The sequence below is a fragment of the Mixophyes fleayi genome, chromosome 2, assembly GCF_038048845.1.
Source record: "Mixophyes fleayi isolate aMixFle1 chromosome 2, aMixFle1.hap1, whole genome shotgun sequence".
Taxonomy (NCBI): Eukaryota; Metazoa; Chordata; class Amphibia; order Anura; family Limnodynastidae; genus Mixophyes; species Mixophyes fleayi.
This window is the reverse complement of record NC_134403.1, coordinates 6,666,589-6,810,767: the sequence shown is the minus strand read 5'-3', so window position 1 is coordinate 6,810,767 and position 144,179 is coordinate 6,666,589. Positions and strand designations below refer to the sequence as shown.

The 144,179-nt window shown below is 46.0% G+C and overlaps 6 protein-coding genes across 12 annotated transcripts in view; 5 read left to right on the top strand and 1 right to left on the bottom strand.

The window, feature by feature from the left end:
• Window positions 1–15,235: 15,235 nt before the first annotated feature.
• LRRC51 (leucine rich repeat containing 51) lies at window positions 15,236–27,658 on the top strand. 3 transcript variants are annotated; one of them, XM_075198358.1, is made up of 5 exons: window positions 15,236–15,483; window positions 24,654–24,743; window positions 25,417–25,622; window positions 26,121–26,269; window positions 26,613–27,658. In XM_075198358.1, the coding sequence occupies exons 2-5, from the start codon at window positions 24,665–24,667 to the stop codon at window positions 26,749–26,751; spliced, it is 573 nt and encodes a 190-aa protein (XP_075054459.1). In that variant the 5' UTR covers window positions 15,236–15,483; window positions 24,654–24,664; the 3' UTR covers window positions 26,752–27,658. The 3 variants fall into 3 exon arrangements, with proteins under 3 accessions (XP_075054459.1, XP_075054458.1, XP_075054460.1); XM_075198357.1 differs by lacking the exon at window positions 15,236–15,483 and adding an exon at window positions 15,525–15,633; XM_075198359.1 differs by lacking the exon at window positions 15,236–15,483 and adding an exon at window positions 15,637–15,655.
• A 3,469-nt stretch (window positions 27,659–31,127) lies between these two features.
• Window positions 31,128–34,346, bottom strand: LAMTOR1 (late endosomal/lysosomal adaptor, MAPK and MTOR activator 1). The gene is made up of 5 exons (XM_075198356.1): window positions 34,210–34,346; window positions 33,344–33,492; window positions 33,134–33,211; window positions 32,889–33,015; window positions 31,128–32,168 (listed from the first exon to the last, which is right to left on the bottom strand). Exons 1-5 carry the CDS (start codon window positions 34,249–34,251, stop codon window positions 32,076–32,078), a joined length of 489 nt encoding a protein of 162 aa, XP_075054457.1. The 5' UTR covers window positions 34,252–34,346; the 3' UTR covers window positions 31,128–32,075.
• A 21,775-nt stretch (window positions 34,347–56,121) lies between these two features.
• Window positions 56,122–68,660, top strand: LOC142140634 (secreted frizzled-related protein 2-like). 3 transcript variants are annotated; one of them, XM_075198354.1, is made up of 5 exons: window positions 56,122–56,953; window positions 57,097–57,207; window positions 63,622–64,146; window positions 65,327–65,404; window positions 66,567–68,660. In XM_075198354.1, exons 3-5 carry the CDS (start codon window positions 63,654–63,656, stop codon window positions 66,869–66,871), a joined length of 876 nt encoding a protein of 291 aa, XP_075054455.1. In that variant the 5' UTR covers window positions 56,122–56,953; window positions 57,097–57,207; window positions 63,622–63,653; the 3' UTR covers window positions 66,872–68,660. The 3 variants fall into 3 exon arrangements, with proteins under 3 accessions (XP_075054455.1, XP_075054454.1, XP_075054456.1); XM_075198353.1 differs by having other exon boundaries at window positions 56,125–56,953; window positions 57,097–57,217; XM_075198355.1 differs by lacking the exons at window positions 56,122–56,953; window positions 57,097–57,207 and adding an exon at window positions 57,296–57,316.
• A 5,182-nt stretch (window positions 68,661–73,842) lies between these two features.
• LOC142140011 (transmembrane O-methyltransferase homolog) lies at window positions 73,843–79,201 on the top strand. Its single transcript, XM_075197870.1, has 3 exons — window positions 73,843–74,337; window positions 74,894–75,090; window positions 78,881–79,201. The coding sequence occupies exons 1-3, from the start codon at window positions 74,076–74,078 to the stop codon at window positions 79,199–79,201; spliced, it is 780 nt and encodes a 259-aa protein (XP_075053971.1). The 5' UTR covers window positions 73,843–74,075.
• Window positions 79,202–93,718: 14,517 nt separating this feature from the next.
• LOC142140010 (folate receptor alpha-like) lies at window positions 93,719–112,270 on the top strand. 2 transcript variants are annotated; one of them, XM_075197869.1, is made up of 5 exons: window positions 93,719–93,790; window positions 107,658–107,836; window positions 110,610–110,798; window positions 111,344–111,479; window positions 111,559–112,270. In XM_075197869.1, exons 2-5 carry the CDS (start codon window positions 107,705–107,707, stop codon window positions 111,831–111,833), a joined length of 732 nt encoding a protein of 243 aa, XP_075053970.1. In that variant the 5' UTR covers window positions 93,719–93,790; window positions 107,658–107,704; the 3' UTR covers window positions 111,834–112,270. The 2 variants fall into 2 exon arrangements, with proteins under 2 accessions (XP_075053970.1, XP_075053969.1); XM_075197868.1 differs by lacking the exon at window positions 93,719–93,790 and adding an exon at window positions 93,861–94,183.
• A 30,837-nt stretch (window positions 112,271–143,107) lies between these two features.
• The window catches only part of INPPL1 (inositol polyphosphate phosphatase like 1), a 54,232-nt gene continuing 53,160 nt past the window's right edge, over window positions 143,108–144,179 (top strand). Inside the window, exon 1 of one of the 2 annotated variants that reach the window (XM_075198350.1) lies at window positions 143,108–143,883. In XM_075198350.1, coding sequence (XP_075054451.1) covers window positions 143,708–143,883 — 176 coding nt within the window. In that variant the 5' untranslated portion in view covers window positions 143,108–143,707. The remainder of the gene's footprint in view (window positions 143,884–144,179) is intronic. The other variant, XM_075198352.1, reaches the window with a different exon arrangement.

Sequence of the window (144,179 nt, the reverse complement as noted above, 5' to 3'; positions counted from 1 at the left end):
TCCAGGGGCCGTATACTGTGCAGACCTCCGGGGGCCGTATGCGGGGGCCGTATGCTGTGCAGACCTCTATACTGCGGGGGCCATATGCTGTGCAGACCTCTATACTGCGGGGGCCGTATGCTGTGCAGACCTCTATACTGCGGGGGCCATATGCTGTGCAGACCTCTATACTGCAGGGGCCGTATGTTGTGCAGACCTCCATTCTCCAGGGGCCCTATGCTGTGCAGACCTCCGGGGGCCGTATGCTGTGCAGACCTCCATTCTCCGGGAGCCATATGTTGTGCAGACCTCCATTCCCTGGGGGCCGTATGCTGTGCAGACCTCCATTCTCCGGGGGCCGTATGTTGTGCAGACCTCCATTCTCTTGGGGCCGTATGCTGTGCAGACCTCTATACTGCGGGGGCCGTATGCTGTGCAGATCTCTATACTGCGGGGGCCGTATGCTGTGCAGACCTCTATACTGCGGGGGCCGTATGCTGTGCAGACCTCCATTCTCCGGGAGCCATATGTTGTGCAGACCTCCATTCCCTGGGGGCCGTATGTTGTGCAGACCTCCATTCTCCAGGGGCCCTATGCTGTGCAGACCTCCGGGGGCCGTATGCTGTGCAGACCTCCATTCTCCGGGAGCCATATGTTGTGCAGACCTCCATTCCCTGGGGGCCGTATGCTGTGCAGACCTCCATTCTCCGGGGGCCGTATGCTGTGCAGACCTCCATTCTCCGGGAGCCGTATGTTGTGCAGACCTCCATTCTCTTGGGGCCGTATGCTGTGCAGACCTCTATACTGCGGGGGCCGTATGCTGTGCAGACCTCTATACTGCGGGGGCCGTATGCTGTGCAGACCTCCAGGGGCCGTATGCTGTGCAGACCTACATCCTCCGGGGGCCGTATGCTGTGCAGACCTACATCCTCCGGGGGCCGTAGGTTGTGCAGATCTCTATTCTCCGGGGGCCGTATGCTGTGCAGATTTCCATTCTCCGGGGGCCGTATGCTGTTCAAACCTCCATTCTCCAGGGGCCGTATGCTGTGCAGACCTCCGGGAGCCGTATGCTGTGCAGACCTCTATACTGCGGGGGCCGTATGCTGTGCAGACCTCTATACTGCGGGGGCCATATGCTGTGCAGACCTCTATACTGCGGGGGCCGTATGCTGTGCAGACCTCTATACTGCGGGGGCCGTATGCTGTGCAGACCTCCATACTGCGGGGGCCATATGCTGTGCAGACCTCCATTCTCCAGGGGCCGTATGTTGTGCAGACCTCCATTCTCCAGGGGCCGTATGCTGTGCAGACCTCTATACTGCGGGGGCCGTATGCTGTGCAGACCTACGGGGGCCGTATGCTGTGCAGACCTCCGGGGGCCGTATGCTGTGCAGATCTCCATTCTTCGGGAGCCATATGTTGTGCAGACCTCCATTCTCCACGGGCCGTATTTTGTACAGACCTCCGGGGGCCGTATGCTGTGCAGACCTTCATTCTCCGGGGGCCGTATGCTGTGCAGACCTCCATTCTCCGGGGGCCGTATGCAGTGCAGACCTCCATACTCCAGGGATAGCGGAGGATTCATGGATAGGTGAAAAACAAACAATGTTCATTGCTGGAGAACAGTTGATGACATAATATCTTGCAGAGTTTACCAGATATACAGCTGATGCAGGTAAATAGGAGGTAAGGAAATATTCCAGGCAGCATGCACAGGGAAATGCACGGATAAGTCCCAGGTACAAATAAGGAACAGGTCAGCAGATAGTATGCTGAGATAGATCCCAATGCAGCATACAATCACAGGAGCAAGGCAGGAGAAAGAATCACAAGGTGAAGCCACAGGATATGACATCAGGATGACAACAATAACCAGCCATGTGTGCTGGGGGGAAACAGGTTTAAATGGACCACGCCCAGGTGCATGGAATGATTAGTGAACAGGAAGGTTAACCCCTAATGCACACAATAAAGTACAATAGCAGCACCTCTGGTGAGTGGAGGTACTGCCAATACAATACAATAATAGGACAAAAAAGGCAGGAGCTGCCATGCAAAGCAGCATGTAATGTATAAGCTTGCAGGCAGATCCTGACAGTACCACCCCCCCCCCTTAAAAGGGCGGATTCCAGACACCCAATTACCAAAAATGTCTAAATTCGTCAGAATCATAGTCCACAATTGGGGGCCCGGCATAAAAGTCCTCGACCATGGGTGGAAGGGCAAAGGAGACTATGCCAGATGGAAGCTGAAGCACTGCAGAACCTCCTTTCTTTTTACGCCCTCCCCTTTTACAAGACTTCCTCGGGATTGAGACCTGAGCCAACTGGGAGGAGCACAATGGTATCTCTTGGCCAGGAGAGATAAGTGGTATAGATGACAATGCAGAGGCCCTGCAAGATGGCATAGCGGGAGGAGTTACAAACTTGCTGATTACTGCCTCAGAAAAGGATTGTAAGTCCGATAAGATGGGATGATCGGTCTCAATAAATGGGTTTGCCCATTCCAAAGCCTCTCCCCTAAAATGGGATATTAGGAATAGTACCTGTCTCTTAGGGCTACTAACAAGGTTTGGTACGGAGGGGATCTGTGAGGCAAAAAAATCTCAGAAGGGCATTAAATTGGGAAGGATGCCCCTCAAAGAAAGGTGATGGTTCAGAGTTGGCACACTCAGCAGATGGTTCGAACTTGGCAGCAGGCCCGGACTGGGCAGCAGGCTTGGCAGCAGGCCTGGACTGGGTGGCAGACTTGGCAGCAGGCCCGGACTGGGCGGCAGACTTGGCAGCAGGCCCGGACTGGGCGGCAGACTTGGCAGCAGGCCCGGACTGGGCGGCAGACTTGGCAGCAGGCCCGGATTGTGCGACAGATTTGGCAGCAGGCCCGGACTGTGCGACAGATTTGGCAGCAGGCCCGGACTGTGCGGCAGGCTTGACAGGAGACCCGGACTGGGCAGCAGGCTTGACAGGAGACCCGGAATGGGCGGCAGGCTTGGCAGGGACAGCGCTTTGAGAAGCCTGAGGGCAGACAGCGCTTTGAGAAGCCTGAGGGCAGACAGCGCTTTGAGAAGCCTGAGGGCAGACAGCGCTTTGAGAAGCCTGAGGGCAGACAGCGCTTTGAGAAGCCTGAGGGCAGACAGCGCTTTGAAAAGCCTGAGGGCAGACAGCGCTTTGAGAAGCCTGAGGGCAGACAGCGCTTTGAAAAGCCTGAGGGCAGACAGCGCTTTGAAAAGCCTGAGGGCAGACAGCACCAAGTGGCAACTCGGGCTGAACCGCGTGGACTGGCAACTCGGGCTGGACCGCGTGGACTGGCAACTCGGGCAGGACCGCGTGGACTGGCAACTCGGGCTGGACCGCGTGGACTGGCAACTCGGGCTGGACCGCGTGGACTGGCAACTCGGGCTGGACCGCGTGGACTGGCAACTCGGGCTGGACCGCGTGGACTGGCAACTCGGGCAGGACCGCGTGGACTGGCAACTCGGGCAGGACCGCGTGGACTGGCAACTCGGGCAGGACCGCGTGGACTGGCAACTCGGGCAGGACCGCGTGGACTGGCAACTCGGGCTGGACCGCGTGGACTGGCAACTCGGGCTGGACCGCGTGGACTGGCAACTCGGGCAGGACCGCGTGGACTGGCAACTCGGGCTGGACCGCGTGGACTGGCAACTCGGGCTGGACCGCGTGGACTGGCCTCCTCTGGAGCGGACTGTAAGGGCAGCGCCCCCTCTGGAGCGGACTGTAAGGGCAGCGCCCCCTCTGGAGCGGACTGTAAGGGCAGCGCCCCCTCTGGAGCAGACTGTAAGGGCAGCGCCCCCTCTGGAGCAGACTGTAAGGGCAGCGCCCCCTCTGGAGCAGACTGGAAGGGCAGCGCCCCCTCTGGAGAAGACTGGAAGGGCAGCGCCCCCTCTGGAGAAGACTGGAAGGGCAGCGCCCCCTCTGGAGAAGACTGGAAGGGCAGCGCCCCCTCTGGAGAAGACTGGAAGGGCAGCGCCCCCTCTGGAGCGGACTGGAAGGGCAGCGCCCCCTCTGGAGCGGACTGGAAGGGCAGCGCCCCCTCTGGAGCGGACTGGAAGGGCAGCGCCCCCTCTGGAGCGGACTGGAAGGGCAGCGCCCCCTCTGGAGCGGACTGGAAGGGCAGCGCCCCCTCTGGAGCGGACTGGAAGGGCAGCGCTCCCTCTGGAGCGGACGGTAAGGGCAGCGCCCCCTCTGGAGCGGACGGTAAGGGCAGCGCCCCCTCTGGAGCGGACGGTAAGGGCAGCGCCCCCTCTGGAGCGGACGGTAAGGGCAGCGCCCCCTCTGGAGCGGACTTTAAGGGCAGCGCCCCCTCTGGAGCGGACTGGAAGGGCAGCGCCCCGTCTGGAGCAGACTGGAAGGGCAGCGCCCCCTCTGGAGCAGACTGGAAGGGCAGCGCCCCCTCTGGAGCAGACTGGAAGGGCAGCGCCCCCTCTGGAGCAGACTGGAAGGGCAGCGCCCCCTCTGGAGCAGACTGGAAGGGCAGCGCCCCCTCTGGAGCAGACTGGAAGGGCAGCGCCCCCTCTGGAGCAGACTGGAAGGGCAGCGCCCCCTCTGGAGCAGACTGGAAGGGCAGCGCCCCCTCTGGAGAAGACTGTAACGGCAGCGCCCCCTCTGGAGAAGACTGGAAGGGCAGCGCCCCCTCTGGAGAAGACTGGAAGGGCAGCGCCCCCTCTGGAGAAGACTGGAAGGGCAGCGCCCCCTCTGGAGAAGACTGGAAGGGCAGCGCCCCCTCTGGAGAAGACTGGAAGGGCAGCGCCCCCTCTGGAGAAGACTGGAAGGGCAGCGCCCTCTCTGGAGAAGTCTTTAAGGGCAGCGCCCCCTCTGGATGAAGACTTTAAGGGCAGCGCCCCCTCTGAAGCAGACTTTAAGGGCAGCGCCCCCTCTGAAGCAGACTTTAAGGGCAGCGCCCCCTCTGAAGCAGGCTGAAGCTCAGAAACAGAGACAGCGGCTGAAGACTCAGAACCGGAGACAGAGGCAGGAGACTCGGGACCGGACACAGTGGCAGGAGACTCGGGACCGGACACAGTGGCAGGAGACTCGGGACCGGACACAGTGGCAGGAGACTCGGGACCGGACACAGTGGCAGGAGACTCGGGACCGGACACAGTGGCAGGAGACTCGGGACCGGACACAGTGGCAGGAGACTCGGGACCGGACACAGTGGCAGGAGACTCGGGACCGGACACAGTGGCAGGAGACTCGGGACCGGACACAGTGGCAGGAGACTCGGGACCGGACACAGTGGCCGGAGACTCGGGACCGGACACAGTGGCCGGAGACTCGGGACCGGACACAGTGGCAGGAGACTCGGGACCGGACACAGTGGCAGGAGACTCGGGACCGGACACAGTGGCAGGAGACTCGGGACCGGACACAGTGGCAGGAGACTCGGGACCGTACACAGTGGCCGGAGACTCGGGACCGGACACAGTGACCGGAGACTCGGGACCGGACACAGTGGCCGGAGACTCCAAGCTGGAGGCAGATGATGCGACCTCAGAGCTGGAGGCAGATGATGCGACCTCAGAGCTGGAGGCAGATGATGCGACCTCAGAGCTGGAGGCAGATGATGCGACCTCAGAGCTGGAGGCAGATGATGCGACCTCAGAGCTGGAGGCAGAGGCTGGCACCTCGGCACAGGAGACAGAGGCTGGCACCTCGGCACAGGAGACAGAGGCTGGCACCTCGGCACAGGAGACAGAGGCTGGCACCTTGGCACAGGAGACAGAGGCTGGCACCTCGGCACAGGAGACAGAGGCTGGCACCTCGGCACAGGAGACGGAGGCTGGCACCTCGGCACAGGAGACAGAGGCTGGCACCTCGGCACAGGAGACAGAGGCTGGCACCTCGGCACAGGAGACAGAGGCTGGCACCTCGGCACAGGAGACAGAGGCTGGCACCTCGGCACAGGAGACAGAGGCTGGCACCTCGGCACTGGAGACAGAGGCTGGCGCCTCAGGACAGGCGGCTGGAGCTGGCGCCTCAGGACAGGCGGCTGGAGCTGGTAGATTGGGTCTCTTCCCAGAGAACAGAAATGGTGGAGCATAAACAATTTTGGAATGCGGAGAGGAAATAACAGGAGATGGTTCAGTAAGCTGACGTGGTCTACGGACAGGACAGTCCTGCAAGAAATGTGCATTGCTGGCACAGTAGAGACACAACTTGTATGTTATCCTGCGCCGCCGTTCCTCTTCGGTCAGATGGGGGCGTGGACCACCTGTGTACTGAGAATTTGTTACCCCGTAGTTTATAGAAAACAGCAACTTTGTAGAAGCACTTTTAAGAGGTGCTGTTTGCACAGGTTCATCAACAGAGAAGGTGGATTGAGACAGCTCAGCAGTTTCTGAATTAGGAGAGACAGAATCTGACAGTCTCCTGAGTGGGTCCAAAAGTAAGGTAGAAAATTTAGCCAGCTGGGAATGTAGCAAGATAATGTCCATCTGTAAAGTTTGTAGCAGTGGCAATTCCATGATTGGTGAAACAGACATGTTGCAAAAAACAAATGAAAACTTGATTGAAGAAAAAGGTCCCAGAATAAAACAAAACTTTCACCTGACTCCAAAGCTGTTTTGTAGGCTGGTTATACTGTCACGGATCAGAGTAGAAATATAGCTGAGGAGTCATGGATAAGTGAAAAACAAACAATGTTTATTGCTGGAGAACAGTTGATGACATAATATCTTGCAGAGTTTACCAGATATACAGCTGATGCAGGTAAATAGGAGGTGAGGAAATATTCCAGGCAGCATGCACAGAGAAATGCACGGATAAGTCCCAGGTACAAATAAGGAACAGGTCAGCAGATAGTATGCTGAGATAGATCCCAATGCAGCATACAATCACAGGAGCAAGGCAGGAGAAAGAATCACAAGGTGAAGACACAGGATATGACATCAGGATGACAACAATAAATAGCCATGTGTGCTGGGGGGGGGGGAAACAGGTTTAAATGGACCACACCCAGGTGCATGGAATGATTAGTGAACAGGAAGGTTAACCCCTAATGCACACAATAAAGCACAATAGCAGCACCTCTGGTGAGTGGAGGTACTGCCAATACAATACAATAATAGGACAAAAAAGGCAGGAGCTGCCATGCAAAGCAGCATGTAATGTATAAGCTTGCAGGCAGATCCTGACACCTCCATTCTCCGGGGGCCGTATGCTGTGCAGACCTCCGGGGGCCGTATGCTGTGCAGACCTCTATACTGCGGGGGCCGTATGCTGTGCAGACCTCTATACTGCGGGGGCCGTATGCTGTGCAGACCTCTATACTGCGGGGGCTGTATGCTGTGCAGACCTCTATACTGCGGGGGCCGTATGCTGTGCAGACCTCCATTCTCCGGGGGCCGTATGCTCTGCAGACCTCTATACTGCGGGGGCCGTATGCTGTGCAGACCTCTATACTGCGGTGGCCGTATGCTGTGCAGACCTCTATACTGCGGGGCCGTATACTGTGCAGACTTCTATACTGCGGGGGCCTTATGCTGTGCAGACTAGAGATGAGCGGGCTCGGATATCTGAAATCCGAGCCCACCTGAACGTTGCCGATCCGAGCCGGATCCGAGACAGATCCGGGTATTCCCGCCAATTGCAAAACTGAAACCAGGCTCTGAGTCATAATCCCGCTGTCGGATCTCGCGATACTCGGATCCTATAAATTCCCCGCTAGTTGCCGCCATCTTCACTCGGGCATTGATCAGGGTAGAGGGAGGTTGTGTTAGGAGGTCCTCTGTCCTGCTATATCTCTTGCTGTGCTGTGTTGTGCTGTTCAGTTCTGTGCTGTGCTGTGTTCTGGTCAGTCCAGTGGTACTGTGTCCTGTCCTTCTGAGTTCAGTGGTGCTGCTGGGTCCTGTGCTGTGTCCTGTTCAGTCCAGTGGTGCGGTGTCCTGTGCTCTGTCCTTCTAAGGGCATTGTTATTTCCCCATTATTCCCAAATTATAAAAAATTTCAAAAAAAGTTATAAAAAAAATTACAAAAAAAGTAATTATAAAAAAAAAAAAAAAAAAAATATCCCAAAACAATCCTGCAGTATAAGTCCATTGGTACTGCTATATTACAAAGTTCACTGATTCTGCAGTATAAGTCCAGTGGTACTGCTATATTACAAAGTTCACTGAATCAGCAGTATAAGTCCAGTGGTACTGATATATTACAAAGTTCACTGATTCAGCAGTATAAGTCCAGTGGTACTGCTATATTACAAAGTTCACTGATTCAGCAGTATAAGTCCAGTGGTACTGCTATATTACAAAGTTCACTGATTCAGCAGTATAAGTCCAGTGGTACTGCTATTACAAAGTTCACTGATTCAGCAGTATAAGTCCAGTGGTACTGATATATTACAAAGTTCACTGATTCTGCAGTATAAGTCCAGTGGTACTGCTATATTACAAAGTTCACTGATTCAGCAGTATAATTCCAGTGGTACTGATATATTACAAAGTTCACTGATTCAGCAGTATAAGTCCAGTGGTACTGATATATTACAAAGTTCACTGATTCAGCAGTATAAGTCCAGTGGTACTGCTATTACAAAGTTCACTGATTCAGCAGTATAATTTCAGTGGTACTGATATATTACAAAGTTCACTGATTCAGCAGTATAAGTCCAGTGGTACTGATATATTACAAAGTTCACTGATTCAGCAGTATAAGTCCAGTGGTACTCTCCTGTGCCGCATATAATTTTTAAAGGCTTTGCCGAGTGTGTGTGGCTTAGGGGTACGCTCTCTTGTGCTACATATAATAGAAAACAAAAATTTGGAGGATAAAGTAGGGAAAGATCAAGACCCACTTCCTCCTAATGCTGAAGCTGCTGCCACTAGTCATGACATAGACGATGAAATGCCATCAACGTCGTTTGGCAAGCCCGATGCCCAATCTCCTAGTACAGGGCATGTAAAATCCAAAAAGCCCAAGTTCTCAAAAAGTAGCAAAAAAGAGAAACCTAAAATCATCTGAGGAGAAACGTAAAGTTGCCAATATGCCATTTACGACACGTAGTGGCAAGGAACGGCTTAGGCCCTGGCCCGTGTTCATGACTAATGGTCCAGCTTCACCCAAGGATCTAAGCCCCCCCCCCCCACAAAAAATTTAAGAGAGTTATGCTGTCAGCAACAACAACAAAACAGCAAAGAACTCTGCCTTCTAAACAGATGATATCACAAATCCCCAAGGCGAGTCCAAGGGTGTTGGTGGTTGTGAAGCCTGACCTTCCCATCACTATACGGGAAGAGGTGACTCCATCCAGCATTTGCAGCACACCCTCTGCATATGTTGGAAGGATCACCCACAGTGTAGATCCAGATTTGGATAATCAAGGTGTCAATGTTGTACACCGGGAGGAGGCTATTGATGTAGCTGGCGCTGTGGAGGAACTTGATGATGAGGATGGTGATGTGGTTATTGTAAATGAGGCACCAGGGGGGGAAACAGCTGATGTCCATGGGATGAGAAAGCCCATCGTCATGCCTGGTCAGAAGACCAAAAAATGCACCTCTTCGGTCTGGAGTTATTTTTATCCAAATCCGGACAACCAATGTATGGCCATATGTAGCTTATGTAAAGCTCAAATAAGCAGGGGTAAGGATCTTGCCCACCTAGGAACATCCTCCCTTATACGTCACCTGAATAACCTTCATAGTTCAGTGGTTAGTTCAGGAACTGGGCCTAGGACCGTCATCAGTACAGGGACACCTAAATTCCTTGGTCCTGTTGGATACACACCACCAACACCCTCCTCGTCAACTTCCTCCACGATCTCCATCAGATTTAGAACTGCAGGCCATGTCACCAGCCAGACTGAGTCCTCTTCTATACGGGATTCATCCGAGGAATCCTGCAGCGGTACGCCTACTTCTGCCACTGCTGCTGTTAGTCGGTCATCTTCCCAGAGGGGAAGTCGTAAGACCACTACGTCTTTCAAAAAACAATTGACCGTCCAACAGTCATTTGCCATGACCACAAAATACGATAGTAGTCACCCTATTGCAAAGCGTGTAACTGCTATGTTGGTGTTAGACGTGCGCCCGGTGTCCGCCATCAGTGGAGTGGGATTTAGAGGGATGATGGAGGTATTGTGTCCCCGGTACCAAATCCCGTCGAGATTCCACTTCACTAGGCAGGCGATACCAAAGATGTACAGAGAAGTAAGAACAAGTGTCCTCAGTGCTCTTAAAAATGCGGTTGTACCCACTGTCCACTTAACCACGGACATGTGGACAAGTGGTTCTGGGCAAACAAAGGACTATATGACTGTGACAGCCCACTGGGTAGATGCATCGCCTTCCGCAGCAACAGCAGCAGCTGCATCAGTAGCAGCATCTACACAACGTCTGCTCGTGCCAAGGCAGGCAACATTGTGTATTACAGGCTTTAATAAGAGGCACAACGCTGACAACCTATTAGAGAAAATGAGGGAAATTATTTTGCAGTGGCTTACCCCACTTAGACTGTCCTGGGAAATTTGTGGTGCCAGACAACGCCAGTAACATTGTGCGGGCATTGCATATGGGCAATTTCCAGCACGTCCCATGTTTTGCCCACACCGTTAATTTGGTGGTGCAGCATTACCTCAAGAGTGACAGGGGTGTGCAGGAGATGCTTGCGGTGGCCCGCAAAATTGCTGGACACTTTCGGCATTCTGCCAGTGCCTACCTCAGGCTCGAGGCACATCAAAAAAGCATGAACCTGCCCTGCCATCACCTCAAACAAGAGGTTGTGACGCGCTGGAACTCCACCCTCTATATGCTGCAGAGGATGGAGGAGCAGCAAAAGGCCATTCAGGTCTACACCGCCACCTACGACATAGGCAAAGGAGTGGGGATGCGCATGAATCAAGCGCAGTGGAGACTGATTTCCGTGTTGTGCAAGGTTCTCCAGCCGTTTGAACTTGCCACACGAGAAGTCAGTTCCGACACTGCCAGCTTGAGTCAGGTGATTCCCTTGATCAGGCTGTTGCAGAAGCAGCTGGAGAAAGTGAGGGAGGAGCTGGTAAACCATTGCGATTCCACCAAGCATGTAGCTGTTGTGGATGAAGCCCTTCGTACGCTTTGCCAGGATCCGCGGGTGGTCACTATTTTAAAGGCAGAGGAATACATTCTGGCCACCGTTCTCGATCCTCGGTTTAAAGCGTATGTTTTGTCTCTGTTTCCGGCGGACACAAGTCTGCAGCGGTGCAAAGACCTGCTGGTCAGGAGATTGTCCTCTGAAGAGGACCGTGACATGCCAACAGCTCCACCCTCATTTTCTTCCACATCTGTGGCTGCGAGGAAAAAGCTCAGTTTTCCTAAAAGAGCCGCTGGCGGGGATGCTGATAACATCTGGGCCGGACTGAAGGACCTGCCAACCATTGCAGACATGTCTACTGTTGCTGCATTGTATGCTGTCACAATAGAAAAAATGGTGGAGGATTATTTTGCTGACACCATCCAAATAGACATGTCAGACAGTCCATATTGTTACTGGCAGGAAAAAAAGGCAGTTTGGAAGCCCCTGTACAAACTGGCTCTATTTTACCTGAGTTGTCCCCCCTCCAGTGTGTACTCGGAAAGAGTTTTTAGTGCAGCGGGGAACCTGGTCAGTGAGCGGCGAAGGAGGTTGCTTCCTCAGAACGTTGAAAAAATGATGTTCATAAAAATGAATTATCAATTCCTTAATCAAGTACAGCACTGCCCTCCAGATAGTACAGAGGGACCTGTGGTTGTGGAGTCCAGCGGGGACGAATTGGTAATGTGTGAGGAGGAGGAAGTACACACTGTAGGGGAGAGGAATCAGAGGTTGAGGATGGGGACGACATCTTGCCTCAGTAGAGCCTGTTTATTTTGTACAGGGAGAGATGAATAGCTTTTTTGGTGTTGGGGCCCAAACAAACCAATCATTTCAGCCACAGTTGTTTGGTAGGCCCTGTCGCTGAAATGATTGGTTTGTTAAAGTGCGCATGTCCTATTTCAACAACATAAGGGTGGGGGGGAGGGCCCAAGGACAATTCCATCTTGCAACTCTTTTATTGCCATTATGTGACCATTCAACAGTCGTTTGCCATGAGCACAAAGTAAAACAAAATTAAAACAAATTCAACAAATTAAACCAAAAGTAAAATGCCCTGTCATAATCAAAAACAAGAGGTATTGACGTGATTGAACTACTGTGGTGTTTATAAGTTAGAAACACTACACTTGAAAGCTTGAGCCCTTAATAGAAAAAGTCACTCTTCATTGCACGAATATTTGCAACAGCGACAATTTTTGGGTTAACAAAGTCAACAAATAACACTTCGACCCTGTCTGTCTTTCACATACTTGATGGGATCTCAATGATGAATGCTCTGTACCATGGTCGTCTAAAACAAGAGGTATTGACGTGCTATAACTACTGTAGTTTTTATAAATTATAAACACTACACTTGAAAGTTGGAGGAGGTATTGTGGCCCCGGTACCAAATTGGGTACCGTGGCCACTCCACTATGCAGTCCAGATAGAGGCGTATCAGATATTAAACAACGTTGACTGTTGCTGCCAAATCATAAATTAATGAAAATGACCTGTCATCGTCAAAAACAAGAGGTATTGACACGCTCGAACTACACCCTGTATATGCTGCAGAGGATGTAGGAGCAGGCAGCTGTGCAGTGGAATTCAGACCATTTGAAGGCGGAGGTATTGTGGCCCCCGGTACCAAATTGTGTACCGGGACCACTGCACTATGCAGTCCAGAAAGCTACCTCGGTGAAACGTTTTGGACTAAAAACAATATTGTGAGGTGTGAGGTGTTCAGAATAGACTGGGAATTAGTGGAAATGATTGTTATTGAATGTTATTGAGGTTAATAATAGCGTAGGAGTGAAAATAAACCCAAAAACTTGTTTTTAACACTTTTTTTTTTTTTTTCAAAAAAAATCCGAATCCAAAACCTTAAATCCGAACCAAAACCTTTCGTCAAGTGTTTTGCGAAACAAATCCGAACCCAAAACCTCAAGCAAATCCGAATCCAAAACACAAAACAGGAGACACCAAAAGTGGCCAGTGCACATCCCTAGTGCAGACCTCCATTCTCCAGGGGCCGTATGTTGTGCAGACCTCCATTCTCCGGGGGCCGTAGGCTGTGCAGACCTCCATTCTCCGGGGGCTGTATGCTGTGCAGACCTCTATACTGCGGGGGCCGTATGCTCTGCAGACTTCTATACTGCGGGGGCCGTATACTGTGCAGACCTCCGGGGGCCGTATGCTGTGCAGACCTCCATTCTGCAGGGGCCGTATGTTGTGCAGACCCCCATTCTCCAGGGGCCGTATGCTGTGCAGATCTCCATTCTCCAGGGGCTGTATGCTGTGCAGATCTCCATTCTCCGGGGGCCGTATACTGTGCAGACCTCCGGGGGCCGTATGCCGTGCAGATCTCCGGGGGCCGTATGCTGTGCACACCTCCATTCTCCGGGGGCCGTATGCTGTGCAGACCTCCATTCTCCAGGAGCCGTATGCTGTGCAGACCTCCGGCGGCCGTATGCTGTGAACACCTCCATTTTCTTGAGGCCGTATGCTGTGCAGACCTCCATTCTCCAGGGGCCATATGCTATGCAGACCTCCGGGGGCCGTATGCTGTGCAGACCTCTATACTGCGGGAGCCGTATGTTGTGCAGAACTCTATACTGCGGGGGCCGTATGATGTGCAGACCTCTATACTGCGGGGGCCGTATGCTGTGCAGACCTCTATACTGCGGGGACCGTATGCTGTGCAGACTTCTATACTGCGGAGGCCGTATGCTGTGCAGACCTCTATACTGCGGGGCCGTATGCTGTGCAGACTTCTATACTGCGGAGGCCGTATGCTGTGCAGACCTCTATACTGCGGGGCCGTATGCTGTGCAGACCTCTATACTGCGGGGGCCGTATGCTGTGCAGACCTCCATTCTCCGGGGGCCGTATGCTTTGCAGACCTCCATTCTCCGGGGGCCGTATGCTGTGCAGACCTCTATACTGCGGGGGCCGTATGCTGTGCAGACCTCTATACTGCGGGGCCGTATGCTGTGCAGACCTCTATACTGCGGGGGCCGTATGCTGTGCAGACCTCCATTCTCCAGGAGCCGTATGCTGTGCAGACCTCCATTCTCCGGGAGCCGAATGTTGTGCAGATCTCCATTCTCTGGGGGCCGTATGCTGTGCAGACCTCTATAATGCGGGGGCCGTATGTTATGCAGATCTCTATACTGCGGGGTCGTATGCTGTGCAGACCTCCATTCTCCGGGGGCCGTATGCTGTGCAGACCTCCATTCTCCGGGGGCCGTATGCTGTGCAGACCTCTATACTGCGGGGGCCGTATGCTGTGCAGACCTCTATACTGTGGGGGCTGTATGCTGTGCAGACCTCTATACTGCGGAGCCGTATGCTGCGCAGACCTCCATTCTCCGGGGGCCGTATGCTGTGCAGACCTCTATACTGCGGAGCCGTATGCTGTGCAGACCTCCATTCTCTGGGGGCCGTATGCTGTGCAGACCTCCATTCTCCGGGGGCCGTATGCTGTGCAGATCTCCATTCTCCGGGGGCTGTATGCTGTGCAGACCTCCATTCTCCGGGGGCCGTATGCTGTGCAGACCTCTATACTTCGGAGCCGTATGCTGTGCAGACCTCCATTCTCCGGGGGCCGTATGCTGTGCAGATCTCCATTCTCCGGGGGCCGTATGCTGTGCAGATCTCCATTCTCCGGGGGCTGTATGCTGTGCAGACCTCCATTCTCCGGGGGCCGTATGCTGTGCAGATCTCCATTCTCCGGGGGCTGTATGCTGTGCAGATCTCCATTCTCCGGGAGCCGTATGCTGTGCAGACCTCCATTCTCCGGGGGCTGTATGCTGTGCAGACCTCCATTCTCCGGGGGCCGTATGCTGTGCAGATCTCCATTCTCCGGGGGCTGTATGCTGTGCAGATCTCCATTCTCCGGGGGCCGTATGCTGTGCAGATCTCCATTCTCCGGGGGCTGTATGCTGTGCAGACCTCCATTTTCCCAGGTCCGGAGATGAAAGGATTAAAGAGAAATAATAATTTTAGTTAAACTATCTCAACTACCCTTGTTTACTTGTCCATCCTGCAGTACAGACCTCTGTTCTCTGGGGGACAGACAGATGTTGATGTGTATGTTTTTCTGGGCAGAAAGGTCTTAACTTAGACTAACAGAAGGTTCCTCCCTCCAGTGTTACCTACATGTGACACACATCATCCGGGTACTCTGTATAACCCATCATCCGGGTACTCTGTATAGATGCATCACGTGTGACATTATCAGATAATGTACATTACAGACTTTACAAAGTAAATATGTTGCTCTAGGTGTAATAATGTGATATATATATCACCATCTCCCGGGGGCTGCACAGTCTGGGGCTGTGTCCAGGATCCGCTACTGGAAGCCGTATCTCACTACACAGCGCCCGTGAGGGGGCGGGGCCAGCAGAGGGGGTGTGGCCAACACTTTATTAGTCCGCCTTCCAAGAACCACCCTGAGGTAGGTGGTGAGAGCGGGAGGTGGGTGAGGGTATAACAGGGAATCCGGGAGACGGTGTGAGGACTGTGTGACGTCACTTCCAGTCGCACCATGTGACCGCTGTGTACTGTTACCATGGAGACCACAGAGCCTGAGCCCGGCACACTGCGGGTGAGTCCTGTGTAATATAGAGGTATATGTCCTGTGTATGGTGTAATATAGAGGATTATAGTGTAATATAGAGGTACATGTCCTGTGTATGGTGTAATATAGAGGATTATAGTGTAATATAGAGGTACATGTCCTGTGTATGGTGTAATATAGAGGATTATAGTGTAATATAGAGGTACATGTCCTGTGTATGGTGTAATATAGAGGATTATAGTGTAATATAGAGGTACATGTCCTGTGTATGGTGTAATATAGAGGATTATAGTGTAATATAGAGATACATGTCCTGTGTATGGTGTAATATAGAGGATTATAGTGTAATATAGAGGTACATGTCCTGTGTATGGTGTAATATAGAGGTACATGTCCTGTGTATGGTGTAATATAGAGGTACATGTCCTGTGTATGGTGTAATATAGAGGTACATGTCCTGTGTATGGTGTAATATAGAGGATTATAGTGTAATATAGAGGTACATGTCCTGTGTATGGTGTAATATAGAGGATTATAGTGTAATATAGAGGTATATGTCCTGTGTATGGTGTAATATAGAGGATTATAGTGTAATATAGAGGTACATGTCCTGTGTATGGTGTAATATAGAGGATTATAGTGTAATATAGAGGTACATGTCCTGTGTATGGTGTAATATAGAGGATTATAGTGTAATATAGAGATACATGTCCTGTGTATGGTGTAATATAGAGGATTATAGTGTAATATAGAGGTACATGTCCTGTGTATGGTGTAATATAGAGGATTATAGTGTAATATAGAGGTACATGTCCTGTGTATGGTGTAATATAGAGGTACATGTCCTGTGTATGGTGTAATATAGAGGATTATAGTGTAATATAGAGGTACATGTCCTGTGTATGGTGTAATATAGAGGTATATGTCCTGTGTATGGTGTAATATAGAGATATATGTCCTGTGTTTGGTGTAATATAGAGGTATTGGTCCTGTGTATGGTGTAATATAGAGGTATATGTCCTGTGTATGGTGTAATATAGAGGATTATAGTGTAATATAGAGGTACATGTCCTGTGTATGGTGTAATATAGAGGATTATAGTGTAATATAGAGGTACATGTCCTGTGTATGGTGTAATATAGAGGATTATAGTGTAATATAGAGGTACATGTCCTGTGTATGGTGTAATATAGAGGATTATAGTGTAATATAGAGGTACATGTCCTGTGTATGGTGTAATATAGAGGATTATAGTGTAATATAGAGGTACATGTCCTGTGTATGGTGTAATATAGAGGATTATAGTGTAATATAGAGGTACATGTCCTGTGTATGGTGTAATATAGAGGATTATAGTGTAATATAGAGGTACATGTCCTGTGTATGGTGTAATATAGAGGATTATAGTGTAATATAGAGGTACATGTCCTGTGTATGGTGTAATATAGAGGATTATAGTGTAATATAGAGGTACATGTCCTGTGTATGGTGTAATATAGAGGATTATAGTGTAATATAGAGGTACATGTCCTGTGTATGGTGTAATATAGAGGATTATAGTGTAATATAGAGGTACATGTCCTGTGTATGGTGTAATATAGAGGATTATAGTGTAATATAGAGGTACATGTCCTGTGTATGGTGTAATATAGAGGATTATAGTGTAATATAGAGGTACATGTCCTGTGTATGGTGTAATATAGAGGATTATAGTGTAATATAGAGGTACATTTCCTGTGTATGGTGTAATATAGAGGATTATAGTGTAATATAGAGGTACATTTCCTGTGTATGGTGTAATATAGAGAATTATAGTGTAATATAGAGGTACATGTCCTGTGTATGGTGTAATATAGAGGATTATAGTGTAATATAGAGGTACATGTCCCGTGTATGGTGTAATATAGAGGTACACGTCCCGTGTATGGTGTAATATAGAGGTACACGTCCCGTGTATGGTGTAATATAGAGGTACCACGTCCCGTGTATGGTGTAATATAGAGGTACCACGTCCCGTGTATGGTGTAATATAGAGGTACCACGTCCCGTGTATGGTGTAATATAGAGGTACCACGTCCCGTGTATGGTGTAATATAGAGGTACACGTCCCGTGTATGGTGTAATATAGAGGTACACGTCCCGTGTATGGTGTAATATAGAGGTACACGTCCCGTGTATGGTGTAATATAGAGGTACCACGTCCCGTGTATGGTGTAATATAGAGGTACCACGTCCCGTGTATGGTGTAATATAGAGGTACCACGTCCCGTGTATGGTGTAATATAGAGGTACCACGTCCCGTGTATGGTGTAATATAGAGGTACCACGTCCCGTGTATGGTGTAATATAGAGGTATATGTCCCGTGTATGGTGTAATATAGAGGTATATGTCCCGTGTATGGTGTAATATAGAGGTATATGTCCTGTGTATGGTGTAATATAGAGGTATATGTCCCGTGTATGGTGTAATATAGAGGTATATAGTGTAATATAGAGGTAGACGTCCTGTGTATGGTGTAATATAGAGGTATATAGTGTAATATAGAGGTAGACGTCCTGTGTATGGTGTAATATAGAGGTATATAGTGTAATATAGAGGTAGACGTCCTGTGTATGATGTAATATAGAGGATTATAGTGTAATATAGAGGTACACGTCCTGTGTATGGTGTAATATAGAGGAATATGTCCCGTGTATGGTGTAATATAGAGGTATATAGTGTAATATAGAGGTACACGTCCTGTGTATGGTGTAATATAGAGGATTATAGTGTAATATAGAGGTACACGTCCTGTGTATGGTGTAATATAGAGGTACATGTCCTGTGTATAGTGTAATATAGAGGTATATGTCCCGTGTATGGTGTAATATAGAGGTATATAGTGTAATATAGAGGTACCACGTCCCGTGTATGGTGTAATATAGAGGTACCACGTCCCGTGTATGGTGTAATATAGAGGTACACGTGCCGTGTATGGTGTAATATAGAGGTACACGGCCCGTGTATGGTGTAATATAGAGGTACACGGCCCGTGTATGGTGTAATATAGAGGTACACGTCCCGTGTATGGTGTAATATAGAGGTACACGTCCCGTGTATGGTGTAATATAGAGGTACACGTCCCGTGTATGGTGTAATATAGAGGTACACGTCCCCTGTATGGTGTAATATAGAGGTACCACGTCCCGTGTATGGTGTAATATAGAGGTATATGTCCCGTGTATGGTGTAATATAGAGGTATATGTCCCGTGTATGGTGTAATATAGAGGTATATGTCCTGTGTATGGTGTAATATAGAGGTATATAGTGTAATATAGAGGTAGACGTCCTGTGTATGGTGTAATATAGAGGTATATAGTGTAATATAGAGGTAGACGTCCTGTGTATGGTGTAATATAGAGGTATATAGTGTAATATAGAGGTAGACGTCCTGTGTATGGTGTAATATAGAGGATTATAGTGTAATATAGAGGTACACGTCCTGTGTATGGTGTAATATATAGGAATATGTCCCGTGTATGGTGTAATATAGAGGTATATAGTGTAATATAGAGGTACACGTCCTGTGTATGGTGTAATATAGAGGATTATAGTGTAATATAGAGGTACACGTCCTGTGTATGGTGTAATATAGAGGTACATGTCCTGTGTATAGTGTAATATAGAGGTATATGTCCCGTGTATGGTGTAATATAGAGGTATATAGTGTAATATAGAGGTACACGTCCTGTGTATGGTGTAATATAGAGGTATATAGTGTAATATAGAGGTACATGTCCTGTGTATGGTGTAATATAGAGGATTATAGTGTAATATAGAGGTACATGTCCTGTGTATGGTGTAATATAGAGGTACATGTCCTGTGTATGGTGTAATATAGAGGTACATGTCCTGTGTATGGTGTAATATAGAGGTACATGTCCTGTGTATGGTGTAATATAGAGGTACATGTCCTGTGTATGGTGTAATATAGAGGTACATGTCCTGTGTATGGTGTAATATAGAGGATTATAGTGTAATATAGAGGTATATGTCCTGTGTATGGTGTAATATAGAGGATTATAGTGTAATATAGAGGTACATGTCCTGTGTATGGTGTAATATAGAGGATTATAGTGTAATATAGAGGTACATGTCCTGTGTATGGTGTAATATAGAGGATTATAGTGTAATATAGAGATACATGTCCTGTGTATGGTGTAATATAGAGGATTATAGTGTAATATAGAGGTACATGTCCTGTGTATGGTGTAATATAGAGGATTATAGTGTAATATAGAGGTACATGTCCTGTGTATGGTGTAATATAGAGGTACATGTCCTGTGTATGGTGTAATATAGAGGATTATAGTGTAATATAGAGGTACATGTCCTGTGTATGGTGTAATATAGAGGTATATGTCCTGTGTATGGTGTAATATAGAGATATATGTCCTGTGTTTGGTGTAATATAGAGGTATTGGTCCTGTGTATGGTGTAATATAGAGGATTATAGTGTAATATAGAGGTACATGTCCTGTGTATGGTGTAATATAGAGGATTATAGTGTAATATAGAGGTACATGTCCTGTGTATGGTGTAATATAGAGGATTATAGTGTAATATAGAGGTACATGTCCTGTGTATGGTGTAATATAGAGGATTATAGTGTAATATAGAGGTACATGTCCTGTGTATGGTGTAATATAGAGGATTATAGTGTAATATAGAGGTACATGTCCTGTGTATGGTGTAATATAGAGGATTATAGTGTAATATAGAGGTACATGTCCTGTGTATGGTGTAATATAGAGGATTATAGTGTAATATAGAGGTACATGTCCTGTGTATGGTGTAATATAGAGGATTATAGTGTAATATAGAGGTACATGTCCTGTGTATGGTGTAATATAGAGGATTATAGTGTAATATAGAGGTACATGTCCTGTGTATGGTGTAATATAGAGGATTATAGTGTAATATAGAGGTACATGTCCTGTGTATGGTGTAATATAGAGGATTATAGTGTAATATAGAGGTACATGTCCTGTGTATGGTGTAATATAGAGGATTATAGTGTAATATAGAGGTACATGTCCTGTGTATGGTGTAATATAGAGGATTATAGTGTAATATAGAGGTACATGTCCTGTGTATGGTGTAATATAGAGGATTATAGTGTAATATAGAGGTACATGTCCTGTGTATGGTGTAATATAGAGGATTATAGTGTAATATAGAGGTACATGTCCTGTGTATGGTGTAATATAGAGGATTATAGTGTAATATAGAGGTACATGTCCTGTGTATGGTGTAATATAGAGAATTATAGTGTAATATAGAGGTACATGTCCTGTGTATGGTGTAATATAGAGGATTATAGTGTAATATAGAGGTACATTTCCTGTGTATGGTGTAATATAGAGAATTATAGTGTAATATAGAGGTACATGTCCCGTGTATGGTGTAATATAGAGGATTATAGTGTAATATAGAGGTACACGTCCCGTGTATGGTGTAATATAGAGGTACACGTCCCGTGTATGGTGTAATATAGAGGTACACGTCCCGTGTATGGTGTAATATAGAGGTACCACGTCCCGTGTATGGTGTAATATAGAGGTACCACGTCCCGTGTATGGTGTAATATAGAGGTACCACGTCCCGTGTATGGTGTAATATAGAGGTACACGTGCCGTGTATGGTGTAATATAGAGGTACACGTCCCGTGTATGGTGTAATATAGAGGTACACGTCCCGTGTATGGTGTAATATAGAGGTACACGTCCCGTGTATGGTGTAATATAGAGGTACACGTCCCGTGTATGGTGTAATATAGAGGTACCACGTCCCGTGTATGGTGTAATATAGAGGTACCACGTCCCGTGTATGGTGTAATATAGAGGTACCACGTCCCGTGTATGGTGTAATATAGAGGTATATGTCCCGTGTATGGTGTAATATAGAGGTATATGTCCTGTGTATGGTGTAATATAGAGGTATATGTCCCGTGTATGGTGTAATATAGAGGTATATAGTGTAATATAGAGGTAGACGTCCTGTGTATGGTGTAATATAGAGATATATAGTGTAATATAGAGGTAGACGTCCTGTGTATGGTGTAATATAGAGGTATATAGTGTAATATAGAGGTAGACGTCCTGTGTATGATGTAATATAGAGGATTATAGTGTAATATAGAGGTACACGTCCTGTGTATGGTGTAATATAGAGGTACATGTCCTGTGTATAGTGTAATATAGAGGTATATGTCCCGTGTATGGTGTAATATAGAGGTATATAGTGTAATATAGAGGTACCACGTCCCGTGTATGGTGTAATATAGAGGTACCACGTCCCGTGTATGGTGTAATATAGAGGTACACGTGCCGTGTATGGTGTAATATAGAGGTACACGTCCCGTGTATGGTGTAATATAGAGGTACACGTCCCGTGTATGGTGTAATATAGAGGTACACGTCCCGTGTATGGTGTAATATAGAGGTACACGTCCCGTGTATGGTGTAATATAGAGGTACACGTCCCCTGTATGGTGTAATATAGAGGTACCACGTCCCGTGTATGGTGTAATATAGAGGTATATGTCCCGTGTATGGTGTAATATAGAGGTATATGTCCCGTGTATGGTGTAATATAGAGGTATATGTCCTGTGTATGGTGTAATATAGAGGTATATAGTGTAATATAGAGGTAGACGTCCTGTGTATGGTGTAATATAGAGGTATATAGTGTAATATAGAGGTAGACGTCCTGTGTATGGTGTAATATAGAGGTATATAGTGTAATATAGAGGTAGACGTCCTGTGTATGGTGTAATATAGAGGATTATAGTGTAATATAGAGGTACACGTCCTGTGTATGGTGTAATATATAGGAATATGTCCCGTGTATGGTGTAATATAGAGGTATATAGTGTAATATAGAGGTACACGTCCTGTGTATGGTGTAATATAGAGGATTATAGTGTAATATAGAGGTACACGTCCTGTGTATGGTGTAATATAGAGGTACATGTCCTGTGTATAGTGTAATATAGAGGTATATGTCCCGTGTATGGTGTAATATAGAGGTATATAGTGTAATATAGAGGTACACGTCCTGTGTATGGTGTAATATAGAGGTATATAGTGTAATATAGAGGTACATGTCCTGTGTATATTGTAATATAGAGGTATATGTCCTGTGTATGGTGTAATATAGAGGTACATGTCCTGTGTATGGTGTAATATAGAGGTACATGTACTGTGTATGGTGTAATATAGAGGTAGGACGTGTACCTCTATATTACACTATATACCTCTATATTACACTATACACAGGACATGTACCTCTATATTACACCATACACAGGACGTGTACCCTTATATTACACTATAATCCTCTATATTACACCATGCACAGGACGTGTACCTCTATATTACACTATATACCTCTATATTACACCATACACGGGACATATACCTCTATATTACACCATACACAGGACGTGTACCTCTATATTACACTATATGTGTATGGTGTAATATAGAGGTATAAAGTGTAATATAGAGGTACACGTCCTGTGTATGGTATAATATAGAGGTGTAATATAGATGTATACAGATGTTTCATGTAACACAGAGGTACATAGACATGTAACCTGTGTAATATATGGGAGTCTGGTATTTAGGCATCTACCCGTCTATAGTGTAATTAGAGGTAACTTAAGACAATACTTTATCAGTGTAATATAGAATTATATAAAGATTTACCTTGTCCTGGTGGATATTAGGTGATCAGGTGCTTGTCCGGTACAACCAGGCGGCACATGAGATTATTATGTAGGTGACATATATTACAGTACATGTTAACCCGTGCATGATACTCATGCATTCTAGTCAAATCAAGCTACTTAAGGTGTTAAAAAGGTTCTTGTCATGCATTTGGGCCTAGCCCAGGCCTCCTCAGGGGAAGAGCGTTACTTCCCGACGCAAGCGCCCTTTTTTAACGTGGTTTTGTCCACATGTCACCACCTCATCCTTCATCTTCATCGCCACATCCTTCATCTCCATCGTCTTACTGTTCTAAAACCTCTCGATACACAACGTTTCTGCTAAACACCTTATCGCTGTGCTCAATCAGTCTTCCTTGAAGGGCAGTATTCATAACCTGCACATTCACATCACTGCTTCTCCGTACTCGTGAAAATGCGACATACAATTGTCCATGACCAAAGACAGGCTCCGGTAAATAAATACCCACACGGTCAAGTGTTTGACCCTGTGACTTGTTAATGGTCATAGCAAATGCCGCCTTCAAAGGGAACTGCCGCCGTCTTAGCTTAAACGGCAGTCCTGTTTCGGATGGACATAAGTCAATCCGAGGTATCATCACCTTCTCTCCTTCAGCAGAGCCAGTCAAAACTTCTGCTTGTATCACATTCGTTTTCAGTGCTGTCGCTACTGATTGCACAGTCCTCTCTTAACATTCAGATTTCTCAATAGCATAATTATGCTTCCAACTTTTAATCTTAATCGTAAATTTAGCCTTTACTACCCCTCCCACGGGGGGAAGGGGGGATGATGGAAGTTAACTGACTTCACTATTATAATTTTTTTTGTCAAATAATGTCAGTATACCAAATTTCAGGTCAATTGGATGAGCCCTTTCTGAGAAAATAGTTTTTTCCACACACACACTAACACACGCCGCTAGGTTTATATATATTAGATTATATTGTTAGAATATACTGCCGTTATAAAGCTTGCGAGCAGCCTTTTCAACTCTTTGTCCGTTTTACCCAGTTTGTTCATTAGTTTACTATGTTTGTCCCCAATTGTAAAGCGCTACGGAATATGTTGGCGCTATATAAATTGATGATGATGATACATCATATATAGCAGTACATGATATAGGTGTAATATACAAGTTAATAGTGAATACAGGTGTGATTCCTGTTATAACCCATGAGCAAAGTTTGGGGATATATTACACTGGATGTGTTCTGTACTCTCTCATACGTATGTATATGACGTCTGCAGTAAAACATGTTCCTCTTGCTTTCAGTCACCCCCAAGATGAGTAAACACCGTGACGCCGATTCCCAGCTGGGCCCCCCAGTAGATCTGGCGTTCAAATGCATCAATTCCATGGAAGGTAACGGGGTAACGCGTCGCTCCTCATTCCTAAATTATGGTCTGCAAACCACAGGGAACAAATACAACACGCACACATACACCAGACATACATTGTTCACGCACATCTGTACACATCCGTGTGCAGATTCAGCAGTGTACCAATGAGAACTCACAGGTCAGATAGCTGAGACTGCAGACACCTGAGATCTTGTGATATCAGTGAATCAGACAGTGCCAGCAAGTCTGCCAAGCTGTCAGTCCCTCCCTCCTGGCGTGGCAGCCTGCTGCAGAGGGCTGACAGACATATCTAGCTATGTATGAACCTGTCAGGTATATTATCCAGCTCAGTAATACACAGCCTGTCATACATGTGGATGTTATTTTGCTTTTAAAGGCTGTCCTATAATCACAGCGGAGGCTGCCATTGTGGGCTGATCCACTATTCATTCCCTCGGATCTAGTGATACCGCAGAGGCACAAACAATGAGCCTCACTAATGTCACTAGTTCTTGGCAGATTGATTCCCTGCACTCCCATGAATGTTGGACCTTCCCACAAATGGCAGCCACCAGTGTCGGTTAATGACTAATACACTTTAACCTTCCAAAGTGTTGGAGGGAACCAGTAACGTCACATAGGTCGCAGCCTGTGACCACAGCCTGTTGTATTACGCTCTATGCCCCCCCCCACAGATGTACTGCAAGAAGATCCCCGCCAGGGTCCGAAACCCTTAAAGCGATGTGAGAATGGGAAGCTGCTCAGCCAAGCCCTGCGGCTCAACAATAACACCCTGACGGACCTCCATGGCTTCGGAGAGATGGTGGAGACGCTGTTCAGTGAGCCGTCGCGTCTCTGCTGGATAGACCTGTCCTTTAATGACCTTCCCAACATCGACCCCGTGAGTGACGCTCAGTACTTCATACGGTCACTGGGTAATAAGTGGGACTGTACGTTAGTTATAGCACAATCACCGTCACCCCATATACTACCATCGTTGTCTTCCTAATATTAGTAAGTAAAAAATGACCCAGGCGACATATATTTTTATTCTGTTAAAATGATGACTTCTCTGTTAGATAATAGTGAGGACTAACAATAAAATACTGGAAAACAGGTTATTAAAAGTGTTTTAGGAACAAATGACTAGTTGACATATAGGCTGTTGTTGATATATTACATTATAAAACATTTTCGTATAGCCAGTGGAATTAGACTGGTTTTGGGTAAGATGCAGCCCTGCAACAAGTGACGTCACAGTTTATTGGTTCCGCATACAAGATGGCCGCCTCCACGGTGTATAGGCCGTGGGCTCGCTTTAGCAGACTTATATTGGAGGTGAAGTTATGACCTGTGGTTTCCTGACTCAACTGATGGATTGAGGGTTTTCATTGGACAGGTGCTGACTACCTACCGTCACCTGTCTGTCCTCAACCTACATGGTAACAGCATCGGTCAGCTGGGCCAAGTGGATAAACTGGCAGCTCTGCCCAACCTCAAGAGCCTCACCCTGCATGGTAACCCCATAGAGGCGGAGAAAGGGTACAGGTGAGCGCCCATGTCCATCTCCTATAAATTATACCTTTATTATGGTGATGTCGTTATCTGTAACCAACACTATATATTACAGTAACTCTGTCCTGAAATAATATTACCCTCAGACGTCATAGAAGAGTCCCTGCAGTTCTGCAAAAATCACCCTTCGGGTGTTGGAAACCCTGGATAGTCTAAATCCAAACAGCGCTGTGTTCTAGGCAGACCGAGTACATACAAACTCCAAACCAATTGCACCCGTGGCCTCTTCCTTTATGTGGACCTTTGGTGCTTACATCATTCTGTGACCCAAAACAATGTCTTCTACACACCTGACCTATTTCCTCTATCACCACAGGTCCTACATTCTGTCCGTCCTGACGAACCTCAAGACCCTGGACTTCAGCGCTGTCACCAAAGAAGACAGAGTCAGCGCTGAGGTCTGGAAACGGATGAACGTGAAGCCCAAGCGTGTCAAGAGGCCTAAGAAAGAATAATGCCCCACAGCCAGTCACATGACCGGTCAGAGCTGCAGTGATTGGACGATATCACTCGTATTTTACCACTAAACATGGCTGCCATGTGGCCTCAGAGAGCCCTTTAACACAACCCTCCCTTCTGGGAACTGGGATAAAAGACCTAACCTGGAGACTGTCCTATAGTAACTCTGTCTTGGGGGACATTTACTAATAAGATTACATCTATATATAAGTATATGGGGGCGGGGGGGGGGGGGGGGTAGTAGTGTCCTCACACCCCCAGGGACTGTGGGTCCTAGTGACATATAACCTCAGATTAGCAAGCTGCTGTCTCTGGATCACCCTTTCTCTGACATGATCCGGGCTTGGGGCAGATTCCTGGAGATAGAACCTCCATGTTTAGTGAGATGTCCGCACATACGGGGCAGGGATGGGAGTCCTGGGTTTATATCAGTGAAGACATAGAAGAGCCGGTGGTGACACGGATACGTCTGAGGCCGCCAGCAGTGTGTGGGACACGACACGTGAGCCTGGTCCATTACTAGCGGTTTATCCTGCTCCGCTCTGAGGAAATAAATGGCTCATACAATGCGTTCTCAGGAGTGTGTTCCTGTGACAGTTCCACTTCTATATTAAGGTCCCGGAGGTGGTTGATGAGCTGCTGAGCAGTTGTCTCCTATAACGGGCTCCATATAGTCAATAGAACTGCACTCTGTCTGATGTTCACATCCCCCCACCCCCCCGAAAACAGCCTTATCCCGAACACCCCCAGCTCTGTCATCTTCCTGAGCCAGTTATCAGCCCCAGCCTGGGACTAGTCACTTTGTATTATTATTATACGGGTTACATGTCCAGACACCTGCAGCATATTATACTGGCATTATCTTGTCTTTATAAGGAATAAACTGTCTGTATGCAAAAGTAACATTGTATCAATCATATATAGAACTTGTATTAATATGGGGCACACATACTAAATCCACAATCCCACCACAACATGGATATGTATTATATAGTATAATGTTATACACGCAATTAATTCACTGGCTTTTACATGCACTGCTAAAGCTGTGATACATAGAAGGTATAGTGAGTGATTGCTAGTTCTGTGTTTTCATGCAAACACCAAGGATGAAGGTCAGCTTATAAATGTGAGTTACATTTTCCTGACGTCTGTTATTATATTGTTATTTTTGCACCTCTATTGCTCCAATCGGCAGCGGTCAGCCCAGCCTTAACCCCTAGGGGAGGGGTACCTTGTAATCCTATCAGAGATTATTTTTGGGATAAAGGTAGTTATATTATAAAACACACAGAGGTGAAGACACACTGCACACAGTCCTGTATACGTTATATTCCTCTGCACAATACGAGTTCTAGCTCCAGGGATGGTGCTACTGGCCTCTCGTTGTCTTAGACCAAGCAGGGGATTGGGAAAGTGTAGGAATTAAATTATAATGTTCTTGTTTTTAGGAGGCGGTGCACAGACACTGAGCTGTGGTTATAATGCACAGTCTGATAAATAATGGCATCATCCAGGAATCTGATTTGACCGATACCCACAGTTATTATACTGGTGCAGCAATGGGGTTAATGAAGACCGTTGGAGAGACAGGAAGAGGTTTCGTGGCCTCACTGAGATCAGACGGTGTCTCAACTCTTCCTGATAGAAAACCCCTGTTGTGACTGTGGACAGATCACAGTGATATCTGATTATTACAAGATATAACCACAGCTGCATATACAGAGGACAAGCTGAGCCGCTGGTACTCCTGTCCACACAGGACCACTTGTAAATGACAACATCCCAATTGTCCAACAAGGAGCACTCTGCCCACACACACAACAGACACGTCGTCACACAACGGAGGTTTCCAAACAATCATTTAGATATGATTGTGTGATTGTTACCTACACTCATAAATATGATTTCATGATAAAGAGAAACACAGGTTACCTGTAAGACATGTTTTTCTGTTTTCCTTAGGGTTGTGATTCAAGCTATTAATGATTCAGTTTGACAAGTGTCATACAATTACCGTGGCAAGCAGTCACATGACATGAGTATTTGGAACATATGTCCTCTCAGCACAATCCCCAGCTCCCCCTCTGCTGTCATGTGACCACTGAGGAGCTCTGTGACTGACTGGCTCAGACTCAGCAGGTCACACTCCTCAGAAACAAGCTTGAGAGCTGAACCACAAAGGTGATCCAGCTGAGACATGGTGGTAGCAATCGTCATTCTACCAGTTATTTCCAAATAGAAAACTGAATTATAGGAGGACAAAAGGAGTATCAGCTTTATGTTACAAAGGTACAAAACTTGCCATTTAGAAAGACCACACCTTAATCTGTGATCGGTCTCGCAAAACTTTACATGTGCTTAGACCATTCCTAGATCTCTTCCATTTTTCTACTAAACAATTTTACTTGCCTGAGTGCAAATAATTGATGTTATATTTATATACAAGGAGCTGGGATTTCAATAAAGACTAAGGGCTTCATTTAGAGTCGGACGCAATGTACGTCTTAGACTTACATGAAAGAGTGGGAGTGTGCCACAGCTTGGTAGGGTATTACGAGTGGCATGCAAACTCAGCTGCGTCCCACTCGTAATACCCTACCAAGCTGCAACCAGTTCCTGCAACTACTTGCACCACCTAGTGCCTGCCGCACTTTTTTTAGTCTTGTTTGACGTGTGTTCCGCCTGCATCTTGATCCGACAGGGTAGTTTTTGTGGGTAGATGCCCATAGTATCTGAATTATTCAGTCACGCCTACATAACTCTGTGTTCCACCCTTTCCCTCGTACTGAGACTCAAGCTGTTGCAGTGTACACTGCGTCTGAAAAGCAGACAGAACTGCAGGGAACTCCTCCTCCTCCCCCTACACACGCACTGTTCATCTGGCAGAGAGAAAAGGACAGCCTACCATACGCCAATCCTTCAGCTAAGCCAGTGATGGCTAACCTGACACTCCAGGTGTTGTGAAACTACAAGCCCCAGCATGCTTTGCCAGTAGATAACTAGCTGATAGCTGGCAAAGCATGCTGGGGATTGTAGTTTCACAACACCTGGAGTGTCACTGGTTAGCCATCACTGAGCTAAGCAGCTCTCTCCACCAACGCATCATACTCCTAGCGATGCTTATTCGCCCGGCATGTTGACGTAGAGTAGGGGGAGGATGACTGGCGCATACTAATTGTACTGGACCCTCTGTTACTACAAATGACCGACAGCTGTATACAGTGTGTGTGTGATGCAGGCATACTGCCGTCTTATAGAGACATTAGATAGGAAAGAAAGCAGAATTTTACAAATGTGTAATCATTCAGATCAGTTCATGCACCAGCAGAGCTTACACTCTTCTCTACATCACAATGTACAAAGGTTCCCAGCACAGAGGTATCCTCACCAATGTGCCAGCCGGCTGCCCGTGTCCATCCTCCCTCTCAGCTTAATGAAAAGGGTATAGTGGCGACAGCAGCCCAGGTGGCTGGAACCAGAAAATAGCTGGAGAGGAGGTATAGTACAGGGGTGTCCAACCTTTTAGCTTCCCTGAGCCACATTTACAGGCGGGCCGGACAACCCTGGTATAGTACAAAGTCACTTTTCTACTCAGTTTAGTTTTAAAGGTTAATTGTGCAAAATATAACCCCCATCTTATGTGTATTTTATATATACACAACCTGTACTGAAACTGCTGCCATCCTTACTACTCATCTGTTTCATTATATATATTAATTGTGAGCTCTTGTCACACTGTTGTGTACCCAGATCTGACGCCAGATCTCTCCTAGAGGGTGAACACCCATGGCTGTGTTGCCCCTCTACCTGGTAGAGTGAGGTTAGCTGGCTCTCTGACAATTACTCAACTGGGAGGATGGAGGGCAGCTCACAACAGACTGCGTTAGGACTCCATGTACAAGAGCACATAGTTACTGCTATAAGCACATTTTTTATTGCATTTCACTACAAAAATGAGAAGAGGAAGGATAGTCAAAAAGTTTAAGAAAAAATAAATAAGATATCTTTTATGCCAAATCTAGTGTGTATTCCACCTTTTGCATAGTTTCTTGGTCCTAAGAAACAGAAGAGGTGATAATATTTTTAAATGGTTTATTCCAACCACAAAGCAATAGCAAAAATTAAAAACCAGCACGGGCATCCTTTTAACTGGAAGATGACAATTAAAACCAATAATGGATGTCCTCTCATTTGTATTGTAAGTTTTCTCCTCTCACCCCCCTATTTTATATGTAACTTGGAACTGACTTCCCACTCCCATCATAGCCCTGTGTCACTGGCAGGAAGTCAGGGTCCATCGTGCTTACTGAGACGGCTGCTTCTACGCTCACTGACTGCGACTGATAGGAACAAACAGGACACGCTGAAATCAGAGGAATAAATTTAATCTCCAGTGTCAGGAAATAAGGAAATAATAAAAAAGGTAAAACAGAAGGGATGCCAAGGATAAATTCCAAACGGTTCATCTTACATTGATTAGATACAATTATGTCGGATTTTTATAAAAGGAAACAAAAATATTCAGATTCATCCATTCGATTTACTTGGCAGTTGATTAAACCTTGTGAACTGTTACAGTTTGTTTACTGTGAATATCTCAGGGCACTGTAATAGCAGACAAGCAACACAGAAAGATGTAATGAAACTTAAAAAGTGGACCTATTATACACCCACAGGGGAGGCAGCCATTGTGATGTCAGTAGCTGGGCGAGCGATACTATGCACAATGGCTGCTTTCAGCGCATGTAGATAATAGATCCACATGGGAAGATACCACAATTGGTGAAGTGCCTCCACGCTATGGGGAAAGCAGAAGGTGCTGGTTAGACAGGAACAGATTTGTGCAGTATCCACGTCAGTGAATGGGAACGCCGGGGCAGGGAAATATCAGATTACAGTGAATGCTCACAGACATCACGTCACGTAGAACCTTCTCCAATAATTCTGGGGTCTCGGTCACTGAACGCATCTGTGACAATATGTGCAGTGAAATTATGACTTTATTACATTATTTTTAGCACTCTACCCAGCTATCTATACCAAAATCTACTGTTGCTTCAACTGGCAAGAGGCCGACAGGAGAGGGTTAACTAACCCCTGTGCGTTCTCGCTAATCAGTAAACCTCATGATCTGTACAAGATCCTGCAGAGCCGCACACACATTGACCAGCGCAGGAGGAGAGTCCGATGTCCTGGGGGTGACGGGAGGAGCACACAGGGGTCCGCAGCGAGACTGTGCAGGGCGTTAGGGGGAGACGAGTGCTTCCAAGGGAACCAGAAGACAGTGGGAGAGAGGGGAGAAAGGAGCGCAGAGATTTTATGGAATCCCAAACTGTACAACGAGATCCTCCTTGGCATCCACGCGGATCTGTGAAAGTGCACTGAAGGCGTAAGCTGCTATCTTTGAAACCTGAAACAGATCGGAAGTGCGAATTAACAGGCACCCAAATCAGCGCTTCTAAATTCTACCATACTACATGGAGAATCCGGAACCTTAAACTTCGGCTATTGCAGATCGATTTCTTTACTTCAAACACTAAGAACTGTTCATATATAAAGAGATCTTCAGAACAGTACCCTGAGCCCTCCCTCCTTCATATATATCTGCATTTATGTCATGAAAACACATGTATTATTCCAAACGTATTACAGATATCACTCTGCAATGTGGCTCTTCCTCTTAGTATATTAGATCATGTGTTTTATACACTGCAAGTGTCACTGGTCTCCATGAAGAGATTTAGGGCTAGATTTACTAAGCTGCAGGATTGAAAAAGTGGGGATGTTGCCTATAGCAACCAATCAGATTCTAGCTGTCATTTTGTAGACAGTACTAAATAAATGAAAGCTAGAATCTGATTGGTTGCTATAGGCAACATCCCCACTTTTTCAAACCCGCAGCTTAGTAAATCTAGCCCTTAGTCATCTTACACAATTACAACAACCCTTACAGTTTTGCAATAAAATGTTTTAAAAAGGATTAAAAAAAAAAACAACAAAAAAACGCTGTTGCCACTAATGATAACCAGTCAATTGCCAATAATTGCTTTGTCCTCAGTTCCAGAAATTGAGAGTTTATTTCCACAGACTAGAGATGAGTTAGTGATCCCTACCCATACACCCTCATTACCTGCTGTATATCTGCGTAAGACACGGGGTCGCTGGCAAGTATTTGGTGTGGCTGGGCCGTTAGCGAGGGTAGAGGGGGCACTTTCTTCCAGTGTGTCAGATTACTGCTGAGTTTTGCTAGTCTGGTACTGGAAAGTAAGATATGAGGAGAACAGGAGACCTGAATGTAATGTACAAAGTCCTGTAAATAAAAAACAAATCACCCAAATTAAACAAGTTCCCGACTGCTTCCAGCCCCTGACTTACCTATACTGCTTTGCCCTGTCCATACATTCATGCTGTTCCATCCCCTGGGATTCTACAGCCGATACATCAATAATATTCCTATGAAGAGAAAAGGATTACAAATTACAATATAGTTTGTCAGATATTCAGAGACACAAGCAGCAGCCCACTTCCCCCACAGATAAAGGTGTGGGTGGTTCTGTGGAAGGAAGGAGCTCGGGTCAGACATACTGTGCTGTCCTGGCCAGGATACGTGACAGCAGGGCCTGTTCATCTGTCCGAGCCGCTGGGTTGTTAGTAGAATTGGGTTCCGATCCATTTGGCGTTCTGTTGGGAAGGTTTTGGTTGGGGGGTAACAGATGTTCTCTTTCACCCTGGTCCTAGGAGGTAAGATGAGAGCAAAAATAAAGTTTGGTGCACAATACAGATATCAGGGAAGCCCATACAAGCTGAAATACACACAGACTTTACTACGTCGTACAAAGATCAATGTACTCTAACCTGCCTGCAGAGTTCTGATAAACAGAGGGAAGAGATGGCAGCTGTGTGATAGATAATGAAACCAAAATTATTTTCCTTATTTAATTCTGTGTGCAGCACGGTGGCTCGGTGGTTAGCACTGCTGCCTTATAGCACTGGGGTCACGCGTTCAATTCCCAACCATGGATTTATCTGTGTGGAGTTTGTATGTTCTCCACATGTTTGAGTATATCAGCTACAGTGCTGCCCATATAAATGTAGTTGTATATCTACCTCTGACCTGTCATGTACAGTCAGTGCACAAGTACACACTGGATGCAGATATACAGGTGGTCAAATACTACACACTACATTCAGCTGGATCCCTGAAACCTAATCAGCCGCCTGTAACACTGTGTGTGGGCAAACTCAGACTTAATATTCAGGCGAGAACAAACTAAAGTCTCACCTCCCTCCCCCCACTCTAATATATATATACACACACTGCCAGGACCACACCTAACCCCACACCCACACACTACACACTACACACTACACACTACCAGGACTCTCTCCTCTCCACAGCCCACACGCCGCACCACCCCCAGGACCCCCCACACCCCTCGCCCGGCTCTCACCCCCTTCCCGGTCTCGGCCTCCCCGCTGTAGCAGCAGCCCATGTCCGGTCAGGACTAGCTCGGTAACACCAACAACCCTTCTCCGTCACATGACCAGAGGGGGAAGGTTACCACTTCCGCTTCCGGGAGAGGGGAAAAATCACGGGACTGTTACCATGGTGACCGGCAGCTGCTGCGTGACACTCACCCTGCAGAGCCCCGCCCCTCTGTACAGAGCTCCGCCCACTATACACAGAGCCCTCCCTTCTATACAGAGCCCCGCCCACTATATACAGAGCCCCACCCACTCCTCTATGTCACCCCCACAGTGACCCTGTGATATTATACATGTATATTATCTACACTGAGCATTGTATAGAAGACACAGGTACATGTTACTGAGCCCCACCAGGCCCCCACACTGGTACCATGAGGTGATACTGAGCCCCACCAGGCCCCCACGTGTGGTGATACTGAGCCCCTCTAGACCCCCACACTGGTACCATGAGGTGATACTGAGCCCCACCAGGCCCCCACGTGTGGTGATACTGAGCCCCTCTAGGCCCCCACACTGGTACCATGAGGTGATACTGAGCCCCACCAGGCCCCCACACTGGTACCATGAGGTGATACTGAGCCCCACCAGGCCCCCACACTGGTACCATGAGGTGATACTGAGCCCCACCAGGCCCCCACACTGGTACCATGAGGTGATACTGAGCCCCACCAGGCCCCCACACTGGTACCATGAGGTGATACTGAGCCCCACCAGGCCCTGACTATATGCTGAACGTGATGAACCTCTCTAACCACAAGACCACTGATACCAGATAACTGTACAAGTCCCTCTGGATGTATAATAACCATACTGTGCATTACATCTCAGGTCTAGGAGTGAATGTGAGCTTAGTATAAACATACAGGACAGGAACAGACTCTGACAATTACATCATCCAGCGGTCAGAACAGGGAAGTGGCACTGAGCAGTGTCTGTAAGATCAGAATAATACAGAACTACTGTGCACAGTATGATCGCACTATATCAATAAGAATAAACAAGTCAATGACATTCTGTATACAGAACACATATATAGATCTGCTGTGCACCGCGGTCCATGGAGATAATGCATGGCAGATGCAGAGGGTCAGTTCCCTCCTCCCCATCTCCCTGCATCGGGGACCACATCATCATCACCATTTATTTATATAGCGCCACTAATTCCGCAGCACTGTACAGAGAACTCACTCACATCAGTCCCTGCCCCATTGGGGCTTACAGTCTAATTTCCCTAACACACAGACATGTGGAAGCGGGGGAGCGCTGGGTGGTGCTTCCACTCGGCAGACAAGCTGTGCGGCCGCGAGCCAATCACGGCTCCCGGCCGCGATGACGTCACCAGCGGGCGACACGCCTACATGTTCAGTGGTCGGCGGAGCTGCAGGAGAGAAGGCCTGCACCAGCGACGTGGAAGACAGAAGGCATCGGCGGAAGTCCAGATAGAGAGCCCTTGTCTGGACTACAAGCTAACCTGTCTGGTAAAGACAGAGCGTAGCAGGAGGCAAGCGGTGAGTCCCGGCGGCCAGCGCTAAGAGGACAGAAAAGGAGCTACGCGGACGTAGCGAGCAGGGGACTTAGACCAGGTAAGACCCCAGTGGGGACCACCTCTCCCGGGCCCACGCCCGCATTCTATCCGCCTCTCTTCACTCAGGCACAAGGCCCTACTCCCTTCGGCATTAGGTCCGTGCTTAAGCTAGGTAGCGCACAGTAGGTAAACAGTCAGGCACTGTACCCCCATCAGGGCACAAGGCCCTTACTTCGTAGTCAGGGCACAAGGCCCTCAGGTAGGCCCGGCTAGGTAGGCATTGGCCCCCACGTAAGGCACTAAGCCCGTAGCTACTCCCCGCAGGGCACCAGGTCCTTAGTCAGCTTTCAGGGCACAAGGTCCTTAGGTAGTCCCCGGCTTTAGGCCTCAGTAGGTAGAAGCTTGCCTCAACCCCAGGGCCCTAGGCCCTTTGTTAGTCGATAGAGCATCAGGCCTTAGTCAACTAGAACCCAGTTAGGAACGGGCTTAGCCCCCTCTCTCAGTAATCCCCCGTAGGTGGCAGAGAAGGGCAGGAACATACAGATTGGTGTACCTCGTATTCTGTCTATTGTACTGTTGCATTTGGTAGTGTACTGCTGCATTTGATATTGTACTGTTGTATTTGGTAGTGTACTGTACCTGGGCCCTGCATCCAGGCCCGGGGGTTTGTAGTAGTGTATTGTGTTCTCTCCGTAGGGGTCGGAAGGTGGTGTGGTGGGAGAAACCGCTGGGTGGTGCTTGACCCGTTCGCCGGCCGTGCGTACGGCCTGGAAGGGGCAATTCGAACGAGCTATGTACCACCCCAGGGAGACGGACTGTGTAGGGTCTCCCTATCCCGTAAGTGCTGTCTATCCCCTTTACCCTCCCCTCCGTGTAGACTCGAGGTGGAACAGGGCCCTTGGGCGGTAGTGTGGCACTACTCCTTCGCGTACTGGGGGAGGCCAGGGTTTGCCTCGGTGCCTTGGGAGTAGTGTAACACAGCCCCTTTGAGCGTCTGGGGCGTTCGGGGCATTCCACGGTTCCACTGGGGTAGTGCAGCCCTGCCCCTGTGAGCGCCGGGGTTTTCCACGGTCGTCCGTGGTTCCATTTGGGTGTCTGATCTGGGTTCCTGCAAGGTTGTCTGGCGGTCCCAGGGCAGACGGTGTCTCGGGGGGTAGGACGGAGTCCGCCCGCGCTCCGTGTACTGACGGTTCCGGGTGGGGACTGTGATACCCCGCGGCGCCCTGCCGGCAGAGTGAGTCTTGTACCGACGTTCGGGTGGCCCTCCCCAGTGGTGAGTAGGAAGCTCGGGTGAGAACGTTCTCTACCCCGAGCTCTTGTAGCCCCGTGTGGCTTGGCCAGAAAAAAACAGGGAGTCGTCAAGCGGAGCTGAGTAACCCTCTGCTCCTAGGTGGCACCCAGGACAGCCCCTTCCTCTCCCCCGTTGTATACGTGCCTCTGTTCCTCTCATCCACAGGGGGACCGTGACTGTCCCGGAAGTCTCTACCATCTGACGGACCCCGTCCATGGCGGCCCTCGGAATCAGGTGAGAACCTTTCCTCTCTTTTTAGGGGACCCTCCGAGGTGTTCCTCAGGAGTGTCTCCCTCACACACACACAGATAGAGACAGAGACTAAGTTCAATTTAATAGCAGTCAATTAACCTACCAGTATGTTTTTGGAGTGTGGGAGGAAACTAGAGCACCCGGAGGAAACCCACGCAAACACAGGGAGAACATACAAACTCCACACAGATAAGGCCATGGTCGGGAATTGAACTCATGACCCAGTGCGGTAAGGCAGAAGTGCCAACCACTACACCACCATGCTGCCCACTGCTCGTGTGCCAATACGGAGGTGCTTGGCGGATTAGTACAAACTTTAGCATCAACCAATGTGAGGAGTTGGGCAGAGTGGGGATAAGTGTAGAGAGGCACAATGGGCGGATACCTGCAAAAACGCACTTAGTGGACTGCGGGATCTGCTTGCTGAGCACAGATTAGTTCATTCCTGTACCACACTGCAGAAACACCTGTAATGTGCGTATTGTCGCTAACCAATAACGATTGTCGAACCTCGATTTGTGTTTCCAACGCACAAAGATTTATTCGTAATAAGTGGAAAAAATATGCTCAAGCGATGTAATAGTAAATACAGCCGTTACTTAACGCAGGCGCTCTGGATCCAGTGCAGTCATTCAATCCTGAAGTCTGGGGACAAGAAGTCTGCACTCTGGATCACAAGCTGCTGCTTATATACACAATCAAGTACAGTAATACAATGAAGATGGTATGGCTTGCATCTATTGGTCCGGGTCTCAGGAATGTCCAAGGGGTCGTCAATCATTGGCTGGTTCATCCTAAGGAATCCAAAGGAGGGGGTCATCTCTGCAGGGGGTATGCTCTGCTCTTCCCGCCAGAATTCCTTGGTCTTAAGTAGTTCATAATTCCCTATCATTCATAACTTGCGTATGCACTCTGCGATTCCCTCGCAGAGCGCACCAAACAGTAGGATATGTAACAAGGTTCATTATGATACCACTCATGATGTTATTCCTTTAACCCGTTCTGTGTATTTCACTAATATGCATGTAACTCTGATATAACATATAAATACTACTATATTTCGACATAACTGACTATGTGTTGCAACTACCAATAATGTGTACTATTTTATAAGTATGCGTGTTTGTGCGAATGTATGGTAAAAGACCAATTACTGTTGCTGCCACGTGTAGTGGATGAGTACGCCCTTTCACGCCGTAGCGTGCCCTTGTACGTCATAGCGTACCGTACGCATCTTTTCAGACAAAGACAACCAAGTTTGCTAGACTTTAATTGAAATGACTTTATCCAATTTGCTGACTTCGACAGTTCCACCCTTTGATAGTGTAATAAACTATCACCCAATCACCGTTTCAAGTTCAGGATTATACAATACTTCTTCACAGACCATGATCTCGGTATCTGGTACCACCCTTTCAGTCTCTTTCTCAGTGTTACTCTTATGAGACCGTTTTCCACACTTCAACACAGTAGGAACACATTTGACAACTAAACCAATTGCTAAGATGACACCCAGTATAAGGAGAAGGAGCTTACCTACACTCGCAATCATTTCCTGTACCCACTTCCCCAGACCGGAGAACCATTTTGCTGGGTTCAACCATGAGAACCAACCCGCCACCTTTTCCCCGACCTCATATAACGAAGAATTATGGCTCTTTCGAAATTCCCATTTCAGCTGCAAAATTTCATCCATCTTCCGGTCTATAACCTCTTTAGGGTCTTCCGTATTATTAGTAATGTACGTGCAACATTTGACACCGAACTGGGTGGCCAGTGTCACACAGTACCCACCAGTAATAGAGGTGAGATAATTTAGTACCAGTCTATGTTGCACCAACTCCTTCTTGTACGCTTGTAGCTCCCTTCCAGTATACCTGAAAGTGTCATCATACATCTCGGTGATATTATCTATTAATTTAGCTAGGTCTTGGATATATTTAAAGTTTAATGTTCCCCGAGCGGTCCTGGTGAGATCTAGAGCAACCATAACTTGGAAACCAGCAGTTTCACTAATCAATTTTGTAGCTATGGGTTCCTCACCAGGAATCATATTTCTCTTGCCACGGTGTTCATACTGTGTGTGTATGTATGGTGGTGATGTAGTCTTGTGAATATCTACCATTTCTTCATGAGTAATAGTCATGATTTCAGGAACCAGTTTAGCTAAGAAACACAAGCCCTTGGAACTCGGAGTCACCCAGGAATAAGCTTTCCTCCCACAAACAAAATACACATCATCAGGGAGAACATAAGGAACAGTATGCCCATGAATTATATCACACAGAGTTTTGATAAAACTACCCATGCCTAGTGTCTCCATCTGCTCTAGACACGTGTCGGCATTAATGATATTTTCACATTTATCTGTAGAGACTTTTCCAATAGATACCTTCTTATGTTTGGTTATGCGCCCTAACTTGTGACTTCCATCAGCATTCCTGCCTAGTAGTGACCTTGTGAGTCTCTCTCTAAAATGAGTGTGGCGAGCCATTGTCTGATCTGATAGGTCAGCCTCCCAATTCTCCAGGCGCTTTGCATGAGATATGTTTAGGCACAGCAAAGATCTGCCTATGGAGTATTGTCGAAGCGTCAGACTAGGGGACCTAGTGTTATTGTACCTCCCTTCTATGGGCCTCCCACCCCTTAATTCGAGTACTTCGGATATGTTTAGCGGGAATGGCACTAGTCCTATGTTATGCTGCCCTTGAGGCACGTGAGAGCACACCCAACACTCAGTTTGGTTTAGCACCTTACCCACCAGGGAGTGATAATCCTCCAAAGGATGCCCGCCTATATTCAGAGTACTGGGGGACTGGCATCGTTGGATGCATCTCTCGTCAACTAGGGAGTTGCAGAACTTGCAGATACAATACTCATCAGACAATAGCCCCTCACACTGCCTCCGAGTTCCTGAGCTAGCAGACCTTTTCATAACCCCTGGACCAAGTTTGATAATGGGCTGCTCAGGATATCCTATTAACTTTTCTTCGGCCTCCATTTCATCCGTATCACTCCCAGAACTCTCCTCCATCCTCCATTCTCCTTCACAAAAATAGAATGTCCTAGAAAAAGTAAAAACAAGGAAAATCCTGGAACAAAAGAAAAACAAAAACCGCCACTCCATCGCTGGAAAGATAGTTCTGAGGCAACGTCTCTGGTTCAGGTGTCTTAACTGCAGGCTTTAGGTCTCCCGGAACAGGCTCACAAGTGACAGCTCTATGTCGTCGGTCTGAGTCTTGTCTTGCACTTTCTCCGGATTATGGACTCTCCTGCAGTGGGTGGAATGGACCCAAGTGTCTCTCTCTGCAACCTTCAGTGATGTAGTACTGGTCAGCAGCACTTGGTACGGGCCTTCCCAACGGTCTGTTAAACAACCTGAACGTAAGAAATTGCGGATCATAACATAGTCTCCAGGTTCAACATCATGACAGTTCGTTTCTGGCATACCAGGTGACAGCATTTTTAGTTTTTGTTGTTGTTGTTTCAGCTGTCTACTCATTCTTATAAGATATTGTACAGTCACTTCATTATTACACTTTAAGTCGTCTTGTGGACTCACGATCAAATGAGGTTGTCGTCCGAACAGTATCTCAAAGGGGGACAGATTAAGAGGAGGTCTAGGAGTGGTTCGAATTCTGTGGAGGACCAACGGCAAAGCCTCAGGCCATGCCAACCCAGTTTCAGCCATTATCTTACCTAGTTTGTTCTTGATAGTACCGTTTACTCTCTCCACCTTACCACTGGCTTGTGGTCGGTAAGGGGTGTGAAGTCTGCTACTGATTCCCATGAGTTTACACATATTTTGGAAGACATCACCAGTAAAATGGGTACCCCTATCACTTTCAATGATTCTAGGGATACCGAACCTACACACAAAGTCTTGTACAATTTTCTTTGCAGTGAACACAGCAGTATTAGTGGCTGCCGGATATGCTTCTACCCAACCGGAAAACACATCAATACACACTAACACATACTTTAGATTCCTGCACGGTGGTAGTTGGATATAGTCAATTTGTATTACCTGAAAAGGTCCGTCTGTAGGAGGGATGTGGGATGGCTCAGTTGGAATAGTTTTCCCAACATTTTTCCTCAAACAAGTAAGACATGACATTGCTTTCTTACCAGCTTGAGAGGAAAATCCGGGAGCACACCAGTATGCTCTCACCAGTTTGCACATACCTTCTTTACCCAGGTGAGTCAGGCCGTGTGCTGCTTCAGCCAGGCTTGGATAGTATGTTCGGGGAGCTACAGGCTTACCTTGTCCATCCCTCCAGAGTCCTGAGGACTCTTGGCCACATCCCTTCGCCTTCCAGACCGCCTTCTCCTGCAGGGAACACAAATCTTGCATTTCAATTAATTTCTGCGTGTCTAATGTCTGAAAAACCATCATAGTCTCGGTCGATACAGTCATAGGTTGCCCAGCTGCCCATTTAGCAGCTTCGTCTGCCCTGTTGTTGCCCAATGACACTGGGTCTTCTTCAAAGGTATGGGCTTTGCACTTTATGACGGCTACTGTTCTGGGTAACTGTATCGCTGTCAGAAGTCCTTTTATGTGTTGTGAGTGTGCCACTGGTGTACCTGCTGCTGTCGTAAAGTTTCTAAGACGCCAAAGGGCCCCAAAATCATGCACTACCCCGAAGGCGTACCTAGAGTCAGTATATATGTTGGCTGATTTACCCTCTGCCAATTCACACGCTCTCCTTAGTGCTACTAGTTCCGCCACCTGGGCTGAGTGAGGTGGACCAAGGGGTTCAGCTTCTACCACATCCTGATCGTCTACAACAGCGTAACCAGTACATAGCTCTCCTGTCTCTGTCTGTCTATGGCAACTTCCGTCTGTATAAAACGTAAAATCTACATTTTCTAAGGGGGTGTCACGTATGTCGGGCCTTGCAGTAAAGGTCTGATTCAGGTGTTCCATACAGTCATGCGTGTCAGTATTCTTGCCTAACTCATCATCAACCAGGGTCTCCTCACCTCCCACCCTTTGTGTCTCTTGAGACACATACGGAAGGTATGTAGCTGGATTTAGGGTGCTACATCGTTTGATGGTGATGTTTGAGGGGGCCATCAGGGCTAGTTCCCACTTTGTGAATCTAGCTGAAGAAACATGTCTGGTTTGGGCTGAATTTAACAGAGCTGATACAGCATGGGGTGTATAGATGGTTGAATTATGTCCTAATACTACATCCTCACTCTTACTTACTAGAAGGGCCGTTGCTGCTACACTTCTAAGACATGTTGGGAGTGACCTTGCCACATTGTCTAATTGTGCACTGTAGTATGCTACCGGTCTGCTAGCGTCACCATGTTTCTGTGTGAGGACACCTGCTGCACAGCCATCAGCTTCTGTACAAAATAGCTCAAAAGGCTTTTCATAATCAGGTATTCCCAATGCAGGTGCTCTTGTCAGACTATCTTTAAGATTAAAGAACGCTTGCTCTGACTCTTCTGTGTGTACGACACGTTCTGGTTTTGAGGAAGAGACTAGCTCCTGCAATGGTAATGCTAGAATAGAAAAACCTGGGATCCAGGACCTACAGTATCCACACATCCCCAAGAAAGTACGAATCTGCTTCTGGCTCTGCGGCAGGGTCATGTGTTGTATGGCCTCAATTCTGTCGGTTGTCAGGTGTCTTAGCCCCTTAGTGAGGCAGTGTCCTAAGTATTTGACCTTAGTCTGACATGGCTGTAATTTATCCTTTGCCACCTTGTGCCCTGTTTGTGAAAGATGAAGCAACAACAATTTAGTATCATGTAAACATGACATAAAAGAATCAGAGCACAACAACAAATCGTCCACATATTGAATTAGAACAGACCCATTGTGGGGTTGAAAGGATTGCAAACAGTCATGTAAGGCTTGGGAGAAAATACTGGGGCTGTCAATGAACCCCTGGGGTAGTCTGGTCCATGTGTATTGCACTCCCCTGTAGGAGAATGCAAAAAGGTATTGGCAGTCAGGGTGAAGAGGGACTGAAAAGAAAGCAGAACATAGATCAATGACAGTAAAATGACTGGCAGACGGTGGAATCTGCATGAGGATGACAGCTGGATTCGGCACTACGGGGAATTGGCTCTCAACAACTTTGTTAATTCCCCTTAAGTCCTGGACTAATCTATAGCCCCTCCCCCCACTCTTCTTCACAGGGAAAATGGGACTATTTGCTGTACTGGCTGTACGAATTAAAATCCCTTGTTGTAACAGCCTCTCAATAACAGGATATACCCCTAGTTCCACCTCTGGTTTTAATGGATACTGTGGGATTTTTGGAGCTATCCTACCACTTTTTAGATTGACCATGACAGGGGCTACGTTTGCCATCAGTCCAGTGTCCTGTCCATCTCTGGTCCATAGGGAACCTGGTATTTCCAGCAACATCCCCTTTACTTGAGATGGACTTTGTTCTATAACAGGAGAGTGTAACATTAACCTTGGAGGGGTGTCCAATATGTCCTGTACCTCATGTGCAACCTTCTCGGGTATATCTAGGAACACACCATCTGAAGTACAGTATATGACACATCCCATTTTACATAACAAGTCTCTCCCTAGCAAGTTAGTAGGAGCCGCTGCAGCCAAGAGAAACGAATGCTTAGTATGCAGAGGCCCGATAGTAACTTCGGCGGGTTTAGTTAGAGGATAATGTAACACTTTTCCCGTCACCCCCATAGCTGGAATAGTTTTGCTGGTCACCTGTAGATTGAAAGGAGAGGTTATCACAGATCGGGCCGCCCCTGTATCTACAAGAAAAGTTTGTTTCCTGCCAGCTATGTCAACTATCATTGTTGGTTCTTCACTCTGACTCTCAGTTAACCTCACTGGCTGTAGACTACAGGTATGACCTGACCCCTAGCGCTGACTATTGATTTCCCGCGCAGCATTTGCTGCCGTAATATGTGCGGGTAGATGTGAGTCTTCTAGTCTATGTGAATCCTTTCTTGGAGGATATCTATGTGACCCACCCTTATGTGTATTGGGTCTTTCTTTATTACAATCTCTAACGTAATGTCCTTCCTCGTTACAGTTGAAACACCTGATCACTTTAGGTTTCCTGTTATATGGGTTGTATGCTGGTGGTCGTGTATGCACCCCTTCTAGAGCCTGTATACTTACCGTCATTAACCTATCACTTTTCTCTTCCCTTTTTCTAAAAAGGTTCTTGTCATGCTCCACAGCAGACTCCCTAAGGAAGTCTACCGTGACGCCTCTCCAATTAGGTAATGTGGTTTGTACTCTCGTCTTTAAATTTTCCCTAAGGCCATCCATCAGTACCCCTACAGCTACCTCTCTGTGATGTGGGTCCTCACTTATGTTGGATATCCCAGTAAATCGTGCAATCGCTGTTATAGCTCTAGCAAAGTAATCTGAGGCAGTTTCACTATCTTTTTGTTTAATGGTGAAAATCTTACTCCAATTTACTACTACTGGAAAACAGATGGCTAAGTGTTTGACAATTTGTTCTATATTCCGTTGGTTAATCTCATCAGTCAGGGTGTCATCTTCCTCCAACAAACAATCTCCAATAAATTTTTGTATGTTAGTATTGGGAGGAAGACACGCCCTCAACACTACCCGCCAATCCTTACTGGTTGGTTCATGAGCATTCCCTAAGTCTTTAACAAATTTCTGACATTTAGCTAACTCTTTTCTAGGATCTGGGAATTCAGTCATAATGGAACGTAATTCTGATCTAGTCCAGGGACAATGCATTGTAACATTTCTTAAAGGAACTATACCATCCTTATCTGGTTTCCCATTGGGAACTGATATTGTGCGGACCGGGAACACACCCTCTGGTACACTAACTTCAGGGGACGCTACAGGATTTACAGGCCCTAGATTTAGAACACTTTCACTCCTAGTGATCACGCTACTCTCACCTATCTCAGCCATTTTCTCATACTTGCGCTGAGCCTCTAGTACATTAACAGCATGGGCAATGGCCGAAATCACAGTGGGTTCATCTTCGTTTTCAGATACACTTGATTGAAACTGATTTAAAACAGGGTACAACTTAGTAATTTTTCTATTTTCAGTTTTAACAACGGCTGTACTTACCCCTCCCGCCACATAAGGTGGCGGGGGCGCGCTTGCGCTGAGTTCGCCACGCTTCTCAATGGTTATATCCGCCTTGCGCGCGCTTTTCGCCACGCCTATTTCCGGTTTGCATTCGCTGCTCTGCCACGTGTTACCTTCCATTTGCCACAATTTTAAACAATCATTATGTCTATTTCTCTTTTTCGTTGACTTGATCAACCATATTTTATCTTTTACAGTATTCAGTACCTCTGCATTAAAACTCCCTATTGTTGGGAAAGGCCTATCACAAGCTTTGGTCATCCCGACCCACGTGTCACAATACACAGTTGCATATGCACCATACTTCTTACACATGAGAAACCTCGCTGAACCAATAGGGCCTTCCTTAGGCAGTACACTGACCATCTCTAGCGTATGCTTAGCACCCATGTTGAACAATATACCTTCTACCCGGAACACAGACACACCGCAATGCTCTGTTCCTTCCGGCCAAATGTGAAATACAGACACACCGCAATGCTCTGTTCTTTCCACCTAATAATTTCAACTCTGTTGCTATACTCACCGCTAGAGATCTATAATCCTCGGTGAACGTATTTCCTTTAGCCGCGTTCACTCGCTTTTCTCGCCCCTGGCGAGGATCCCTAATACAGAAATATCACTGTGGGCCCCAAGGGCTATCAGCTCCTCGATACCCTGGCTAAACCACAAAATCTGCTGAGTTTATTATCGCTGGGAGCACAAAGTCGATACAATCAACCTGCCTTTCCAGTATAATTCCTCCTAGCTGCTTCACCAATTCGCACTAACGGTGCGACCGGATCGCACTGCCTACCAATACTAATTATTAGCAAACCTTGCGATCTATTGGTAGCGCTTTGCGAAAACCCAGTTTTCGCATTCGGTATACCTGCCCTGTATACCGTCCTTCAGTTGGGCAATCCGCCTCGTCAGACAGCAACTGAGCACCTCAACAATAAAACAGTGTATCTACGTTACAACATCACACACTATACACCTTTTCTGCGCAGAAAATCAAAAGTTCCCAACAATAGTAATAATGTCTCAGAGGCTTTCACAAGTAATTATACTATGCATGTATAATAACTATCAAAACGATTGTTTAACCACGTGGCAAGTTTACCGGAAGTTCGCGTACGCACAGCAGGAAGTACACATACGCTAAACAATGCAATACAGTTAAAACGCACAATGACAGAAAAAAGAAACAGTTTTCTCTTTTGTCCCTAGGTTCTAGTTAGCGTGCCCTAGATAATGCAAAACGGACATTCGGTTTCACAACACAGAGTAAAATTCAGGTTTTGAACACAATGCGTTCTTACCCGTTTATGACGCGTCTCCACCCTTTGTTGAGGAACCGAAATCCGTTGGTCTTGCGTATCATCGGCAACGAAACCTCCAAAGCTCACGAGCCCCCAAATTGTAATGTGCGTATTGTCGCTAACCAATAACGATTGTCGAACCTCGATTTGTGTTTCCAACGCACAAAGATTTATTCGTAATAAGTGGAAAAAATATGCTCAAGCGATGTAATAGTAAATACAGCCGTTACTTAACGCAGGCGCTCTGGATCCAGTGCAGTCATTCAATCCTGAAGTCTGGGGACAAGAAGTCTGCACTCTGGATCACAAGCTGCTGCTTATATACACAATCAAGTACAGTAATACAATGAAGATGGTATGGCTTGCATCTATTGGTCCGGGTCTCAGGAATGTCCAAGGGGTCGTCAATCATTGGCTGGTTCATCCTAAGGAATCCAAAGGAGGGGGTCATCTCTGCAGGGGGTATGCTCTGCTCTTCCCGCCAGAATTCCTTGGTCTTAAGTAGTTCATAATTCCCTATCATTCATAACTTGCGTATGCACTCTGCGATTCCCTCGCAGAGCGCACCAAACAGTAGGATATGTAACAAGGTTCATTATGATACCACTCATGATGTTATTCCTTTAACCCGTTCTGTGTATTTCACTAATATGCATGTAACTCTGATATAACATATAAATACTACTATATTTCGACATAACTGACTATGTGTTGCAACTACCATTAATGTGTACTATTTTATAAGTATGCGTGTTTGTGCGAATGTATGGTAAAAGACCAATTACTGTTGCTGCCACGTGTAGTGGATGCGTACGCCCTTTCACGCCGTAGCGTGCCCTTGTACGTCATAGCGTACCGTACGCATCTTTTCAGACAAAGACAACCAAGTTTGCTAGACTTTAATTGAAATGACTTTATCCAATTTGCTGACTTCGACACACCATATCGTTTTGTGCAACAGAATTATTTCGATGAGGCACATGGCTACAGGGGTATTACCAGCATTTATATCTGCACAAAAAGGATTTCATTTTTGAGAATTGGTATTGTTCTACACTTAATGGGATGCAGCCTGGTGCTGGTTGTGGGATTTGCAGAGGTGACACAGCGCTCTTCCTTTCCCTGGATTACTTGTACCCAGACCATGGCGTGAGTGCTGGCGACAGCTGTAAGTTGATGATGATTACTGGCGTACCTAGTATGCAGCCGCAATTTTACACAGCTGTTTGATATTAAGAAACCTGTAACTTAACATACACAAGTCATATTGCAGCTCACATTTTCCATATATATAACATAATATAATACTTAGTGAAAGACTTTAGGAATCTCCTCTGTCGCTTCGTAAGATAATTCAGCTTTCAGGATAAATGATTCCAATCTGCCAGGACTGTAATGAGGAAGTGAACGAGGCTCCTGAATAGATAATTATAACTTCTAATGGTGCACTCCCTGTGACTGTATCACCCACTATCCGGACCTCACACCCACATCCACCTACCCCACAATATCTCCTGTATCAGAGACACCAAAACTTTTATTGCTACAAGTATCCAGCTTCCCTGTACACCCCATACCCAGAGTGCTGTGCTCAGGTGTTATAGGAGGTAACTCTGTAACTGTCCCGTCTTCCAGGCTGTGGGTTCGAGGTGGGGACGGGGAGAGGTCATCCAGTCTGTGCTGTTACTATTTCCAGTATAATGTGGTCTGATCTGCGATGTTTCCAGTGCCTGACACAGCGGTCAGCAGACTAACAAGGACACAATGTAAAGTCCCCTCTGCACAACAACCACAGAGATAAACAGCCCAACAGTACATCTGTTATTATCACCTATAGGGGTTCTCAGTGACACTCATTGTGTTACATAAATGTACTTACCTGCCTAGCAGTAATTATATGATTACAGACTGCGGACATGATGAAAAGTGCTGAAGGCTTAAAATTCATTGATCCCTAACCTGATGTGCGTGTACATGGGGAGCCCAGAGGAAAACACCAGACAAACTATTGGCTATCTGTAGATTGTAAGCTGTCAGGACTAGGGCCCTCTCTACCCTCTGCTCCTTCACCACCAGCCTCTTATGCCTCATTCTATTTCTAGGTATGATTTGTTTTCTGCATGACGATCACTTTATAACTAAAAAAATTATGATAATGTGTCCAGGTATAATATGTGCACCGTGTGCCTGGTGTAATATGAGTGGAACACCGTGTCCCGGGTGTAATATGAGCGGAGCATCGCGTCCCGGGTGTAATATGAGCGGAACACCCTGTGCCGGGTGTAATATGAGCAGAGCACCATATCCCGGGTGTAATATGAGCGGAGCATAGTGTCCCGGGTGTAATATGAGCGGAGCATAGTGTCCCGGGTGTAATATGAGCGGAGCACTGTGTGCTGGGTGTAATATGAGCGGAGCACCGTGTCCCTGGTGTAATATGAGCGGAGCACCGTGTGCTGGATGTAATATGAGCGGAGCACCGTGTGCCGGGTGCAATATGAGCAGAGCACCGTGTCCCGGGTGTAGTATGAGCTGAACACTGTGTCCTCTGTGTAATATGAGCAGAGCACCGTTTCCCGGGTGTAGTATGAGCGGAGCACCGTGTCCATAGTGTAATATGAGCGGAGCACCGTGTGCCGGGTGTAATATGAGCGGAGCCCCGTGTCCCGGGTGTAATATGAGCGGAGCACCGTGTCCCGGGTGTAATATGAGCGGAGCACCGTGTCCCTGCTGTAATATGAGCGAAACACTGTGTCCCGTGTGTAATATGAGCAGAGCACTATATTCCGGGTGTAATATGAGCGGAGCACCGTGTACTGGGTGTAATATGAGCGGAGCACTATATGCCGGGTGTTATTTGAGTAGAGCACCGTGTCCCAGGTGTAATATGAGCGGAGCACCGTGTCCCATGTGTAATATAAGCGGAGCACCATGTGCTGGGTGTAATATGAGCGGAGCACTATATCCCGGGTGTAATATGAGCGGAGCACCATGTGCTGGTTGTAATATGAGCGGAGCACTATATCCCGGGTGTAATTTTAGCGGAGCACCGTGTCCCGGGTGTAATATGAGCGGAGCACCATGTGCTGGGTGTAATATGAGCGGCGCACTATATCCCAGGTGTAATGTGAGCGGAGCACCGTGTCCCTTGTGTAATATGAGCAGAGCATGGTGTGCCGGTTGTAATATGAGCGGAGCATCGTGTCCCGGGTGTAATATGCGGATCACCGTGTCCCGGGTGTAATATGAGCGGAGCAGCGTGTCCCGGGTGTAATATGAGCGGAGCATCGTGTCCCGGGTGTAATATGAGCGGAGCATCGTGTCCCGAGTGTAATATGAGCGGAACACCGTGTACCGGGTGTAATATGAGCAGAGCATCGTGTCCCGGGTGTAATATGAGAGGAACATCGTGTGCTGGGTGTAATATGAGCGGAACACCGTGTACCGGGTGTAATATGACCGGAGCATCGTGTCCCGGGTGTAATATGAGCAGAACACCGTGTCCCGGGTGTAATATGAGCGGAGCACCGTGTCCCGGGTGTAATATGAGCGGAGCACCGTGTCCCGGGTGTAATATGAGCGGAGCACCGTGTGCCGGGTGTAATATGAGCGGAGCACCGTGTGCCGGGTGTAATATGAGCGGAGCACCGTGTCCCGGGTGTAATATGAGCGGAGCACTATATGCCGGGTGTTATTTTAGCAGAGCCCCGTGTCCCGGGTGTAATATGAGCGGAGCACCATGTGCTGGGTGTAATATGAGCGGCGCACTATATCCCAGGTGTAATATGAGTGGAGCACCGTGTCCCCTGTGTAATATGAGCAGAGCATCGTGTCCCGGGTGTAATATGCGGAGCACCGTGTCCCGGGTGTAATATGAGCAGTGCACCGTGTCCCGGGTGTAATATGAGCAGTGCACCGTGTCCCATGTGTAATATTATTATTATTATTATTATTAATTTTTATTTATAGGGCGCCACTAGGTATCCGTAGCGCCGTACAGGGACAGACAGAAACACGATACAGGGTGAGACAGCACAGTACAGTTAACAGAAATCACAGTAACTCAGAAGCTCAATGAACAGCTAGATTAGAGGTGAGAGCCCCCAGCGGAGCAGAGACAGGGGCCGGAGGACCTCACGGAGGAGACAAGGAGCTGGAGAGCAGAGTTAAGGTGGTGGAGAACAGAAGGAGAGGAGGCCCTGCTCGGAGGAGCGTACAATCTAAGGGGTAATATGAGCGGAGCATCGTGTCCCGAGTGTAATATGAGCGGAACACCGTGTACCAGGTGTAATATGAGCAGAGCATCGTGTCCCGGGTGTAATATGAGAGGAACACCGTGTGCCGGGTGTAATATGAGCGGAGCACTGTGTCCCGGGTGTAGTATGAGCGGAGCACCGTGTCCCGGGTGTAATATGAGCAGAGCACCGTGTGCTGGGTGTAATATGAGTGGAGCACCGTGTCCCTGGTGTAATATGAGCGGAGCACCATGTGCTGGGTGTAATATGAGCGGAGCACCGTGTCCCGGGTGTAGTATGAGCGGAGCACCGTGTCCCTGGTGTAATATGAGCGGAGCACCGTGTCCTCTGTGTAATACGAACGGAACACTGTGTCCTCTGTGTAATATGAGCGGAGCACCGTGTGCCATGTGTTATATGAGCACAGTGAAGACAATTTCAGCGTTTATTTAGCTTGAAGTGGTTGTATTAAAGTGTTTGGAGGGTGGACTTTGATGTGACATTAGCACATAGAATAGTGTTGGCTAACCTGTGACACTCCAGGTGTTGTGAAACTACAAGTCCCAGCATACCCTTCCAGCAATATGCTGCTATATATTGGCAAAGCATGCTGGGACTTGTAGTTTCACAACACCTGCAGTGTCTCAGGTTAGCCAACACTGACATAGAGGCACACACATAGAGAGCTGAGAGGAGACACTGACATAGAGAGCCGAGAGGAGACACTGACATAGAGGCACACACATGGATAGCTGAGAGGAGACACTGACATAGAGAGCCGAGAGGAGACACTGACATAGAGAGCCGAGAGGAGACACTGACATAGAGGCACACACATGGATAGCTGAGAGGAGACACTGACATAGAGAGCCGAGAGGAGACACTGACATAGAGGCACACACATAGAGAGCCGAGAGGAGACACTGACACAGAGGCACACACATAGAGAGCTGAGAGGAGACACTGACACAGAGGCACACTCATAGAGAGCCGAGAGGAGACACTGACACAGAGGCACACACATAGAGAGCCGAGAGGAGACACTGACATAGAGGCACACACATAGAGAGCCGAGAGGAGACACTGACATAGAGGCACACACATAGAGAGCCGAGAGGAGACACTGACATAGAGGCACACACATAGAGAGCCGAGAGGAGACACTGACATAGAGGCACACTCATAGAGAGCCGAGAGGAGACACTGACATAGAGGCACACTCATAGAGAGCCGAGAGGAGACACTGACATAGAGGCACACTCATAGAGAGCCGAGAGGAGACACTGACATAGAGGCACACACATAGAGAGCCGAGAGGAGACACTGACATAGAGGCACACACACATAGAGAGCCGAGAGGAGACACTGACATAGAGGCACACACAGAGAGAGCCGAGAGGAGACACTGACATAGAGGCACACACATAGAGAGCCGAGAGGAGACACTGACATAGAGGCACACACATAGAGAGCCGAGAGGAGACACTGACACAGAGGCACACACATAGAGAGCCGAGAGGAGACACTGACACAGAGGCACACACATAGAGAGCCGAGAGGAGACACTGACACAGAGGCACACACATAGAGAGCCGAGAGGAGACACTGACACAGAGGCACACTCATAGAGAGCTGAGAGGAGACACTGACACAGAGGCACACACATAGAGAGCCGAGTGGAGACACTGACACAGAGGCACACACATAGAGAGCCGAGAGGAGACACTGACACAGAGGCACACACATAGAGAGCCGAGAGGAGACACTGACATAGAGGCACACTCATAGAGAGCCGAGAGGAGACACTGACATAGAGGCACACACATAGAGAGCCGAGAGGAGACACTGACATAGAGGCACACACATAGAGAGCCGAGAGGAGACACTGACATAGAGGCACACACATAGAGAGCCGAGAGGAGACACTGACATAGAGGCACACACATAGAGAGCCGAGAGGAGACACTGACATAGAGGCACACACATAGAGAGCCGAGAGGAGACACTGACATAGAGGCACACTCATAGAGAGCCGAGAGGAGACACTGACATAGAGGCACACTCATAGAGAGCTGAGAGGAGACACTGACCGTGATGTGTGTTGGGTGAATGGACCAGAGGCACCAGTTCAGAATCACAATATTTTTTAGTGTACTTTGTATTAGTAGCAGTTGAAGGAGGGTTTTTACAAGTCAGTAACAGTGCATGTGTTCAGATCTCCTATCTGCAGCACAGGTGCAACACAGTGACTGACTCTAAAGATGCACAGGTGCTAATTATTACTGTGATTAAGCTGGGGTGGTGTACTGGAAATTGCTCTGGCTACTGCTTGCTGAATGATTGCCATAAGATATTGAGTTTATTGGTTCATGTTCATGGTGGAGGCTCTGGAATCATTAATCCTGTGCGATATTCAGAGCAGTTCGTCTGAACGAGCCTAAAATCTCAGAAGTTGCGATTCCACGAGGTCACCGAAGAGGAGGAAACGTCCTGTGTTCTCTCTGATTCCAGTCAGCGTTTCCTGCCCAGAATTGATTACAATCTATTGGAGAAAGCGATATTATGGACGAGGTAAATTGTCTGAGACTTGTATAAGATGATAAACTTGCAGCATTGGGCAATATCCACAGCCCACACTGTCCACTGGTTACAAATCTCTTCTGTGAACAATTACACAACAAGCAGCCTCTGTTATATGAGCTTCTTCTCACTGGGGTCACCCAGCTGAGGGGCGTCTCCGCTGCCGCACAGTCCGGGCAGCCTCAGGCAGTACAGTAAGTGGAATGGTGCAATGTTCTGGACAGTTATTATCTATGGAAACCAACTTGTCCTTTGTTTACATTAATGCTGCACTCAGTTACACAAACCCAGCGCTCCCAGCTCATCCAGACAGACTGTCCTGCAGGTGGAGGTGATGATGTGCCACACTGCGGTATTCCGCTGCGCACTCTCTGAGATTCACCGTTCTGCGCTGTGTTTGTAAACTTCAATTTTGCTGAATTTATAGTCCATGAACACAACTGGGAGAATGATGGTTAATTAATTCTGCTGCGGGGTGTGCTTGGGGTAGGTATGGGACCACTTAATGCCAAATTCTGTCTGGGAAATGTCATGGCTGAAAGCAGAATGAGGCGTATAATGTGCAGAACTGTTTCACCCCTCTACATCTGCAGTTATTCCAAACATATGCTGAGTGACATGTCTGATCTGGTCATGTGTACAGTACATAGTAATGCTGCAGGCCAGCGTGTTGTCTTATTGCATTGCAGCCATGCAGGGTATGTCCATAGCTCTGGATCTTCCATACATGTCAGTGTCTGGATATAACATGTAATAGGGAACAGCACCTGTTCTGTTTGTGTGTTTGTATGCACACATCCTTGTGTGTACTGGGGCTAGGTGTGTACTGTGAGCCCATAAAACAAAATTCCTAATTTCTAACCAGCTCTTTCATCTGTTTAGATGCTGAGATTGTAGAGGATACACTTTGAAGTTTAGCGGAGACTGGCTGATGTGAGAGACGGGTGGGATGTCAGTCAACAGAAAAGTGGGTGGTCGAACAGCAAGACTGAGCACACACTACAGAGTTTCCCTTTAACATATGATGTTCACACATGTGTTGCTGAAGGACATGCTGATACTTGTAGTGGCACACAGGACCCTGGTTGCTTACCCTTGCGGTAAATAACAGGGCTGATAAATGCTACGTCCTGGATGTCAGGACCCTTGTACTGTGGGTGTATACATTCCCGCACAGTAAGGTGATAGGCAGATGGCTGCAGATGGCAGTCTGCCCGGTTCATGGTCCCTGCCTCTGAAAGCTGTAAAATAAAAAGCAGAACAAACATCTGTAACGTTTCCCTTGTGACCTCTGAGTATTTCCTGGCTGGTTCAGGCCTGGAGCACAGACCCCTCTGTGTGATACCTTCACTAGACACCGTTCTGGAGGTCCCCAGACGGACTCCAGCACTAAATGCAGTGATTGTGGGGTACGTCCTCTGCATACCTGGCACTTGGAGTGTTCCCGACATTCCTGACATTCTGTTCCATCTGCTGCTGGAGCCTCCAGGCTCTCATATAATCTCACAGGGGATTCTATGGGAATTGCGGGCTGGGGATTAAATCACAACAGGGGGCAGTGCGGAGATACAATGCATTTTATTTTGTTAAAATGTTGTCCACTATGTGCATACACTGAATCATGCCCCCTTTCCACGCTCTCTACTGCGTCCATCCCGCAGACCGGTCCTGAATATCAGAGACCTCAGGAATTCATGTCTACAATAGAATAATGAATTGTTGTTTCATTTGAACTTTTTGTTTTCTTAGTAAGTCTGTGCACCAGGAGCTACATAGAACGTTTAGAACAGTAATTTGCCCCCTTTTGGCCTATTATTCTGGTGTCTCAGAGCGGGCGCAGTAATCCAGGTCGCTGCAGGATCAGGTAGACCCATAGTTTGGGCTGTGTGATCACATCGTGCCAATGAAGGGAGTGTGCAGCTTACCACGGGTCTCTGACCTCATGCTGCCCATGTAACTTATAACAGGTGGCACAGTGAGGCTGCCTCTGCTTCAGGAATTAAACATTGACCTTTTGTGTTTTTATTTACATGGGTTTATAGGGGACTATGAATGCCTGTCCTGCCCTCTATAAATTGCTCCACTGCACTTAGAACGTCTCCATATATGGGCAGTCGGAGTATTTCTGCACTACAACTTGGATGATTCTATTACTACTTTGGCTCAGACTCACCATGGGGTCTACTAGGAATAACCTGACTTTCATGGTAAAATGGTATTTAATTCTAGGGCTCCGAAAGCATCCTGTAGACACCTTTGGTATACCGCGTGGTCGGAGTATAGAACATAGGTGCTACACATGCATAGGCAAATCGAGGGGGTGGAGGGGGTTTCCCAGGAAGAACCACCCCCCTTCCCCCCTCCAAGCCTGGGGCACTGTACAATTGAGGTGGCTGGACCCTGCCCCCGCTTCACACAGCTCTGCTTGAAAAGGGAAAAGCCCGTTATATGATGGGGATAGGAAGAGTTGGAGAGCAGCCAAGTGCTGTCTAAAATTATAGCCACGCCCCCATGCATGCTGGTCACGCCCACTGGCAGTGTGGTGTGGAAACCCCCCCTCTACAAATAGGCCAACACATGACATGAGAAAGCATTTAGGAACATACAGCCTGAATTGTATATTCCTGATCCCAAGTCTGGGCTCTTCATTCCACTCAGCACACCCAGACTACCCAGCTCCTGCACTTGCAGACTACCCAGCTCCTGCATGCTTACGTTCCCAGACATGGGCCCAGCGTGGCGGTGTGTTAACCCTTACCGTTCTGGGCCAGTATACATAGGGCAGGTGACTGTCATTCTGTGCCCTGATATACATGTGCTAGAAGCGATTTTCTTATCACTGTAATGAGCAGCAATAAAATATAATTGTTATTGCTGCTTCTTCATCAGAAGGCCCCGTCGGGTGCTGATGCAAAGAAAAGTCTTATGGGCCAGGTCCAGCACGCAGGTGGTCCGCTAGGTAGTTTTAGTTTATCCGCTTGCTGTGGAAATCTATGTATGAAACAACATTCGTGCAGAGTCTTGTTCTGTGCGAGGTCTCTGCTAGCAAACGGTTCGCCAGAAAGTTTCCAGAGTAAAGAATTTATTTGATTATAAATCACTAACTCAGCTCTTTCTGTTGGGTGTGATTGCACAAGAGACCTTTTCAGGAACTAACATTTCTGCTCATTGTGTTTTTTATTTCATTCTCACCCCGCCTGAAAATTTATGACACTAATCCGGTCTATGTATACTGCCTGCAGGCAGATCTAGCCCCAGACCAGCCAGTGTGCAGGAGAGCCCTGTAGTAATTACTGCCTGTGTTTTACATCCCCCCCTTATGTAAACCTGTCATTCCAGCAGCTGGAGATTCAAGATACAACACATCTCTGTGCTGCAGCCTTTCCTGCCACAGCCTGTTCACTGCTTGGGTTAAACGTCTCCTCGGAGAGGTATGTTCCCACCAGCCTGGGCAGATGATGCGTATAAGCTCCACTTTGTACCCTCGGCTGCGGTTCTGCTCTGTGTAGTCATGTTGTGTGGTGTCTGAGGCGAATGACAGATAAAGTTTATTAATGTCCCCTGTGATCTCCAGGTTCTACGCTTTACCTGCTGATGAAAACAAGATTCCATAAGACTCCAGAGTGCTGAGAACTGGGTGGTCTGTGGACCCTCCTGCTGGGATTAGATCGCACCGTGCTGGCCGGTAAGACGAGGTAAGGACTGTGCGGATCTGCAATCGTTTATAACTTCTATGCATAGATGACATTATTGGATGCAGAGCTGAAATCCATCGTATGAGACAATCATTTTACGTAAGTAATGCCCTCTTCTTGGTAGTATAATTGTCTATACGTATCACTTGTATGTCTGTATGGGCTGGTATTATACACAGTCCACCAGATCTGTGTAATAAGGATCATTGATAAAGGGGTCCACAGTATATAAGATCTGGAAATGGCGATGTGAGATCTCTCATTTGCGTTACAGATGAGGGAATCTAAGCCCTCTTCATGGTCTGGGACGGGTGTTTTTCCCTGCTGGTATGAGCTAGGGGCAAGATATGCTTTAAGGGGACCCTTCGCTGGAGTCCCCCCAACAAAGACCCAGCTATAGCTACCAAGTAGTGTCAGTCTTTTTATAAATAGACCCCTAAGATACAGGATAATGGTATAGAGAACACTTTTGTTATATAGAACAAGATATTTAAATCCTAGGACAGTAAAGAACCTGCTCCCATAAAGTTGTATAAATCTTTCCACAGAAGTCTCCCTTATCCCTGCTTTTATTGTTAGACTGAATCTCCTCCACGGTAGAGCTGCAGTTGTTATCTCTGTAGCTTTTCCCCCTCATCACTTCATAGCTATGTATGTTGTAGAGGAGGGGACGGTGTCCTGTCGCCTTTACTTCAATGTCACAACAGCTGTGGGATAATAGGACGGATATAAGTCAGTGTATGACATGTAGCTTCTTTACACGTATGTACAGAACACCCACGGACATGCCAACATCGTTCTCGGGACACCATGTATCTAGGTGCGTCATACGTGATGCTGTCTATACCTTCCCGTCATGTTAACAGAACCTGAGTATAATTCTCTATTTTCATAATAATATAACGTTTATAAAGTCTACAGTAAGAATGTAACGGGCAGTCATTTTGGGGGGACAAATCTTGACCTTCAGTTGTCAATTCTGCCTCAATTGTTTGTGCTTTTTTATTTTCTTTCATTTCTTTTAGATGTAGTTTAGTTTTAAGTCCTAATAAATATCTTGTGTATATCCCCATGTGTCTGATTGCTGTACATCACCACCCATCAAACCCTCCCTGTATATAAGGGCTTTATTCTATTACCTGTCACCTACTGCCCAACAGTGACAATTTCTGCAGGACCATCCTGACTTCTGGAGCTCCTAAGGGCGTTACCGCATAAGAAATAGCTGTGGCGTGGGCCGACAGGGGCGTGGTTTCAGCAGATTGTGGGTGTGGCCTTTATTTATCCCAGCTTTCCCATTGGAAATGTTTGGGATGTGCCAATCAGTCTGCCGCCCTCCAAATTAAGATTACGGCCTCTAGTTCTGGAAATCCATATTTATTTATCTATTTTAGTAGTCGCCCATACCTCCCAACGTTTGGGTGGGCAGCATCGGGGGTGGAGGGGACAGGGAGGGGAATGCATGGACACATCTAGTGGGGGTGGTCACACACCAGGGTCGCCCCGTTCTCTCCTCCCCTCCCCTCTAAACGCCTTCATTCCCTAGCAAGGACCAAGGCCTGCCGACTGGGGAGAATATCCCCTAGTCACATGATAACGCCACTGGGATTAGCTGCGACAAGCTGGAAGCACTCTCCTGCTATCCCAATGTACAAGTGGTCCCGTCACTGAGAGATGGAGGGTCGTGCAGGACTGTGATCCCTAATCCCCTTGACGCCACCATCGGATGTGGCGACTGTAAACGTCAGTTTGTGTTAAGTGATTAAAAATACATCTCTTTTTTATAACAGGATTTCCCTTAATGCGCAGTGCATTGTGCAGGTATAATATACAGTAGTAGCAGCTTTATACTCCTCGTGCTGACACTGTGCCTGGCACTGTACGGATGAACGTACCTGGGCGTGCCCATAGCGCAGAATTACTAGTAAGAGAGCAGGCAATGTATGGTGTAATACATCCCCTTACTGTGACCTGTCTGGATATTATACACCGGGCTTTCGTGCGGTGTAATCGTTTTTACGATGACCACTACTCCGACATGGAGAAGCCCTACAAAGAAAATCCGAAATTATGAAACACTGATTGGAAAAGAAACAGACTTATCTTCAACCCGACGCTGGAGACCTCTGATGGGAGCACCAGGCTGACGGCAAGTGATTCCGATTCGAGAAGTGTTCGTCACCGCAGGCTGACGTCATTGGGACGTCTGTCAATAGAAATATAAAGCGGCAATGTGGGGACTCCTAAGGTTAAGTGTTTAAACACTTAACCCGACATGGCCGCTTTAAATTTATATTGACAGACGTCGCGATGACGTCAGCCTGCGGTGACGAACACTTCTCCAAACGGAATCACTTGCTGTCAGCCTGGTGCTCCCATCGGAGATCTCCAGCGTCGGGTTGAAGATAAGTCTGTTTCTTTTCCAATCAGTGTTTCATAATTTCGGATTTTCCCTGTCGGGGTAGTGGACATCGGTAAAGCGTACCCAGCCCCTTTCGTGTCCGTACAAGAGTACGCGGACACCATTTACACTGTTGATGAGTGTGTTGTGATGACTTTTGTTGCTAATATATTGTCCTATTTGTGTGGATTATTGCACTATGTGCAACAGAGGGACACGGATGTACGTCAGGTGGGGTGTAACAGCTCAGAGTTCAGTGAAGTAGAGTCTACAGATGGCAGCGGGTCAGGGGTCCTTCTTTCTCTAGCGCTAGAACCAGGCTGCCATTGACGGTTCTGCCTGGGAGCCATCTCATTTGTCTCCTAACTCTGTAAACACATCAGTCACACTGAACTCTATATAGAGTAAGTCCAGTGCGATAACCACAAAACAGCACCTCGTCGGGCCCTAAGTGTCACCTAACTCGGTACGAGTGGCAGCTGGCTGGGCCTCACTGGAAAAGTACGATGAGCAGGAAAGGTGGATTCCCCTTACAGTCAATATCTACCAGGGCATGCTGGAACATGTAGTTCCACAGTGGCAAAAAACAAAACGGACACATATTTTGAAATAAAGATTAATTGAATGAAACACTCACAGAAACCCCTCATTCACCTCTTCAATATAAACTAAAATCTCTCTTAATTCTTCATCGTAAACTAATAGGAAATTATTCTGCCTTTAGGATCCAGAGTGGTCGCAGCCCGTCGGGGGAGGCCGCTAGTAGTGAGCCGTTGTGTTGGCCGTCATGGTTTGTTTCTTAGATTAGAAAGACAGAAGAATCTCCTATTGGATTATACATAAATCCTCAGATGGCGCTAACAGAACGGGTATTGTAGTGGTGCAAAGCTGGCGAATCGTAACGCCGACCATAGTCGTGTTCTCATGTATGGGGCAAAGTGAGAAAACAACACCTGCTTCTCTGGCACAGGGGAAATTTAATAAATTAATCCGTAAGTGACATCGTTTTTGCTCCCTCATCAGAGGCAAACGCAGGACTTGTAGAGGGGGTTTCCACACCACGCTGACAGTGGGCATGACCAGCATGCATGGGGGCGTAGCTATAATTTTAGACAGTGCTTGGCTGCTCTCCAACTCTTCCTATCCCCATAATATACATGGGCAATGCTGCGTGGACTACTGATAGGTGCACACAGCTCTTCCTTTTCAAGCAGAGTCGTGTGAAGCGGGGGCAGGGTCCAGCCACCTCAATTATACAGTGCCCCAAGCTTGGAGGGGGGTTTCCAGGAACTAGGACCCCCTCCCCTCAGTTTGCTATGCTCATGACTGGCAGGTCCCCAGACACAATCCCAGCACTCGGGATCATATTTAAAGTCGCTTTCGAGGAAGTATTTTCTGAATGATTGACAGCAGGTTGAGCAGGTAACCCGGTGTGTGTCTCCAGCACCAGTCCTGTACAGATGTCTGTATCAGTGTCGGACTGGGGCATGAAGGGCCCACCGGGGAACTGCAACGCTAGGGGCCCACCATAGGGGGTGTGGCCAGTCATCATAGAGGAGAGACTCGACGCTAGAGGGGGAGTGGTCAGCCCACGAAGGACAGCTAGCACCATAGTGTAGTATATAATGAATGCAGTGTGTGTATAAAGAGTACACAGTCTGACCTGCCCCTTAGATTGGGCAGAACAGTCACCTAAATCGGGATTGTCCCACTAGACCAGGCTTGGCTAACCTGTGGCACTCCAGGTGTTGTGAAACTACAAGCCCCAGCATGCTTTGCCAATATATAGCAGCTTATTGCTGGAAGGGTGTGCGGAGACTTGTAGTTTCACAACACCTGGAGTGCCACAGGTTAGCCAAGCCTGCACTAGACTCAGAATATTTGACAGACTGTCCTACCTGTTCGTGTCACTTTTACCCCCTGTAGCTGCTGGTTTCTTTAGTTGCTGCTTGTCTGAATCTTGGAATGTTGAGGGCCCTATTTGGAAAAAATAATGGGTACATTTAGAAGATTCCAACCAGCCCTGGCATTAAATCAATAGGACCAACAATTAATACTTAGGCCTTCCTCCAGCCCCAACATTAAAGTTATATTATTCCCATTTAATAAACCTATTTCCCTCCCTCCAGACAGCCCCTGCAATAAATCGCATTTATGTATAATACGTATAATAAATATACCTATTTCCCGCAACCGTCACTGCCATTAAATAATTCATATTCACATTTAATTAAAAGCCCCCAAAGCACCCCATCTTAAATTAAATTGTCCCACCTTCACCCTACAAAGAAAATAGCACCCATTATTTAGCTACCACCTACCACATACACATTACATTGCCACAAGCCCGCTGTGCCATCACACACACATTACTGTGCCCCTTAATCACCATGCTGGGCCTCTTTATGATCACACTGCGCCCTCCATGCTGTTTTTGCCCCCCCTTCATCACCCTGTTTCATGCTGCTTTTGTTCCCCCCTTCTCCTGGCCCCCCTTAACTCTGCCTTCATGCTTCCCCTTCACGCTCCCCCTTCACTCTGCCTTCATGCTCCCCCTCCACTCTGCCATCATGCTCCCCCTTCACTCTGCCATCATGCTCCCCCTTCACTCTGCCTTCATGCTCCCCGTCCACTCTGCCATCATGCTCCCCCTTCACTCTGCCATCATGCTCCCCCTTCACTCTGCCATCATGCTCCCCCTCCACTCTGCCATCATGCTCCCCCTTTACTCTGCCATCATGCTCCCCCTTCACTCTGCCATCATGCTCCCCCTTCACTCTGCCATCATGCTCCCCCTCCACTCTGCCTTCATGCTCCCCCTCCACTCTGCCTTCATGCTTCCCCTCCACTCTGCCTTCATGCTCTGCCATCATGCTCCCCCTTCATGCTCTGCCATCATGCTCCCCCTCCACTCTGCCTTCATGCTCAACCTCCACTCTGCCATCATAGTTTGCCTTCATGCTCCCCCTTCATGCTCCGCCATCATGCTCCCCCTTCACTCTGCCATCATGCTCCCCCTCCACTCTGCCTTCATGCTCTGCCTTCATGCTCCCCCTTCATGCTCTGCCATCATGCTCCCCCTTCATGCTCCCCGTTCACTCTGCCTTCATGCTCCCCCTCCACTCTGCCATCATACTCTGCCTTCATGCTCCCCCTTCATGCTCCCCCTTCATGCTCCGCCATCATGCTCCCCCTTCACTCTGCCTTCATGCTCCCCCTCCACTCTGCCATCATACTCTGCCTTCATGCTCCCCCTTCATGCTCTGCCATCATGCTCCCCCTTCATGCTCCCCCTTCACTCTGCCTTCATGCTCCCCCTCCACTCTGCCATCATACTCTGCCTTCATGCTCCCCCTTCATGCTCCCCCTTCATGCTCCGCCATCATGCTCCCCCTTCACTCTGCCTTCATGCTCCCCCTCCACTCTGCCATCATACTCTGCCTTCATACTCTGCCTTCATGCTCCCCCTTCATGCTCCCCCTTCATGCTCCCCCTTCATGCTCTCTTCTTTCTTCCATTCCCTCACTTACCTTTTCTATCTGATTCTTTCTTCTCTTCTGTCTTCTGTCTTCTGTCTGCGGCGCTCCTCACTGAATGTCGGGCGTGATGACGTCACGCCCGGCATTCAGTGCGCACGGAGCCGGCGCCGCAGACACGCAAGGTTTTTTTTTGTTCTTTTTGTCTTCAGTTATTCGCTCCCCCACCAACGAAGAGGGGAGCGATCAGGGTCGGGGCCTACCGGGGGATAGACCGGTCCCCCGGCGGGCCAGTCCGACCCTGTCTGTATTATCAGTGTAACTTTATAGTGGAGGTCAATGGTCGGAGCGTAAAGAATGGGCGGAGGTCGGTTGTGGCCTTGAGAAGCCGCAATGCTGCAGTGTCACCTCCTGTCTGCGCATACTAAGAAATAATCAGTCGCTAGCAATAAAGAAACTGTATTAATACCTGTCTATGTAAATAGTGCTTCCAATGTACTTTGTGTTTTGTGTTTTCCCCCATCTAGAATCTCTGTGCTGTAACTCCCCTGTGCTGACCATGAGGGTCCTTCTCTCCGTCGGAGTCTTCCTGGGCATTGCGGGTCTATTGCACCCAGTGGAGGCGTCGCCCTTCATTCTCACCCAGCTGAGCACCCGTAAAAGCAGCTGCAAGCCTATCCCAAGCAGTATGACGTTGTGCCATGCGGTGGGCTACGGGGAGATGCGTCTGCCAAACCTGCTGGGGCACGACACCATGAAAGAGGTGTTACAACAGGCCGGTTCCTGGGTGCCGCTCCTCACCAAGCAGTGCCACGCAGACACCAAAAAGTTCCTGTGCTCTCTGTTTGCCCCCGTGTGTCTGAGTGACCTGGAGGAAGCCATACACCCCTGCAGGTCCCTCTGCGAGGAGGTTCGGGACGGCTGCTCTCCGGTCATGGCTGCCTTTGGCTTTCCCTGGCCCGAGATGTTTAACTGTACCCAATTTCCAGAAGGGAACGAGCTGTGTGTGCCCCCTGCTGGCCAGGATGAGAAGCCTCATGTGGTGAAAGAAGGTAAGTGGCTGGAGAGCAGTCAGTGTGAGTGTGAGCAGCGTGGTCATCCGTCGCCGCAGATTCCACAGCGCAGGACGGTCTTACAGATGAGGCATTACATGAATACAATAACAATGCAACATACTAGCAGTATGAACACAATTAAATATAATTAGTACACACGCATGGATAACGGTATGAATTCCAGGCGTGTGCATGAACAAGCAGAAGAGCTTACATTCTAGAGGGATGGGGTAATAAGAGACAATACGAGAGAAGGTGGGGACGGAGGGAGTAGAGGGAGTGTATTTTCTTGACGGTCTAGGCATGAAGAGGTGAGCTTTGAGGGAGCATTTGAAGGATTATAGGTCGGAGAAGAGTCTGGTTGGATGGGGAAAGGATTTCCACAGTGGAGAGCAGCACAAGAGAAGGAGAAGGGAGAATATTTCCATTGTCAAGACTGGTCTTGAAGACAAACGTGTACCCACCAAGCACACCTAGTAGGTTTACTGTGTACATCCATCTGCCCTTAGAATAGTCTACAATTTGGTATAAGTGTCACAACAGATCCTGGAAGAACAGATTGGTTCTGTAATATCATTAATCTGCAGGCAGCTTTAGTTCTGAAATGACCTCTAAGCTTAAAATATCATCATCGTCATCATCATCATTTATTTATATAGCGCCACTGATTCTGCAGCGCTGTACAGAGAACTCATTCACATCAGTCCCTGCCCCATTAGAGCTTACAGTCTAAATTTCCTAACACACAGACAGACAGACTAGGGTCAATTTTGATAGCAGCCAATTAACCTAGTAGTATGTTTTTGGAGTGTGGGAGGAAACCGGAGCACCCGGAGGAAACCCACGCAAACACGGGGAGAACATACAAACTCCACACAGAATAGACCATGGTCGGGAATAGAACTCATGACCCCAGTGCTGTGAGGCAGAATTGCTAACCACTGAGTCACCGTGCTGCCCTAAGGTGCTTTATCTAAAAGGGCTTTTATACCATAAAAAATTGTAAATGTTTTAGGTGTTTATCAATATTGAGAGTATTATAGACAAAGTTTATCCTATAATATAATTAGAAATCTCTTCGTCATGATGGAAATTGGACACCCAGCGACTGGGTTGTGTTGTTTTGTGGCTTCTCTTTTCTGCTCTAGTATTTATGGAATTATCCCTCTGTTTTCAGAGCTCCCTTGTGCCGCTTGTCACAGCGCTGGCGACACAGAAAAGGAATTCCTGCAGGATTACTGCTTCCGGGATTTTGGTGCGTAAGTAATTGATGAAAATCTAGTAAGAAGAAATCGATAAATTGCCATTGACATATTGATTATTGGACTAACAGATCCTGTTAAAGGATAACCACACTGTTCAATGTCTTTTTAATATTGCAGAATAAATATATATTATAAAAATGTTCCTTACTAATGTTTCCAGTCAAAAAAAACCCTGTCTTCAAAAATGTTTTAATTCTATTTATCTGGAATATTGTGTTATTTTAAGATTAGTTTTACTTACACACGTTAATATTTATATATTTTTAGCTAATTTACAAAACTGTAAGAGATCTACTTGTGGCCATCGACCGGTAACTAGCAATATGTACTGGGAGTCTGGTGGAGCCCCCCCTCCCCCTGTTCCATAAAGACAGCCCCCCTCCTCACCAGCATAGGAGGGGGGGGGGCTAACATTGGTGCTGAAGCCGGAGAGTCTCCTAAATAAGAAAATATGGTGAAATAGCCTTTTGCCGGCATTTGCATCAGCAATTTTGGCTCTTTGCTGCCTGTTACATAGACCTCTGAGTGTTACATTGACTTGCTGGGGTAATAAATTATATGGTATTTTAAAGGACAACCGAACCCAAAAAGACAAAAAAGCTATTTTACATAGGAAGCACATTGGATGGTCATACCCAGACTGTTCATTATCGAAAGGGTGCGTTTAATGCAATATTTCTGATTTGCCTCTATCAGAAACAGCTGTAGACAATGCCTCAACATGCAGACAGTATACAGCTGGAGTCCGTTAGCTTTCTGTGACTTTGCTGATTCCGCCCCTACGTGAGATTACTAATTATCATTTATAAAATACGCAAGAAACCATTGCTCCTGGATGAAACTCCACACACATGGGCTCTGGTTAGGCATGAACTGCTAGTTCCCTGTCACCAACACTGTGTGTGGATCCAACCATCTGCAGTCTATACTAAGCATTTCTGTTACATAGGAGACTGCAAGCCAGTCACTTGGACTATGATATCTGCATTTACCTATTGTAACACAAAATATAGAAGCTGTTTGACAATGTCGGCTCATAGCATTAGACACATGACACGCTGGACATCTGTAATTAAGTATAAACACATGAGACTTTATTGGGACTGGTCACCACAGTCTTGTTCTCATCTGTTGTCTCTTTTTCATTCTCAGCTGTGAAAATGAACATCCGGTCAGTGTCCACCATGGATGGAGATGTTATGGTGATCCCAGAAGTTAAGAGCAGGACGGTTTATAAGGCTAAAGGGTGGATGGAAGAGGAGCTGAAGAAGACTGTTCTCTGGTTGACTGACGGAGACAACTGCATCTGCCAAGACCTCCAGGAGCCGGGGGCTACAGTGCTGGTTTTAGGACACCGAGCAGATGACAGACTTGTGATCTCCTGGGTCAGGAAATGGCAGAAGAGTGATAAGGAAATGAAGAAGTTTTCTAGGACTGTGCGAAAGCTTCAGTGCTAGAGGGGACCTCAGTCCTGGAGCAAGGTGGACATCATGGAACATTGTTATAACCTCATAGGAACCAGGGTCTTCTAAGTCCTGTTTAATGGTCCACATCGAAGGCTTCCAGGAGGAACCAGGTTCTTCTACATACTGTATAATAGTCCACATCGGAGGCTGCCAAGTGAGGGCCATAAAACCACCATAGATTATAAATCAGACGTCTGAAACTCTGCGCCCAATCTGCATTACTGCTACAACGTCTATGTAAGATGAAGGGACAGATTCGTCCGTTACATCAGCCACGTGAAGGCCCCTTGGTGTTATGAGGAGGAGGAATATTACAGAGACCATTATATCCTGGAAATCAGATGCATAACCATTGTATCCATCTTTTCTGTGCTCCCCCCTATAACACTATAGAGGGTCCTGGAATGTGATTAATCATCATCCTGCACAAGGTCCGCACTGGTGGAGAGGACAATGGTCTGTAGACTCCTCGTTTCCTTGAGCCCGGAGTATGATCTTATCACCAATACCTACAAACTGCTCCAGTATAAAATCTGCGTCATCTGAAGAATTTTAAATTTGCATTTTAAAACACAGGACCCGATTCTATGTAATCAGCACCAGATACACACAGCGGGTCTACATTGAATTTGGGGGATGTTTTTAAAGGCTTACACCAAGGTTCAATACCCCAGAAGCCAACTTTTACTTTCCTATTTTTGATGCATGAAAAAAGTCAATAATATAGAAGAGTTCGGTTAGGGGGCTTCTGGCAGTTCTAGGTAAATTGTTTAATACGACCCTAAAATATATTTAAAAAAATATATTGAAACGGCACAGACCGCTTGGATAACACCGTTAAAAACAAAACAAAACCCCAAAACAAACTAGATATCATGATTAGATGCAAAACTGACGAGATAGAAAGGACACCTCTCAGAATATGGAAAATAAAATATACGATGAGTTGTAGAGCTTAAATTATTTTCACAATTAGAATTTAGTTCAAGAAAGTAAAGATATAAAACTTTTTTCCAAGCTTTCCCCTACTGTCCTGTCTCGCTGAGCTGAGTGTCTGGCCCCTCCCCCTGTGGGAGGAGTCAGCTGACATGAGGCTTACTGCCTTCTACTGTCCTGTCTCGCTGAGCTGAGTGTCTGGCCCTCCCCCAGTGGGAGGAGTCAGCTGACATGAGGCTTACTGCCTTCTACTGTCCTGTCTCGCTGAGCTGAGTGTCTGGCCCCTCCCCCTGTGGGAGGAGTCAGCTAACATGAGGCTTACTGCCTTCTACTGTCCTATCTTGCTGAGCTGAGTGTCTGGCCCCTCCCCCAGTGGGAGGAGTCAGCTGACATGAGGCTTACTGCCTTCTACTGTCCTTTCTCGCTGAGCTGAGTGTCTGGCCACTCCCCCTGTGGGAGGAGTCAGCTGACATGAGTGATGAATTTTCTATAAACTTTGCAACAAATCTTTTATACTCAGCTTTGCAATAATTCTCATTTACTGACAGTCGGGATAACAGTGCTGTATATTCCATGAGACACTACTGACTATCAGAGTTTTTATTTACAGAACTGTACTTTACCATTTGTCTAGAAATCGGCAGCGGGGAAAAGTGTTTTGTAATATTTTGAACTAACTGCAATCTTCTTGCTAATTGCAATTGATTTCCTGTTGCCAGGATAAAGGTCTGTGCACGCTGGGGGTACATGGGGATCCCTGCGTCACCAGGCTGGACGCCGGTACTGTGCACCGCTGATAACACAATGTACAGAGGGATGTGTATATAAACTCTTCTTATCACTCCGGTCTTGTGATTTGTGTGTTATTATTGCTATAGGTGAAGACTATAATACAATATACACAGCTTATAATGTATTGTTCAGGATCGTTCTGCTCATCCTGTCCCTGCCCAGTAAAGGAGCCACAAAATGTTACTGATGTCGTCAATATCTAACAAATTCAATTGCTCTTTGGCTTCATCAATATACAACCAAGGTGACTGGTTTTCTGTGTCTCGGGCCCTAACGCAGTATCACGGGGCCCTGATGAGCCTTAATTTACATACAGTGAGATCTGGGTACATGTAGGGTATCATGTGATCACTGTAGGCTGGACATCACTTTACCAGATGCACTTAGTGGCAGCTAATTGATTAACACGACTATAATGGATCTTTCCTTTGTTCTACTTGCCCATTGGACAATCACCTTATTTCCAGTTCGTGATATAAAAAAGACGTTTTACTCCCTGATTAGCTCTTTGGGGCCTATTCACTGAAAGAGTTTATAGAGCAGCGATAAAAAGTTACGTATCAGCTGCATTGTGATACCCGGTCCCAGCGGCCCAGGGACTGTGATTAATAGGGAGAAAGGGAAAACGTCCTAAGGGTTATATTTATTATGTAGAGAAAGGTCTATCGCCAGCGAAACAGGTATTATTCACCAAAGACAGGGACTGCACCCGCTGGTGAGGAGATTCACCAGGTTTCCCCAGCGAAAAATTCTACACAGAGGTATGTAGCGGCCTGTGTACAAGGATGATAATATACCGCCACAATCCTACTGTCGCCACCTCCTTATACTACAGAGGTGGCCACTCCTCATATTACAGACACGTGTAGTCGGTCTCTCCTCATATTACAGACACGTGTAGTCGGTCTCTCCTCATATAACAAACGCGGTTAGATGGTCACTCCTCATATTACAGACACTGGTAGACGGTCACTCCTCATATTACAGACACTGGTAGACGGTCACTCCTCATATTACAGACCCATGTACTCGGTCACTCCTGATATTACAGACACGTGTAGTCGGTCACTCCTCATATTACAGACACGTGTAGTCGGTCACTCCTCATATTACAGACACGTGTAGTCGGTCACTCCTCATATTACAGACACGTGTAGTCGGTCACTCCTCATATTACAGACACGTGTAGTCGGTCACTCCTCATATTACAGACACGTGTAGTCGGTCACTCCTCATATTACAGACACTGGTAGACGATCACTCCTCATATACAGACCCAGTGTAGGTCATGTTACGGAATCTGTGTGGGACAGTTTAACAGAAGACTTTGCACAATCATCAGAATTTGGGAATGATCTGCTCCTGGGAGACCCCACATTAATACAGAGAGATTTGTTAGTTCAGTTTGAACTTTGTTAATTCCATAAAAACCGTCTGATCTCGGAAGACAAATGCAATAAAACATTTCTAATAATGTTTTCCAATGTACTAAAAACATTTTTTATAACATCAGCAGATATTGTAAGACAACAATAACTGACAATATAACACGTACATATCACACACATGGTTTCCATCCAGATGTATTACAGACTCACAAAAATGATGTTGTTATCTGGCGCAGATTATGGAAAGGCCTCGGATAGCAGAAGTACAAGGGTGGCAAGCCGATCCCTACGTTCCCTCTATTACAGGGGTGGCAGGCCGATCCCTACGTTCCCTCTATTACAGGGGTGACAAGCCGATCCCTACGTTCCCTCTATTACAGGGGTGACAAGCCGATCCCTACGTTCCCTCTATTACAGGGGTGACAAGCCGATCCCTACGTTCCCTCTATTACAGGGGTGGCAGGCCGATCCCTACGTTTCCTCTATTACAGGGGTGTCAGTCAGCTCCCTATGTTCCCTCTATTACAGGGGTGGCATGCTGCTCCCTATGTGTCAGCTATTTTCTTTATTTTACTATTATGTCTTTGCTATATTGTGGATGCGGTGGGGACTGGGGGCTCTGGGTAAGTCCAGCACTGATCAGTGTAAGTTCACATAGTTATAAATGGTTTGCAGACCTCCCCTGGATAATACACCTTGTAATACAGGACATACATTGTAACTAGCAGAACATGGAAAGGGGGGAAGAGAGAAACTTATATATGACCAAATAATAACCCCCCCTCCCCCCCTGAACTCGGTCACCGCACAGTAAGAAAAGACAGAACGTGGGGCCCAGACTCTGACCTGAACGTCTCCTTCCCTCTCCCAGTAACACCTGTGATCCAGGTAACCTGACCTCTGCTTCTCAGGTGACACCTCCCAGCGGTGCCCTCATTAATAATGGAGCCAGTTATATGTGAGCGGTGGATGTGTGAAACCAACGGTGAGAGGGGACAGGAGCCGGCAGCACCACGGTAAGACCCCTCTATCTATCCATATATATATATATATATATATATATATAATGTACATTGCTGGTTCCCATCAGCGCTGTGCAGCTACATGGTACAGACAGAGGACATTCTGACCGGTCACCGGGGTATGTAGATCAGTGAGACCATTTGTCACCTGTACCGAGTGGTGTTGGAGCAGTGACGGATGACAATAAGGGTCAGGGGACTCTCAGGTAATATGCCCCCAGCCCACATATCTCTCTAATATCTTATCTCTATCAAAACCCCGGTGGGAAATTTTTAAAATAACATTTTCACTAGAACCCAGCAAGTCCTCTAAGTGTATTATATACACAGAAATCCTCAAGTATGTTTCCAGATAGAGCCATATAATCTAGGTGCTTTGGAATAAACAGCAAGACCCTCACCCTGAGAGTACTTCTCTTTGTCACTGTCGTACTGTTATTGCAGCAGTAGGTTTGCATATGGAGAGCACAATTACAGCCCTGTACCCTACTGCCCCAAATACCCCTATTATAATCCACCATAGACACAGAGCTCAAAGTGTTAGGGCCACAATGTTATTTACAGAACTGTTGTCTCTGCAGGCACAGCCGTGGGGGGGGGCTCACCCTGACACTGGTGGGCAACCTCTTATACAGTCAGACATGTCTTGCCAATGGCTCATTGGGTGCATTTGTGCATCAGGACCCCGATTTCTTATCCTCACACCCATTTCATTTTCTGACCAACTTGACTTGTGTCCTTGTTTGAGTTTTATTTAATTAATTATTTTTTATTTTTTTTACATAGAGTAAGTTCCAACTTTAAATATCACAAAAATGTTTTTATATTTTCAATTCTAAAACATAAAAATATACAAATTTCTTTTGACTTGTCAATAAAGGTATCACTCCTATAATACTTTTGTTTTTTTTGACACAAAAGTATTCAACACCACATAGACTTTTAAAATAGTTATTCTTCATCTCAATGTAAAAATAACATTAACATGTTTATGCTGTATTCCTTTTAACGAGACAGATGTGTTGAAATACAAATATTGCATTTTAATAAAATATGTTAGAAGTCTTATACATTACATGTATTTGATGGAATTTAGAGATTATTATTTTTCCATTGCAATAAAGTCTTTGTAAATGCAAAGAAAACAAGGAGGATTCTCTAAATAGTTATACAGAAAATCAGCGCAATCATTTATTGCCAATGGCCCTTCATGTCTCAGTGAATGGACCTTAGTACCTTGGAAGTTGCAATAATGGACTTAATTAGCTACTAAAGGCTTCGATCACTTGTTATTTCAGTCTGGCAGGTGAGGGGCGACAGTGAATGACAGATCCCTCTGTTACTTGTCAGCTGCACCATACGGACCGGCTTCATAGCGACTGGTTGGTAGGGAATGTATAAGAGAGACTGGAGTCGTAAAACTGGTGATCAGGAAACAGGGAGGACACAGAGACCGCAAAGATGTTAGTAAGTTGGGTTCCGCTGCAGGCGCCACAAACAAGCTCCCCACAAACTCCTACTATATACCCCACATCGTGGGCATTTTTCATCAAGTCACACAAAATTAATGTAATGTGTGGTTTTTTTTAAAAAAAAAAATTGCACTTACTTTGGGCTTATGTTCGTCTGTATTCAAATAAAGGGTTCTTTCAGTCCCCCCTTCCCCCATGAAATACATTAATCAGGATGATATTAATGTCTACTGCACATAAAATACATTGTTACAGTTGCTCCTGATTACAAACACATGTTCTAGCTGTATACACAGCCGTCATCACTAGTAATCAGCACTTACACCTGACCTGTAGCTGGAGCCAGTGATATGATGGAAAAACACTTACCTGAGAGATGCCGTAAGGTTGGATCGGTCGCTGCTGTGTGCTGGAGCTTGGTACAACTGTACTGTACACTGACTACGGGCACACGCCCGTTCCCCTCCCCGTTCCGTCTATGAATCCGTAGACTGTCATAAGTGTCCTTTGCGCTTGAAGATGAATCGCATACACTTGTGTTCTCTGGCGTACAGTCCATTTATGGTCAATTTATGGCATTTATGTTACTTAATGAATCATATCCAGTATGAACTAAAAAAGAACATTGTTGGTTATTACAGCCACACTGATGTTATAAAGATGCCACAATATATGAAACAATTTTCAAATCAGGATCTGATTATCTAGTAGCCAAAGGCGTAAGGCTTTTTTTTTTGGGGGGGGGACGACGACAAGATTTTTGGGGGTGCAAAATTGAGACAAGGAGAGGCATAAACTGAAAATCATTTTAAAATATATGAGAATAGTTGTTGTCCAAAGTAAAAAGAAAACATGAAAGCATAATGTAATAAGGTTTTAATCTTGACGTATTCCCATGGTAAAGGCTGATGACAATGAGTCATCCTTCAGCAGGAACTTGAGGATAAGTGCGTAGGAGAGACAACGAAGGTGACAGCCCCTCCCCCTTCTCATCTCCACCCTCAGCAGCGCTCGTTCACAGCTCCGTTCTGCTATACAGTTATAATTTTAATGAAAACTAAATGAGTGACAAAGATTTTGTAAACTGTTTAAAAAGTCGAGTGGAGCTGAATTTTGAAAACGCGCAAAGGAGAGAGAGGAACGAGATGAGAGATGAACGATCAGTTGTTCACTGATAAGGTTTTGAAAACTTGACCAACTTTTCAGCCATTGTGTGGTGGTGCCGGGAGGGTGTGGAGGAGCCTGATTATAAATTAAGGACGAGTTTGCTTTTGCCTACCGCATATTAGCCAGTTGTGGAAGGCGATGGGGGCGCTATAAGTGCATTAGCCTAGGGCGGCCTGTACCCTTAATCAGGTCCTGTTTCATATTTTATGTCTTGTAAACACGTGTTTGCCCTGCAAGGTTTAACTATGAGATCTTTGATGCCCCTCAGAACTGTGGTGAGGTTTTAATGAAACTGTATTTGGACTTTATTATAAATGTTCATCATGTGAAGGACCAGACGCGTTTCACATGTTTCACATTAGCAGTGGTTGAAGCGTTGAGGTTGTGACTGGTTCTCTTTCTCTCTGAAGGTTGAATAATGGTCTCCCCAGCCATAGCCTTGGCCTTTATTCCATTTATAATCACAGTGATCATCCGTTATCGCCATTACTTCCTCCTCTTCTACCGGGCTGTGATCGTGCGGCGAGTCCAGGACTACCTGACTGGCATCCCGAGGGAGGAGAGAGCCTTCCAGTACGTCATCACCCACTCCATCCCAGGGGACCCTCAGCACGTGCTCAACACCTTCGACCAATACTGCTATCACTGTGAATACCTGCGCAACATTGGGCCCCAGAAAGGTGAATACCGACTCTTCCTCCCTCACCATAGTCTGCTTCATGTCTCCATTTATCTCATATCTGCACCAGCTGGACTTTTATTTGCCCCTCTTTCCTGTCCATTCCCTGTTCTGTATCCGCTGTCTCTTGCCCGCCCCTCTGTCTCCAGCCCCTTGGTGTGTTGTTTGCCCCCTTCCTAAACTATCATTGAAGTTCAAGGTCTCCAGAATTAAGAAATCCTCTGTGGCGATATATAAAAGAACACTAGGACATTATTTTGCTATATAACTACTTTAATTTATACTTTGTTTTACGAACGTGGAACATTAGCTCCATATTTTACAATACAGGTTAAGTTGGACATCTCAAACCAAAATTTTCTGGTCGGTGCACACATTAAACTAAATATGAATTCAGAATTTCAACACAATTATTGTATCGTTTTTAGCTATAGGTTAAGTGTTACCTGCACATACATTTCCAAAGCAAGTACTCTCCAAGCCATCGTAGCATTGATAGGATCTACTCATCGGAGATGCTGATCTCGTGACCCTGTTTACACCCTCTCTACTTACAGGGAAGGTCCTGGACCGGCTGATCTATGAGAATGCTCCACTTAACGTGCTGGAACTGGGCACATACTGTGGGTATGCCACTATAATCATCGCACAGGCACTGCCGCTGGGCGCACGTCTCTACACTGTTGATGCCAATCCCAGGAAAGCTGCGGTGGCTGAGAAGGTGATCAGACTGGCTGGATTTGATGATGATACAGTGAGTAATATTTTAGCCGGTCCTATGATGAGGTGGCTGTCTCGGGCAGCTATTTTCTAAATAATTTTAAAATGAATGGGTCTGCATACCAGAAAACAGTCCCGAGAAGAGCTGCGGAATCACCAGAAATTGATGTGCGGTCTATGCATGATTTTGTAAGATTTGGGCCTAGTCTGGTAGGATATTGATGTGATTTTGTAGAATCTGGTTGTTGTTTGTAGGATCTGGGAGAGGTTTGGTAGGATATGGGACCATTTGGCAGTATCTGGCATGGTTTGGTTGGACCTTGGCAAGGTTTGGTAGGATCTAGGCCTGGTTTGCTAGGATCTGTGCAAGGCTGGGTAGGATCTGGGTGTGGTTTGGTAGGATCTGGGTCTGGTTTGGTAGGATATTGGCATGATTTTATAGAATCTGAGCCTGATTTGGTAGGATATGTGACCATTTGATAGTATCTGGCGTGGTTTGGTAGGACCTTGGCCTGGTTTGGTAGGCTCTGGCTTTCCTTGGCAGGATCTGTGCAAGGTTTGGTAGGATCTGGGCATGGTTGGGCAGGATCTGGGTGTGGTATGGTAGGATCTGGATGTGCTTTGGATGGATCAAGGGTGTGGTCTATTTTGTCCTGAATTTCCAATTGGAAATGGTGACAAGTAGGTCAATCTTGCTGGTGGATGACTCAAAATAAGACAGTCTCTTGTTTGCTGTGTTAGGTAAAGAGGTAGTGGAGGCAGGTGCCTTGGTTTAGGCTTGGCTGGCACTCAGGTCTTTCACAGGTCGCTTGCAGAGACAAACCGATAATTGAGCTTTCCAGGGGTCAACCTGGGGAAACGTTGTATGCTGGCAGGCATATAAAAGCCTAAAAGTGTAATGACTATTTAGAGTAAAGTAGGGAGTAAGTAGGAAAGGAATGGTATATGGTATATGATGGAGAGTGATGGAGGTGTGATTGGAACAGAACACCTTTGGTTTCCACATCACACTATAGCCTTAATGTTAGTAATTAGTAGCAGTACCAGTAATATATGTCTAACTCAGACCTTCTCCCACCTGCACTAAGCCTGGGCTGAGCCCTTAGTGACACATATACCTGGCCAACAATAAATTAAAATGCCATCATCATTATCATCATCATCATTTATTTATAAGGGGCCACAAAGCTCTGCAGTGCCAGCCAGTCGTATACCGAGTCATACATAAATCCAGGACAAGGACATGTACGGCTGATAGATGTGGTGCCGGACAGACGATAGGGAAGAGGTGGGTTCTGAGAGAGCTCTGAAGAGATTGAAGCTTCGGGAGAGTCTGGTAAGGTGGGGGAAGTGTAAGAGTTGGTTATCAGACATGAGGCATCAGTCAGAGGTAAGACAGATAGTATATCATGAGGAGGTCACAGATGCAGTGTAGGAGGAGTTGGTGAGATCTTTGTAGGTAACGTTGACTAATGACTTTAATTCTAGGGGTCACGAGGAGTCAATGTAGAGATTTGCAGAGTGGTGCAGCGGATGTGGCAGGGAGAGAGAGGAAGATCAGTCTCACCATGGCCTTCAGGATGGAGTGCAGAAGGGAAAGGGGAAGAAGGGGAAGGCCAGACAGCAGGAGGTTGCAGTAGTCAGGGTGGGAGAGAGTGAGAGTATGGATAAGGGTTTTGGTAACGTCCTGAGCGAGAAGGAGACATGTGACATGACAATGTGGTGGACTGGATGTGTAGAATAAAGCAGAAGGCCGTGTCTAGGATGACACAAAGGCAGGGACATGGGCCAATGGGAAGAGCATGATGTTGTCAATGGGAGATTAGAGGTTGTAGTGTTATATAATATTATATCTAGATCTTACTTTTATATCAATATCCTCTAACATCAAACTGCTGTTAAAGAATCTTCTTCTATTTTCTGATATTATATTACATTATCACATCTTTACTTGCTCTGTTATTCTTGTAGCAATAAATAACTTATCTGGTTATATGTACAGCTTCTCTGTGACAACATCCACATATTGAATCATTGCCTGAGAGAACCGAGCAGTGGGAGCCTGGTCCCTCTACCCTGCCAAATTGGTCTATGTAATAAGCCTAATACGGAGGAAAGAGCCGCACATGGTCACTCCCGTTGGTCGCTTTACACGGCTGTGGCTGGAGAGAAGTTGGGGTGGAACTGGGGCATAATAATGAGATCAATCATTACTATGGGGTGTGGCTGCCGCTCTCTCCCCTCCTTCATGCTCCAATATCCTCCACCACCTCCATTTTATTATAACAGCAGAGTTGTATACAACTAAATATTACATATGGTGCCACGCTGCTCCAAAGCTGGCTATACAGAGGATGAATGGTATGAACAAGTGGTGATGAGTTAATAATATATATAATATAATGCTCTGGTGACTGTACTGCAAGCTCCTACAACACATGGCCGTCAGCGATCTTCATTATTATTATTATTAATTTTTATTTATAGGGCGCAACAAGGTATCTGTAGCGCCGTACAGGGACAGACAATATCACAGTACAGGGTGAGACAGCACAGTACAGTTAACAAGTAGCACAGTAACTCAGGAAGCGCAAAAACACAGCTAGAGGGGGTGGGAGAAAGGGATAGTATTCATACGTTGGTAGACTGAGCCCAAGAGGGAGGGCGCAGATGACAGGTAAGAGTCACAGAAGGGTGAAGAGAGTAGCGAGAGGGGTCAAAGGGCAGAAGGTTCTCAAGGAGGAGGCTGAGTAGCTGGAGAGCAGAGTTATAAGTGGTGGAGAACAGCAGGAGAGGTGGCCCTGCTTGGAGGAGCGTACAATCTAAGGGGAGGGGTGGACAGACAGAGAGATACAAGGGTGAGACAAAGAAAGGGTGAGAACTGGGTCAGGGAAAGGGGAAGAGGGGGGGAATGACAAGGTGGGTAGTTAAGTAGGAGACTGAAAGGCTTTTAAGAAGAGGTGGGTTTTTAAAGCCCGTTTGAAACTGGACAAATTGGGGGATGTTCTTATGGAGCAGGGGAAGTGGTTCCAGTGGAGGGGGCAGCGTGGGAGAAGTCTTGGATACGTATGTGGGAAGAGGTAACCAAGGGGGAATAGAGGTGACGCTCATTGGCCGATCGCAGAGGGTGGAATGGAGCGTGAATAGAGATGAGGTTGGAGATGTAGGGAGAAGTGGAGATGGTGAGGGCCTTGAATGTGAGTGTGAGGAGCTTGAACAGGATTCTGCAGGAGAAGGGGAGCCAGTAAAAGGCTTGGTAGAGGGGGGAGACAGAAGATGAGCGGTGAGAAAGGAAGATGAGACGAGTTAAGTACAGATCGAAGGGGAGCGAGATGAGATCGGGGGAGCCCAGTAAGGAGAAGGTTGCACTAGTCCGAGCGGGAGATAATCAGAGAGTGGATAAGAGTGGATAAGAGCTTTAGAGGCATATTGGGAGAGGAAGGGCCGATTGTGTGCGATGTTGCGTAGCTGGAAGCGGCAGGATTTGGCAAGAGAGAGAATGTGAGAGGCAAAGGAGAGAGAGGAGTTAAGGGATTATACTTATTACATCAGGTTCCTCCTGTGTAGTGTATCAGACGTAGGGACCAATAGCTGTCTCCATCTCCCTACTGAGCCTATGGGCTAGATTTACTAAGCTGCGGGTTTGAAAAAGTGGGGATGTTGCCTATAGCAACCAATCAGATTCTAGCTGTCATTTTGCAGAGGGTACTAAATAAATGAAAGCTACAATCTGATTGGTTGCTATAGGCAACATCCCCACTTTTTCAAACCCGCAGCTTAGTAAATCTAGCCCTATGTCTCTTCTGATCTATCTCATTCTGCAGGTGGAGCTACTCATTGGACCCTCGGATGAGATCATCCCGCAGCTGAAGGACAAACACGGGGTGCAGAAGCTGGATTTCATTTTCATGGACCATGGGAAGCGTTGTTACCTGCGAGACCTCCAGCTGCTAGAGGAGGTGGGACTGCTCCAGGAAGGGACCATTATACTGGCGGACAACGTGCTCTTCCCCGGAGCCCCCCATTTCATGCAGTATGTGAAGACCTCTGGTAAATACCACTGTAAGATGCACCGCGGTAGCCTGGAGTATTTCCGATACATCAGAGATGGGATGGCGGAGCTCACGTACACCAAGCTGAAATAATGGCGCTCCCACATTAATAAAGACTTTTCTTAAGATCTCTGCTTCCTCTTTTCATGGTGGGGTCATGATAGATACATTCTTCTCTATAGTTCTACCTTTAAAGACCATAAATCGTACCCCTTGTGGTCCCAAATTCATAGTCTTCACTACCTCTGTGAGAAATGTGAGCAATTGGTCTCTTTGGAAGCCCAGGTAACTGATCTAAAGCAGACCATTGCAACATTGAGAGACATTGCCAACCTGGAGCAGAGTTTACAGCTCACCGTTGATGCATTAGCTGAGCAGGGTGGAGCAGAGACAGAGAAGGATGCACAGGTAGGCAGCTGGGTAACAGTTACTAGGGGTAGCAGAGGGAGGAAGAGGCAGGCCAGTTCTGAGCTAGACAATCCCAGCAGATTTGCCAGATTGTGCATGCCGAACAGTGTGTTGTCTCCCGGGTGCTCGGGCTCGGCATATTGCGGATCGGGTGGACAGATTGTTGGGAGGGGCTGGGAATGACCCAGCAGTTTTGGTGCATGTTGGCACCAATGACCGAGTTAGAGGAAGAAGGGGTGTACTAAAGAATGATTTCAGGGACATAGGTCGCAAGGCAAGGACATCCAAGGTAGTATTTTCGGAAATACTACCTGTGCCACGCGCTAGTCCAGGGAGGCAGCGGGAGATTAGGGAGGTTAATGCGTCTCTAAAAGATTGGTGTAGGAAGGAGGGTTTTGGATTCTTAGAGCACTGGGCTGATTTCTCGATCAGTTGCCATCTTTATTGTCATGATGGATTGCACCTGAATGAGGAGGGGGCTGCAGTGCTAGGGGAGAGGATGGTTAGAAGGTTGGAGGAGATTTTAAACTAGGCTCCGGGGGGGAGGGGCTGGCAAGTATTTATGGGATAGACATTAAGAGTAGTAAGGAGGAATTTAAAAAGAGTAAAGGGGTGGAGAGGGGGGAAAGGGAAGCATAGCCGATAAGGAGCGGCCCTTTTTAAAGCAAAAAGAAATACCTAAGGGAGGCAATAGACTTAAGTGTATGCTTGCAAATGCAAGAAGCCTGACAGGTAAAATAGGGGAGTTAGAACTATTAGCAATGAATGAGCAGTATGATATTATAGGTATTACTGAGACCTGGTGGGATGATACACATGACTGGGCAGTCAACTTGGAAGGCTATTCTCTCTTCAGGAGGGATAGGGTAAATAAAAGGGGAGGAGGAGTATGTCTTTATATTAAGCCAGAATTAAAACCAAGTATTCAGGAAGTTATATACGAGAATATTGGTGATAATATAGAGGCATTGTGGGTGGAAATATCCAGCGGAGGAAAAAGTTCAGAGAAGTTGCTGATAGGGATATGCTATAAACCGCCAGATATTAGTACGATTGAGGAAGCCCAACTTCTACAGCAAATTGAAAAGACTACACAACTAGGTCAAATTTTAATTATGGGGGATTTTAATTATCCGGACATTGATTGGAGTACTGAGACCTGCAGTACAGCTAGGGGAAATAGGTTTCTGAGCACGCTAAAAGACCATTACATGTCCCAATTAGTAGAGGAACCTACTAGAAACCGGACTATACTGGATCTAGTAATAACAAACAATGTAGACGTAATATCAAATATTCAAGTAAAGGAGCACTTGGGAAACAGTGATCATAATATGGTCTCATTTGAAATTAGTTTCCAGAAACAACAGTATAAGGGATCAACTAGGACTTTAAACTTTAGAAAGGCAAATTTTAATATGCTAAAGGAGTCTATAAAGAGCATAGACTGGGACAAAGCCTTTGAAGGAAAAAATACGGAAGAAATGTGGGCTGTCTTTAAAATGTTGTTGGAAACATACACGTATAAGTTCATTCCTATGGGAAATAAATGTAAAAGAATTAAGTCTAAACCAATGTGGCTAAATAAAAAGGTAAGGGAAGAAATGCAAAGGAAGAAGCGGGCATTTAAATTGTTTAAGTCTGAAGGGTCAGAGGAGTCCTTCCATAGGTACAAGGAATGTAATAAATCATGCAAAAAGGAAATTAGATTGGCTAAATTAGAAAATGAAAGGCACGTTGCAAAAGAAAGTAAGACAAACCCCAAAAAGTTTTTTAAGTATATAAATGGCAAAAGGATTAAAATAGATAATATAGGACCCCTAAGAAGTGTGATGGGTGAATTGATAAATGATACTAAGGAAAAAGCAGAGTTATTTAACACGTTCTTTTCTTCAGTATTTACCAGAGAGGAACAAATGGCAGGAGTAATACATAAAAATGGAAATGAAACCGTGCCATTAATTAATACTTGGTTGTCAGAGGAAGAAGTCCAAAGGCGACTGAAGAATATTAAGATAAATAAAGCTCCAGGTCCAGATGGCATACACCCAAGGGTCCTTATGGAGTTAAACTCGGAAATAGCTAGACCGCTATTCTTAATTTTCAGAGATTCAATCTCATCAGGCTCAGTACCAAGGGATTGGCGAATAGCAGATGTGGTGCCGTTGTTTAAAAAGGGGACGAGATCACAACCAGAGAATTATAGACCTGTAAGCCTGACATCAATAGTGGGGAAACTACTGGAAGGTATTTTAAGGGACAGTATTCAGGATTACTTGGTACGCAATAAAATTATTAGTGGGAATCAACATGGATTTGTGAGGGATAGGTCATGTCAAACCAATCTAATTAGTTTCTACGAGGAAGTTAGTGGGAACTTAGACCAGGGCAGGACAGTAGATGTGGTCTACTTAGATTTTGCAAAGGCCTTTGATACAGTGCCACACAAGAGGTTGGTTTACAAAATAAGGGAACTGGGTCTAGGAATCAAAATTTGTACTTGGATCGAAAACTGGTTAGAGAATAGGGAACAGAGAGTTGTGATAAATGGAACATTTTCTAATTGGTCAAAAGTCTTAAGTGGAGTACCTTAAGGTTCCGTGCTGGGACCACTCCTTTTTAATATATTTATTAATGACCTTGGTGATGGTTTAGAGAGTAAAGTTTCTATTTTTGCAGATGACACTAAACTCTGTAAGGTAATAAAATCAGAGCAAGATGTAGCTTCTCTACAGAGGGACTTAAATAAACTGGAGGATTGGGCGGCTAAATGGAATATGAGGTTTAACACAGATAAATGTAAGGTTATGCATTCAGGGATCAAAAACAAGAACACAATCTATAAATTAAATGGAATTAATTTAGGAGAATCTATAATGGAAAAGGATTTGGGAGTGCTCGTAGACAGTAGACTTAGCAATAGTGCTCAATGTCAAGCAGCAGCTGCAAGGGCAAACAAAGTATTGGCATGCATAAAAAGGGGCATATATGTAAGGGAAGTCAGTGTAATTTTGCCACTGTATAAATCGTTGGTAAGACCTCGTCTTGAATATGCAGTACAGTTCTGGGCACCACTCTATAAAAAAGATAATTTGGAACTAGAAAGGGTTCAGAGAAGGGCGACAAAATTGATAAAGGGTATGGAGTCATTAAGTTATGAGGAAAGGTTAGCCAGTTTAGGCATATTTACTTTAGAAAAGAGGCGTCTAAGGGGAGATATCATTACTATGTACAAATACATTAGGAGTCAATACGGAGAGCTTTCATGGGAACTTTTTACCCCAAGGACCATACACAGGACACGTGGTCATCCCCTAAGGTTAGAGGAGAGGAAATTTCACAACCAGCAAAGGAAGGGGTTCTTTACAGTAAGGGCAGTCAAGATATGGAATTCATTGCCAGGGAAGGTTGTGATGGCAGATTCAATAGATATGTTTAAGAAAGGGTTAGACAAATTTTTAGCGGAAAGGTGTTTTCAGGGATACGACCGTTAATTTAAAATAAAGGATAGTAGTGGATATAGGGTAAAAATTGGATTGCAATATTGAGTCTGGGGGGATTTTCAAAATTGAAACAGATTGGCGGTTGCTTACTCTGGATTAATTTCAAATATAAGTGCAGGATCGCAGGAGATCCAAAATAGGTTGAACTTGATGGACTGGTGTCTTTTTTCAACCTCATCAACTATGTTACTATGTTACTATGTTACTTCTGCTTTGGTTCCTACCCAGGATGTCTGTTCAATTTAATTCAAGTCCATACAAAATACAGCACATAAATAGTGACGACATGTCCATACTAGTCCTGTGGCTGTAGATGCCCCATTAGCCTGAATTCTAGGAAAATAAGATTCCCAGTGGCAGACATCAGGAGACACAGGAACTGTATATGTTTATCATATCCACCAGAGAGCTCATGCATAACTACATGATATATCTTACACTAACCTGGAATAGACAACAGGCACCCCAAGACATGGCCTAAGGCCTAAGACAGTTGGGTGCAGGGACTGTAAGGGGACTGCAGCGCTGGAAATGGCTTTACGGTTTCTGTGTACTTAAATGTGTACTCAGACTATTGCAGGACTGATCACTATCTGGTCTTTGATTAGAAAGAACAAAAAACCCCATTCTTAAGCTGGGTACACACTACAATGTTTTCGTCCAATAATCGGCTGAAACAGCCGACATACGACCGCTCCTTCAAAAGTCGGGTCAGTGTGTACAGTTGCACGATGGTCGAAAGTCTGCCCAAATGGACGATTGTCGCCTCATTTGGTTGGTCGTACCATTTAATATTTTCGTTCCAATCTCGTTTCCGCTGTGTAGTGCGTATAAACTTCCGACCGATCCACAACAGTGAGTACAAAATTACAGTCATTCCTCACGACAACATGGCTGTAAAAAGTCGCTAAAGGAATGTCCGCTCTTCCCTTTATCGTCCTAAACAAGGCTAGTGTGTATGCAGTCCATGGACCGAGCGATCGGAACATGGAAATCGCTCGGCATAAAAAGTTGGTCGAAATTTCTGTAGTGTGTACCCAGCTTAAGACATCATTATTTGTAGCTCTTTCAAGAGGAAATGTAGGACAGCGAGCACCAAGCTTGAATTAAAATGTTTTGACTCCCAAGGCCTCTTTTGCTTTGTCCTCCCGATCCCCCTTATCAATGATGAGCTCTTTTGGACGAGAAGCCATTTTGTTCCATCTATATATATTAAATCAATGTATTTTACTGGTAATTAAAAATTACCATGGACTTTTTGTAGGTATGTTGCCAAAACATATCCGACCCCCCACCAACATCGGAAGAACAAATACATGTAATGTAAGTTAAAAAAAATAATTGAATAACAAACCACCAGTAGAAAAAAAGAGGGGCGTCTGAAGATTCACCCTACTGGCACCCAAAAATATCAGTAGGGTGATGACAAAAGAAGGTGCAGCAACTCAAGTCTAGATCCCTGATTTAGAGAGCCATAAAGTCCATCATTCTATCACGGTACGTCTACAGTTGTCCGTAAGCAGTTATAAGACCCAGAAAATGCCCTCTACAAACCCAGTCAAGGCAGTAACTACCGAATCTATTGTACAGGTCAGACGACTGCTATTCTGGTGGAAAATGGTCTGAGATCATCTTCTTCTCTACTGGGGTGTCAGTGTCTTTTCTCAGCTTAAGTCTAGACTTCATTTATCCTATGGCTTCCAAAATATTTCACCAGAAGTATGGACTGGAGCAGAGATAAATCTATTTATACTTTAATGAACAATGTACAACTGTGGAAAGTGCTGGTCAGCAATTACCAAACCGGTCATTCTCCACTCCCAAACTGTGGAGACCTAGATCAAAGTATACACCATAAATATATCAAATCTTAGTGAGGTCAATAATATATCTGAAGTGTTTCTACTTAATGTTGTATAGTCAGCCTGCTGTCGGTCCCATCCCTTTGTTGGCAGGTGACAGATTTAAAGGTCGCATGGAATGGTGGAAGTTCTCTTTTGTTACAAGCTGGTATAAGAAGAGCGATGTGGAGCAACCATAACTGATGTGACGTGCTTAAATTAGCCTGGTCCTAGCTGTATTACCACCTCCTGCGTACATTTTACTTACTGGGTCATGCTCTTTGCCGGAACAGCCGGGCTTGCCTGGTGCATCTACTTTTCCTGAGGTTCGATGGTTCTTCTCACAGCCATGGCTGAAAATCAATCCTGTGTAAATCTGTAGACGGGGACAGGGGGGTGGGTATGAAGACTAATCAGACATAAGATCTGGGTGTCATGTCCACCCGAATGTGGACCCACTATGCCGCTAGAGATTTGCACTGGCTAATCTGGGGAAGGGATATCACCAGAGACCTCATATGTGAGTAATATACTTCACATGTCCCCAGGCTATTCTCACTCGACAGCTGCTGTCTACAAGGGGATGGGTCATAAACAGGTCAAAGTCGGTGAGACAACACAGTCTCAATGTCAGTAACTCACCAGTTGTGGGGGAGAAGGTGACAGAGGGTCGGGGTCACATGCAAACTAAGCCAGAAGAAGCCTGGCTGGTACACAGTAAGTCAGACAAGGTGTCCAAGACAATGGACAAACCACCAATGGGGAAGTTCCAGGACAGGCAGAGGGATTAAATAGATGGAGAGTAATGACACAAGCATATGTCTGACTGCGTCCTCCGGCAACAACAGAGGTGCCGATATAGAGGGACTGTACATGAGAGGAGATCCAGGCATACGTGTCTGAGAAGAGGTCATTCATTTTTAATTAATTAATTTTACCTTCATGTTTCATATCTGTTATATTTCTTGCCTTTGTCCACTGGTGCAGATATTAATACACTTATCTGTTGAACTGACACCTACCAAACACCCTCACTCACTGCAATCTATACTGAATATAAGCTTGGAGCAATGATTGTTATAGGTATTGGATTTGGCAGGAAACACGAAACGGGACTGCGTCCAGCGGGAGATTGGCCCAGCACAGAGTTGTTGTAGACTTTTCAGCAGGGGAGGGCTTGCAAATTTTAGCCTAGAGGGCAAGACTCAGATCAGCAGCCTATAAGGAACATCTAAAAAAATTAAGGTAACCCAGTGACCAAGTCCAAGGTAGCCCACTATGGGACCAGCCTGGAGGAAGATGCCCCCTGCCCCCCCCCCCCACTCCAGCCTGCCCCTGCTTTTCAGTATCTTCTACCCCTGCCCTTATTTGATGCTGGTGGGATGGTATTAGAGTCCACCGCTCACTAGAGAGAAGAGAATTAATCTGTGGAGATAAGAAATTTGTACTGAATTCCCATTTTCGTTTCTACAGATTAATGAATGAACTGGCCCTGACTAATGTGAAATTCAATAACAAATGCCCATATTAGAATCCGTTCAGTCATAGTCAATGAAAAGAAGATGAGCCAATCAAAAAGCGGCAGCCAACATCACATGACCACAACCTTATAACAGCATGTGACCAGTTTCACACTTAGGGGCTGATTTACCAAAGGGCGACAATGACTATTTCAGAGTTTCCATCTACCATAAGGCTTTATATTTTGCTGTGCCGGATGTATGACAGGGTTACTGTTGGTGATACCGGTGCCAACACCTGAGATAACCGTCCATATAAACTATCAGGGTAACGGGACAAAGGTCCTTTATTCACAAACCAGCCTGACTGGAACATGTAACATCTCAGAGAACCTGTTATTCCCTCCGTCACACTACAATAATGAATAGTCACATGAAACCATGGAATAGAGAGTAATAATTAAATAGTCGCAGGTAATTAGGGGCCATTAACCCATTAGTTCACCCATGCCAAGCAAAATGCAAGTAACAATGTAACAACAAGCGCCATACTTACTATAGTAATGTGAATTCAGAGACACTTGTATAATATCTTACACTGACTATTACTACAGTAGCTGCCCCCAGACAGATATAACTAATCTCGTCACGCACATTAACCATGAGAAGCTCAGATCAGTATTATCTAAGTATAATCAGACGCCAGCCATAGAAAAAATATCATATTACCGGAACAGATGCCGGAGTTTATAACAGTTTTTAAAGTACAAAGTACTTTTCATACCGATCAGCCCATAAGGTGACAGTGGTAACATTTGTTGCATAACCGACCTTCTGAGATCTGATAAAGGTCAACATTTAACAATCACAAGTCTGATACATGAGATGTCGGAGGAAAACGACAAACACGATGACTATTTCTTTCTGTGACACTTTTCTTTGTTCCTGAATAACCTTCTTCTCGTCCTTTGTCCTAGAAGAAACACAAGTTTATATCATCGAACGGTGTTTAAACAAACATTTATCAGACTACTTGTCTGACAGATATAGACCCAACTTCAAAGACACTTACTGAGGTTACTGAGGTAAACCGTCCTCTTCAAATAAAGTAATAGTTACTGTGTATCCAATGACCGTGTATCACTTGGGGGCCTTCAAAATACTAATAAAAAATTCTGCATTTTAACCATGGAGAGATTTCTTATTTTGTGCTAAAATTTCTCGTGGGCAAGTCTCCAGGTCCAGGTGGCTTCTCTGCGAATACTACAAATTATAACAGGTGTACGGTCCCCCCACCCGCTCTTACTGTTCAATGCCATGTTCAGGGTCCCTCATCCCCACAGAGATGCTGGAGTCTGTAGTTCCACATAAAGATAACTGCGCTACATACAGACCTATCTTCCTTTATTAACAATGATATTAAATTATAGGCCACAAATCTGGTGAACGGCCTTAACCACACACCACGTACTCTAGATTTGCTCCATATTATAAGCCCTAGGAAAATCCTTGCTGGGGCTCTGTCTCTCGATGCTGATACAGCCTGTTACACAAATTCATGACACCTCATGGAGATGACTTTAGATGATGCTGGAATCACAGAAGACTTTATGCTCAGGTCCTTCCGCACAAATAATGAGGGTTAACATCCGAAATGGCACAATACAAGGATGCCCACTGTGTCGCTCTGGATATTGAGCCTCTACCTGCGGTAATTAGTTCCTCATAACATATACACAGGGTCCAGGTGGAAGGTAATTCCAAAATTTCACTATTGGTGGATGATATTCTGCTATCTCTCTTCCTAAAAAAAAAAATCCCAAATACTTAGCAGTATTTATAACATATTCCTATGACCTACTGTACCGGGAAATCCCCCCCCCTCTCTATTTATCTAAACTACAAGCTGACCTAGCTCTCTTATAACCTGATGGCTGGACAGGATTATAGAAGTCAAAATTTTATTCCAAAACTCCAGACCCTCCCAGTCAAAATCTCCTGCTCAATATCTGACATCATCAACTCAAAACGCGTTATTAAAGTTTGGGTGTAATGTGGTACCCCCAAGCATTTTAACATTAATCCTTTGAATACACCTGGTGGAATGTTTATATCCGACATCAAATTATAGTAACTGTCCTCCTATCTTACACAATAGGGGCTCACTTTACTCCGACCAATACAATCTCTTGGAGATACATTGAATCTAAATACATAAACTTACTATACTTCCATCGATATGGTTCTTCAAACACGATACAGACCTACTCTGTCTAATGTATTGTACCAAATATACATCTCTCCCTATCAACATGGAACTCTTCTCCCGTTAGATACGTCCTCTGCACCCCTTACTCCCACATCGCTCCTCTCTGGAATAACCCAGATCCCCCCCCCCAGGTGTGTCTAGCGTTTACCACCCGCTTTACGCAGAGATCTCTGCAGGATTCCATATGTAACAGATAGAGTAGAACACGACCAGTATATACTACTTCATATTTCCCCTTTGTTTACATCCAATTAAACATTTCCTATCCTCGCTCCCACCCTGACACTCTCTGAGGAGACCGGAGACAAAGCTGTCTCAGGACCCCAATATGTAAAGCGCAATAAATCAACACTATATGGTTTATTACTTGACTCTATTTTTGTATCACAAAGTCATCATTAGAGATAATGGGGAAGAGACCTGGGACTCCCCCGGATGAGGATTGAAGGGGTAGATGAGGAAGGGGTTAGCTAAGAGCTACAGTCCCACCATAATCAAGAAAACGGCCTACACGACATAATAGAGGTCGTTTTATACTCCTAAGAGATTCAGCAAGATGTTGAATACTTTGGACTCTGGATGTTGGTGGACCTGTCCTCGAATTCCCCCCTTCTGGGATAAAATACAATCCTTCACTTGATGCTTGAAGCTCCTATACAGAAGTTCCCTGGACCTTTGTATCACCCTCCCCAGAGTGTAATTGAACACTGTAAAAAATCTGATGACTCATATTCTAGCGGCTGCCAAAAGTCTTATAGCCAAAAACTGGAAAAACCCAAACACCGGCCCTTAAAAACCTTGTATGGCCCTCCCCCCACACCTTACTCCATCCCTTCCCTAGTCTTAATATTGGTACCCAATTATGTTATATTTCTTGTGCCCTATACTGAATAATAATGAACCATTACTGAAAAACTTGTTTGCACAACACTTATGTACTTTTACCTGTACAATTGTATCTTCTTGCTGACCATTTAAATACAATAAAACAATCCTGACTACAACGTCCTGGAGTCGTAGTGGTTACAATGTAATTCATATAACCTTCATGCACAAAACTCAATCAGACACACTAATTATTATTACTGGATCTCATTTATTTAAATCAGATTTCAAGCAGAAAATCAATAGACATGAAGGTATAAATACCCTGTAATTTACAATATGGAAATATTTATTTAACTGCTTTGTGAAACCAAAACAATAGCGTCCATTTCACATGTATCTTGGTACCAAACCTGCGTTAGGGGCAGATTAGGGATCTCCTGAGGATTTTCTAGCAACTATAATAACAGGCCCGGGTACCTGGACTGAATGAATGATCTGATGCTGGAAGCAGCCTCCTCATCATCATCTAAATAATTCAGTGTCTGTAATTACAATAACAGGAGGAAAGTGAAGTGTGTCTGCAAAGCACTTTGTACAGCTGGAAGGGGTTATGTTTGGGGGGGGGGGGGGGTCTGTTAGTGACTATCAGTATGATTAAGGAGCATTAATCACTTAGACATGGCAGCACAAGGAATATTTTTACTGCATTTTTACAGATAGCTCAATAGCAACATTATCTCCTGATCAGCCAGTGACTGCTGCAACTAGACCAAACTGAGACATCCTGACAACCTGCCATGTCTGCTGCTGAAATATGCTGTCCAATAGCCACAGCGCCTCTAACAGGATAAAAATCTAAATGACAAGCCTGATACCCTCTGCTGAGAACCAGTGCTTATAACGTTATATTACACCTGTGCCCGTAACGTTATATTACACCCGTGCCTCTAATGTTATATTACACCTGTGCCTCTAATGTTATATTACACCTGTGCTTATAATGTTATATTACACCTGTGCCTCTAATGTTATATTACACCTGCGCCTATAATGTTATATTACACCTGCGCCTATAATGTTATATTACACCTGCGCCTATAATATTATATTACACCTGTGCCTATAATATTATATTACACCTGTGCCTATAATGTTATATTACACCTGTGCCTATAATGTTATATTACACCTGTGCCTATAATGTTATATTACACCTGTGCCTATAATGTTATATTACACCTGTGCCTATAATATTATATTACACCTGTGCCTATAATGTTATATTACACCTGTGCCTATAATATTATATTACAACTGTGCCTATAATGTTATATTACACCTGTGCCTATAATGTTATATTACACCTGTGCCTATAATGTTATATTACACCTGTGCCTATAATGTTATATTACACCTGTGCCTATAATGTTATATTACACCTGTGCCTATAATATTATATTACACCTGTGCCTATAATGTTATATTACACCTGTGCCTATAATATTATATTACACCTTTGTCTATAATGTTATATTACACCTGTGCCCGTAACATTATATTACACCCGTGCCTCTAATGTTATATTACACCTGTGCCTCTAATGTTATATTACACCTGTGCCTCTAATGTTATATTACACCTGCGCCTATAATGTTATATTACACCTTTGCCTATAATGTTATATTACATCCGTGCCTCTAATGTTATATTACACCTGTGCCTATAATGTTATATTACACCTTTGCCTATAATGTTATATTACACCCGTGCCTCTAATGTTATATTACACCCGTGCCTCTAATGTTATATTACACCAGTGCCTCTAATGTTATATTACACCTGTGCCTATAATATTATATTACACCCGTGCCTCTAATGTTATATTACACCCGTGCCTCTAATGTTATATTACACCTGTGCCTATAATGTTATATTACACCTGTGCCTATAATATTATATTACACCTGTGCCTATAATATTATATTACACCTGTGCCTATAATGTTATATTACATGCGTGCTTATAATGTTATATTACACCTGTGCCTGTAATGTTATATTACACCCGTGCCTGTAATGTTATATTACATCCGTGCTTATAATGTTATATTACACCCGTGCCTGTAACTTTATATTACACCTGTGCCTGTAATGTTATATTACACCCGTGCCTGTAATGTTATATTACACCTTTGCCTATAATGTTATATTACACCCGTGCCTCTAATGTTATATTACATCCGTGCTTATAATGTTATATTACACCTGTGCCTGTAATGTTATATTACACCCGTGCCTCTAATGTTATATTACACCTTTGCCTATAATGTTATATTACACCCGTGCCTCTAATGTTATATTACATCCGTGCTTATAATGTTATATTACACCTGTGCCTGTAATGTTATATTACATCCGTGCCTGCAATGTTATATTACACCTGTGCCTATAATGTTATATTACACCTGTGCCTGTAATGTTATATTACATCCGTGCCTGCAATGTTATATTACACATGGTCCTGTAATGTTATATTACACCTGTGCCTGTAATGTTATATTACACCTGTGCCTGTAATGTTATATTACACCTGTGCCTCTAATGTTATATTATATCCGTGCTTATAATGTTATATTACACCTGTGCCTGTAATGTTATATTACATCCGTGCCTGCAATGTTATATTACACATGGGCCTGCAATGTTATATTACACATGGGCCTGTAATGTTATATTACACCTGTGCCTATAATGTTATATTACACATGGGCCTATAATGTTATATTACACCTGTGCCTATAATGTTATATTACACATGGGCCTGTAATGTTATATTACACCTGTTCCTATAATGTTATATTACACATGGGCCTATAATGTTATATTACACCTGTGCCTGTAATGTTATATTACACCTGTGCCTGTAATGTTATATTACACCTGTGCCTCTAATGTTATATTATATCCGTGCTTATAATGTTATATTACACCTGTGCCTGTAATGTTATATTACATCCGTGCCTGCAATGTTATATTACACATGGGCCTGCAATGTTATATTACACATGGGCCTGTAATGTTATATTACACCTGTGCCTATAATGTTATATTACACATGGGCCTATAATGTTATATTACACCTGTGCCTATAATGTTATATTACACATGGGCCTGTAATGTTATATTACACCTGTTCCTATAATGTTATATTACACATGGGCCTATAATGTTATATTACACCTGTGCCTGTAATGTTATATTACACCTGTGCCTGTAATGCTATATTACACCTGTGCCTGTAATGTTATATTACACCTGTGCCTGTAATGTTATATTATACCCGCGCCTCTAATGTTATATTACACCTGTGCCTGTAATGTTATATTACACCTGTGCCTGTAATGTTATATTATACCCGCGCCTCTAATGTTATATTACACCTGTGCCTATAATGTTATATTACACCTGTGCCTATAATGTTATATTACACCTGTGCCTGTAACGTTATATTACATCCGTGCTTATAATGTTATATTACACCTGTGCCTGTAATGTTATATTACATCCGTGCTTATATTGTTATATTACACCTGTGCCTGTAATGTTATATTACATCCGTGCTTATAATGTTATATTACACCTGTGCCTGTAATGTTATATTACATCCGTGCTTATAATGTTATATTACACCTGTGCCTGTAATGTTATATTACATCCGTGCTTATAATGTTATATTACATCTGTGCCTGTAATGTTATATTACATCCGTGCTTATAATGTTATAATACACCTGTGCCTGCAATGTTATATTACATCCGTGCTTATAATGTTATATTACATCCATGCTTATAATGTTATATTACACATGGGCCTGTAATGTTATATTACACCTGTGCCTATAATGTTATATTACACCTGTGCCTGTAATGTTATATTACACATGGGCCTATAATGTTATATTACACCCGTGCCTATAATGTTATATTACACCCGTTCCTATAATGTTATATTACACCCGTGCCTGTAATGTTATATTACTCCTATGTCTATAATGTTATATTACACCCGTGCCTGTAATGTTATATTACACCTGTGCCTATAATGTTATATTACACCTGTGCCTGTAATGTTTTATTACACATCTGCCTATAATGTTATATTACACCTGTGCCTGTAATGTTATATTACACATTTGCCTATAATGTTATATTACACCTGTGTCTATAATGTTATATTACACCTGTCCATGGTTTCCCCTCCAATCTCTGCTCCTTTGGCTTCTACAGGGACTAAGTGCTCAGACTACAAATCACAGCTGGCAGCTTCAGGTTATTGTGGATGTATCCGACACTCTGAGCAGACATTGGGCCTCAGGTGAGATTTCCCCTTTAAGTCAGGATGTGTTTGGCTGATTGAGCCTCCTGTGTTAGTTTGATGCGTGAGTTGTTATATCAGGATATTTCCCTGGTTAGTGCTGTAAGTTACATAGTGCTGTGTACATCCAGCTGCCCTGTGTGAATGGCACAATCTGTAGCAGAAAGATGATGATTCCCTATATTACACTTACACCTGAACGCCAGGCTAACGATTAATAGAAGTGTCAGAGTGCCCTTTGTTCCCAGCAAGAGGTGTAAAACTGGTTAATATTCTGTGAGTCTTCACTGACTACTCTGCAGATTCTGTGATACCAGCCAGAGGGATCCTCTCTGCCAAGTTCCTGATTCCTTCCCTCCTGATCCCCAGAAACGTCGGGACTGTCTCCTGCAGGTAAGTCCCTCACCCTCCGCTCTGTGGTCCCACCTAGTTCTCTACTGATACATTATAAATCCCAGTGTTTCCTGCAGCCTTGGACTTGTAGTTCACCAACCACTGTAAGCCGCTCGTTATCAGGCATGAGATCTGTTATATGTTCTGTAAGTATGAAGTGATGAGGATTTATTGCAGGCGGCTACTTGGCAAGAGAAGGACACTTGAGAAACACTGTTTATGAAACAAATTCTTGCTGACAGACATAAAACTAAGAGAACATTGCCATATCTGGGGCAGTTACCAGCTCCAGCTCTGGTGTACAAACCCCTAAAGAATTTGCTGTGTTTGGGTATATAGGTTGCCCCCATAGTGATGGGCAGTGAGCTCCCTACACTCTGCAGAGAATAATCTGTGCTGGGAAATCTGTTGCTTAATGTGACTTAAGGAGCAGGGACTGCAGTCTCTACCTGCGCAGATGACATATTGGGGAATTATTTAGAGGGATATTAGGGCACCAGATGCAGGAACAATCACAATCTACTTGCACATTATTACTGTGCAGGAAGTTGGACAGTTGGTGGCATTGCATGTAGTAAATTTAGATTTAGCAGAAATGATTGTCACAGTGCCTCATGGGCATATAACGGGCATATCCATAGGTTCCAGATCCTGGCAAGTGGTAGGATTTTTTTGTTCTATCCCATCAATAAAAGATCACTTATCACCGTAATTCTCAAAAAAACTATCACTCGGGCAGCTGAGCAATACTGGCCAGGAGAGGTAAGGGTTAAACCATGGTTTCTCCGGTCCTGGATCTGCTGATGTGCGGATGCGTCATTTGGTTTGCCAGGTTTGGGCTAGAAATGTAAAAAATAACCTTTGTTCATTGAATGGAGCATTTTTTCATTGATTTTAATCTGTAAATCCTGAAATGGCAAAAGCAAAACAGGTATTGCGCTGACTAAACATTTCTTCGCCCTTTTATGAATCAGCCCCTTACTGTGCGAGTTAAAGATTACTGGTTGACAAAACACAGTTTGTAACTGGAAGACAAATTGGCTGATTTAGTGGTAATTATTAACTCCTCCCTCTCTTCCACCCCCCACATTTAATCTTATGCCCGACCCTGCCGCTTACAGACCCGCAACATCGCTCGTATCAGACCCTTCCTCTCCCAGCATGCGACCAAAACTCTTATCCACTCACTGATCATTTCTCGTCTCGACTACTGTAGCCTTCTCCTTACTGGCCTCCCCCGATCCCATCTCACTCCACTTCTAACTATACTTAATGCTGCAGGTAGACTTATCTTCCTCTCTCGCCGCTCCACATCTGCCTCCCCTCTCTGCCGAACCTTACACTGGCTCCGCATCCCCTACAGAATCTTCCTCAAAATCCTCACTCTCGCGTACAAGATCCTCTCCCTGCCCCCTCCATCTCCAAGCTCTTCTCCATACATACTCCCTCACCTTCTCCGGTCGGCGAATGACCGTCGCGTTTCCTCCCCTCTGGTAACCGCACCTCACTCCACTATCCAAGATTTCTCCCGTGCTGCCCCCCCTCACTACTGAGACCATCTCCCTTGTTCTGTCAGACTATCTCCTAGCCCAGTGGATCTCAAACTCTCAGTTCAGAGCACCATTAGGGTCTCTCTAAGGCACCCCTAGCAAAGAATAATTACCAAGTAGTTCTCCACCTTGCTTGCCACCGGCTCTGGTGGAGGCACCACTGTGAGATGGCAGCGGCACACAGTTTGGGAATTACTGCACTAGTCTGTATAGCTTCTGTCATAGAAAACCCACCTGTTCATGAAAGCCTACCGGTCCTCCACTTACCCATCTCACCATGTAGGGTACCTCACCCTCTTTCATCCTTCATCTCTCCCTCTCTTGCTTCTTGCCCTCATCTCCCCTTACACTGGCTCACCCCTCACGTCCCAACTGTGTGTCTCCCCCTTTCCCTTTAGATTGTAAGCTCTGGTGACAGGGCCCTCTTCCCTCCTGTTCTCATTACCTATAATGTTTGCTCACCAACTACACTGCGCACCTCCTCCTTGGTCTCTCTGTCCATTGACCTCACTCCTCCATTGTCTTTGAACCTCTATCAGTGGCTCTAAACCTGTTAGTTGCTCCCACACTAATGGGCACAGTCTGAATATACCCCTTGTACCCCAGTAGCTGTGTTGTACTGTTATACAATGTACTGTCTTGTTTGCCCTCTGTACGCTGTGGACCTCATGTGGCGTCCTGTAAATAAATGATGGTTTGCTGCGGAGCAAGAACCTGTTACGTGGGCTGCACTGTCCTCCCAGATCGTTGTGCACTACAACTCCCAGCAAGTCAGGGTTACTGAATTGTCAGGTTTTTTGCTATTTTCTTTCTTTTCTTCTTCCTTTTTTTTTTTTTTTTTTGTTTCATTTTAAATATTCATCTGAAAAGAAAAAATATTGCCCCAGGGACAAAGGAATATTGGTGACTTTTCCAGGGACAAAAATTTGTCCACCCCGACCGGTTGGAATAATAGATATGTAGGTTATTGTGACAGGATGGACTTTCTATGCCACCCTGTCCATGTGTTGCTGGGGACCGGCTGGGCCTGACTTGCCACCGTCCCCTCTTCTTTATGCAAAATGCGCCCTCTAACCGCAGTAGGAGGTGATGGTTAAACCTTTTGATGTTGATAACAGTGTTCAGCAGTGTTAATGTGAAGCCACAACGCTTTGTAACTTAAAGCTGTTTATTAAAGATGATAACACAATATAATGCAAGGTGCTCACAGTTGCTTGTATTATAGCAGTATTCAACAGTTGCAGCAATCGGGCAATACAGGTTTATATGCAGTATTACACTTATATATAGATGCAGGTGCACATATAGATATGCAGTTGCAGGCAGGACACTGTGTGCTGCACAACCGTACATTACTTGTGATACAGACAGACTCTGTAATATTATTTAGAGTGCCTCTGGTTCACAGTGTGCTACCTTTATGGTACTTATTTTCTGGTGGCCACGGAGCTATTAGAACTGTGACTATCCCCGTGCAGGCACTGACTGGAAGTAATGGGCCTGGGCATGCGCAGGGGCACAGATCGGACATTGGAGTCCTGCCCCACTTCTGGTTTCCTCCTAGACCCCCAGGGATTACAGCGGTTGCCATAGCAACACAATAAGGAGACGGAGCAAAGCGCTCCTATACTAACAGGAGGGGCTTTTGCTGCTGTCGCCACTAGCTTCCATCACCGGCGCCTAGAACCGCGTCCTTCTGGGTAACTGTCGCTGCTAGTGTACCCCCTCACTGGGCACCGAGGCTGGTACCCCTGACCTCTTCCTATAGATCAAGGTGCTGTGGAAGTTTTCCCCTGGTCTATCACACTGGATAGAGCTGCAGGTAGCGGGCAGAGCGGTGGTACTGGGTGCTGGATCCAACCTCAGAACAGCCGGAGAACGGATTAGATTGGTCTAATCTGCAGGTCACAGGAATTACAGCAGGTAAGTAGTCGTCAAAGCAGGTTCCTTGAAGGAGCGATGTTTATTACCTCAATAAGTCCTAATAAGGACAGTTGCATCCACTAGTTTAAGGTACTAGTGATCTCCAGATGTACAGATGGTATAATGCTACATGGTCAAACAGAGCTCCTTTTTATACAGATTCTGACACAACTCCTGGCAAGGGCTAAACCAGCCCTATGATCCGACCAGGCACCAAAGCGTCTGATATCACATCAGATGATTTAACATTAGGATGTGATATTTCTCTAGACGTGGAGTTAACGCACTTTAACTTCAAATTCACAGCAATCTGTGATCTCCTACATTACTTGTTTCCTGAGTCTACATTGTTCAGACAGGTTACTGTCTCTTTAACAAGACGAGACAACAGGTAACGACCTCCTGCTTTTGCCATGTCTGCGATGAAAAGACTTACTTAGCACTTCCTGCAGATTTCCTCTAACCTGGCATAATACATTAGAAATCAATACATTTCCTATACCAAAATACACACAATATAAAAAATATCAGTACATTTGCAATGAACTACAGCGGTTTATCTGGCCCAATTATACCCACTCACACTGGATGGCCACCCAGAGGTGTCTTACTATACCTTACTTTATCTTCTAGGGATCCACAGTCATTTTGGCAAATGCAATTAGAAAGGTAAAAAAGTACATTATTTATAATAAAAACAATCACTAGAATTCTATATACAAGCAGTAAATAAATGTCAGGCAGTTTTACCACATTATCTGTCAATGGATGTTCTGACTTGCTGAATCCCGGCCGCTCAGCCTGACAATCCCTCCTCTACCAGCGTGGTAGGAGCCGATCTCCTAGTCTCCCTGTTAGATCAGACCCACCACGTAAGAAGACCCCCAGAGTTATTCTAATCTGCAGATGTCCCAGCAGGGTGCTCAGTCCAGCAGAAGCCCAGACTTCAACACTGAGATCTTCCCAGGATGAGAGAAAAAAGAGCACAACCCCCTGTGTCTCTGTTTCCTCTATATTCTGTAGTTTTCCCACGCTCCAGGGGCTGGGTCAGGGGTGGCCTTAGATAGTGGGATCCTCTGAGAGTGGCTGTCTGTAAAAAGTAGAGATGTTCACTGACCCCTGTGTTCTGGTTTTTGTTTTGGATCTGTATTTTTTAGAAAAATTGCTAAAATCACATAATTTTGCACTTTTTTTGTTCCTACATTATTAATAACCTCAATAACACTAATTTCTGGTCATTTGCAGTCAATTTTGACCACCTCACAGGTCACAATATTATTTTCATACACTTTTGGACAAATACTGCAGCGACCTGGCTGGATGGTAAGCAGGGCCTGATTAAGGGTTCTGGCCGCCCTAGGCTAATACGGCCGCAGCGCCCCCCCCCCCCCCCTCCTCCGAATATATAGGTGTATAGGAACACTCCTGAATATGAATGTTCAGGTGTATTCTCCAGCATTCGAATTTAGACAGATTGTGCCATTGTCTCTTACCTGTCCTTGCTCTTCTCTCTTGCAACTTTGTTATCCTCTCGCTGGCTTCTGGAAAGTTGGCGTCCTTTTTTGAAAATGCAAAAATGTATTATAATGCAAACCCTGAATGATTAGGGCCTTTAGTTAAAACAAAACACTCCATTATGGCCAGCTAAAAGTACCCCATTGGACAGGCATATATAAGCAATATCTGAATATTTGTTGTCAATCAAATACAAACCTCTACCAGCCCCATCTCACTAATATTTAGTATTCTAGTGATTGCTGAGACCACCCATGTGACCACCACACAATCATGAGATTCTGCCCCCCAAAGCTGCTCTATTTTTTAAATACCCCTGCAGCCATTTTCCTTAACCACAACCCCCCCCGCACAGCCATTTTCCTTAACCCCTGCTGCAGCCATTTTCTTTACCTCCCACCCTGCATCCATCCCCCTTGCAGCTATTTTCCTTACCTCCACTCTGCTAGCTAGCTATCCCCCCCCGTCACATCAAAACTCCCCCAGTCACATATATCAGCCCCCCTCCTCTGCCCTCCTTCATACATATCAACCTCTCTACCTCCCTATAGATTTTCATGGCAGCCCCCCCCCCTCCCACCCTATAGATTTTTATGACAGTCCTCCTCTCCCTCCCTATACATATGCATGACAGTCCCCCCTCTCCCTCCCTATACATATGCATGACAGTCCCCCCTCTCCCTCTCTAGAGATATGCAGGGCAGTTCCCCCTCCCCCCTCCCTAGAGATATGCAGGGCAGTTCCCCCTCCCTATAGATATGCAGGGCAGTTCCCCCCCCCCCCCTCCCTAGAGATATGCAGGGCAGTTCCCCCTCCCTATAGATATGCAGGGCAGTTCCCCCCCCTCCCTATAGATATGCAGGGCAGTTCCCCCCCCCCCTCCCTATAGATATGCAGGGCAGTTCCCCCCCCTCCCTATAGATATGCAGGGCAGTTCCCCCCCTCCCTATAGATATGCAGGGCAGTCCCCCCCCCCCTCAGTATAGATATGCAGGGCAGTTCCCCCCCTCCTTATAGATATGCAGGGCAGTTCCCCCCCCTCCTTATAGATATGCAGGGCAGTTCCCCCCCTCCCTATAGATATGCAGGGCAGTCCCCCCCCCCCCTCAGTATAGATATGCAGGGCAGTTCCCCCCCCCTCCCTATAGATATGCAGGGCAGTTCCCCCCCCTCCTTATAGATATGCAGGGTAGTTCCCCCCCTCCTTATAGATATGCAGGGTAGTTCCCCCCCCCCCTCCCTATAGATATGCAGGGCAGTTCCCCCCCCCTCCCTATAGATATGCAGGGCAGTTCCCCCCCCTCCCTATAGATATGCAGGGCAGTTCCCCCCCTCCCTATAGATATGCAGGGCAGTTCCCCCCCTCCCTATAGATATGCAGGGCAGTTCCCCCCCCCTCCCTATAGGTATGCAGGGCAGTTCCCCCCCCCCTCCTTATAGATATGCAGGGCAGTTCCCCCCCCTCCCTATAGATATGCAGGGCAGTTCCCCCCCCTCCCTATAGATATGCAGGGCAGTTCCCCCCCCTCCTTATAGATATGCAGGGCAGTTCCCCCCCTCCTTATAGATATGCAGGGCAGTTCCCCCCCTCCTTATAGATATGCAGGGTAGTTCCCCCCCCTCCTTATAGATATGCAGGGTAGTTCCCCCCCCTCCCTATAGATATGCAGGGTAGTTCCCCCCCTCCCTATAGATATGCAGGGCAGTTCCCCCCCCCCTCCCTATAGATATGCAGGGCAGTTCCCCCTCCCTATAGATATGCAGGGCAGTTCCCCCCCCTCCCTATAGATATGCAGGGCAGTTCCCCCCCCCCCCTCCCTATAGATATGCAGGGCAGTTCCCCCCCTCCCTATAGATATGCAGGGCAGTTCCCCCCCCCCCCCCTCCCTATAGATATGCAGGGCAGTTTCCCCCCCCCCCCTCCCTATAGATATGCAGGGCAGTTCCCCCCCCCTTCCTATAGATATGCAGGGCAGTTCCCCCCCTCCCTATAGATATGCAGGGCAGTTCCCCCCCCTCCCTATAGATATGCAGGGCAGTTCCCCCCTTCACTTACCTGTAGTTGTGCCAGCGTCGCTCCTCTCCTCAGATCAGCAGATAGGAAGTGAAGACGTCCTGCTTCCTGTCTGCTGCACAGCAACAGGCAGCCTGGCGATTGGCTGTGTGTTGCTAACCACTGACCACCAATGCTTTTGATCGTCGAGCCCTCCACCCCCCCAAGGCAATCCCCCCCCCCCGTGCGGCGATCCCCAGCGGCGACCCCCCCCCCCCTCTCCCCCACCCCGAAAAAAAAAATGAATGAAGAAGAAAAAAAAAACAAAACATTTTTTTTTTAAAAAAAATACCCACAGTGCAGCGCCCCCCGGGACCCAGTGCCCCAGGCTGCAGCCTGGTCAGCCTAGTGGTTGATCAGGCCCTGCTGGTAAGCAACAGAGCAATGACACAAACACACAGCCTTTCCTAGCACATCTAGGACACATTGCACACATCAGTGGCAGAAAAGAAAAGTGGTGCAAGATGGAATTGTCCTTGGATCATGAAATCGGTTATGGTTCATTTGATCGCTCCACCTGTTTCTTGGATAAGTGAGGTAATTCTACAGCTACATAATTCTACAGCTAATACATGAGCTCTGACCCCCCCCAGGATGCGTGGTTTTATCAGACCCGGACCAATCCAGGGTGCCAGACAATGCACTTAAAATAGCCATTGTAATTCACAGCAAAGAGCAAGTTCATCAGTGAGCTTCGAATCGACCCCAATTCCCACAAAATTATAATCTAGTTAGGTACCTTTGATGTAAAGTGCAGATTACAAACACTTGATGAAACAGCAGCAAAGTGGATGGTAAAACATATACAGGTCTATTTAGACATCTATGCTTACATTACTTCTGCAAGCAATGTTGTTCGTTCTTAATAACACTGTTGTCTTTATAATTAAATAATTTAAATAATTAAAAATAATCCTCCACCATTCTTTGGATGTTGATAGTTGATCGTAGGATCAGGTGGAGTTACAGCAGAGATGTCACTAATTCTGGTCAATACTTTTGCAGTAGACAAGACCAGATGTCAGAATGTGCTGAGTCATCTGCATCATCAATGGGTGTCTTAAGATTTTTCCTAAGCACACAACAGTATATAGCACATGTAGGTAACAGTGGCACACAGCGGTAGCTGAATGGAAAAGTGGCGCAAGATGGAATTGCCCTCCCACCCACCCTTATCTTGGATCTTAAAAAGGACATGCACACTTTATCAAGCTAAGCAGTTTAGCAACAAGTAGTGCCACTCCTTGTGGCTGAACTGCTTGGTTTGTTTGGGCCCCCACAAAGCAAGGTAACAATGGCCTTAAGCCACCTAAGGTAACAGTGCTGTTAATGAACTCTACTATGGCAAGATGTTGTCGTCATCCTCGGCCTCATCCTCGCCCTCATCAGTGTGTACGTCAGCCTCGCACATTATTAATTCATCACCGCTGGAATCCACCGTTACAGAAGTCTCCGTATTTTGATGTAATTGGCGGGAAAGGTCTTCCTCGTGGAACTTGAAGTTCATTTTTATGAACATCATCTTTTCCACATTTTGAGGAAGTAGCCTCTTACGCCGATCACTGACAAGGTTCCTGGCTGTGCTGAAACCTCTTTCCGAGTACACACAGGAGGGTGGACAGTGCAAAGCGAGTTGGTACATGGGTCTCCAAATTCTTTTTTTTTTTTTATTCCTCCCATTATGTAAAGGGACTGTCTGATGTGTCTATTTCTATGCTGTTGTGAAAATAATGCTCCACCATTCTTTGGATGTTGAAAGTAGGATCAGGTGGAGTTACGGCAGAGGTGTCACGTTTTTTGGTCAATTCTTTTAGACCAGATGTCAAAATTTGGCGCTGAGTCCTCTGCATCACCCTCTGTCTCTTGTGAAAATTAATTTTTTTCCTAGCAGCAGTTGAGTGAGAAACTGAAGGAGGAGATCCCATCCTGTCACGTAACACTTGAGCTATCATCTTGATCACCAGGAGCTCCTTGTATCTCTTCAGATCTGGGTCAGTTGGAAACAAAGAGAAGATATAGCTCTTAAACTGAGGATCAAGCACAGTCACCAAAATGTAGTGATCCGATTTCCAAATTTTGTTAACTCTTGGATCATGGTGAAGCGAATAAAGTACTTCATCTACAAGTCTGACATACTTAGCGGAATGGCTTTGTTTAATCTCTGCCTTCAGTTTCTCAAGCTGCTTTTCCAAAAGTCTAATTAAGGGAATTGCTTGACTCAAGCTAGCAGTGTCTGAATTCGCTTCACAGGTGACTACTTCGAATGTTTCAGCACCTTGCACAAAACAGAAAGTATTCTCCACTGCGCTTGACTAAAATACATCCCCCCCTCCTTTTCCAATGTCATGGCTTATGGAGTAAGCGTGGATGGCTTTTCGCTGTTCCTCCATCCGCAGAAGCATATACAGGGTGGAATTCCACCTTGTTACCACCTCTTGCTTCAGTTGGTGGCAGGGCAAATTTAATTGCTCTTGTAGCTGCTGCAATCTCCTACACACTGTTGCCGAATGTCGAGAATGTGCAGATATATTACGGGCCACAGACAGCATCGCCTGCATTTTTTAAAAAGCTCTGCACCACCAAGTTTATTGTGTGAGCAAAACAGGGAATGTGAGGGAATTCACCCAGCTGTAATGCTCTCACAATATAGGTGGCGTTATCAGAAATGACATATCCTGAGGAGAGTCCAAGAGGGATAAGCCATGTTGCAATGACATTCCTTAGTTGTTGTAACAGATTGTCAGCTGTATGCCTCTTAGTGAAGCCGGTGATACAGAGTAACTGCCTCTGATAAATGAGCCGTACTTGGGTACATGCTGCTGCTGTTCCTGCTGGTGAAGGCGAATCACCAACCCAGTGGGCTGTCACAGTCATATAATCTTTAATTTGCCCAGTTCCGCTTGTCCACATATCTGTGGTTAAGTGTACAGTGGGTAGAATGGCATTTTGTAGCCCAATAATTACATTTTCACGAACCTTCTGGTAGAGGTGAGGAATAGCTTTTCTAGTGAAATGGTGTCATGATGGAATTTGGTAACGGGAAATGACCTCAAGTAACTGTCTAAAACCAGCTGCATTAGCAGTGGATATTGGATGCAGATCTAATACTAGCATAGTCGCCATGGAGTCTGTGATCCACTTTGCAACTGGGTGACAGCTTTCATAGTTGCTTCCTCTTGCAAAGGATTGTTTAACAGTCAATTGTTGTAACAGTCAACAGTCAATTGCTTCTGGGATTAAGATTCACCCACAGCAACAGCAGCACTCAAGAATTCTTCTGAGGAATCAGAATAGTAAAGGAGTCATCTAGCCTTACCAACTCCGATCGCTACTGAGGATATTGATGAGGATGGTGTTGTGGGAGTAGATTGCAGGCACGGGATGTAGGTGAGAGAAGGGACCTAGCTGATAATGGACTGCTTGTTGTTTGTTTTTAGCATAAGTTTCTGATTTTTCCCAACAGCTTGCCATGAACTTGCTTCAAATGGCGTAACATGGATGAGGTTCCCAGATGGTTAAGGTCCCTCCCTCGACAGATTGTGGCTTTACAAATGCTACAAATGGCTAGACAACTGTTGTCAGGATTTGGGTAAAAATAATTCCACACATAAGAAGTGGATTTTTTGGTCTTATGTCCAGGCATGACAATGGCCTTCTTCTTATCACGTGCAAGAATCTGCTTCCACCGGTGCAGGTCTTACACAAACAATATTATCCTCATTAGCGCCCTCGTCGGCTACATAAATATCCCCCTCATCCTGTTGCAATTCCAAAGTGGCATCCTCAATTTGTGTATCACCGGCTACACTCGGGCTGTTCAGGCACACATCTGCAGAAATGCTGAATGGAAGCTTCTTTAGGAGTACAGTATTAGAAAGGTCAGGTTTACACATAACACTTGTGGATAGACTCTCTTCAGGGATTTGTGTCATTTCTGCATCTGAATATACATTTTCCTCTAATGCCTTACTGTTTTATTCCAGCTCGGCTTTTACACATAAAAGTATTTGGACACCACTTTTGGAGTCCGAATGACAAGGTCTTGCTTGGTCACGACTGACATTACAAGAAGATGCCTCAGTGACCGGTGCAGAACTAGCACTCATAGAGAAAGGTGAAGGCCTCATTCTTTCCTTGCAGCTGGGTGTGTAGAATGGCAGATTGGCAATTTTTTTTTTTCTGGAGATAACTTTGCCTGGATTACAGGTCTTTTTTTCTTGACCAAGGTAAAAGGTGTTTTCTTACACTTTGGTTTCCCTGACTTACAAACACTATGCACTTTAACATAGGCTTTACCAGATGACGTAGAGGGATTACTATCATCATGACTGGTGCCAGCAGCTGCTTGGTGCTCCTGGCCTTCTGTGTACTGCTGTGAATCCATTTTGATAACTCCATACACTTTGACTGCAAATTCAGAAGACCAAGCCTGCCAGTCCTAGTATTTGTATTTCAGCAATGACAATGAGCAATGGAGCTCTTCTTCAAATTCTACAGTGACATTCAGAACACTGCTACCCCCTTCTCTTTCTAATCTACCTATGACGCTGCCCAACTGCTCTACAGACTGTGCTACCCCTTCTGTGTCCCTCTGTGAAATGGCGCTAGATCGCCGTTGAGGGCGGTACTTCTAGAATCCAAAACTCGCGAGATCCGACAACGTAATGACGTTTTGCCTCGTCTTCAATTCCGAAAGTGCGCAAACGTATCGAGCCGGCTCGGCACTCGGATTTGGTAAGTTCGGGTGTGTTTGGTTCTCGGGGAACCAAGCCTGAGCATCTCTAGTAAACAGGGGCTGTTACAGGGCTGTCCCTTCTCATCCTAATACATCCCTTGGTCCTCTGCTTTGCTGACACAAGATGTCTGGCTGAGTACAACCTGAGACAAGGGGGACATACTCGGGTTAATTAAGGGGCAAGGCGAAGATGATTAAATGACACTCCCAGTATTAACCCCTTACAAGCTTCTTCAGCCAGAACGAACTTCCAGGACTTCCTGTATAGAAAAAAAAGGGGGGGGGGTGCAATGAATGCAGCTACAGCCCCCTCACCTGTATCCTGGCACTGGACCCCACCCGAACATAACCCATAACCCACCTGGGTTCAATGTAAGAACAATGTATTACTGCTACATCAACAATATACATTTTTACAATGGGTAAGATAGAATCAAAAGGTCTCCTATACAGACATGGCCACAATGCCCCCTTATCTCCATGTAATGAGATACTGCACTTACACTCTGGTGAGCTGGGGAACACGGACAGCACTATAAAAAGTACATGTTGTTATACTCCACATTTTGTAAGAAACGAGGGACAGGTTGGTTAAGGTGATATCAATCTCATGGATTATGTTCTTGTTCCTCTACCATTTGTCATTGACCCATAGATGGGCCCTTCGTCCTTTTCACATGGGTGCACAGTCTGTATTTGTGTCACATTAATTCACAGGGGGGTAGAGGCCCATATCTAGTAAAGAAGGGTTAAATGGCAGCCAGCAGCTGAATATTTAATGTTCCTCATTGGAGGGGGTAACAATGTTGGCTAGATGCATTTGTATCCTGGTCCCTTCAATGTACTGCGCTGCGTAATATGTTGACGTTTTATAGGCTGAGCGTTTTTGGAGAGATTGTGATGTGCGTGTTTTTTGGGACCCTGCAGTACACGGCCTCTGACAGGCCCTGATTATCAGAGATACTCCAAGCCCAACTATCATCTGTTCCCTCCGCCATGACGCTTGTGCTAGACGTCATCGTGAACTTACACCCAATTCATATAAATAGCTCCACTAAGAACACACTAAAATATTCTTTATTCGCTGGTGCTACTGAACAAAATTACTGCAGACTTCCAGTGACCCATTCCTGTCCCACCAGACGCCCGCAAACACCCGAGCAATCTCTTGATGCCGTCCAAGCTTAAATTTGTAATATTTAAGACCGTTCTTTTATTTTATTGCCTTTGTTATATATTAGTGCTGAAAGAATTATTAAAGTCATTTTTTACAATAGTTCATATAGAATATTATGATAAAATAATAATTGTATAGTACTGCGTTTCTGAACACTAACTTCACTTTCTATATGATCCGAATTTCTGATGGAGGTAAAGGATTATACACCTGGCAGACAAAGATTGTACATCACACAATGGAGTGTGTCCTTTTATCTGTTGTTCTTATGAGAGCAGGGATTTTCTGATCACTCTTTGCTAATGTGGCCATAGTTCGGTATACCCCCAACTTGTGTCTCTGTATATAATACGCTACATTTCAGCAACTGGCAGGTACCGATATTTCAGTTGGTCCTTCAAAATGTCTCAAACTCACAATTTAACTTAAACTTCGTTGCCAAGAAATTTCACAAAGGTACCAGTCAGTTCACTATTTAGAATAAAACTTATTGTATGATGTTGTTTTTGTTCCTGGTTTAGCTTGGCCTTTGTGGACTCTAGAACTCTGCATTGTGGACTCTAGAACCATGCTGCGCTGGGTCACCTTACTGGCGTGTATTTCCTTGCTGTCCGCTGCCATTACGGACTACATAGATCAATGTATGGATGGAAAGCACCAAAAGACAGAGCCGGGGCCTGAAGACTTGTTACATGATCAGGTGAGAGATAATACCCTATTTATAGTAGAGACTAATAAGTACATAACATAAGGAGGGGAGTAAAATAATATTCACAAACTTTATTTTTTACTACATTTTTTAGTTGTGAAAGATAATTCTGAAATATTGCAGTAAGGCTAAGTAAACACTACGGCTTTCTCTTTCTCGGATTATCAGGCAAATCACACAGTAAACGATCGTTTGGACCGGTATCACATTAGTGTGTACGCTCCACCAATGAATGATTATTTTTCCAAAGCTCATCGTATCATTTGATTTCATTTTATAAACGGATCAAAAATCTCAACAATGCCGTTCAGATTCTGCAGTGTGTATGAACTCACGATTAGCAGTGTAGGCAGATCTTTACAGTCACGATCTTTCAGGCGATTGTTATTACAGATGAAGAGCACAGATGTGAAGGTAAATCATTTAAAACGTGTATAGTGTGTACACATGAATCAGCTGCTGATCGGGACTTTCAGTCGTTGGTAAAATTGTTACAGATCTCGGGGTAAATGTATCAAGCTGAGCGTTTTCCGGCGGGTTTCTAGCTATCATTTATTTAGTACATTCTACAAAATGACAGCTAGAATCTGATTGGTTGTTATAAGCAACATCTCCACTTTTGAAACCCACCGGAAAACCCTAAGTTTGATACATTTCCCGCCTCATGTTGGGAGAAATTTTCTGCAGTGTGTACCCAGCCTAATTCCTGTCCACTACTGGCATAGAATGTGAACTATAGCAGGGTTATAGCAGTAATCTGGGGGTGGGGGATTACGGGTTGAAGGGATTGCAATCCTGAAATAGTAGCACAACAAATACAGCTGTGGAACAATCTTCCACGTTCCATCAGGTCTGCATTTACTCTCAAAGGCTTCAAGCGTGCCCTTAAGACTCACTTCTTTATTCAAGTCTATCAGTCCTCCTCATAACTCCCTTGTCCCGGCTCTCTCCTTACAGTTAGTAACTCCCTATTTGTGTCTCCCTTTTTCCTTTTTAGGATGTAAGCTCTCAGGAGCAGGGCCCTCATTCCTTGTGCGCACCTTCTACTATTCCATCACCCTCTGTACCTCTTGGCCGGCTTCCCTAGCCCTGTTTTCTTAAGCTTCGGCCTTCTTCTCGCTGATTTCTACCATCACTTTCACTCATTGTTCCAGAAATAATTTGATTTGCATTACCATGTTACCTGTCTGTGTGTGTGTGTGTGTGTGTGTGTGTGTGTGTGTGTGTGTGTATATATATTTCTTTTTGTTCTTCCTGTACCATGTTCTGTCATGGCTCACTGTTTTCTGTATATGTCATGTACGGCGCTGCAGACCCTTAGTGGCGCCTTATAAATTAAAGATAATAATAATAATTAATGGATGATATAAGCTAACGATTCCCTGGATTTTCTGCATTGGTATTCCATCAACTCTGCCGCACTCTGGGTGAATGCACCCTACAATCTTTATGGAGTAGATTGGCACAACTTTTCTTCCACCAGAGAAATCCAAACTTAATTTCTCACTTTGCACCCCTTTATATAACTTCTGCAGTCTCAATATAAATAGATTCCCTCCTACTTGTCTCTAAGAAACCAATACTGACTTTGGACAGTAGATGGCAGTAATACTCTAAGCATAAAATGTAAAATAGGTGACATATTAATTTAGAATTATGATAGATTGTGCTTATCTATAGAAGAACAAAAGGCAACAAATAGCCTATTTCAGTCCATTTCTAAGTCATGTTATATCATCTAGTAACATGGCCTGGCAGTGTAAAGGCGTCTATTTGGTTTCCCCTCTGATGTGTAAAATCTTAACAATACCACACACACGAAGTTACATAATCTCCCATGTATCTCACAATATATCAATTTATACATAAAGCATGATCAATACATTAATGTTTTGTGTTGCATATAAAATGTTAATGACAAATTATTGTGCAATTAACTTCTGTTACACAGCGCTTAGTTTCTATACTAATAATCTACTAAAGATGAGGTTACTGAGACCTTCAGAACATTCAGTTAGTTACCAACATCACCCCCCCTTGTCTCTTTTGTCACCTCATCTGCACCATATGTACTTGTGTTTTGCAATTCTTCTGTTTATCCCACTCCTGTGCTGTGAAATGCTCTGCCACCCTATAAATAGTTATTACTCATAATTGTACAAACTTTCTGTAAACACTCCTGAACAATCAGCAATTAACTTTTCTCTGTCTAATGCAAGTTTGTCAATGTAAGCAAACATCTGTTGCACTATATTGTATCAGCTTTTTAATAACTTGCAAAACAGACTATTTTGCAAATCTTTTTTGTAAGCAACTTAAGTCCATTTTTTTTAAGCTGCTTTATGTTGATTACCCACTGGTGTTGTGTTTAAATGTCAGTGACAACACAACTCTTCTCTGCAACACTGATGGTTAATGATGTTCTACATATAGCAGCAACATAGTTTCAGCACAGTAAGAAACTAACAGAAGGCACAGTGAATGGGAAAGATAAAGGATGAGAGAGCGAAGTCTACTGTCTTTACAAACTGAATTGATACAGGTTAGCTAAATTCAGCAGTACATAAATGAGATGCTTATTATTCAACCAGAAAACAGCAGAAAATAAATGCTTTATAAAGAAAGCTGAAGATCTAAAATAACTCAAAAGGTTTTATAAGAAAACGGCCTGTATAACTAGATCTCTGATCTAGGATCTGAGAGTCAGAGACCAGATCTTGGACATGGAGTCTTAAAGTCTAACAATGTTTTGTCCTCTCTGCAGTGCACTCCTTGGAAAAGGAAGTCTTGTTGTACGGCTAACACCAGTGCTGAGGCTCACAAGGACCAGTCCTTTTTGTATAACTTTAACTGGAATCACTGTGGGATCATGTCTTCCGCATGCAAGAAGCATTTTATCCAAGACACCTGTTTTTATGAATGCTCTCCGAACCTTGGGCCCTGGTTCCAGAAGGTGAGGGGTGAGCGCTAAGAATTGGGTTTTATAGTACAGTAGTTAAATCATATCTGAATATATGTCTACAAAGCTACACCCTTATTGTCATTCATACAGTAGCAGACAGCATTTTGGGAACAGAAAAGCAAATTACCAGCTTTGTGTATGCGGCACGTTTAGTTTCCCTATTATCTTGCTAATCAATAACTGTTCTATAATGATCTTTAACAAGTTATCAAGATTATAATCCTGAAATGCTGACACACAATTTGTGGAAGAACATTTACTTGGCATTGATTATTAAGGTTGATACACTAATAAATTATTCCCTGGATTCACAGTATGGGGACCACATCAACTTGGCAGTCTTAAGGTTGAATCCCGCATCTTAGACTCTTCATGTAGGAGACTAGCATAGCTTTTGTTCACCTACTAGAGGTCCAAGGAATGTCTTCACAGTGTAATTCTTTTACGTCTTTGAGGATTTAAGAATTAATGTAAATCTCCCCATTAACTGGTGTTATTGCTGATACTCTGCCTCACATTTTGCTCTGCTTGGACAGGTGGACCAGAGCTGGAGGAAAGAGCGTATCCTGGATGTGCCACTGTGTAAGGAGGACTGTGAGAGCTGGTTTAATGATTGCAGTCAGGACTACACGTGCATGGAGAACTGGCATGTTGGCTGGAACTGGGACAACGGTGAGTGAGATTTATACCCCTGACTTTCATCCATATGAGAGATCCACAAATGGTTATATCTCATCTCTTCTCCAAACAGGAACAAATAAATGCCCATATGGGACGACCTGCCGGAAATTCACAGACGTCTATCCATCTGCCAAGGATTTCTGTGAGAAGTTGTGGAGTAATTCCTACAAATACACCACGTATCAACGAGACAGTGGCCGGTGTATGCAGCTCTGGTTTGATACCGATGTAAACCCTAATGACCCAGTGGCTAAATATTATGCTGAGCTCCGGAACGCTGCCGAGATCCCATGTCTTGGATTGTTGATACTCCTGGGGTCCCTCTGTACATTGTGGGCACTGTAAAACTTCCTTCCCATTGGATAAAAGGCCATTGTCTTAAACATGAACTCCATCATAATCCAAGATCGCGAATAAGCATGGTCAGAACGTCCTGATCCACATCTGCTCTGCATCCTGTTCTGAGCCCAGAATTCGGATTAAAGACTAAATTAACTGTCCATATGTGGACTTGCATGAAATAATGAGAACCCAAGTCCTCAACACTGCCCTTAATTGCCGTTGCCCTGCAGGACGAGGAGACAATTCCACTACAATGTCGCTACATGGACGCTGACTCGAGTGTTGCATACACTTCCAGAAACGTTGTTAACCACGATAATATATTAAACCCTAATCATACAAGTATTTCATCGCTTTACTAATCATGTTTTGCACAGGGTATTTGATTATGAATTTTGGAAAATGTTAGTACCCACTTACTCATAAATAAAATACTAGTTTGTCCAAAACTGAGCAGGGTGGTGATTCCATGTGAATAGGTGTCAGTCTGTATGATTCTCATAAAGGCTCATGGACTCTTATGAGGGGGATTCAATTATGTGTGCAGTGCCTCCGGAGCGGTCGTGAAGGCCCTCTATGTTACTGCAACATCAGACTTCTCTTTTCTACCCACAAAAGATGCACAGCTGCGATGTTCAGAGGAATATCACGTCCAATTGAACCCCCTCTTATAGTCATTAAACTATTCACTTGGGACAAAACAATGTTTAGTGGGTAAATTCGCAGAATAGGTCATGTAGAAAGTACCCACAGGCCACACTTGGCTATTAGTGCACCGTGTCATCAGTTTATTTAGTACTCCATTTGTCCTTGCTTAAGATCTACAAATACGAATAGTTTAATAATTTGTATAGCGCCACTAATTCTGCTGCGCTGTACAGAGAACTCACATTGGTCCCTGCCCCATTGGGGCTTACAGTCTAAATTCCCCAATATATACACACACAAACACCATAGTTGTCTATTCTCCCAGAATGTCCGGGAGACTCCCGAATTTTTGGGAGTTCTCCTGGACTCCCAAGAGAGCAGGCAAAAATCCAGGGACCAGCATCTCCCCGTTGTTGTAAATGGTGGGGGGTGGGGCTAATAGCGACACCGTGGCCCCGCCCCCTGGCCAGAATTTCATAAGATTGACAGGGGCGGAGCCTAACAGTGCATTACGCGTGGCCAAGCCCCCTCGACGGACCCCCTTCCGGACAGCTGGTCTCAAAAGTAGGCAAGTATGACGGACACACACACGGACACACACACGGACTTACACACGGACACACACACGGACACACACACACACGGACGGACAGACACGGACACACACGGACACGGACACACACGGACACGGACACACACGGACACACACGGAGACACGGACACGGAGACACGGACCATGACACACACACACGGACACACACACACACGGACACAAGGACACACGGACACAAGGACACACGGACACACACACATACACTGACACACACACACACACACACACATACACGGACACACACACATACACGGACACACACACACACACACATACACGGACACACACACACACACACACATGGACGGACACACACACATACACGGACACACACACACACACACACACACACACACACACACACACACACACACACGGACACACACACACACACACACACATGGACACACACACACACACACATGGACACACACACACACACACACACACACACATGGACACACACACACACACACACACACACACGGACACACACACACACACACACACATGGACACACACACACACACACACACACACACACACACATGGACACACACACACACACACACACACATGGACACAAAGAGAGAGACAGACTAGGGTCAATTTTGTTAGCAGCCAATTAACCTACCAGTATATTTTTGGAGTGTGGGAGGAAACTGGAGCACCCGGAGGAAACCCACGCAAACACGGGGACAACATACAAACTCCACACAGATAAAGCCATGGTCGGAATTGAACTCATGACCCCAGTGACTCAGAAGTGCTAACCACTGAGTCACCATACTTGCCATGAGTCCAAGTTTCCTGGTTGGACTCATGGACTCCTTTCCTGAGCTATGCGGCAGCAATACCAACCCCTGAGCCACCAAATTATTTCTGCCACCCACAGTCGCAGGTTCACAGTGTGCACAAATCCTCTCTACTGCATAACCAGACGGGATGCTATCAACTTGTCTTGTACATGAGTTGAGTGTTGTGAGCGTGGTACTTCTAGTATTCTATTGTAGAGTGAGCGGGGTGAGGTGACCCCGGTACCAGGAGACGGGCAAGTACGTTGCTGTAGCTGCAGCTCTGTAGATGCAAAAGGAGTGAGCTGGGTACAGCAACGGTCCCACTACACAAGAGTGTAAGCTCTTATACCTAAGTGAACTGTGTCGGAGGGTAAAGTAGGAAGATGAAATGAATATATATATATATATATTATTATTACTGGTCACTGTACACCGCTACACCTGTTGTATCTGCACTTCGCTGTTATGAAGCCTGCACGTGAAGGATCACCTATCTGCTCAGGAGCCTGAGGTGAGAGACCGGTTTACAGCTGGGTGGTTCACCCACGGCTTCCAGGGGTAGCTATAATGTAACACTACACCACCAGCAGGCAAACACGGGATTACAGAATAACAACCAACATAGGGCTCTGCATTACGGTGCAATGAGTCTCTGAATCGGGGGTATTGGCTCAATAACAGATTGAGGGCAACACCATAAGAGTTTGCACCTTGGCCATAGCAGGTTGGTTAAGAATTTACTTTTGTTAAACAGATTACTCAGCGCAGTAGGTTAGTAAACAGGTACAAGCCTCAAGAACCAGTGCAGGAAATCGCTGGCAATGCTCATTCAAAAGACCTTTAATAAAGAGAGACCCGGGCTCCTATCTGCAGTCCACGAGTCCTCTCGTTAATAGTGCGCTGTATACACAATATCAGATCCCACAACATCAGCTACATAAGAGTCCAATATGTGATCATTATACAACAGTAGACGGCAGCATTACAATGTAAAGTTTATTCTACTGTTTCTTTCCTTCAAGGGCCGTCTCCAAATATATTCAGTTCCACTCTCCTACCAGGTATAATCATAATGTGTCCTAAAATGTGAGGACCCAACAGATTTCTATAAACTTTCTTCTGGGAATTTCCAACACGGACAAAGTTATTTGGATGTAATATATATGGTAAAACCTTATATTGTGTGTATACATATATATATAAATGCAATGGACATTGATCACATAGACCCCCCCGTCACAGGTGATAGCTGATAGTAGACCGCTAAGACGTTATATCAAAAAGGAGGAAAATATTAGGCAAATAATAAGGGGTTAGATAGGGGAGTATATTTATATTTAAATATAAGTGTGATTTCTCCATTTATGTAATCAATACATGGCTGTTTGCCAGTTTGCATTCACTCGCACGTGTGTGTCCAGCATACCAGCCATGTACTAACATGTGCATGTCCTGTATGTCAGCCATGGACTTGCACATGTGTGTCCTCTATGTTAGCTGTGTACATGTGTGTCTTGCATGTCTGCTTTGTACTCGCACGTGTGTGCCCTGTGCCTCAGCTGTGTACTCGCACGTGTGTGTCCTGTGCATCAGCCGTGTACTCGCACGCGTGTGTCCTGTGCCTCAGCCGTGTACTCGCATGTGTGCCCTGTGCCTCAGCCGTGTACTCGCATGTGTGTGCCCTGTGCCTCAGCCGTGTACTCGCACGTGTGTGTCCTGTGCCTCAGCCGTGTACTCGCACGTGTGTGTCCTGTGCCTCAGCCGTGTACTCGCACGTGTGTGTCCTGTGCCTCAGCTGTGTACTCGCACGTGTGTGTCCTGTGCCTCAGCCGTGTACTCGCACGTGTGCCCTGTGCCTCAGCCGTGTACTCGCACTTGTGCCCTGTGCCTTAGCCGTGTACTCGCACGTGTGTGCCCTGTGCCTCAGCCGTGTACTCGCACGTGTGTGTCCTGTGCCTCAGCCGTGTACTCGCACGTGTGTGTCCTGTGCCTTAGCCGTGTACTCGCACGTGTGTCCTGTGCCTCAGCCGTGTACTCGCACGTGTACCCTGTGCCTCAGCCGTGTACTCGCACGTGTGTGTCCTGTGCCTCAGCCGTGTACTCGCACGTGTGTCCAGTGCCTTAGCCGTGTACTCGCACGTGTGTCCTGTGCCTCAGCCGTGTACTCGCACGTGTGTCCTGTGCCTTAGCCGTGTACTCGCACGTGTGTCCTGTGCCTTAGCCGTGTACTCGCACGTGTGTCCTGTGCCTCAGCCGTGTACTCGCACGTGTACCCTGTGCCTCAGCCGTGTACTCGCACGTGTGTGTCCTGTGCCTCAGCCGTGTACTCGCACGTGTGTCCAGTGCCTTAGCCGTGTACTCGCACGTGTGTCCTGTGCCTCAGCCGTGTACTCGCACGTGTGTGTCCTGTGCCTCAGCTGTGTACTCGCACGTGTGTGCCCTGTGCCTCAGCCGTGTACTCGCACGTGTGTGTCCTGTGCCTCAGCCGTGTACTCGCACGTGTGTGTCCTGTGCCTTAGCCGTGTACTCGCACGTGTGTCCTGTGCCTCAGCCGTGTACTCGCACGTGTACCCTGTGCCTCAGCCGTGTACTCGCACGTGTGTGTCCTGTGCCTCAGCCGTGTACTCGCACGTGTGTGTCCTGTGCCTCAGCCGTGTACTCGCACGTGTGTCCAGTGCCTTAGCCGTGTACTCGCACGTGTGTCCTGTGCCTCAGCCGTGTACTCGCACGTGTGTCCTGTGCCTTAGCCGTGTACTCGCACGTGTGTCCTGTGCCTTAGCCGTGTACTCGCACGTGTGTCCTGTGCCTCAGCCGTGTACTCGCACGTGTACCCTGTGCCTCAGCCGTGTACTCGCACGTGTGTGTCCTGTGCCTCAGCCGTGTACTCGCACGTGTGTCCAGTGCCTTAGCCGTGTACTCGCACGTGTGTCCTGTGCCTCAGCCGTGTACTCGCACGTGTGTGTCCTGTGCCTCAGCTGTGTACTCGCACGTGTGTCCTGTGCCTCAGCCGTGTACTTGCACGTGTGCCCTGTGCCTCAGCCGTGTACTCGCACGTGTGTGTCCTGTGCCTCAGCCGTGTACTCGCACGTGTGTGTCCTGTGCCTCAGCCGTGTACTCGCACGTGTGTGTCCTGTGCCTCAGCCGTGTACTCGCACGTGTGTGTAAAAAGACAAGACCTCTGCCAAAGGCCAGTTTTAAAAAAGAAATTTAGGTTTTGTCCAGATTTTAACACCTGTGTACAAATAAGAAATTATACAGAACTTGTATCAAAGATGTAGACTCACAGATTACTAAATAATGCACAAGACAAAACTGTAGTCACAGATATAGATCATGAATAACCAACAACACCATTTATCTTCTACCTAAAACACACAATAGTAACCCCCCCCCCCCCTGTAGACTTATAGTGTCAGAGGTCAGGTGCCTCCTGGAGATGGTACATACTGATTTATGTACATTTACTCAGGTTTGTTACTACTCTTCCATCTTATACACTTGACATTCCCTCTTGGGGTGATTCTAACCACCCGGCTGGGGTCTTGTGACATTATATACGAGTACTGACCATTTGGATTTGAGCTACACCTACCAGCGATGTTGGGAATAGGTACAAAAAAAAAGTCAGACAGCAGTCATTGTGTTCTCAATGATCCTCTCTAACCATTATCGAAACAATAATACCACTCTGATAGATCCGCCTTAACGGAATGGGGGGTAATTGTCATTATGGAGGGTACCGTATTTGGGGAAACCACCAATCGGAGGGACGGTGGTTACCCTCCGTGGGATGCAACTCACACGGGCGTACCACATTAATACAAAGCTTTATCATGAGTTCAATTCCCGACCATGGCCTTATCTGTGTGGAGTTTGTATGTTCTCCCTGTGTTTGCGTGGGTTTCCTCCGGGTGCTCCGGTTTCCTCCCACACTCCAAAAACATACTGGTAGGTTAATTGGCTGTTATCAAAAATTAACCCTAGTCTCTACCTCTCTGTCTGTATGTATATGTCTATGTGTGTGACTGTGTGTCTATTAGGGAATTTAGACTGTAAGCTCCAATGGGGCAGGGACTGATGTGAATGAGTTCTCTGTACAGCGCTGTGGAATCAGTGGCGCTATATAAATAAATGATGATGATGATGATGATTACGACAGCAGAACATCAGAAGATGTTCACAATGTGCAGGATAAATGGTGGCAGGTACCTCCAACAGCCTCTTGCAGTCAGCAATACAAAGTAACAATCTCTGTATCCTTCAGAGTCTTATCCTCCATAGTATTACCGCTGCCATTTATCTAGACAGTCTTGTGTCCCCCAGCCTGGGCTACTGGCTCGCACACACCCTGTCCTGGTGATCCCGGCCCTGAGGCTTCCATGCTGGTGTCTTGTACACCAGGGTCGCCCAAGATAGAATGACTCAAGCTGTCCCAATCCTCGCCCCTTTAAGCTGGGGTCTGTGGCTGGATGGCATAAAAATAACTTATTGCAGATATTTATTTTGTTAAGTAGTGGTGCAGTGCAGTGTATATCATTGCAAATGTACTTATCTTTTTATATTGGATTGTGTGGAAATGTATGTACGTCTAAGACAGTATGTCATGTTTGGGCTTTGTAACTGTCTGGAGACAGGTAATCTCATGTCAATTAGACATTTTCATCGGTGAGTGACCAAAATGTCTGTTGAGCCTGAAAGACAGGAGGAGGTAACAATACTTGCTGGTAGACTCTCTATACAAGTGATCACAGATGAATGTGAGTTTGCAAGTTAAATTGTGTTCAAAAGAAGATTATAGAAATGTTATATCCTGATGGTAAACATTCAATATAAAACCTCAGACATAGTGGTACCACTAGTAGCACCTGGATTGGTTAGAGGGGCAGAAGGCTGGATTACCTCCTCCCAGGTTATCTGTATAACTCTGTATAATAAGCGCATTGTTTGACCATGTATCAGTTTTATTCCATCTGTACTTTAAACATACCCTGCAGGGTATCTGTAAATAAACATCCCTGCTTAAGTAACCTGATTTGACACCTACTTACCTGTTGCAATTCCTGTGACCTACAGATTAAATAAAATCTAATTTGTTATCAGGCTGTTCTGAGGTTTGGACCCAGCATTCCAGTACCAACGCTCTGCCCGCTACCTGTATCTCCTGCCAGTGTGATAGGCCAGGGGGAACCATCCACAGCACCCTGATGTGAAGGAAGAGGTCAGGGGTACCTGCCAAGGTGTCCAGGGAGGGGGACGCCAGCAGTGAAAGTTACCCAGAAGGAAGTGTAGGAGCCTAGTGGTGGCAGTAGACTCCTCCTACTGCGACAGGAGGGGTGCATTTGAGATAAAGGGGACGGAGGCAAGGCAAGCCCAGTGTCACTCACCGGACCGTGAGTGCCTCTTCCCGGACATTTAGGAACCGTGGCCGTCCGCCATCCTGAGGGTCTGCGCATGCGCAGCCCTTTTCTATACTTCAGTGTATACTCCTTTAACTTAATTGGCAGATCAGGCAACCTCCCTACCATCAACTGTATCATCATGACTGTTTGCTGATTCCTATCCGCTGCCTCCGTGCACTACAGTCTTCTACACCACTTCAACGTTATTTTATATCTATGTGACTGTTTGCTCATTGCTATCCGCTGCCTCCGTGCACTCCAGCTTTTACCTCACTCACCTGCTTCTCATCAAGTCTGTTTGCTGATTTCTATCCGCTGCCGCCGTGCACTACAGTCTCCTGCTTGCAACTCGCCTGTGTTCAACATCGTGACTGCCAGCTGACTACTATCCGCTGCCTCTGTGCACTACAGTCTCCTGCTTGCAACTCGCCTGTGTTCAACATCGTGACTGCCAGCTGACTACTATCCGCTGCCTCTGTGCACTACAGTCTCCTGCTTGCAACTCGCCTGTGTTCAACATCGTGACTGCCAGCTGACTACTATCCGCTGCCTCTGTGCACTACAGTCTCCTGCTTGCAACTCGCCTGTGTTCAACATCGTGACTGCCAGCTGATTACTATCCGCTGCCTCCGTGCACTACATTCTCATCTCATCTTTGCTGTGACCTCCTCGAGACTGCCGCTTTTCATTACCATCTGCTACACTTCGTGATCTACAGCTCCTGCCCTGCGCTGCACTCCTGTTTCCCATCGCTGTTGGTTCCTGTGGTTGCTACTGGTTACCTCCGTGTGCCGCTGAGTCCTGCCGCTGTGGTCAGCGTTATCGTCCATCTCCTGCTGATCCACTCTCCACGCCTTCACGTGTTCCACTGGTCTCTACCCTCCTGTCAGCATTGGATTTGTATCTCTTCTACTACCCTCTGCTGGATCATCTCCATTCTCCTGGGTTTCCTATGAGTCCAGTTCCACGTGTTGCTGACTCCTGTGGATTCGTGTCCCTGTCGGTCTACTCACCTGTGCGCTGCACCTGCTAGACCGCTGCTTCACCTATCCAGGGACTTCCTATCCAGTCGGCCTCCAGCCGCTCAGGTACCGCTGCAATCCCATCTGACTGCTACTGCTGAACCACGGTATGCATACTTCTCATTGACTGTGCTGTGTATTGCATATCTTGCTGGACTGTGTTTGGTTCTCTCTGGAGTCTGCTATCCGCTGAGTCTATTGCCATCATTGACTGTGTTATCATTGTGCTGGACTACTTCAAGAGACTTTCTAGATTGCAGACCTGATCAGTCATTTACATATATATATATCTATATTGTGCATATTACTGTGGATCGTGTATAAGGTGCCTGTGTATATCCTGTGTTGCAGTCTTCCCCCGTGCACCTCCTCACATATATATTCAGTGGTACAACTTGCTGATGTCAGACCACTGATCCCTGTTTCCGGTATCACCTGTTCCATTATCCTCTCACATAGCAGTGGTACAACTTGCTACCGCAGACCACTGACTACCTGGATACCTCCACTTGGATTCCATTCCTTCACTCAGACAGCGGTACAACTTGCTACCCGCAGACCGCTGACTCTCATCACCTCCTTGTTGCTGTTGGACATTCCTCCTCACTATAGCAGTGGTACAACTTGCTGATGTCAGACCACTGATCCCTGTTTCCGGTATCACCTGTTCCATTATCCTCTCACATAGCAGTGGTACAACTTGCTACCGCAGACCACTGACTACCTGGATACCTCCACTTGGATTCCATTCCTTCACTCAGACAGCGGTACAACTTGCTACCCGCAGACCGCTGACTCTCATCACCTCCTTGTTGCTGTTGGACATTCCTCCTCACTATAGCAGTGGTACAACTTGCTATCGCAGACCACTGACTACCGTCACGTGTCCTTGTCCATACAGTTCCTTGTGTATCATTACCTCATTATTACCAGTGTTGCTAGTCATAGACTTTCCTGAGCATCTCATCGGCCATCATTTCATGTTCCGTGATCACCCAGCTACCAGAGTACCCTATTACCATCTACATTGCTCTGGTAAGCCTACCATCTGGTGATCCCTGGGTAAAGACTCCTAGTGCCCGTGACAGTAAGATCAGGCCATGACAGACCCAGATGTGGAACCTACCGCCAAAGAGATGCTGCAACATCTGGTTAGCCGTGTGGAGCAACAGGATGCCCGCCAACAGCTGTTACTTCAGTGTTATCAGTCATTAACCTCCCAAGGAACATCTGGACAGACTGTGACAGCTACTACTGAAGCTCCTGTGCTTTCCTCCGTTTCCCCATTGCCATCCCAGGTGTCTATAGCTTCCACGCTTCACCTGCCTACTCCGTCAAAGTGCGATGGAGACCCCAAAACTTGTAGGGGTTTCCTTAACCAATGTTCAGTCCATTTTGAGCTCCAACCTCAAAATTTTTCTACCCATCGTTCCAGAGTGGCCTATCTTATCTCTTTGTTTTCAGGACAAGCCCTGGCTTGGGCCTCCCCTCTGTGGGAGAGGAACGATCCAATATTACAAGATAGTGCCAAATTCATTTCTACATTCCGAAGTGTGTTCGATGAACCAGGTCGTCTGACCTCCGCTGCTTCCAGCATCCTCCGTCTGCGACAAGGATCTCATACTGTAGGCCAGTACGTCATTCAATTTAGGATCTTAGCCTCTGAACTTCAGTGGAACGCTGAAGCCCTAGTTGCCGCCTTCTGGCAGGGGCTTTCCGATAAAATTAAAGATGCACTGACTACCCAAGAGCTTCCTTCGTCACTTGAAGATTTGATCTCTCTATGCCATCGTGTTGATATGAGATTTCGTGAAAGAGAGGCTGAGAAAACGACTTCTGCTAAAGCACCTTTTCGCTCTAACCCTCAATTTCGTCCAGTGTCACCCGCTGTGATTCCCATGGAGATTGGACGTTCCAAGTTATCTTCTGAGGAGAGGAAACGAAGAGTCAAGAATAGACTCTGTATCTATTGTGCTGATTCCACTCATGTCCTCAGCTCCTGCCCTAAGAGATCGGGAAATGCCAGGCCCTAACTAGTTCTGGAGAGGTGAAGTTAGGGTCCCTGGAGTCCTCTCCATCGTCTATGAAATCTAAAGTCTGCGCTTTTGATGTGACTATTTCCTTTGCTACCAAGACCTTTGAGTCACAGGCATTGATTGATTCCGGAGCAGCAGGAAATTTTATTTCCAAATCGTTAGTTAATCAATGGTCTCTACCACTGATTACCTTAAAAACTCCCATTACTGTGACGGCTATCGATGGATCACGTCTCATCAACGGTCTCATCACCCAGAGTACGTCTCCAGTAACCCTTCAGATTGGTGCTCTGCATCATGAAGAGATATCGTTTTTAATTCTTCCTGTTACGACAAGTCCGATTGTCCTAGGCCTTCCATGGCTTCAGTGTCACTCTCCCCAGATTGACTGGCGCACCCCTCAAGTCACGTCTTGGGGGCCTGAATGTCACCATCATTGCCTTTCCCAAGTCATCCCTCTCAAGGTACAGCAAGCTTCCATCTCAGCTATTTCACCGGGACTCCCTCCTCAATATGCTTCATTTACCGATGTTTTTGATAAAGCTCAGTCTGAACGTCTTCCTCCTCATCGTTCTTGGGATTGTCCGATTGATCTTCTTCCTGGCAAGACTCCTCCCAGGGGCCGGGTCTATCCACTCTCGTTACCTGAAACTCAAGCTACATCTGAATATATACGGGAGAACCTCCAGCGTGGGTTCATTCGACCTTCCACCTCGCCCGCTGGAGCTGGGTTCTTCTTTGTCAAAAAGAAGGATGGATCATTACGCCCTTGTATAGATTTTCGTGGACTCAATGCCATTACTATCAAGAATCGGTATCCCATTCCGTTGATCACTGAGCTATTTGACCGCATCAAGGGAGCCCGTATTTTTACTAAGTTGGATCTTCGTGGTGCCTACAATTTAATCAGAATCCGTTCCGGTGACGAATGGAAGACGGCGTTTAACACCAGAGACGGGCATTACGAATATCTGGTAATGCCTTTCGGGCTATGTAATGCCCCCGCTGTTTTTCAGGGCTTCATCAATGAGATTTTTCGGGACTTATTATATGTATGTGTCGTCGTCTACCTGGACGACATATTGATTTTTTCACAGGACCTGCCTTCTCACCACCAACATGTGGCAGAAGTCCTCTCCAGGCTACGGAAAAATTCATTGTTCTGTAAATTAGAAAAATGTTCATTCGAATTACCCCAGATTCCATTCTTGGGGTATATTGTTTCCGGAGTTGGTCTGAAGATGGATCCTGACAAAGTAAATGCTGTACTACATTGGCCCCAGCCAACTACTCTTCGTGCCATCCAGCGTTTTTTAGGTTTTGCCAATTACTATAGACGCTTCATTCAAGACTTTTCTTCCATTGCATCTCCTATTGTGGCCCTGACTCGAAAAGGGGCTAATCCTAAGCAATGGTCTACTGAGGCTATTCAAGCCTTTCAAACATTAAAAGAGTCCTTCTCTTCGGCTCCAATCCTTCGTCAGCCTGATGTGACACTCCCCTTTTTTCTAGAAGTAGATGCCTCTAATGTGGGCTTAGGAGCTATTCTCTCCCAACGCTCGGAACAGCAAAAATTCCACCCTTGTGCCTTCTATTCTCGGGGTCTCCTACCCGCAGAGAAGAATTATACCATCGGAGACAAGGAATTACTGGCTATCAAAGCCGCATTAGAGGAATGGAGATACTTGTTGGAGGGAGCTCGCCATCCGGTGACGATCTTCACGGATCATAAGAACTTGTCATATCTCCAGTCTGCCCAATGCTTGAACCCTCGTCAAGCAAGATGGTCTCTTTTCTTTTCCCGTTTTGAATTAATAATTACCTTCAAACCAGCTGCCAAGAACAAAAAAGCTGATGCCTTATCTAGAGCCTTTGTTACGTCCTCTGATATAGAAGAGGTTTCCAACCATACCATTCTAGACCCCAAATGTATCTCACTGGCTGCTTCATCCACCAAAACGCTACCATTTGGGAAGACCCTCGTGCCTCCTACTCTAAGGAGGAAAATCCTTTCGTGGTTCCATGCCTCTCGTTTTTCTGGACACGCCGGTGAACACAAGACTTTTGAGATCCTCTCTCGAAGTTACTGGTGGCCTTCAATGAGGAGAGACGTCAAAGAGTTCATTGCTTCCTGTGAATTATGTTCGCAATTCAAATCCTCCCGCAGAACCCCAGCAGGGTTGCTGCGACCACTACCCATTCCGTCCAAACCATGGACCCATATTAGTATGGATTTCGTTACTGACTTACCACCTAGTAAGAACCATAACACTATTTGGGTGGTAGTGGACAGATTTTCGAAGATGGCTCATTTCATCCCTCTGTCTGGTTTGCCTTCCTCGTCTATCCTGGCTGAACATTTCATTAAAGAGATCTTCCGTATCCATGGATGTCCATCTGAGATTGTGTCTGATAGAGGAGTACAATTCGTGTCCAGATTCTGGCGAGCCCTTTGTAAAACCTTGGGCATACGATTAGCACTCTCATCTTCTTACCATCCACAATCCAATGGACAAACCGAACGTGTCAATCAAGATCTTGAGACTTTTATAAGGATATTTTCATCAGCCAATCAAGACAACTGGGTAGAGTTACTCCCTTGGGCTGAGTTCGCCCATAACAACATGTACCATGAGTCATCATCCAAAACTCCATTCTTTGTGGTCTACGGTCACCATCCGTCTTTTCCGGAATTTCCTGCCCTCCCGCCCACCCAAGTTCCTGCGGTGGAGACTGTTTGTCAGACCTTTAAAAATATCTGGTCTCAGGTCAGAACCTGTTTAAAGAAGACATCTGTCAAATATAAATCTTTCGCTGATAAGAAGAGGCGGGCTATTCCACCACTAAAAATTGGAGATCGTGTCTGGTTATCCACAAAAAATATTCGTTTGAAGGTTCCATCCATGAAATTCGCCCCTCGTTTTATTGGTCCATATAGGATCATTCAAGTTATCAATCCAGTATGTGTGAAACTCCTTCTTCCTAAGAGTCTTCGGATTTCTAATGCCTTCCATGTATCTTTGCTCAAACCTCTTATTATCAACCGTTTTTCAACTCCTCCCTCAGCTCCGCAGCCAGTTCAAGTTCATCAGGAGGAGGATTTTGAGATTACCGAGGTACTAGATGCAAAAATTTCGCGAGGAGTCCTCCACTTCCTCGTTCATTGGAAGGGCTTTGGTCCTGAGGAGCGCTCTTGGATCAAAGCTGAAGATCTTAATGCTCCTGCCCTTTTGAAGAAGTTTTACTCCAAAAATCCGGACAAGCCCGGTTCCAGGCGTTCTGTGCCCACCTTTAAAAGGGGGGGTACTGTCACTCACCGGACCGTGAGTGCCTCTTCCCGGACATTTAGGAACCGTGGCCGTCCGCCATCCTGAGGGTCTGCGCATGCGCAGCCCTTTTCTATACTTCAGTGTATACTCCTTTAACTTAATTGGCAGATCAGGCAACCTCCCTATATTAAGCACCTGTGGTCACCACCACGTTGCCTGATCTTGGAGTCTCATTCCTCATGAGTCTCTGAAGGTGTTCCTGTATTACTCGTGTATTCAGCGCTGCTGATTCCTGTGGTTTCCAAACCACTTCTACTACTGTGGTTCCATACCACTTCTACCATCAACTGTATCATCATGACTGTTTGCTGATTCCTATCCGCTGCCTCCGTGCACTACAGTCTTCTACACCACTTCAACGTTATTTTATATCTATGTGACTGTTTGCTCATTGCTATCCGCTGCCTCCGTGCACTCCAGCTTTTACCTCACTCACCTGCTTCTCATCAAGTCTGTTTGCTGATTTCTATCCGCTGCCGCCGTGCACTACAGTCTCCTGCTTGCAACTCGCCTGTGTTCAACATCGTGACTGCCAGCTGACTACTATCCGCTGCCTCTGTGCACTACAGTCTCCTGCTTGCAACTCGCCTGTGTTCAACATCGTGACTGCCAGCTGACTACTATCCGCTGCCTCTGTGCACTACAGTCTCCTGCTTGCAACTCGCCTGTGTTCAACATCGTGACTGCCAGCTGACTACTATCCGCTGCCTCTGTGCACTACAGTCTCCTGCTTGCAACTCGCCTGTGTTCAACATCGTGACTGCCAGCTGATTACTATCCGCTGCCTCCGTGCACTACACTCTCATCTCATCTTTGCTGTGACCTCCTCGAGACTGCCGCTTTTCATTACCATCTGCTACACTTCGTGATCTACAGCTCCTGCCCTGCGCTGCACTCCTGTTTCCCATCGCTGTTGGTTCCTGTGGTTGCTACTGGTTACCTCCGTGTGCCGCTGAGTCCTGCCGCTGTGGTCAGCGTTATCGTCCATCTCCTGCTGATCCACTCTCCACGCCTTCACGTGTTCCACTGGTCTCTACCCTCCTGTCAGCATTGGATTTGTATCTCTTCTACTACCCTCTGCTGGATCATCTCCATTCTCCTGGGTTTCCTATGAGTCCAGTTCCACGTGTTGCTGACTCCTGTGGATTCGTGTCCCTGTCGGTCTACTCACCTGTGCGCTGCACCTGCTAGACCGCTGCTTCACCTATCCAGGGACTTCCTATCCAGTCGGCCTCCAGCCGCTCAGGTACCGCTGCAATCCCATCTGACTGCTACTGCTGAACCACGGTATGCATACTTCTCATTGACTGTGCTGTGTATTGCATATCTTGCTGGACTGTGTTTGGTTCTCTCTGGAGTCTGCTATCCGCTGAGTCTATTGCCATCATTGACTGTGTTATCATTGTGCTGGACTACTTCAAGAGACTTTCTAGATTGCAGACCTGATCAGTCATTTACATATATATATATCTATATTGTGCATATTACTGTGGATCGTGTATAAGGTGCCTGTGTATATCCTGTGTTGCAGTCTTCCCCCGTGCACCTCCTCACATATATATTCAGTGGTACAACTTGCTGATGTCAGACCACTGATCCCTGTTTCCGGTATCACCTGTTCCATTATCCTCTCACATAGCAGCGGTACAACTTGCTACCCGCAGACCGCTGACTCTCATCACCTCCTTGTTGCTGTTGGACATTCCTCCTCACTATAGCAGTGGTACAACTTGCTATCGCAGACCACTGACTACCGTCACGTGTCCTTGTCCATACAGTTCCTTGTGTATCATTACCTCATTATTACCAGTGTTGCTAGTCATAGACTTTCCTGAGCATCTCATCGGCCATCATTTCATGTTCCGTGATCACCCAGCTACCAGAGTACCCTATTACCATCTACATTGCTCTGGTAAGCCTACCATCTGGTGATCCCTGGGTAAAGACTCCTAGTGCCCGTGACACCCAGATAGTCCCCAGCAACACAGAAAGGGTGGCATAGGAGGTCCATCCTGTCACAGGGTCACGCTACATTATTTAACTGTTAGACATACTGTCTGTTACCTTGATTATACAACGGAATGTATTGACTGAAATAGCTATTTGGCTGGATACAGTTAACAAAGGGTTACACTGTTACATCAGGGAATAACATGACACTTCACACTTGTGTGACACATTAAGTCTGAGATACATTTTGATACAATAAACAAGCTATTTCAGCCACTATAGTACTGTGTTGCACATCACCTGGAAGTTCTGACCTAATTACCTCCCAATCTGGAAATCTACTTGTTGACCTAGATAATTATCTTGGGCTGCCAGCTAGCTATATCAGACATTATTCTGTTACAACCCAGGACAAGCAAAATTACTTCTGCTGTCCTGTTATTTTCACATAATATGGTACAGTCTTTATACTTCTAATACATACAATATTGCAGGTAATAGCAAGGACAAAATGTATCTAATAACATGAAATAACAATACACAGAATACACTGATGCTCTGGTGAATATTTAGGGGTAGATTCAATGCATTGTTCTTTAGAACATCGGGTGCGCGTCATTACTGTTACTACGGGAATTTTATCACGGATTTATGCCACACACACATTGCCCACGCCATTACACCACCACCTTGTCACGACAATCACAGGAAGGGCTGGACTGGTGTGGACCAGTACTCGGGCACTGGTCTGCAGTAAGGAGGATCCTTAAATATAGTGAAGTGGTGCCGGATAGGTGGTAGCAGATTAGTGATATAGTGCGGCTGTAATGCCGGCAGAATGATGGAGAACGCCCCATTGCCCAGCAACGAGACGCGGACGTCACCTCACATGCGCGCGGGCGGCGAGGACCCAGAAGAGCGGCCTGTTGCTGAGGATGCCAGCAGCGAGAAAAAGCGGGTATCAGCCCCCAGCACCAAGGGGAAGTGCGGGGACGGCGCCTGACACACCTACAGCCTACATCATTGATTGGATTCACGCCGTTTACACCAAATTCTGTCCTTACCGTCTGCATGTCACAGAAATTGTCAGACCAGGCACCATTTTTCCAATCCTCGTCTGTCCAGTTTTGGTGAGCCTGTGCCCACTGTCACCTCAGTTTCCTGTTCTTAGTTGACCAGGGTGGGACCCGGTGTTGTCTTCTGCTGCTGTAACCCATCCACGTCAAGCTCCGACGTGCTGTGCATTCACAAATGCTCTTCTGTATACCACTGTTGTAACGCATGGTTATTTCAGTCACTGTCACCTTCCCGTCTGGCCTTTCTCCTCTGACCTCCCTCATTAAGGAGTTTCCACCCACAGAAATGTCACTCACTGGGTGGTTTTAGCTTTGCGCGCAATTCTCTGTTAACTCCAGACTGTTGTGTGTGAAGAACCCAGGAGATCGTCGGGTTCTGAGATACTCAAACCACCGCAGCCGGCACCAACAATCATTCCAAGGTCAAAGTCACATAGATCAATATAGAACAACTGAACCTCTTGACCATGTCTGCAAGCTTTAGACATTGATTTGCTGTCACATGATTGGCTGATTAGATATTTGCATTATCGAGCAGGTGTACAGGGACACCTTATAAGGGAGCCACGGAGTGTATTTTCCCAAGAAATTCCTGCCACCGGGATACGAAACAGGCTGCTGATTGTGAACCAGATGAGGTAGGCTTATTTTTAAGTTCATTGCAAGGACTTTAGCATAAATCTTGTGTTCAACAGGTAAACAGGCCTATGGTTTACACAACTGGTAGGTTCCTTCCCCTCTTTTGGGGTTACTATAATCTTTGCCTCAATGGATTGTTTCGAGGAGGGTTTGCACCGTAATACATTGTTGAACAAGGTTGTCATTAGAGAGACTTCTGGCTACCACTTTTGCTCCAGTGCTGCTCCCCACTTATGGAATTCCCTACCAGACCCGATCAGTCTCTCACAGCCTTCACATCTTTAGATGCTGTCTGTAAATCCATCTTTTTATTAGAGTTTACCTTGTCCCGACCATGGCCTTATCTGTGTGGAGTTTGTATGTTCTCCCCGTGTTTGCGTGGGTTTCCTCCGGGTGCTCTGGTTTCCTCCCACACTCCAAAAACATACTAGTAGTTTAATTGGTTGCTAAAAAATTGACTATAGTATGTGTGTGTGTGTGTGTGTGTGTGTGTTAGGGAATTTAGACTGTAAGCCCCAATGGGGCAGGGACTGATGTGAGTGAGTTCTCTGTACAGCACTGCGGAATTAGTGGCGCTATATAGATGATAATGATACTTCTCACACTAATGCACCCTCACACCTGTCCCAATCACCTCCCTGAGTCACTCTCATTCCTCATTTCAGCTGTGTCCTCTCACTTAGAATGTAAGCTCTCTAATGAGCAGGGTCCTCCTGCTTATCGCTTCTCGGCCTTTTGGCTAAGATCAAGTGAGTACCTATCCAAGTAGGGAATTTCTGCACCTGAAAGGGCCATGGGAAAGCTTGGTCTGGCCAGAAGGCAGGTGGCTTTGAAAGCCTGAGACCCAGGGGTGCCAGAACTCACTTGAGGCGTGGGACCCTCACTTGACACTATGGCACTTTGCACAAACCTCACTTTCAAGTCACACACTCTTCCTTGCCCCCGCTTTTTGGCTAGGCAGGAATAATTTTTAACATCTCGGCCGAAAGGCTGGGGCCGTTATGCACGGCACTATTTATTTTTCTCACCGTTTGTCTCTTCACTTATTTTTATGTTTTTTTTTCTTCACGGATTTTAGAGGTGCGGGTAGGCCCTTTTGGGCTTTCACCCTGAAGATCTAGGGGAGGCTGTGTGGCCCTGAGGTTCCGGCCCCCTTAAAAAACATCATGAGTCCACCCTTTCGGGAGTTGGACGAGCTGTTGATCCCTGGGTGAAGCTCCGGCGGATCCCAGGGGCTAAAGGGACCCCCCCTAGCCTTGCAGTGACCCTTGCCCCCTAAGGGTCTTTTTGGATCCGGGATCGGGGAATTGAGGAGTGCCATGTACCGCACCCTTGTGCACGTTTTTTAAAGCTCTCACTTATTTTTCGGAGACTTGGGCACGAGAGCACTGCTTTTCAGGCTTTCAATAAAAAAGAAAAAAAAATGAGCAGGGTCCTCCCCACCCTTTGTTTTCATGTCTGCATTTATTTTGACTACTTTTAAATGTTCCTGATTTTATGTATGTAATGTTTTCCCTACTGTACAGCGCTATGGAGCACTGTGACGTCTTACACATCTACGATGACAGTGATAATAAATAGGACTTTAGAGTTCTTGGAAGCAGATAGTTAAAGAGACTTTGGAATGAGTTTGAATCTATCCTAGAGGCTATCAATTATTGTGTTAGTCTCCTGCTAGTACCACCGTACCTCTCCGGCGTTGCGCTATGGTCTCTTTAAGTGTCCGAATCAAACTTCCTGCAGCGCACACATGCAGCACCTAAGAGGTCAACTCATATCAGCCGATTATCAATTGATCGATTCTATCTGATCACTTTCAAAAAACAGTCAAAACTTTACATCCTGCCAGTCCAATTTCAGTGACAAATTCTGATGATAGTTTGTTACCCAAACACAGTGTTACAACAAATGTATTCAAAGTGGTCAGAGGGCTGTGTTGTAATAACATAAATAGTACCTTTAGTGTACTCCTCGTCTCAGCTCTGTAGCCGGTTTGTTTTTTCGGTCCCTCAGACTTTAAGTAGACGTTGGGTAATCATTTATTGGGACACACAGTGTAAGCCACCCCGATTAATGATATCGCTGATGAGTGGCCACCTCATCCCAGCAGAGCAATCTGTGGGTAGGACCACCAGATATAAATGAAAGACCCCTGCTCCCCACAGCCCCTCCAACATAACTCAGAGGTCGCACTGTAGATCCTATCCAGCCATATAGGGACCAGATACCACCTAAAGTGTTTTTTGCAGGCGTTCTCTTTTAAAAGGGATGAAATAGAGGTTTTGGAGACCCTCTCTCCAATTGTTGTCCAGGTGTCCTCCTCTGGTGGCCTGCCCAAATCAGTCTCTCATTAAAGTTCATGTACAGAGGTAGCGGTCTGTTTAGAGGTGATGAGTAGATTATATAGAATGGAGATAATACCCTTCGGGAGAGGACTTTGAGCCAGTGGGAGACATTGGCCAGAAACAAGAACATCTCCAACCATCCTAATACCTCCTCTCCCTTGCAGGGTGGAAAGCGAGAGATATTGCCCTGGAGAGAAGTCAGGGTTGTTTCACAGCATGTGGAGATCTACCACCAGATGGAATGCCCAATGTTGAACCCAAAAGGGCAATTTACAGAAGGAGGATTCCAAATCTAATCATCTGGGACCACGGCCACCTGCAAACCGTACCACGGCCAGGCTCAGGTGACTGGCAAGGTAGTAGAATGAACATATGAAAAGCCGCAGCCTCCGTTAAAGGAAGCTCTACACAGATTAGAAAAACTGGTGTGCAAGGGCTTATTTTTCCGCACAAATTGGGAGAACCAGCGGTGTAACTGAATTAGAGTAGATCTGGGAACCTTCACTGGGAGGGTCTGAAAGAGATAGAGCAAGCAGGACATTCATCTGAAGAGCAACAATCCTGCCCAACCAGGATATGATTAATTTATGCCACCTGAGCAGATCCAACCTAATTAGTTTAATGATTCGTGGAAAATTTTCTATGTAAAAATATTCATGCCATGAGGTGATATAAATACTTAATTTTAGAATGTTGCCAGGAAAAGTTGAAGTTTCTTTTAAAGAATTCCAGGGTGGGGGGGGGGGGGTGACAAATGTAGAGCAAGGGCTTCTGTTTTAGAAAAATTGATTTAACATCCCGAGGGGGTTCCATGAGTAGAGAGGATATTAAACAGGTTCATGAGAGAAGGTTGAGGGGAGGTCAATGTGAGGAGTATATAATCTGCCAATAATCTTATATTCTCCACACCCAAGGACAACGCCTTTAATATCGGAGGAAAGGCAAATTATCGCCACCAAGGGCTCAATCACAAGAGGGAAAATCAGGGGTGATAGATGAATGGGGTTAGTAATTGGGAGTGAGGGGTGATAACACGCCATTTACAGAGACCCTGGCTGAGGGACCAGAGATAGGGCCTGAATCCCCTGAAGAAAGTTGCCGCCAAAGCCAAATCTCGGGGGTTTCAAACATAAATGGCCAACCAAAGCCATCAAATGCCTTCTCTGCGTCCAGAGAAAGCACCAAGGCCGGGTTCTTATAAGAATTGATACAATGAATAAGACAAATAACTCGCTTGGTATTATCGCAGGGTCGTCTGCCCAGTATAAAGTCTATCGGTCATTGTGAATGAATTGGGGCAGAACAACATCACGGCGTTCCCCGAGTACCTTGGCATAGATCTTAATGTCTGTGTTCAAGAGTGATATAGGACTATAATGGGCACTATCCAAGGAATTTTTGCCCTCCTTCGGAATAACAATAATTTGAGCTTCTTTTAAAAAGGATCCACCTTTTAACAAACTGTTGAACACGTCAGAAGGATAAGACGAGAGCAGCAAGTTAAATGTTTTATAATATGTGGCTGTAATGCCATCTGGGTCTGGCGCTTTATTAGATTTTAGGTATTTACTAACATTAGAGATCTCTTGAGTGGTGAAGTTCGCACCTAGCACCTCGACTGCACTAGAAGTGTCTGGGCAAATTACACTGAGGAAGAAATCCTGAGCTGACTTCGTAGAAGGGGAGGGGGACATCTTTTGTTCGATGTAGATTCTGCTGTAAACTAGTTGGACCTCCTCTGTAATCTGATTAGGGTCATGTCTAAGTTTATCAGAAGTTGATTTACTCCGTAGGACATTACTCTGGGATCATTTTCATCTGACCCCGGATGTTAGTAACCTGGCCGTCTAGTCCTTTTTTCACACATAGTTTGTTTTAAATACTTAAGAGTGTTCTCTGCTTTAGTGGAATGTAGGAGATTTAGCTCCCATTTTGCTGCCACAAATTTATTATAGTCTTCTGGTGAACCTGTAGATTTGTGCGTCTAGTCCAGCTACCTGCTTGGAGGCCTCAAATAATTTATGAGCCGTCAATTTTCTAGACTACCTCGGATCACAGCTTTATGGGCGTCTCTGAGGAGCACAGGAGTGATTGACAGGTCAACGTTCGTTGCATAGTAATGTCGGATTTCATTTAAGCACCAGGTAAAGTGTCGCAGTACAGTTTGAGGGCCCACGACATCCACGGTTGCCGGACCATGGTCTGACCAGGTACTGGGGAGAACATCAACACTAAGGATATGTTGAGCCAGATCAACACTCAGGAAGACCATGTCCAAATGCGTGTCCACAATATTGGACTGGGAAGTAAAATGTATAATCTCTATCGGTGGGTTCTTCGACCCTCCGAACATAAAAAAGGAGGTGTTGGGTGACGCGATATCCAAAGGCCTTAGAGTTGATAGCTGAACTCTTAAGGGTCAGTTTCGGGGGAGTTTTGGACCTGTTCAGATGGTCATCAAGGACGGTATTGAAATCTCCTGCCAGGACCACTCTACCCTTACGGTGTTGTGATAAGAAATCGCTCAGAGTATGAAAGAATTAGGAATAATTTGAACTGGGAGCGTAAACATTGGTGAAGGTGTAGGGGGTGTTATTAAGGTCACCTGACAAAATTATAGAATGCCCCTCTGGGCCCTGGATCACCACGGAGGGTGTGAATGTGAGATGTTTAGCAAATAGAGTTGCAACTCCTTTCTTTTAGCGTACATGGTTACAAGTGTCATAGGAACAAGGCAGAAAAATTTGGATTTAAGTTCTGAGCGGTGGGGACCAGAGAAAAGAGTCTCCTTCAAAAACACTATGTACTTATTTACCAAAGAATGTGAAACAATGTGGATCTCATCCGAGGACAATTCAGACAGTTCATGTTAATGATTATCAAATTAATTGAAGTGAGGTTAAACAGCTTCAAAAAATAAAGTAAACAAAGAGAGTCCAGGTCCCATGGAGCCCACAGGGTCGGTCCCAGGGAAGGGAGAAGGAAGGGATGGCGGGGGCTGGAAGTAGGATGGGGGGAACGAGGGCTAGGGTCATAAGCATGCGTAGCCCGTGGAATGGGACTCAGGTGGAGGGACGGCTAAGGAGCCTAAGATGGTCCTAACGACCAGTGGGGGCTATAATTGTTCTGGTATTAGTCACATGGAAAAAGAGTATTTGTGAAAATCAAGTCCAGAGTGTGTGGAAGGACCAATACAGTATCATCATCATCATTTATTTATATAGTGCCAACATATTCCGTAGCGCTTTACAATTGGGGACAAACATAGTAAACTAATAAACAAACTGGGTAAAACAGACAAAGAGGTGAGAGGGCCGCTGCTCGCAAGCTTACAACCTATGGGACAATGGGAGATTGACACATGAGGTTAAGTCTACATTTTGCATTTTGGCCCAGCCAGACTGCAAAGGTAAAAGTGACTCATAAGCTAAATGATCCTGTCACACAACAATGTTGGTCAGGGGGTATAGTTGTCTTGTGTGAAATTGTGTAACAGGCGGTAACAGGCTAAAGGTAGTAAGGTTAAGAGGGTGGTTGAGGAATATTATAAGCTTGTCTGAAGAGGTGGGTTTTCAGAGAACGCTTGAAAGTTTGTAGACCAGAGGAGAGTCTTATTGTGCGAGGGAGAGAATTCAATAGAGTGGGTGCAGCCCGAAAAAAGTCCTGCAACCGGTAATGGGAGGATGTAATGAGGGTGGATGAGATACGCAGATCTTGTGCAGAACGGAGTTGCCGAGTTGGGAGATATTTTGATACAAGAGAGGAGATGTATGTTGGTGCAGCTTTGTTGTTGGCCTTGTAGGTTAGTAAAAGTATTTTATATTGGATTCGGTAGAAGACAGGCAGCCAGTGTAGAGACATACAGAGTGATTCAACAGAGGAATAGCTATTTGCAAGGAAAATCAGTCTTGCCGCAGCGTGCAAAATAGATTTTAGGGGTTTGAGTCTGTTTTTGGGAAGACCAGTAAGGAGGGAATTGCAATAGTCAATGCGGGAGATGATTAGTGCATGAATTAAGGTTTTAGCAGTTTCTTGTGTGAGATATGTGCGTATTCTGGAAATGTTCTTTAGATGTATGTAACATGATTTAGATATAGAGTCAATGTGGGGAACAAAGGATAGGTGTGAATCAAGGATTACACCTAGGCAGCGAGCTTGTGGGGTGGGATTTATGGTCATGTTATCAACAGAGATAGAAATGTCAGGTATGCTCTTGTTGGTGGGAGGGAATATTATTAACTCTGTTTTAGAAAGATTAAGTTTGAGTTGGCGAGAGGACATCCAAGATGAAATGGCAGAAAAACAGTCAGTTACACGGGACAACACAGATGTCAAGATATCAGGAGAGGATAGATAGATTTGGGTATCATCCGCATAGAGATGATACTGAAAGCCAAAGGAACTTATTAGATTTCCAAGAGAAGCGGTATAGATAGAGAACAGCAGAGGACCTAGCACTGAGCCTTGTCCAATACAGTAAATAAGTAAACACATGTGTAATGGTAATAACAACATGGAGAACAATACCAATCTGAGTATAGAATAATGAATAATGTAAGCAGCAGATTATATGTAAACATAGGACTTATCCATATTCGAACATATAGTCAGCAAATGAAAGAAACCTCGACTAGCCCTAAGCCCCGATGGAAGTGGTATCAGGTGTCAGATGTAGAAGCAGAAGCCCCTTGTCTATGAACTCTTAGAGACCTAGTGGTATAATTTTAAACAATAAATTTCTGCACTTACTTTTGCACATTTACTTTTTTCTCCTTTTTTCTCTTTTATTTCACCTTTTTATTAAGAGGGTATTTCCATCTCAATAGAGATATGTTTTTAATTTGTTAATATCAATAAAGGCATTTGCCCTATAATAATAATAATAATAATAATAATAATAATAATTCAATATTGGACCATTTGATATGTTCCCACTATACCGACCAGACATTTTTCTGGAATATGAGAGATATTCTCAATTATTCAGATTGGATTAGGAGTGCTCTAATAATCCATTTCTTTCTCCCCCTTTTTTGTCCAACTCTTAGAGACCTGCAAGGAAACATAAGAGGAACAAACATAGAACAAAGACATTGACAACTGTTGACTGGAGAAACCTAGTGGAATCCTAGGTAAAGAAGGTCAAGTGGTTCTCTGTATGACCATGGACAAACAAGTCCAGGGTTCTGTCTTCATAACAGGATACTTGTAAACTTAAACTGGAGAACACCCAATTAGTAATCAACAAAGGACTCATAGAAGGGAAGGTGAATCCAATGAAGACAACTGGGGACACTGGAAGGAGGTTTCGACCTATAAGAAGCAGGATGTCAGACCTTATTCTGAGCTCTTTGGGGCAAAGGCGTAGGACGGTGCTCAGATGAGTCACCGGGGGACGATGGGGCAAAAATCTGTATTTTGTTGTCTCGCAATATCTATGTAATGTCTCTCATCTCTCTCCGTTGTAAAATTGAGGGGGTCAGATCTTGACTTTGGTCCCATCAACTGAAATCTCTGGACGCCCTCTCACCTCTGAGTATTTGCTCCATCCTTCTCCTTGTAGTAGTGTAAAAAATGACGTCCCTTGAAGTGTTGGAATCCTGAGAGTGGGGGTGGAGGGCCTGATGGGCTCTGTCAACTATGAACATATTGTCAGATATTGAGGGAGCCAGAAAACAAAAGCTGTGTAGAAGATAATCCTCAAGTTGGGGCTCCTCAACTGATTGAGGAACGTTACGGATCCCAAGATTATTGCCTCTCCCCGTTTTTAGCGTCCTCCTGTTTGTTTGTCAACGTCGGGAGACTATTCCGTATGTGGATAAATTCTTGTTCTGAGGATTGTTGGAGTTGGATGGTATCCTCCTGCGTCTTCTCAAGTGAACCGACGCAATTGTCATCACCAGCAACTTCTGATGTGAGGTTGGGTATTGCCTTGGTGAGTTCATCCTTGATGATTTGCATTATTGGACTTGGTAAGATGGGGAGAAGGGTCAAACATCACGGAATCCATTTTTTTTTTTAAACATGGTAAATTTTGATTGAAATTAGTACATAACAAAAAGAGAAAAACAAAATACAACTGCGCACTTTAGGAGAGATAAAGTTCACAAGGTTTAAAGAAAAATAAAAAATAACAACTATACCCTAAGAATGGAAGTATAGGGTTGAACAGTAAACCACGCAGGGGGGAAGGGGAGAAGCAGCAGGGAGCAGACATGTGGAAATAACGTATCAGAGATATATTCACAAGTACACTAGACCGGGGGGCCCAAGGATATAACCCCAGGGGTGTTTGGGTCTATGGGGTTTGTCGTGTTCCATGTAGTATTCGTACCAGGGGTACCATTTGAACAAGGGGGAGGACACCAAAGTGGAGTATTTTATAGCCAATGGTCTCCATTACATAACTATGTTGAGTTTTCTAAACAATTTTAGAAAGAGACTGGAGAGTAGGGGGTTTCCAATTTTGGGCTATTGCCACCCTAGTAGCGATGAGAATACGGTGACATAATGATTATGGTGTTGGAGTTGTGGAGGGTCACGGAATCCATTTCTAAATCGCTCACCGATGGAGGGCGAAGGTGCTTGGTCAGATGGTGATGGTTGACTCCATGTAAGATCTCTGACAAGTATCTGGGAGTTAGATTTCTTATTCTTGGCCATTATTACAAAATGTGGAGAGAGAGTGAAATTGAGAGATACAGAATTTGGTGCACAGGTAATGTACCAAAGGCTAAAGGTCCACGAACTGGACAATAAGTAAAGGAAATTTAAATCCTATTTAAGCGGTCGTCCAATAGTTACAGATGTAGCTGATACTGAGCTATGGATACAAGGGACGTCTGCCAGTGTCTAATAAGCTCACACACCTGGATACGATAATATATTCCATGAACGTTGGCGTACACACAGTCCAGAGGTATGTCGCTTTGTAGGATTTGGGGGGAAATAATATTTTCAAAGGACTTGAGTGTTAACTAAAAATGATTTGCCATGTGCTGACTCTCCGTGTGTTGCAGGAGCCGCAGAACGTCTGGGCGGCAGAGCTGTGGTTTGTTTGGTTGGCGACACTGAAGCCAGGACCTGCTGAATGTGAGTATATGAAGAGAAGTAGATGCACCACGAGGCAGAGCTGCTGGACGGTCACGATGTACAGAGTGAGGCTGAGACTCTGTCTAGGTCGATCCTTGGTGCGATGTGGACTAGATCCTCTATGCCCATTACTGGGGTCCTAATGACTCCAAGGAACACAGCGGTAGATAAGGGGACCCGGGTGTCAGGTGGAGGTAGACACTGGAGGTGGCTACGGGCCTGTAGAAAACAGCACAAGATCCCAGTATCAGTAACGAGAGAACAGGTAGGCCTAGTATTGGAGATGAATGTACTAGAAGGGCCCAGGCCAGAGCCAAAATCAGCAATGCCGCGAGATTTAAGCAGACAGCGGGTACTCGTGGACCAAGTACAACACATCTGTGAGGGAATTATCTTCTAGGTGTAAGAAGAATTCGTGGACTGTTGGATGTGGTCACAAAATGGTGTCCGACAGCTTGTTGGGCGACAAAAGATTTAATGTCATCCAATTGTCCCCAAAGAGGACGCCGTAACCAGAGATTATGGCCGGCTGAACCTATGTGGGTGTCCTGGAGGTCGGCAGGAGTGACCCTCTGCGGTGCCGCGTGGCGATCTCACTCAGCCATGAGTAGACCGTTGATCTTGTCATCACAGCACACAAGATAATCCTATAAAGAGGACGGTCAGGGGATCCGGAGCACCACCGTGGTAGACATTACACTCAGCAGAGATGTCAGATAACAGCCCGCTGCTTCCCTGGCACATGTGCCCGGTATTACTCCCTTTCACTTGCTGGGTGAACCCAGTATAAAGAGCAGTCACCGGCTTACAAGGCTGGGGAGCTCCAAAGCTTACTCGTGCTGACAATTAGAAGAGACCTGCTCAGGCCCAAATGATTCCCAAGTGCTGGGACCAGCATGTGAAGCTGGCAGGATCCTGCACCAGCTCCGCTGCTCCCTCGAGGGCCTCAGGAAGGGCCCTAGGTAACCTAGCCCTAAGGAGAAGGTACCGCCAAAGTACATACACATAAAATAAAAAACACTGATACTGCACCAAGTCCTCACTCAGCAGAGACAGGTAAAACGACACCAGCGTGACGGATGAGTCACCTCATATACCCTCCAGGTGTGTTTCTCTTCACCTGTCTCTTACTCAGCTGGAGATTAACCCATTGTACGGACTGCCGTGGAGTACGCACAGGACATCCAGGTGCCTTTATATGGAGCCCTAAATCATGCGGAAACGGCTTTGTCCGCATGATTTAGGCATTTTTAAGTAAACTTGTAATATAAGAAAAGCCTAACGCAGGAGATACTGGAGATAGGCAAAGTACCGTATTAAACTGCAGTCCCTATAATACTCAGTGGGGTCTGCAGTCTGGGGAATTATATTAAGTTCCGAAAAGGTGAGCTTGACCCCGATGGCTAAAGCCATTAAATCCAATGGGAGAGCATGGCAGGAGGGTGATCTGCGGATCATTCTCCAGCAGTGTTACTGCGCTTCACTGCGCTGTGTTACACAAATGGTAACGTGCGCAGTAGGACTCTGGATGAGAACCCGAAGCTTCATTAGAAAAAAGTCATCGTTGGGACATCCTCCTACCAGAGGCGACAGGACTCCAGTAAAATGCCCTGAAAGGTCATTGCTGCGCTGACGATGATACGTAACGGGGCAAAAAGTGGGTAATAAGCCCCCAAGTCATTTACAGAGGTCAGGGATTCTCCCCACAACTAGATGCTCTGACACGCCTACTGCGCACTGGCGGCATGCTCTCTCTCCGCCCACCTGCTCCCATCAGCCAGTGCAAACTTCTGCTCCTACACCAACAGCGCGCTCTGCAAACCAAGGCGCAGTATCATACATATAGTGCGTTGCGTAAATCAGGCGCACTGAAAGCGGAAAAGGCTGTTGTAACGCGGCTCCGCTGAATTGTGGTTCGCTAATGGAGCCCAGTTGGCTTCCCGTATGTGTGAATCTCAGCTGTGAGGTGTCCTGTGTGTGTGTCAGTTGTGATGGAGTGAATGTTAGTTACACACAGGAAGCAGAGGGAGCTGTGCAGAAGCAGTATAGTGTATGTGATGTAGTGTGTGTGTGTGTGTGTGTGATGTAGTGTGTGTGATGTAGTGTGTGTGTGTGTGATGTAGTGTGTGTGATGTAGTGTGTGTGCAGGAGCAGAATAGTGTGATGTAGTGTGTGACACACAGGAAGCTGTACAGGAGCAGTAGTGTGATGTAGTGTGTGACACACAGGAGCAGCGGTGTGATGTAGTGTGTGATGTAGTGTGTGACACACAGGAGCAGCGGTGTGATGTAGTGTGTGTGATATAGTGTGTGACACACAGGAGCAGCGGTGTGATGTAGTGTGTGATGTAGTGTGTGACACACAGGATGATGTGCAGGAGCAGCAGTGTGATGTAGTGTGTGACACACAGGAGCAGCAGTGTGATGTAGTGTGTGTGATATAGTGTGTGACACACAGGAGCAGCGGTGTGATGTAGTGTGTGATGTAGTGTGTGACACACAGGATGATGTGCAGGAGCAGCAGTGTGATGTAGTGTGTGACACACAGGAGCAGCAGTGTGATGTAGTGTGTATGATGTAGTGTGTGACACACAGGAGCAGCGGTGTGATGTAGTGTGTGACGCACAGGATGATGTGCAGGAGCAGCAGTGTGGGGTAGTGTGTGATGTAGTGTGTGATACACAGGAGCAGTGGTGTGATGTAGTGTGTGACACACAGGAAGATGTGCAGGAGCAGCAGTGTGATGTAGTGTGTGATGTAGTGTGTGATGTAGTGTGTGATGTAGTGTGTGACACACAGGAAGATGTGCAGGAGCAGCAGTGTGATGTAGTGTGTGATGTAGTGTGTGACACACAGGAGCAGCGGTGTGATGTAGTGTGTGATACACAGGAGCAGCGGTGTGATGTAGTGTGTGTGATGTAGTGTGTGACACACAGGAAGCTGTGCAGGAGCAGCGGTGTGATGTAGTGTGTGTGATGTAGTGTGTGACACACATGATGATGTGCAGGAGCAGGAGCAGCAGTGTGATGTAGTGTGTGTGATGTAGTGTGTGACACACAGGAGCAGCAGTGTGATGTAGTGTGTGATGTAGTGTGTGACACACAGGAGCAGCGGTGTGATGTAGTGTGTGATACACAGGAGCAGCGGTGTGATGTAGTGTGTGTGATGTAGTGTGTGACACACAGGAAGCTGTGCAGGAGCAGCGGTGTGATGTAGTGTGTGTGATGTAGTGTGTGACACACAGGATGATGTGCAGGAGCAGGAGCAGCAGTGTGATGTAGTGTGTGTGATGTAGTGTGTGACACACAGGAGCAGCAGTGTGATGTAGTGTGTGATGTAGTGTGTGACACACAGGATGATGTGCAGGAGCAGTAGTGTGATGTAGTGTGTGTGATGTAGTGTGTGACACACAGGAGCAGCAGTGTGATGTAGTGTGTGATGTAGTGTGTGACACACAGGAGCAGCAGTGTGATGTAGTGTGTGTGATGTAGTGTGTGACACACAGGAGCAGCAGTGTGATGTAGTGTGTGTGATGTAGTGTGTGACACACAGGATGATGTGCAGGAGCAGCAGTGTGATGTAGTGTGTGTGATGTAGTGTGTGACACACAGGATGATGTGCAGGAGCAGCAGTGTGATGTAGTGTGTGTGATGTAGTGTGTGACACACAGGATGATGTGCAGGAGCAGCAGTGTGATGTAGTGTGTGTGATGTAGTGTGTGACACACAGGATGATGTGCAGGAGCAGGAGCAGCAGTGTGATGTAGTGTGTGTGATGTAGTGTGTGACACACAGGAGCAGCAGTGTGATGTAGTGTGTGTGATGTAGTGTGTGACACACAGGATGATGTGCAGGAGCAGCAGTGTGATGTAGTGTGTGTGATGTAGTGTGTGACACACAGGATGATGTGCAGGAGCAGGAGCAGCAGTGTGATGTAGTGTGTGTGATGTAGTGTGTGACACACAGGAGCAGCAGTGTGATGTAGTGTGTGATGTAGTGTGTGACACACAGGAGCAGCAGTGTGATGTAGTGTGTGTGATGTAGTGTGTGACACACAGGAGCAGCAGTGTGATGTAGTGTGTGTGATGTAGTGTGTGACACACAGGATGATGTGCAGGAGCAGCAGTGTGATGTAGTGTGTGTGATGTAGTGTGTGACACACAGGATGATGTGCAGGAGCAGTAGTGTGATGTAGTGTGTGACACACAGGATGATGTGCAGGAGCAGTAGTGTGATGTAGTGTGTGACACACAGGATGATGTGCAGGAGCAGCAGTGTGATGTAGTGTGTGTGATGTAGTGTGTGACACACAGGAAGCTGTGCAGGAGCAGCGGGGAGGAGTTGGGCAGAAGCGCAGTTTCCTCTCTGACGCAGCGGAGCAGCGGGGTCACCACAGATCGCAGCGACAACATGCGGCTGCTTCCAGCCCCCTCCCAGCTGGTGCCAGTCCCGTGCCAGCCAGTGCCCCGGAGGCCGGGCAGCCAGTGATACCCCCCGCACCGAGGACAGGGGCACAGTCACCCCCCCGCCCTGAGGACCCCCCTCATCTGCCGGGACTGGATCTGGGATTATTCCTCAGTGGATGCTGCTGCTCCTGGGGGCTGCAGGGTCTGGGCCCAGCTCCCACCTCACTACACCTCACCTCACACCTCACTACACCTCCCACCTCCCTACACCCCACCTCCCACCTCACTACATCCCACCCAACTTCTGCTTCTTCCATTTCAGAAACTTTTTTCTATTATTTGCACAACTTTTTAAAAGTTTCCTAAACTTTGTTGCCTGAGGGCCCCCAGCTCCCTGGTTGGCTGCTGACATTGTGTTGTTGTTGTTGTATCATTGTCTGTGGTGCTGACTAGAAGTGTCCAAGCTGCAGTCTGGATGGACTTTTCTTTGTCCTTAAATTGGATTTTCTCATTGCTGTGTGCTGGATATGGCTTCTGGCTGCGCTGGTGTCCAGGGGGCCCCAGGGAACATGGCCCTGCCCTGGTACCACCGGGATCTGAGTCGTGCAGCTGCTGAAGATTTGCTGGCCAAGGCTGGCAGGGATGGCAGCTTCCTGGTACGAGACAGCGAGAGTGTCACTGGGGCTTATGCCCTCTGTGTCCTGTAAGTATTACCTCTCCTAGGGCACTGTTTTATCATTTATATGGTTCATAACGTTACATAGCTCTGTATTAAATGATACCCTTGTTTTTCTGTAGCGCCAACATATACTGCAGCACCGCTTGTAGTAAAGGAAGGAATATATATATATAGCATGCAGATACATGCCAATGTAACAGGCGGTGGGTGATGAGTGTGCCATGGAAGGTTGTGCATCATAAATTAGTAAACCAGAAAGGAAGGAAGTGAAATAATCTGAGTTTAATGAAAGGACGAGAGGATCTGGCGCACAAGAGCTT

Bases quoted from the DNA above. Each gene is read 5' to 3' on its own strand.
- LOC142140634 (XM_075198354.1), top strand. From the start codon at position 63,654: ATGAGGGTCCTTCTCTCCGTCGGAGTCTTCCTGGGCATTGCGGGTCTA. The intron at 64,147-65,326 runs GTAAGTGGCTGG...CTCTGTTTTCAG, and splicing joins GCCTCATGTGGTGAAAGAAG to AGCTCCCTTGTGCCGCTTGT. The intron at 65,405-66,566 runs GTGCGTAAGTAA...TTTCATTCTCAG, and splicing joins TTACTGCTTCCGGGATTTTG to CTGTGAAAATGAACATCCGG.
- LOC142140010 (XM_075197869.1), top strand. From the start codon at position 107,705: ATGCTGCGCTGGGTCACCTTACTGGCGTGTATTTCCTTGCTGTCCGCT. The intron at 110,799-111,343 runs GTGAGGGGTGAG...CTGCTTGGACAG, and splicing joins TTGGGCCCTGGTTCCAGAAG to GTGGACCAGAGCTGGAGGAA. The intron at 111,480-111,558 runs GTGAGTGAGATT...TTCTCCAAACAG, and splicing joins TGGCTGGAACTGGGACAACG to GAACAAATAAATGCCCATAT.
- LOC142140011 (XM_075197870.1), top strand. From the start codon at position 74,076: ATGGTCTCCCCAGCCATAGCCTTGGCCTTTATTCCATTTATAATCACA. The intron at 74,338-74,893 runs GTGAATACCGAC...CTCTACTTACAG, and splicing joins CAACATTGGGCCCCAGAAAG to GGAAGGTCCTGGACCGGCTG. The intron at 75,091-78,880 runs GTGAGTAATATT...CTCATTCTGCAG, and splicing joins CTGGATTTGATGATGATACA to GTGGAGCTACTCATTGGACC.
- LAMTOR1 (XM_075198356.1), bottom strand. From the start codon at position 34,251: ATGGGCTGCTGCTACAGCGGGGAGGCCGAGACCGGGAAGGGG. The intron at 33,493-34,209 runs GTGAGAGCCGGG...CTTACCTCCTAG, and splicing joins AGGCCGAGACCGGGAAGGGG to GACCAGGGTGAAAGAGAACA. The intron at 32,169-32,888 runs GTAATGAGGGTG...GATCTGTTTCAG, and splicing joins CTTACGCAGATATACAGCAG to GTTTCAAAGATAGCAGCTTA.
- LRRC51 (XM_075198358.1), top strand. From the start codon at position 24,665: ATGAGTAAACACCGTGACGCCGATTCCCAGCTGGGCCCCCCAGTAGAT. The intron at 24,744-25,416 runs GTAACGGGGTAA...CCCCCCCCACAG, and splicing joins ATGCATCAATTCCATGGAAG to ATGTACTGCAAGAAGATCCC. The intron at 25,623-26,120 runs GTGAGTGACGCT...TTCATTGGACAG, and splicing joins ACCTTCCCAACATCGACCCC to GTGCTGACTACCTACCGTCA.